At 47.7% G+C, this 144,179-nt stretch overlaps 1 protein-coding gene across 1 annotated transcript; it reads right to left on the minus strand.

The window, feature by feature from the left end:
* Positions 1-37,595: 37,595 nt before the first annotated feature.
* On the minus strand, positions 37,596-101,840 carry TMEM238 (transmembrane protein 238). The gene is made up of 2 exons (XM_086930414.1): positions 101,248-101,840; positions 37,596-39,034 (listed from the first exon to the last, which is right to left on the minus strand). The coding sequence occupies exon 1, from the start codon at positions 101,710-101,712 to the stop codon at positions 101,257-101,259; it is 456 nt and encodes a 151-aa protein (XP_086786540.1). The 5' UTR covers positions 101,713-101,840; the 3' UTR covers positions 37,596-39,034; positions 101,248-101,256.
* Between the last annotated feature and the right edge of the window lie 42,339 nt (positions 101,841-144,179).

A 144,179-nucleotide genomic window follows, 5' to 3' on the forward strand; every position in this document is an offset into this window, starting at 1 on the left:
GATGATTCAAAAGTGCAATAGTATGTAGCTTACAGTCTTCCTTTGTCTTAGATGGCACCAATTTAAGATGGCACTTAATTTCATTAAGTTTTTGGTATCACATACCAATGACACATTGGCCATTACCCCAGTTCGCTTTACATTGATAATCTATACTACTATTATAAAGAGAGAACTTGCACCTTTTGGCAAGGTAAACTCGGGAACCACAGCGCCAATCTACACACCCGATACATCTATGAAAATGTCAGGGTGTGTAGATGGACATAGGCTATATAAATTTTAAAAAAAAGTAAATTAAAAAAAATTAAGTTTGTAAACAAAGTAGTCCCCTGAAAGTAGCGCCGGCCGGGACCTAGCGCTGGCCGCAACGTGAGGTGCGTGATGACGACGAAGGAGGAGGGCGGTGCAGTGACGAGCGGCTGTGCAGTGAGGAGCGGCGGCACAGGTAAGGAAAGGGAAAGTGAGACTGTAATGCAGGGGGAGGAAAGAAGGAGGCAGCAGTAAATGAAAATGTCTGGGCGGGAGGGGGGCACGAATGAGTCGGGCGGGAGGGGGGCGCGAGTGAGTCGGATCGGGAGGGAGTCGGTGCGGGAGGGGGTCGGGCGGGAGCGGGTGTACTGCCCCTAAGCATGGGCGAATTTTGCGAATTTGGGATCCGCGAATTTGCGGATTTGCAAATTCGCGATCCGCAAAATTCGCGAATGTGCGGATTTTTGTTTTTTGCGTGTTCGCGGGGTTTTTTGCGTGTTCGCGGGGTTTTTTGGGTGTTCGCGGGGCTTTTTGCGTCTTCGCGAGCCGCTTGCATAGCGAAGTGACCCATGCAGTTGTTTATGGGAGAGGGATGGAGAGAGACATAGATAGATAGCTAGATAGATAGATAGATAGATAGATAGATAGATAGATAGATAGATAGATTGATAGATAGAGAGAGAAAGAGAGGGAAAGAGAGAGGGAGAGAGAGAACGAGAGAAAGAAAGAGAGGCCGGATCTCTGAAGGGCCAGATTCCTGAGTTGCCCCTACAGAACATACAGCTTTTTATTTTTAGCAAAATGTATATGAAAATTGTGCTGTAAAGGTCTCTTTTAGTTTAACCCCTCCTGATAACTCAAAATGGGTGTATTTGCCATCCTCTCCTTTCTTCCTGTTTTTTTATATCTGTAAGTGCTTCCTGCTGAGGCTTAATTCCTTGGACAGGTGCCTCGTTGCCTACTTGTAACTATTCTCTGACCCTGCTTCAAGGGTCAGAGCAGGGTCAGAGAATAGTTGCAAGTAGGCAACGAGGCGCCAGGAAGCAATTAGCAGCAGGTGTCCAAGTTGAAGTTAATTTGTTTGTAACCCTTTTGTAAAAGGTTACAAAGAAATTAGGTTCAACTTTTGCACCTGCTGCTGTAACCCTTGCTTGGCTGAAAATTCGTCCCCGCTGATTCGCGGGTTTTACCGCGATTTCGCGAGATTCGCGGATCACGATATCGCGGAAAATCCACAAATTCGCCCGCGAAACGGATTTTACGCCCTCCCTTAACTGCCTCCAGCCCCTTTTCCTCCCCAGGTAACGCTGGGGCGGGCTGCTAGTACATGTATATAAGGACCCTGTCTTGTTTTACATCAAAATCACATTATGATATCTATGTGTCTAAGTAGGGACTGGGGGAAGGGAGTAGGCGTTTCTAAATTCGTTCTGATTCTGAGAGTCCAGGCGAAGGGTGGGTGGTACATGCCAGGACCTTGCACTTCTCCCCATAATAAAGTATTCATACAGTTGTTCGTGTTCCCTCGGAGACTTTCTAGCGAGCCATCAGCCCAGTGTTTTCCTGAGACTAACTCGCTCCCCTGTAGGCATGTTGTCTCGAACGGGCTAGTTTGCATTGTAAAAACACAGTATCTCTATGATCAAGCCCCTTTGCAGATGTTGGTGGCGCCTTCACCTTTCACCCTTCCTCGCTTTTAACTCTTTGACTCCCCCATCGGCGTTTCGGATTGCCCTCTGTTGTGTCCTCAACAGTGCCAGTAAGTCTCCATGTGCTCTTGCAACATCTGGGGGATTTTTACCCACTTTGGCTTCAATGTGCATTAAGGGCCCCTCAGCTGTTGCCCTTTTTGTCAACTTTTGAACTAACGTTAGTGTACTAGGCTAGCATCACCTTCCCAGTTATGGGTAATCTGCTTTTTTGCTAACACTAGTGGTAAGTCAATAAAGCCTAAGGTGACTTATTTTGCTTGCAGTCGAGCAAACAGCCCCAGTGCTTACTCTGCTGATGAGCATGGGATGGCCCTTTCCGTCACAAAGTGTATTTATTGTGTCTGCCAGTTTCACCCAATACTCCTGCAAGCCAGTGCAATCCCATGTCATGTGATAGAATGCTGCATCTGGATGTAAACACAGAAGCCAAGTGGCTTGTGCCTCCAAGTACATTTTGTTATGTTGTTTCTCTTGGTTTTAGGTAAGCCCTGTGTATATAATACAGCTGAATCATGAGAAACATTGTGTTTCTAGAGATACTGGGGGCTTTCTATAGTATTCTCCATATTCCTCCTTTGTCATTTGCTCACTCTGTTCTCAGGTCATCCAGCCTACACTGTTCCTGAGAAAGCCGCCCCCTGATCATAACTGTAACAGGTTTGGTTATTCAGCTGGTGGTGCATATTAGTCGAAGCCCCTTACGCTCCATTTGTTCCTCCCACTGGGTATGCACGACTCTTGGTAGTGCTCCATAGAGAAGAAAGCGCCCCCCCTGGTATGTCATACTCTCCTTTGAGTTTATCAAATCACTTCAGGATACTCCCTGATACACGTCACTTATGACCTCCACCACCAAGTCAATGCAGTGCTCCAGCTCTTTCTGCTGATCGCAGCATGTGAGTAGGAATCCGCCCGCCTATGGTTCTTGGTGCTTGGCCTAATAAGTGCTCTATGCCGCCTGTAGTGGAGCACTCATACATGCATTATCTCAGTTCAGGACTTACTGCGAGGTTTCTTCAAAATTGTCAAAATGTCGTTGAGAGGAGGTAAGTCCAGTCAAGCTTGCCTCACATAAGAGGGAAACATTGCCCGTCTGGTAACCCATTGAAGCTGTGCAGACAAATATAACAGTTGAAAGCTGGAAGTTGTACCACCATGCCCGAAATGTGCAGCCACAATTTTGCCAGCGCAAACTGGTGGCGACTGGTACCCTAAATAATATCTATTAGAATAGTGTAATGGTGTCCATCTCCAAAGTCAGGCCACGTCTCGCAGGTGGGATATCCACTGAAGATCCCCATATGTGTACCAGGAAGACCTTTGCTTTACTCCAATTCACCTTCGGGCCTGATACTCCCCCGACATCCTGCAGCAGGTCAATCACTCCCTCCATCTGTCCTTCTTGTACATAAAGCAAAATATAGTTGGCGTAGAGGAAAATATTGTTTGTTTCCCTTTTGCATCTATTCCCTGATATTTTTTGCTGCTCCTACACGTCTCAGCCAGCATCTCCACTGCTATAGAAAACAGAAGGAGGGCAGAAATCATCCCTGCTAATTGGCATTGCCACTGTGTATTCCTTGGAGTAAGTCTGGCTTATGGGCACTCTAGCTGTTGGGTTGGTGTAGAGTAGCTTAGTTCATTGCAGTAAACCATCCCCCAGCAACATCTTGTCCATTGTGGCATGTAGAAAATACCAATGCAAGGAGTCAAAAGCTTTTATTATGTCAATAGAAAGCACTGCTGCTACTCCTTCCTGATGCACTCTACTACCTGTATCGACCTACAAATATTCAACGATGTCCTCCTTCCCGGGTTGTACCCGTTCTGATCCTCATTTATAATATGTGTTGTGTGCGATAGAAGTCTAGTTGCTAGAAGTTTGCAGAGTACTTTATAATCGGCATTGACAGTGGCCTGTAGGCCAAGGGGCGTGTTGTGTCTTGCCCTTGTTTAGGGAGGGCCGCCATCAATGCGTTGACATTGAGGGTGGCAGAGGGATTTGTTCTTGCAGCATTATACAGAGTGGTTAGGATTGGAGCTAGGAGGTCCCGGTAGGAGGTGTAAAACTCGATTGGCAGGCATCTGATCCTGCCACTTTCACTCTCGCCCTGCTTTAATTGCGGCCCATACCCCTTCAACCATCACTTCCCCTCCCATAATCTCTGTGTCAGCAGGACCTGTTGCAGTCAAACCCACTTACACTAAATATTGCTGTCTGCCCATTCCTTACCATTGGTTTGTTGCATTGCCACTCTCATTTGCTTGCTTCCTATTTGTTAGTTTGTTTGGTCTTTACTTTCTCTTCTTGAGTTTTTCCCTCCCTTGGAGCATGTACTCATTACTTGTGCATTTCAACTGCTCTCTTTTTTTAGGCGCTACTTTTTATTACTTTTATTGAAGCACTCCATGAAGTTGCTCCTGGTTTCTTGCCGTTTGCCTCATCTACATTCCTCTTATGAGCTTGTGTTGCTCATTCTCTGCCCTTAGGCTTCTCCTCGTCGTCCTCCATGATGTGTACACCCCCATGTTATTCTCTCATTTCGTTCTCGCCCTCTGCTCGCCCCCCAAGCCCAGTTGTGCTCTCTTGTCCATATGTTTTCTCTTACTCAACATTCTTCTCTCTCCTCTTGTTTCCCTCCCCGCTCACTCTGTTTTGCTTGTCCCTTCCTGCGCCCTCCTGTTGCTCCTGCCCACCCCATGCTGCTTACTCAGGGCTTTTTGTTGCTTCCCACCTCAGCTCTCTGTGGTTTCAAATCCCCCATAATGCTTCCCCCAACCGTGTTGCTTCACCCTCTGCCCCTCCTCCGAATCGTGCCACTTTTTTTTCTTTTTAATTAATGATCCAACTTGGATTGGTAAACAAATAGTAAAAAAACGCGTCTTTTTGTAGGTGGGAGCGTGCTTGAAGCGCGCACTTAAAATGACTCTTCTACATTTTTTTCTCTCTTTATAGCCATTTTGTAGAGAATCAGGCATGATGTACAGCATGGCTAAAACCATTGGTACGGAGAACAGTGGTCCCTATTCAGGGGGAATACAGTGTGATAGATAACCATACACTAGAATTGAATGTATGTCTTTTGTCCAGCCGGACAAGAATTTATTTTCATAGTATTTTCAAAAGTAGTATCAAATAAAACATTCAAATGACAAGTGGGCACAGCCGTGACCCACAGAACACAAGACAGAACAATGAACACAGAATTGGCCAAAAGGCAAGCCAAAATGGGTCTGTACACTTGTACTTAGTATAGACAGACAAAAATTAATCATTTAACACCGTTGCACAATGTGTTATAGCTTGAGTCTGGTGCATAGGGTGTTTGGGTGTCGACGACGTTTCGATGCCAACATTAAATTTAGGGCATCATCTTCAGGACAAACAAATAATGCATTGCTGTCTTGATAATAATGTATCACACCTTTTTAACAATTCTAAGGTGGCAGAGAATCAACAGTTCACTATAGGCGCAAGGGCGCTCAGCATCTGGACTTTGGGGGTTGGTGGCACCAGCGGGATCAATTCTGTTTGCTGAATGGCAGAAAGTCCTGTTGGGTGCTGTGTGCCAGCTGTTGGAGAATGCACGATCGCATTACTTCAGTGAGTGTGGGCAGTATCGCCGCATCTGCTTCGGAGTTTCAATGGAGACTCCATTGAAACTCCGAAGCAGATGCGGCGATAAAGTCCAGATGCTGAGCGCCCTTGCGCCTATAGTGAACTGTTGATTCTCTGCCACCTTAGAATTGTAAAAAAGGTGTGATACATTATTATCAAGACAGCAATGCATTATTTGTTTGTCCTGAAGATGATGCCCTAAATTTAATGTTGGCATCGAAACGTCGTCGACACCCAAACACCCTATGCACCAGACTCAAGCTATAACACATTGTGCAACGGTCTTAAATGATTAATTTTTGTCTGTCTATACTAAGTACAAGTGTACAGACCCATTTTGGCTTGCCTTTTGGCCAATTCTGTGTTCATTGTTCTGTCTTGTGTTCTGTGGGTCACGGCTGTGCCCACTTGTCATTTGAATGTTTTATTTGATACTACTTTTGGAAAATACTATGAAAATAAATTCTTGTCCGGATGGACAAAAGACATACATTCAATTCTAGTGTATGGTTATCTATCACACTATATTCCCCCTGATTAGGGACCACTGTTCTCTATAACATGAAATTGCCCAAGGTCCCTGTCTAAAATTCCTTTGGGTTCCCTTGTTCTGTATAATAAAACCATTGGTACAGCCAATCAGTTCCAAAGGTAAGACCTATTGGCTTTGTCAGTACTTGTTTAATGGCATGCAATCCTTTCCGCATATTTCAGGAAGAGCTAGAAGGCAAAGATAACAACGGGGGGCAGAGTCAGCACAAGCTGAGGAACCTCGGCCATGCGGCTTTGCGCTTAATGAAGCATTAGCCCCGAGGAAGAAGCATACTCACCTTTTACAGATTGAGAAGAGTTACAAAAGAGTACCATAAAGTACGTACTCGAGTACCACTACACAAATTGTGTGCGTATCTTTTCAATGTGTGTTAGTCCTGACGAAAGCGCTACAGACCCCGCAGGGCCATAGGGAGCTGAAACATGTCGACAAGTCTACGTTATAATTACTATTAGATCCAGTAACACGATCTGTTTGTAGTATCAACCTATTTTTAACAAAGTAGAAATTCACCTCACATTAAAGCACTAAGGTGACTTTCCCTTTTTTTAATTCACTTCAAGTTCAATTCACTATATTTTCCTTTTCTTTGGGGGAAACCTCTTAATCTCTGGACACTGCATTCCTTAACCAGAGGTGCCTCTGGATGAGGCAGGCAAAAAGCACGTTGTTGGAGCATCCTATGATAACTGTGGGGCGGATGAAACACATATACGCTTAATACGAACAACAGCGTTTTTTGAGGATGTTCCATCTATCTTACCAATGGTTATGATTTGTTACAAGTGTCCTTTTCTTTCTTTGATCAACTTCATACTCACCCGGGGAAATAGAAACGGACACGATAATTTCCTCTTCCCTCCTAATTGATAAAGAAAAGATAACAACCCCTCAAATGTGTTCATGCATGTGGGTCAGAGTGTATATGAGGGAGTGCGTGCAGGTAGGAAAGTCAGAGTTTGTGTGCATGTGTGTTTGCATGAATGAGCAAATATGGTGGCTGGCTCCTGATCTTAGCAAATTGGAAGTACGCATTTTAAGCCATCCTTTGGAGCAAATTCCTGGCTTTTTGGGACAATCCTTGGTAGGATAGTGCCCTCCTGGAAAAACTCCTGGCCCTGAGATAGTTGTGGTAATTCTTAGTATTGTGGACCCACTAATGGCATAATGAGGGTAGGTCATGCCGTTTTGGGCTCATCCGTGGCTTATTGAAGGTAATTGCTGGCATTTTGTGTCCAGCCATGGGGTGGTGCCCTCCCAGGACAAATATTGTCCTTGGCATAATGGTTGTAATTATTAGTATTTTGGTTCTACATATATCATACTGGTGGTAATCTTTGTAATTTTGGTTTACATGGTGGCCTTGGCATTTTCATTCTTTTTGGCATATTGTGGCCTACTATTTCCATCCCATTGTATTCTGCTAATAGTGGTAATACTTGGTTTAAATGACAGCAGCAATTATATGAGATGGTGCAACATGAGCACGTAATGCAGAGTGCATTCATGTGTGTGTAAATATTAAATGTGAGTACTTGATTAAAATGGAAAAACTGATGTTTGGACACTGATCGTGTATTTACCAGGGATATTTTCAGTTACAACATATGATGGGGTTATCTAACCGGAAGGGACATGCTAGAGATTTGAAAAGAAAAAAAATGTAAAATTGTGGATTGACGCTATGGTAAATAATAGGCCCCATAAAATATAAAATTGTGGATTGACGCTATGGTAAATAATAGGCCCCATAAAATGGATTTTCTTAAGTTCCCTTTTCACTTATGCTATGCTGAAGTTGAGCTGAAAATGCAATCATTTACCACCATTTTAAACTGCAGCACTTCTGAGGAAGGTCAGGCATAGTAGGCGCAACCTGAGAGTATGATAATATTTAGAGTGCCCTTTTAAGGTTTTTCCCTTTTCAGGAAATTTATGTGAAAAATGTGTTGCAAAATATACTTTTTTTACCCTATTTTTTGACAATGTTCTCACAGTGAAGAACTTCCACGAAGCACACCTGAGAGGTGAGCTTGCAAGCTTCACACACTCACTTCTTGAAATTAAAGGCAGTTGTTACGTCTCACCACTTTCAAGCATCACCACCCACCAATGCCTAACTGTTTTACAGGTTTAACTTGGAAAAAACAAGCAATTAAATGATTGATCCTTCATTCCATGCTATTTTTAGTTCTTGTATACCAGACAGTGCAAGACATATTATGAACTTACAGTGGGCTTTCAGCCCGTCCATTGTTTACCATTAGTTGAATGTTTTGTCCTCCATTTACATGCTTTGTATTCGATTGCTTGCCTTTCTCTCTTTGTGGTTGTTTCTACCCTGGAGTAGAGCCTACTTACGATCTTTCTGATTGGCTGACTTGTGTCCTTCTACTTTTTACATTTAGTGGTCTTTTTTTTTATTTTTCATTCAGCCTTACATGAGAGTGTATGCGTTTTCAACTCTCTCCCTTGTGTGCTGCCTTCCCCTCAAATGCCTGCCCCAGTGTTGTGTTGCTACTCACCGCTCCAACTTTGCCTGTAAAAGCACAGCAAAATGAATACTGTTGCTCGGGTATAGCTGAAGAACATACTTTATGGGTTGTTTGTGTTTTATCTCCTACACTCCACATATTGCAGTAAGGCACACACTTTACTAGACAAAGGCTTTTACGCCTGCTCAGCTATCATCTGAGGCAGAAGATGTTCTTAGTAAGACACTTCCACTGGAGTCCTATAAGTCTGCTCTTGGGCTACTGCAGAGGACCAAATGGCTGAATACTGTGGAATGTAAATTAGGCCTTCGCATGCATTTCCCTTTACATTCTGGCACTTTCTTGTTCTTTAAAAATTCTGCTCAGACTTTCCGGAGTAAAAAGTTTTTGAAAAATAAACCATGCCATTTATAAAGATTAGAAATGCTGAATTACAAGTAACCCTTTGTGAAACCATCAGATATGTTTTTGCTTTTCCTCCAGCATTTTGAAATGTTTATTTTTGACTTAAATAAAAAAAAAATGTGCAGAGTGGCAAAACCAACAGCTTAGCATTCCCATTATAAAGATTAATCTGATTGGCTGTGCCAGTGGTTTTTCAAATGGACATCCTACAACAGACTTTTCTGTCAAATGTACGTTTAGCTTTAGTAAAAGACTCACAGCTAGATTCATCAAGCCGAAATCGGCTCGCAAAGGGCCAGATTCTGAGAATCTGGCCCTTTGCGAGCGCTATTTTTGCATTTGGGATTCATCATCCCAAATGCAAAAAATCGCAAATCTAGAAATACCTAAATTGCGATTAATTGCATTTAAGGAATCTCAATTTGAGATTCCTTAATTGCAATTCATGAACCATTTAAAAATTGCAAATTCGCAATCTGGGGCCGCTATTTACCGCGAAGTCTAACTACGTGGTAAATAGCAAAAACGTAGAAAAATGCACTTTAGTGCATTTTTCTAAGTTGTATGTTACACACCACATGTCCTTTGGACATGTGTGTGCGCAACACCAGTGTACATTACCATTTCAGGGGTGCTACAGGGTGTCCTTTGGACACCCTGGCACCCTTGAAATTGCTTCCTTATTTGCGATTCGCTAATTGCTAATCGCAAATAAGGAATTACTCCCCATTCACTCCTATGGGCCTTTAGGCCCATAGGAATGAATGGGAAAGCCATTCCTTATTTGCGATTAGCAATTAGCGAATCGCAAATAAGGAAGCAGTAGAAATTGCATAAAATATTGCGATTTCTACATGCATCCTGTTTTGCGAGTTTTTAATAGCTAATCCTTCAAATTCGCTATTAAAGACTCGCAAATCATGACCAGGATGAATCTGGGGGTTAGTTGTATAGATTATTCGGTTATTAACATTGTAGCTTTATCACTAAAGTATGTCAGGAAAATGAATTTACATGAAAATGTGATCATGACCCCATAGTAGGTTTGTGAACTTGAGTTTGAATGTTGGCACCAAATGACATGCTTCTTAGAAAAGATCACTTGTATGACAGCACCTTTCTTAAAATGAGGAGAAAGAGATCACAGAGTAGTAGAATGAAAAAACTGGTTGCAGAGATGGTGCCCAGCCTAGAAATGTAATTACATTTTTTAATCTGTCACCTGGCAGTAAACCTGTTTGATATTATAGTCAATGCAACTTATTGGGTAGCATATTTTTCACACCTCTGCATGTGAAGTACACTGGATTCTCCTACGGAGTCGAGCTAAGGGAGCTGTGGATTACTAGTGCTGAAGTGGTAAGAACTATTACTGACTAGAAAGCAAATAAGGTACCTGGGCCGATCAGTGCCTCGTAGAACCTTATCATTCAGAACCAATGATGTGTGTACTTGTAATATCAAAACTAACATGGATTGCTATAATCAGTCGCAATATCTGTGTGATGGAGGACGGAAGCATCCTACTGTTGCCTAAAACCTGTGGTAAAACAAATCCAGAGGACTATAGGACAGTCTTGCTGGTAAGATTTACAATGGGAGGGTGCTTAACTGCATCCAGGAGTGGATTGACTCTTGTGGTATACTTACAGAGGTCCTGGAGGAGGTCGGTCTTTTTTTTAGTCAATTCACAAAGCAACAGAATGATATTTTACCAGAGTCCACTGCTTTGTTCTTGAACATGTCCCCACTTCCCCAGTGAATCTCCTTAAAGTCCGCTTTTGACTCTTAACACTACAATTTGGGGGTACTAAAACAAGAAGATCTCGAGGAACCCGTGATAAAAGTTTGATCTCCCCACATATACATTAGCCACGGGCCTACATGGGCAGGAGTTGGACTACGGTGCATGTTTGTGCTATTATTACTCAGTCTGTTTCTCAATGCCAATAGTTCTCTACATAGCTAAGATCAGTCTATCCTAAAGTTTACTGGCAAAACAAATGCAGAAAAAGCAGCCCTGATATTGACGGTTTTCAGTATTAGTGCTTACCAAAGCAGCTAACAACCCATGAAAGCACAACTAAATAGATCGTACTTAGGTCCTAGGTTCTGATCATCAATAGCAGCAAACTCGAGTTTCACCTATTTGGATTGCCTGGGAGTCTGCTTTTATAGGGGGCTCACCTTGGCTGACCATTGGGAGAAAGCGGTTGATATGTTGGAGCAGACTTAAGGAATAGTCTCGAGGTTTAAAGAGAAAGAAGACGGTCAGTCATTTATGCTACTCTGCAGGTACATAACATAAAAGATGTAACTGCAACAGTTTATAGAGCAGCATTGCAGTGATGTACAAGTGTTTCTAATGTCTTTCTATAGCTGGATCAATGACCTGAAATGCCACACAGTACCACTACCGCTGGAACTAGGAATAAGTAGCCTTGCTAGCTTTCATCCCTGCAAACTGAGGTGCTCATTTAAAAGCTCTGTGCGTCGCCATAACGTCACTATTTGTGCCGTGCCAGTGGCACACAGAGATTAGCCATATCAACAAGGCCAAGTAAAGCCACCCTGCGCGGCTTTTTCGTGGCCTTGAAGATTTGGAGTGAGACAAAGGAGCGCAAGTCTCTGCATTGCCTCACACTAAGATGGGGAGGATTGCAATGCGCGTTACTATGGGTGTTCCCACTTAACACCCATGGCATTTGACACATTCCAAGATTTACAATGTTCTGTACAGCTGGGAATGCGTCAAAAGCCTATGCCTTCCCAGGGAAGGCATAGGAGAGGTGAAACGAAAAGAAATAACATTATTTTTTCAAAATTTTCCCTCTAGGTGTGCTGCATTCAGCAGCACGCATAGAAAGAGGAAATCGCATTCACTTATTGTTTTTGTGCAGAAAGGTTCCCCTTCCTGAACAAAAACAACCATCCCTACAACGCAGACACCCGTGTACCATGGTGCAAGGGTGCCTGCGTTGGTGCAATGCAGCCCTTTGAGCGCCAGTACAGGGAGAAAGGACAGGAATGTGCCGTATCTTGTAGATCACAGCTTTCCAAACTTTTCCTTTTGGTGACACACCTTTTTGTCAAAAAAAATACGGGGACACGGTAACGAGAGGAAGCGCAGCGAGCGAGCCAGAACCACCTATGGTGGGTTCAGGCCCCACACACACCCACCCCACCCCACACACAACCCCACACACCCACACACACCACCCCACAGACACACCACCCCACAGACACACCAACCCCAAACACACAACCCCCCACACACCCCACACACCACCTCACAGACATTAAAAAAGCCTTCTGTAACCTTGGTAACCTTTGTTTATGTCATGTTCCTCGTGCTGCCTTCATGACAGGTTAGACCAGGGGTACCAAGGGCATGCCAGACTACCCTTGATGGACATCCATGATTCCCACCCTCTTGGGCCCTCATGGAGGAATGAGGATGAGGTCAAATGCTTTTTTCTGGGGGGGGGGGGGGGAGTGGTAGGGGGGGGGGCAATGAAATCAGTGTCGGGCCGGGAATGAGGTAAACATGCTTCCACTGGTTAACAGTTTCATGCAGAATTATCCGATAGGCACCGGGCATGTTTCGTGGTACCTAATAGACTACTGCGCTGCCAGCCTGCTGACATATTCGGCCCATCACAGGCTCTCGGATATTGGTGTCGAACTTCAGTAGGTGAACACTCTTCCGTTGCATAACAAACTGCAACAGTGTGGAACAACCACCCTATCCACGAAATGAAAATCACTGTTATTTGGGGAGGGGGGTTGGGAATGCAGCATAACACTCTGCTCCCATAGCAGCGTCTTTTTCGGCTTGACGAGGCCTTCCAACAACTTAGATGAAATGTTGGCACATCAGTGACAAATAACAGAACAAGTGAAAAGTGAGGAAAGACCGGCGATGTCATTGAAGTCTAGGAGAGGCATCTGGCTTGCTTTAAGGGTGAAATCACACCACAAGAGTGATCTGAGAGCGCTGAAGGTTCTGGTATGTTATACCGTATTCATATATCGCACGTACACCAAAAAGGCTTCTTGGCACTTGCGCAGGTTTCTGGACTTTGCAGTAGAATGAGAGACAATCTCCAAATGAGGAGGCTACTAAGACTGCAGAATGACCAGAGAAACTAAACATTTTTATATAGTGTGCTGTTTAGGGATGAACGAGTTGTGAAAAGCCAATCAGACCGAGATTAGGCCTCACATTCACATTCAGAGGCACACATAATTCATCAGAATGAGGTAATTTCAATGACTTATGGGAAGTAATGCATAGGCGTTTTAAATCTGCTACTTTACGTCCTGCATGATTGGAAAATCTGGAAACATAATTTACATGCAATGTGTAAATCAATGTGCATGTTAATAGGGCTTTGTTGTTGTTTCACCCCCTTCTAGAGCCCCTGCAGCCAGGCTCTGCCGATGGCCGGCAGACGTCAGATCATCACAACGCACGACACACCAACATATATCTATACAGTAATGTGTCGCGCCACACAGTTTGGAAAGCTGTGTTGTAGATACAGCGCATTCCTGTTCTTTTAATATTTTTAAGGTACAGCAGCGCAACAAGAATGCTTGCAGCACTGCCCAATGCAAACAAGCACTGGCGTTGCCAATAGGTTTCGCATTTGGAAAGTTGGAGCTATTGGTTTTGTAAATGACATTTTATATTTATATATCGTTATTGGCATTGTCAATAACAATATATAAATATAAAATGTAATTTACAAAACCAATAGCTCCAACTTTCCAAATGCGAAACCTATTGGCAACGCCAGTGCTTGTTTTATTTGTTGCTATTGAACGTTTTTTTCAAAATAGAATAAACCCCGGTGTTCAAATTTCAGTCTGATTTTTAGCACATAGTGTTAGTTAAAAAAAAGAAATGCACGTTTAAGTCGCATGACTTAAGTATATTGTTTCTTTCTGTGTGCAAGAAAGGACTCGCTGACAACGTAGACGCTGACAATAGGCAGCAGAATGCGGGAAGTCAACCCGCAGTGGCTGAACATTAATCATTCAAAAATAACATCGAAATTGCAGCTGCAAAGTAACATTACTGCTGGTGCCCGTTTTCATGAGTCGTCAATGCAGGGGAACTGCAGCTGGTATAATTTATGATATCAATCAAAGGCATTGGTTTTATTGACAAAGCAGGCGGGAACCTGATAAAAAAAAGTACAGACAGCAGAACCGTGATTCTCTAGAGTCGCATACACGCTGTGCATGCTTGAGGGTTGTGGATGAGAGATGGCGGCTGCTCCCCAGCTTGGAAAGGACTCACTGACAACGTAGACGCTGACGATAGGCAGCAGAATGCGGGAAGTCAACCCGCAGTGGCTGAACATTAATCATTCAAAAATAACATCAAAATTGCAGCTGCAAAGTAACATTACTGCTGGTGCCCGTTTTCATGAGTCGTCAATACAGGGGAACTGCAGCTGCTATAATTTATGATATCAATCAAAGGCATTGGTTTTATTGACAAAGCAGGCGGGAACCTGATAAAAAAAAAGTACAGACAGCAGAACCGTGATTCTCTCGAGTCGCATACACGCTGTGCATGCTTGAGGGTTGTGGATGAGAGATGGCGGCTGCTTCCCAGCTTGTCCTTTTGGCACCCCTGGCGCGGTCTTTGTTACTGCTGGTCTCATTGGTCATAGCAGTAACGAGGACCAGAGAGGTAAAGGGTTTATGGTGCCGTATGCTTACAGCACACGCTGTTACTACACAACGTGCTGTGCACTGTCCTCCCATCAAGTGTTATTTTTAAAATATTGCAAGTTGTTTGCGTGAAAAGTTGTAAGTTTGGGTTTTGGGAATGATTTATTATTCCGTATTTGAAACTAGGTGTATGTATCAGCATGCAGACTCCACCCTGGATTATGTTTTTCCACCACCGGGTTCGGAGATAAAATTCACGGATGTGTCTTTGAAACTGTGATTCCAAGAGCAAGGCGTCCCCGGGGAGGGCGGCGGAAGGAGGCTGGCGGGGGGGAGGGGGCGAGAGGCAAGAAGGATGGATGAAAGAAGGGAGTGGTTAAGGGAGAGTGATTAGAGAACAAAGAGAGAGAAGGCAAGGGGGAGGGGGAGCGGTGACAGAGGCCAGTCGGGTAATGGAATTAGAGGAGGGTGAGGTGGTTTGAAGGGGTGGGATGGGGGGAGGGGGGCGGGTGGAGAGAGGAGGAGAGAAAGGAGTCGGTGAAAGAGGTGCATTTGGAGACAGAGGGGATGGTACGAAGCAGGGGAGTAACCGAAGCCCCTTCAAGTAAGGCTGTGTTCCGGGAGAGAGAGGGGAGGTGCTGGAGCTGGGGAATAGATGGCCGTGCGCGAAGCGCTTGGAGAGTGTATGCTGGCAAATGGCCGGAGGGAAGCCGGATGGGGGTGGGAGAGCCTGGTGGGGGGGCGGGAATGCGAGCGAGGGGAGGAGAAGTGTGGCAGGCGGATTAGGGAGATGCGCGTGCTTGTGTGGTCACGTGACCCACTTTTGTGGTCACGTGACTCACATGCACTGTGGAAAAACCGCAGTGTTTTGACCAGTCGATCGAGCACTTGAATTTTCGCCTATTACATTCGCAAGCGAATGATAATAGGCGAAACCTAAAAATTGTGAAAGCGGCCCCGAGAGACTGGCCTAATAGGCATAAAGAATGCAAAACTTTGCCAGACTAAACTTGTTGGCCCCGAGAGACTGTTTCATTGATCTACGAGTTGGGATTGGGTGAATAATAGTGATCTGTGCCTAACCTACGCCATACCTGTATCTTTGCCTATTTTACCCTAGACAGAGAGGAACAGCACACAGAGAGAACAGAGGGGAAGTGAGCACCTGGGAAAGTAATAGCATTTCACTAAGCCTCATAGGGAAATTACGACCCTGTAACTGGTCATCTTTGAGGTGTACATGATTTTATTTTGCTATACATCATTAAAGTACTTTTTGTAAATAATAGATAAGTCCTGGGAGGACAATATTTTATTGTGCGTTGTTTGTGGAGTTCTGAGTTCTTGCCCTCCTCTATAGTACCTCCCTCAGAATCCTATTACTACTCGCTCTTGCTACCCTGAGAATCAAGTGTGGAACCAGGAAGGTAATTTAGTTATTAATGAATTTGGGGAGAATCTGGAGATGGTGCTAAAAACTACATGGGCAAGTAATCGAATTTGTAATCTCTGTGGAAGGCTTGAGTAATTTACATAATCGAGGACTGAATTGTTATTGCCCGTATTAGTTACTCTGAAATGTAATGCAAAAAACATTTCAGGATCATTTTTAATTAGGACTCCCAGTTCTCCATTTTAACTGATTTTTACAGTTAAATACAGACAGAAAACTATTTATTTTTCTGACTGTGTTTATTTTTAAATACAGAAAATAGGCCTTCTGTGGATGATTTTTCCTACTGTCAGTCATGAGTGCCAGGACAGTAAGTGTACAAATTGAGAGGTAGGAGAGGGGAAAAAAAAGACAATCCATATCTTAATGAAGTGTAGACCTACAGTTATTTATGATATTCTACAGTGCAAGTGTTTTCAGATAACGGTATTGGAATGTATATTCCTGAAATCTTTTGGACATACAAATGCGAGTAAACATTTTTCAGTTAAATAAATGTGGAAAAATAGCCATTGCAGCTTCAATTATATAAAAACGCAAAACAAAAATGGATAAATACAGAAACAGTGAGCAAAAAATAAATATGGATAAATACAGATGGAAATGTCGCAAAAATAAATACCATAAAACCGAAAGCCCTATTTTTAATATAAAGGAAAGAAAGGAATAGTCCAGGAAAAAGAAGGGTGAAACAAGAAAGCAGATAAATCAATCAGGGAGTTTTAAGCATGCTACTCCCCTGTGAGGGTCTCAAGGCGCTGGTGTTGTGGGATGTCAATGACCAGTCTGGCTGCAGTGTTCTGTAATGTCTGCAGTTTGTGGAGCAAACACTTGTTGATTCCGGCGTAGAGGGCGTTTCCGTAGTCCAGTCTGCTGGTTATGAGTGCTTGGGTGACGGTCTTCCTTAATTCGGGGGTGGGGATCCATTTGAAGGTCTTTCGGAGGATGCAGAGGTTGTTGAAGCAGGTGGAGGCGACGGCGTTGACCTGTCGGGTCATGGGGAGGGAGGAGTCGAGTACGATGCTGAGATTTTGGGCGTGGTCTGTGGGGTTGCGGGGGCTTCAGAGAGCGGTGGGCCACCAAGTGTTGTCCCATGCATGCAGAGGGGGAGGTTTTGAGGACGAGGATGCAACGTCCTTCATTCCTTTCTGGAAGTTGAGTCTGGTGGTGATGGGGTCCTTGGTGAGGGAGACGATGAGCTGGGTGTCGTCGGCGTAGGATACTATGCTGAGTCCGTGCTGTCTGACGATGGCGGCGAGGGGGGCCATGCAGATCTTGAAGAGCGTGGGCTGAGCAAAGATTCTTGGGGTACTCTGTAGTTGATTTCCGTAGGATTGGAGAGGAAGGGTGGAAGTCTGGCTCTTTGGGTTCTGCCGGTGAGGAAGAAGTGGAGCCATTCGAGGGCGGTTCCCTGTATGCCGGCGTTGTGGAGTCTGGCAAGGAGTGTGTGGTGGGAGACTGTGTTGAAGGCTGCAGAGAGGTCAAGGAGAATCAGGGCTGCGGTGTGTCCTTGGTCAAGGAAGGTGCGAATTTGTCTGTGGGGGTCAGTAGAACGGTCTCAGTGCTGTGGTTACTGCAGAATCCGGATTGGGAGGGGTCGAGGATGGAGTTTTCTTCGATTAATTTTGATAGTTGGGCGTTGACTGTCTTTTCGGTGACTTTGGCAGAGAAGGGGAGGAGGGAGTTCTTGAGGATGGTAGTGTTGGACAGGCCACATGAAGGGCCACTCTCCCCCGGCCCGACCAGGCCCGAGCCCGGTCACGCAGGTACCACACACCACCATTACACGTCCTCCGTCCCCTCCGGGACCCCTACCCTCGAACATGTCGGCCTCGTGGGCCTGATTCACTGCCGGCCTGCGCGCCCATCCTGGGCGCCATCTTGGACACTCCACCACGAGGCCGCCTGGCCCCAGATCGACCTCAACCCTGGGCCTGGCCAGGTCTCAGACATCCCGGCACCACCATCCACCCAGGAGGTGAGCGGGCTACTTGGCAAGTCACTGGGGGAAAGAGGTGTCGATGGCTCTCCCCCGCCAGGTGCCGCTCGCCCATCGCCTCCCCGGGCGCTGGCTCCACCCCCCTGCTGGGTGTCTGAACTCCCTCATCCCGGACCTCCCGACCTCCAAGTGCGAGGGTCCGGACATCAAAGAACACCAGCCCTATAACTGGGGCAGCTCCAGAGCAGGAAGGCAGTTGTATCTTGGAGTCGAGAGACGCAGAGAAGAACTCATCCTTGACGGACTACTGGCGCTGCCATAGCTCTGTCTCGTGCACCATCGTCTTGCCTGCTGGCGCTGCCGCAACCTTCGTAACCTTCATATCCTTCATCGTCGTCGGGACCTGCTGGCGTGGCCGCGGACCGTTTGCATTCACCATCTTCATCGGGACCTGCTGGCTCCGCCGCGACCCGTCGTTTCCTTCGTCCATCTCGGGACCTGCTGGCTCCGCCGCGGCCCGGTCATCTAGAACGCCGAGCTCGAGGATTGAGAGCTAGTTTCATCTTTTGGTAACAAGACTGTCCCGCTACCCTTTTCCCAAGCCAGAGACCAGAACCGAGGGGACCCCTGAGTCCAGACCTCCTTGTACCATTCCATCGTAACCTTAAAGAATTGCCTATAAAGTCTCGTTGAACTTTACCCTTGTGTGGTGTTCGTCTGTGGGGGGGAAGTTACTTGTCTGTACGATCGCTGGAGACGGCTCTCCCCGGAGACCTCTCCCCTTATCCTCGGCCGACCCTCCCGGTCCGTCTAACATTGGTGGCCAGCGGCGCGATCCGAATCACCGCATAACCGTACAGAGAGTAGCTCACCCCACGGCGAATCACGATGTCAACTAAAGAAAGCGGATCAACGGAGAAATTCCAGATGGAGAAATTGAACGAGTACAGCCATCGTGAACTAAAGCAGTTCTGCATCGAACTAGGTATCGCTACCACCGGACTAAGTACCAAAGACGATTTTAAGCAGGCCCTAGAATCTTGGGCAGAAACCGGGGCTGCCGGAACCTCGGATCAAAGCATCGCAGCAAAAACCACCACGGCCCCTGAGGAGCGAAGAACGGGTCTCTCGCAAGACGAGATCCAGGAACGAGAGAAAACCCGACTACACGAGCTGGAAATGGCCCGGCTCAAAATGGACATTGAACTTAAATTGGCCGAAAAAAAAATCAACTTAGAGCACCTGCGTCTCCGAGAAGAAAGAGAGGAGAAACAGAGACAAAGGGAGCTCGAGGAAAAGAAACTGGCATATGAGCATGAGCGGAAACTAGCTGAGATCGACCTACGCAAGCAGAATAAAGAAGTAGGGGTGTCCGAGCAACCCCACACCCCAGGGGCAACAGAGAAAAAGGTACACATCCCCAAGGATGTCGTTCGAGAGTACTTCCGAGAGGACGACATCCAGCAATGGTTTAAGGCCTATGAAATCGCTATGACTGCACACCGGATCGATAGAAGCGATTGGGGAGCCGGTCTATGGGGGAGATTCCTCAATGAGGGCCGCGACGCCCTGCTGCAACTCCCGGACCACCAGATGACCTCCTATGACCATATGAAAGCTGCCCTCCTCACCCGCTATGGCCTCACACCCGAGATGTACCGTCAGAGGTTCCGAGACTGCACCCGCATCCCGGGTACAACTTGGGTGGACTATGTAAACTACTTTAGCCGAGCCTTCGAAGGCTGGATCAAAGGAAGCAAGGTCACAACCTACGAACAACTGTTCAATCTTATGGTCTGGGAGCATCTGTCGAACAATTGCTTCATTGAACTCCGCCAGGACCTCCTCGACAGCAAGTTAACGGATCCCCGGCAGCTCGCAGCCGAAGCTGACCGGTGGGAAATCACCAGAGTGGGCCGAAATGGGTCCTACGAACAAAACCGGAACAACAGTGGTCAACACCGTCCCCGAGGAGGAGGAGGAGGCCAAGGACGCGGAAGAGACAACGTTCCGGTCGCCCCCGCTACCAGCACCACCCCCCCGGCCAACCGGGGCAGCACCCCGGCGCGACCGGGATATCGAGCCAATGTTACGTGCCATCGATGCCAACGAGTCGGACACTATGCAAACGACCCAAACTGCCCCCAGTACCAGAGCCCAAGACCCCGCCAAGTAGCCGCTGCTGCTCTGGGGGAGGAACAGATCTCAGAGGAACAGGAGGAATATGAACAGGAACATCAAGAATGGGAGCCAGCCGCCATGGCTCTAGCCTGCTTAGGGGGGAGAGACATGGTTCCGCGGGTCCCCCTACCCGCTAACACCCAGAAATACAGCCAATGGGTGAGCATCAATGGACGCCGGGCCGAAGCCCTTCGTGACACTGGGGCCAGTGTAACAGCCGTCCGCTGTCACCTGGTGACCCCAGAACAATATCTACCGAACATTCTCTGCCCTGTACGTTCAGCCGATAACTCGGAAAGTCTGTGTCGGATGGCCTGCGTCCCCTTCGAATGGGGAGGGGTCTCCGGCATGTTAAAGGTAACGGTCCGAGACGATGCCCCCGTAGACTGCCTCCTGGGGAATGACCTTGAAAGCTCTCCGTGGGCAGCCGTAGAACGAAGAGAACACCTGGGGATGTTAGGCATCCCGGACTGGGCGTGCGTCACCACCCGGTCCATGGCCGCCCGTGCCAACCCCCGCCCAGAGGAACCCGAATGGCCGGCGCCACCGCCTCCGGTCGCCCCAGCCGAAACCACCGACCGTGACGTCCCCCCAGAACCAGCTCAACCTCCAGACCTCGCTAACATCGACCAGTGGCCTCAAGAGGGGGTCCCACGCAAGAACAATTTCGCCAAGAACAGAAGACCTGCCCCTCCCTCGAGGGACTCCGCCAACAAGCGCTCGCCCAAAGTGCAGGGGATACCTCCGGAACGCACTGGGTCTACTGGGACAATGAACTGCTGTACAGTGAGCAAAGAATCGCGGAGCTGGGGGCTAGCCGAGTACTGGTGGTGCCCCTCCGTTTTAGAGACTTTCTGCTAAACCTGGCCCACGATGTCCCCCTGGCGGGACACCTGGGTCAAGATAAAACCTATAGTCGTCTGGTGACCCACTTCTTCTGGCCCAAAATGAGGAACGATGTACACCAGCATTGCCGATCTTGCCCCACGTGCCAAGCCAGTGGAAAGAGCGGCCGCAAACTAAAAGCCCCCCTGCAACCTTTTCCCGTGGTCACCACCCCGTTCGAGAGGGTCGGGATAGACATCGTGGGACCCCTGGACCCGCGCACCAAACAAGGCCATCGATTCATCCTGGTGCTAGTGGACCACGCCACCCGCTACCCCGAGGCTGTTCCCCTGCGAACCGTGACAGCCCCGGTAGTCGGCCGGGCTCTGTTGGGGATCTTCTCCCGTGTGGGCTTCCCCCGAGAAGTCGTCAGCGACAGAGGCACGAACTTTATTTCTAAATATATGAAGTCCCTCTGGCAACAGTGCGGGGTTACCTACCGATTCACGACCCCCTATCACCCTCAAGGAAACGGACTCGTTGAGCGGTTCAACCGCACACTCAAAGGGATGATCGGGGGGTTGGAAGAGCCCCTCCGTCGCCAGTGGGACGTGCTGCTGCCGTGCCTCCTCTTCGCCTATCGAGAGGTTCCCCAGAAGTCCCTGGGCTTCAGCCCGTTTGAACTACTATATGGACACCCAGTGCGGGGGCCGCTCAGCCTAGTCAAGGAAGGCTGGGAGATGCCCCCTCTAAAGAACCCACCAGATGTTTTCCGATACCTCCTAACCCTCCGCAACCAGACCCGGCGGTTCAGAGAGCTGGCAAAAGCCAACCTAGAGGCCAGTCAAGAGGACATGAAAAAGTGGTATGACCGGAATGCCTCCTCCATCGAATTTGAACCTGGGCAACAGGTATGGGTGATGTCCCCCACCGAACCCTGCGCCCTGCAAGACAAGTGGACAGGGCCCTTCAAAGTAGTCGAGCGCAAGGGTCCTGCCACCTATCTCATCGACATGGAATCTCCCCGGAACCCCCTCCGGGTCCTCCACGCTAACAGACTGAAACCCCACTTTGTGCGTTCAGAACTCAGCCTCCTGATGGCCACAGACAATGGGGCTGAAGAGGACTCCGAGCCCCTCCCTGACCTCCTACGGACTCAGGAGAAAGACGGCTCCGTGGATGGGGTCCGACTCTCGGAGGCCCTCACCCGAGAGCAACACCAGGAGTGTCGAGTCCTCCTGTCACAGTTCGCCAGCCTGTTCTCCCTCGCCCCAGGTGTCACTTCCTGGTGTGTGCACGATGTGGACACAGGGGACAGCCCCCCTATCCGCCACCGGGCCTACCGCGTGCCAGATCGGGTACGGGCCTGCATCCAGGAAGAGGTAGCAAGAATGCTCACGCTCGGGGTCATCGAGCCCTCAGATAGCCCCTGGGCCAGTCCTGTAGTACTGGTCCCCAAAGCAGCCGCCCCTGGCACCACGCCGGAACTCCGGTTCTGCGTCGACTACCGGGGCTTAAATGCGGTCACCAGAACAGACGCACATCCCATCCCCCGGGCAGATGAACTAATCGACCGCATGGGAGCTGCCCGCTACCTCAGTATTTTCGACCTGACGGCGGGCTACTGGCAAATCGGCCTCACACCCCGGGCCCAAGAACGTTCCGCCTTTTCCACCCCCGATGGCCATTACCATTTCAAGGTCATGCCCTTTGGCATGAAGAATGCCCCAGCAACCTTTCAGCGGCTCGTCAATCAAGTCCTGGCGGGGCTCGAAGGGTTCAGCGCCGCCTACCTAGATGACATTGCTGTATACAGCCACCATTGGACCGAGCACCTCCACCACCTCCGAGCCGTGCTACAAGCCCTTCAGCGAGCTGGCCTCACGATCAAGGCCAGCAAATGTCAAATTGGTCAAGGGTCTGTAACCTACCTCGGACACCAGGTGGGAAGCGGCCTGGTGGCCCCTCTGCAGCTCAAGATTGCCGCCATCCAGTCCTGGCAGCCCCCCATCACCCAGACCGAGGTACGAGCCTTCCTGGGCCTCACGGGCTACTACCGAAGGTTCGTGAAAGACTATGGTACTATAGTGGGTCCCCTCACGGAACTCACGTCAAAAAATCAACCCAAGGAAGTCAACTGGACCCCAGAGTGTCAAACAGCATTCGAACAATTGAAAGCCGCCATGTGTTCCGCCCCTGTGCTCCAGGCCCCCGACTACAGCCGGGAGTTCGTCGTCCAGACGGATGCCTCCGACCATGGCATCGGGGCAGTCCTGTCTCAAGTGAACACCGAAGGCCTTGATCAGCCAGTGGCCTTCATCAGCAGGCGACTCCTACCACGAGAACAACGCTGGAGCACCATTGAGAGGGAGGCCTTCGCCGTGGTATGGGCCCTCAAGAAACTCCGGCCCTACCTCTTTGGCACCCACTTCCGGGTGCAGACCGACCACCGACCCCTGCAGTGGCTGATGCAGATGCGGGGAGAAAACCCGAAGTTACTACGTTGGTCCATCTCCCTCCAAGGGATGGACTTCACAGTTGAACATCGGCCTGGGCCAGATCACGCCAACGCGGATGGCCTGTCCCGGTTCTTCCGCCTCGACGAGGAGAGTCCCCAAGAGGATGGGTGACTCTCCCCGCCTTCAGCTGGGGGGGACGCATGTTGGACAGGCCACATGAAGGGCCACTCTCCCCCGGCCCGACCAGGCCCGAGCCCGGTCACGCAGGTACCACACACCACCATTACACGTCCTCCGTCCCCTCCGGGACCCCTACCCTCGAACATGTCGGCCTCGTGGGCCTGATTCACTGCCGGCCTGCGCGCCCATCCTGGGCGCCATCTTGGACACTCCACCACGAGGCCGCCTGGCCCCAGATCGACCTCAACCCTGGGCCTGGCCAGGTCTCAGACATCCCGGCACCACCATCCACCCAGGAGGTGAGCGGGCTACTTGGCAAGTCACTGGGGGAAAGAGGTGTCGATGGCTCTCCCCCGCCAGGTGCCGCTCGCCCATCGCCTCCCCGGGCGCTGGCTCCACCCCCCTGCTGGGTGTCTGAACTCCCTCATCCCGGACCTCCCGACCTCCAAGTGCGAGGGTCCGGACATCAAAGAACACCAGCCCTATAACTGGGGCAGCTCCAGAGCAGGAAGGCAGTTGTATCTTGGAGTCGAGAGACGCAGAGAAGAACTCATCCTTGACGGACTACTGGCGCTGCCATAGCTCTGTCTCGTGCACCATCGTCTTGCCTGCTGGCGCTGCCGCAACCTTCGTAACCTTCATATCCTTCATCGTCGTCGGGACCTGCTGGCGTGGCCGCGGACCGTTTGCATTCACCATCTTCATCGGGACCTGCTGGCTCCGCCGCGACCCGTCGTTTCCTTCGTCCATCTCGGGACCTGCTGGCTCCGCCGCGGCCCGGTCATCTAGAACGCCGAGCTCGAGGATTGAGAGCTAGTTTCATCTTTTGGTAACAAGACTGTCCCGCTACCCTTTTCCCAAGCCAGAGACCAGAACCGAGGGGACCCCTGAGTCCAGACCTCCTTGTACCATTCCATCGTAACCTTAAAGAATTGCCTATAAAGTCTCGTTGAACTTTACCCTTGTGTGGTGTTCGTCTGTGGGGGGGAAGTTACTTGTCTGTACGATCGCTGGAGACGGCTCTCCCCGGAGACCTCTCCCCTTATCCTCGGCCGACCCTCCCGGTCCGTCTAACAGGTAGGATCTACTGAGGGTTTCTTAAGTAGGGGTCTGTCTTATGGGCATTTCCGGTCATCGGGAAAGATGCCAGTTTCGAAGTTGGCGTTGATGGTGCATCGTAGTACTGGTGCAATGGCGTGGTGGCTCTGTAGTAGATGTGCAGGGGGAAGACGTCAATGGGGGCTCCTGAGTTGATGCCTTTCATGGTTGCTACGGTGTCTTCGGTAGTGACTGGGTCCAGGAGGTAATGGTAGTCTGATTGGCGTTGCTGGAGGAGGCAGTGGTTTTGGAGTCATGTGTCTGGTTGTTGAAGTTGTTGTAGAGGCCCTTGATTTTCAGATGGAAGTAGGTGCCTAGCTTGTTTCAGAGGTCCGTGGCTTTGCTGGGGGAGGTTTGGTGAATTCCTGGATGATGCTGAAGAGTTCCTTAGAGTTGCTGGAGTTGGCGAGGATCTTGTTCTGGATGAAGGACCTTTTGATGGCTTTGAGGCGTTGGTGGTATTTTGTCATGGCGTCCTTATAGGTGGTGCTGTCTTCTGAGGATTTGCTGTTTCTCCAGTTCTTCTCGAGATGTCTGCAGATGCATCTGGATTCTTGGAGGTCGGCGGTGAACAAGGTGGCCTTTCTGGGGCATTGTCTGTTGGGGTTACGTAGGGGTGTGAGCTCGTCTGTGCAATTGGTGATCCATCTGTGGAGTTCTCTGGCTGCGAGGTTGGCATTGGTCGGGGTGGAGGGGGCATCGCGGTTGAGGGTGGAGTTGAGCTGCTCCTTGGTGACCTTGCTCCAGTTCCTTCGTGGAGGGCGGAGTGTAAGTTTGGGGGTGGTGGGATTGTCGACGTGAAAGTGAATGCAGTGGTGGTCCATCCAGGGGGGTTGCATGGTGTGGCTGAAGTGGATGGAGTCAAGGGTGTGTCCTGACTTGTGGATGGAGGTGGTGAAGAGATGTTTCAGTCCGAGGTTGGCAAGGTTGTTCAGGAGGGCGGCGGAGATGGGATCGCTGAGGTTACCGAGTTGGAAGTGGAGGTCACCAATGAGCATGTAGGTCATGGAGGTGATGGTGTGGGGCGCGATGAGGTCAGCGATGGTGGTGCTGAATGCGGTTTGAGGTCCAAGGTCCGGGAGGTCTGTAGGCGAGGGTGCCTCATAGGGTCGTTCTGGATCTGGAAGCGGAGGTGTTTGGTGGTGGGCGGACTGTCGCTCGAGCTGGAGGTGGTGAGTCAGAGGGGTCTAGTGTGCGATGGCAAGTTCTCCTGGGCAGTTGGGGCGGTCCTTCCTCTGGATATTGTATCAGGCAGTGATGGCGGTGGCAATGTTGGGGGCAGAAGAGGAGTTGGTCCAAGTTTCTGTGAAGAATTCAACATCTGGAGAGAAGGTATGGAGGAGGTCCCAGATCTCTACAGCCTGTCAGTGCAGGGAGGGCACTTTGAGGAGGATGCACCTCAAGGCTTCGGTGGTGTTGGCATACGGTGTATGGGCAGCAGCTGTGGGGTGTGTAGGGCGGAATACTGGCCATGGATGTTGTTTGGTGTGGGCAGCTGACAGTTGTTGTTCCTTCCGGGGTTAAATGTGAGGAGGGCAGCTGAGTCATAGCGGTAGGTGGTCAGAGATCAGCATCCCTGGCGCTGGTCGGGTCGGAGGCACGCCAGCAGCGCAGACGCGTAGTGGGAGCCATTAAATAAAAAAGAGGGAAAGAAAGCGCAGCTGGGAGGCGGGAACTGGCAGGGGGGAGGGGCTGTCGGAGCCGCAGCGGTAGGAAAGGTTAGGGAGAGCACAACAAATGTGCAAGTACAAAGAAAAACAGTACAAGCTGGCAATAATACAATGGAATAAGAAAATAAAAACAGGCAATAACGCAGAATAAGAAAATAATACAACACATTAAGAAAAGACAATTTACAGGCACAAAATTTAAAGGGACAAAAACAAAAAAGACAGACAACATACAGAAAAACGGGCACAGACACAGGACAGACAGCAGCAGTAGAGCAAGGCTCTCCCTCTGGATCACAAGGGATGAGGCGCAGGCAGGAGCCAGCGGATGAAGGTGGGCCTCGAACACCTACCAGCTAAGGTGAACTGGGTTCAACGGCACAACAGTGGAGATGCTGGGGGAGAGAGCTGGTCACTGATCAGGAGGTCAGAGGTCTTGCTCGCACACCCTCACAGTGGCCGCCAATAAATAGGGAAGGGGGAGAGAAGCGCAGCTGGGAGGCGGGTACCAGCAGGGGGGGCCGCAGGGGTCGCAGCGGCAGGAAAGGGCATGAAGGGAACAAGTACGAAGCAAAACAGTACAAACAGGCAATAATACAACAGAATAAGAAAAGAAAAACAGGCAATAATAGAACAGAATAAGAAAATAATATAACAGAATAAGAAAAGACAATTTAGAGGCATAAAAACAAAAGACAGAGAACAAACAGAAAAACGAGCACAGACACATGACAGGCAACAGCCGACCAGTAGAAGAGCAAGGCTCTCCCACGAAACCACCAGGGAAGAGGCACAGGCAGGAGCCTGCATGTGGAGCAGGGCCTTGAACACCTACCAGCTAAGGTGAGCTGAGTTCAGCGGCAAAACAGCAGAGCTGCTGGGGGAAAGAGCAGGTCTCTGACCAGGAGGTCAGAGGTCTTGCTCTGATGTAGAAGCTATTAGAAGAAAGGACAAGAAAAAGAAAATTAAGAAAACGTAGACAAAAATCAGCCAAAGATGAAAAGCAGGAATATCATTACGGAAACCTGCGAGGATAAAAATTAGGATATTTAATATAAGGATCGAAGAGTAAACACGAAGATATTCCATATTAATATGGAGAGAGTGCAATAAAAAAGAGGACTAAAAGGACAGAAGTGGCTTGGGAACAAAATGCACCCAATGGAAAAATCTTCACTACTCGTGTGCTGCCCCAACGCGCACAGTGAACAAGTATGCCTGGCCATCTGTGTGGTAGCTAGAAGGGACACTGCTCGCAGTCTCCTGTGATACAATCAGGGGTTGAGAGCTTCAGGTATAATGAAAACAGGTCCTATATGTAATAAAACCTCTGGGTGGACTAGGGTTGGATTAGATGGGGATGTATAACGGTCACTCCTCAAATGACCTACAAATCGGAATTCATAAAAGCGTGGAGGCTGCTCAGACTAAACACCATAGCAGCCCTCCCCATCCCACTTTACTCACCCTGTTTCCATGTACGGGTCACTGTTCTCTGTGTTTTTAGGTTTCGCCTGCACAGCACTAGAGCTGTGCTTGTGAAATCTATTGTTTTTAATATAAATCTTAAAAGGGGCTTTCAACCCGCCCCCTCACATTCCTGACTTTGTATTGGTTCCTGTGCTTGGTACTTTATTTTACTCCATTTCTATTGGCTGTAGCATATTTTCCTGCATTTACCAATGTTTGTTCATCATCTGCTTCTCATAACAAAAATACTGTTAACGTCCACCTTGTTGGAACAATATTTCCATAGAGTTTTGGCTCCTTCTGATTTTTCAGCTTGCGTGATACTGTAAATTCAATTAGCAGATTTATATAGCACAATTTATCACCGGGAGAGATAAAGTAATTTTGCCAGACTCTAAATGTTGTGCTGTTGAGACTCGAACCGAAATCCCCAGCACCCGCGGCGGCAGCAGCTCTGGCCACTACTCCACTTCCTCCCATCTCCCGTGATACTTGTTTTATTTGCCATCTAGCACTCCATACAAGTGCATTTGCTATTGGAGGGTTTTCCAATGCTTGTCATTTTCTTGTTTCAATGTGCGTTTACTGCAGGTGTTGCGCCATACACGACAACACAATATCGACAACTCACTGCCTCCTGTTTGTCTCAAGTGGTACCTAGGATTGCATCTAACCTTCCGAGGTAGCAAGGAAGAGAATGTTGTGTAATGGTTAAAACGGCGACTCAGAAGCTGGAGAACCGAGTTCGAGTCTCGGAGAGAGACTCAACATCATGTGACACTGGGCAAATCACTTTATCTCCCCGTGCCTAAAAATAAATGTGTCCAGCTGTGATGCAATTGGTGCTCATGTTCAGCACTCCAATACAGTCGCTTCAAGTTTGCGCTATAGAAAGTACTTAGTAACGGGGTGCTTCGGAGGTTGTCCCGTAGCCGGGCACGTCCTGTCAGGCTCCAGGGGGTTTATAATCATCGATCATTTTTTAAACTTCGGCAAGAGGAATGTGCCACATTCCACTGGTAAGCTCAGCATCAAATACAGTTTCCCTAATCCCTCCCCACAATGCTTTCAGGGACAGCCTGGCACCGTTTACTTTGGCAGAGGCATAGCGCTATCTCTAGGTTTCGAAACCCATAATATTTTCTCAAGCTAGTGATTTATTGATCACATGCAGAGATGCACTATAGAGCATTTACAGTACTATTTGTATTTGAGACCGAGATCCTTCTCCAGCGGGCACTGCAAGCTGATGCTTGCTCCATACATTACAAGTCCCAGTGACATCAGACTGCTTCAGGTCACTGGGTGGTCTTCCCACGTGCATCTTATTTTCTTCTATTTTTGATTGTGTTGAGGACAGTTGTTGACGTTTAAGGACACGAAACATGCAGGTAGCACCGCACAGATTGCAGTATAACTGCACGTTTAGAACACAACGTTCTTATCTCTTTTTCCCTCTCCAGCCACATTTCTTTTCTTCCCCATCTAACCCTCCACCATCCTTGCTTAGTCTTTCTCCCACATCTCTCCATTCCCTCCCCCGGCTGCTTTCTTGCTTATCTCCTGTCTCTTCCTACCCAGCACAACAAGCATTGGCAAAGCCAACAGGTTTCACCTATGCGAAATCTACTTGCTTCGTCAACGTTTTTTTTACATGGTGCAACATGGCTTAAAGGGGAAAAAATGCAATGTGACGCAGCCAGCATTGACCCAATCATAGCACGTATTTCTTTTTTGTTTAAGCCGTGTTGCACAGCAGCTCAACTGTGCGACATGTAAAAAAAAAATTAAGAGATGGATATCGCGTAGGTGAAGCCTTTTAGTTTTGCCAATGCTTGTTTGCTTGCCTGCCTATTGAGAGACAAACTCTTTACACGATTTTGTGGCGGGTAGAGGGCGGTGTCGTAAGAGGGGGCCTGTGTAAACTGTCAGGAAGCGCGCAAGTAACATACTGTGCTGCTGGTGGAAAACAGAAGCTAAGTTTCTAAACTTACAAAGCTAATAGAGTGCACCGAGCACATGTTTAGTGGAACGCAACAGCCTTGACACTGTGGGGTCAATGGCAGTGCTTAATGTGTAAAAACATATATATATACCTACATACACATATGTGCCTGGTCCAAAGTTTTGGTCAGAAGCCCGCAGCAGTCCCTACAAATGTCAGGGGTACTGATCCAATAGTCTTGATCCGATCTCATACCTCTTTCATCCATTGCCAGACACTCCCTGTCCTTTTATCTCCCTCTTGCAGGCTGTTCTTCATCCCATTAACACAGTTTTTTCTTTTTGTTGTCCTCTTTCTCGTCCCTTGTATGCGTTTTTTAGGTCTCGCGACCTATCAATGCGCGCAAGCGCATTGAGCGGAGCGAGAATTCAAGTCCTCAAAATGCTCGTCAAACCAAGGGTTTCATTCGTGCGGTTTTCTTTAAGTTCACGTGAATCACGTGACCAAACAAGCACACGCATCAGCCTCCCTCCCTCCCTCCTAATTGCATTTTTTCACTGCCGCACAGCACATCAAAGGGCTTCTCCCAATTTTTTGTATAGTCACAGAACTTGATCTTATGTCTAGTGCCAGGTTTTCGGTTTATCCTTGTGGTGTTTGCTCTCAGGTTAGAGCAAAATAAGGAGGATTGAATTAACATATTTGCTTTTTGTTCTGCATTTCTGGACAACCTGAAATAGGGGATGCTATGCCAATGTGGCCACACTCAAGCATATTAAATACATGGTGCCCGATGGATCACCTCTGCCACCTGTCTTTGGGGCATCTGTCCGACAATTGCTCATTATGCATTGGAAGAGCACCATTGCTGTAAATGCCGCCTGTCACAGTTTCCTTGCTCCCAGAGCTGCTCCGACACAGGTTAGGTCTCACCTACTGCGAGAAGTATTGTTTACAATAAAAGGCCCATCCATTGCTTACCAATCGTTGGCTTGGTCAGTCGTATTTGCAGCTTCCTAATCAACCAAAACTTACTGTTCTTTCGTTTGGAGCACGGGCCAAGTACTAGATGATTTAGTTTGATTAGTGTCTGTCCTTCCGCTGCAAGTGATGGGAATCGGGTACTATTTCCTTTTTTGTGTGGCTTTATCCCTCTCCCAACTCCCGTTGTTTGTGTTGCTCTATCCCCCCTCCACCTCCCCTGTTGTTCATTTTGATTTATCCCCACCCACACTTGCTGGTTGTTTGTGTTGCTTTATCTCCTCCCAGTCCTCTTTGTCCACAATGCTTTGTCTTCTCCAGCCCCTTGTTGTCTGTGTCGCTTTATCACCACAGCCCAATGTTCATGATGCTTTATCCCCCACCACGAGAACAACAACAACAAAAAAAGTGCAGATGCACTCGGTAAAAATTTACATGGTAAATACCCTCCGTGCTGCCTCCCACCCGTGAAAAAACATAAGTGGTCTGGCAAGCATTATGAAAATAAGAAGGTGCAAATACAGTTTTAGACCTTTTTTAAACGTTACATTGGTGTTAATTTGTGCAGGGTTCTCGTTCACTAACACTTCTGCCCATGTTTCTTTTGCTTGCTTGTATATACACTTTTAACGTGCATTTTTCTTCCTCTTTTTCAGCTATACTTTATTTTTATGGCTATTTTAAGTCGTTAAGCAAAGAAAACAAGCACTGGCTTTGCCAATAGGTTTCGCATTTGGAAAGTTGGAGCTATTGGTTTTGTAAATGACATTTTATATTTATATATTGTTATTGACAATGCCAATAACGATATATAAATATAAAATGTCATTTACAAAACCAATAGCTCCAACTTTCCTACTGCGAGACCTATTGGCAACGCCAGTGCTTGTTCTGTCCTGCTCTGAATGAAAGTCTGATGAGGAAAAATAAGTGCCAGTCCCCACAAATTATTGCCGGTCTTCCCAACCCAAATTAATCACTTGGTGGATGGAGGGTACATGCAGGCTATAAGACAAGTGAGGGGCTAGGGGAATTACTTTCATGAAACACATCTCGCGACCACTGCCCTCCCTTCAGCGCACTGCCCTGACTCACTGACCTGCTTCATTGCTGCCTGGGTGACTTGTTGCCGTACCAGGGATTTGCTGAAATCTCAAATGGGTGTCAGCAACCCATCCGCCCCAACCAGCGTCAGGAGCCCTGGTCCTCCAACCCACCAGCGCTAAAGCTCCTCGGACCTCTATGCTCTCAACATCGGCAAGAACAACAACTGCAGGCTCTCTTCACCTCTCGACACCCACAGACCCTTTACCTGCTGACACTGCCACCACTCCTTCACCGAGACCCAGGACCCACCTCCACCGTCCAGCAACAACTCCACTACACCCCAAACCCTGCAATGCATCCTCCTCAATGTCTGCTCCCTCCACAGACATGCCATGGAAACCTGGGACCTCCTCGACAGCACCACCCCTGCTGTCTCCTTCCCGAAACCTGGATGAACTCCGCCTCAGGACCTGACATCGCAATCGCCATCCCGAAGGCGGCAAGATCAACTGAAGGACCGTCCCAATAACCCGGGGGAGGCATTGCCATTGTTCATAGGCCAACCTTCAGCTGAGCACCTACACAGATGGGCCCACAGACCTGATAGAACACCTCCACTTCAAGATACAGACCAACCCTTCCACCACCCTCTGAGGCACCTTCATCTACAGACCCCCAGGACCCCACGCACCAATCTCCGACTCCATAACAGACATCTCCCACAAGCCATCACCTCGACCGACTGCACCTTGCTGGGAGCCCTCAACTTCCACCTCTACAGCCGCCAAGACTCCAACTCCACCTTCCTCCTAGACAACCTCCAAAACATTGGACTGAAACGGATCATACCGGAACCAACACACTCAGCAGGACGCACCCTTAAACTCACATTCACAGCAGGAAACTCCATCACCTTCAGCCACACCTCCGAACTCCTATGGACAGACCACTGCTGTGTCCACTCGACCTTCAAAACAAATATCTCCTGGAGACGCACACACCACATCCAGCGCAGGAATTGGAACAAGATCTGACGACCAGCTCACTGCCTCCCTCAGTAGCTCTGCTCCAACCAGCACAGACCATGACCCAATCACCGCCGCCAGTACCCTACACAACTGGATCACCAGCTGTGCCAACACCATTGCCTCCTCAAGAAAACATCCAACCCACACACCAAGAAAGCCAGCTGGTTCTCCACTGTAATCCGAGAATCCAGATGGACCTGCATATGCCTCGAAAAGCTATGGAGGAACTCAAAAACCCCAGCCGACCTCAAGAACTTCAGAGCAGCCACCACCGCCCACCACAAACTCAGACACTGGAGGAAGAAAGCTCCTGAGGACAGAATCTCGACCCGCGCACACAACAAGGAACTCTTCGGCATCATCAAAGAGTTCGCTCAACAGTGAGACTACTGACATCCCACCCTCCCAGGACCTTTGCGACTGACTCGGTGCCTTCTTCCATCACAAAATTAAGACCATTTACGACAACTTTGACGACAACAACCCTCATGAGGAACCCACACTCACAGCTCCACACACAAAGCAGTCGACACTGGACAGCTGCCCCCCTCAGCATTGAAGACACCCTAAAGAATATGAAGACAACCCTCTCTGGGCCCCCCACGGACCCCAAACCACCCCCACATCTGCCACAGACATCATCATCCCGAGCTTCAACGAGTCATCAACCGCTCCTTCGAGACCGCCTCCTTCATAGAGGAAAACAACATCCTCGACCCCTCCGATCAGGCTTCAGGAAGAATCACAGCAGTGAGACCGCCCTTCTCGCTGCAACAGACGACATCCGCTCCCTCCTTGACAGAGGAGAGATTGTGGCCCTCAGTCTCCTGGACCTGTCTGCCACCTTCGACACAGTCTCACACCACACCCTAGCCAGCAGGCTCCACGATGCAGGAATCCGGAAAAAGGCCCTTGATTGGATCCCCTCATTCCTCTCTGGCAGAACACAGAGGGTCAGACTCCCTCCTTTCCTCTCGGAACCCACAACAACCACCAGCGGAGGTCCCCAAGGATCCTCCATCAGCCGCACCCTGTTCAACATCTACTTGGCCCCACTAACATCCATCGTCAGATCACACTGACTCAACATAGTATCATACGCAGATGATACCCAACTCATCCTCTCCCTATCCAAAAACCAACATCTCCAAACACAACTTCAAGAAGGAATGGAAGCAGATGCCAGGTGGATGACGAACAGCTACCTACAACTCAACACAGACAAAAAGAAGTGCTCATCATGGGCCCACACCCAGATGCCTGGAATGACACCTGGTATCCCCCACCCTCGGAACTCTCCGTCCCCCACAGACCACGCACGCAACCTCAGAATCATCTTGAACTCCGAACTCAAAATGGACCACCAGATCAACGAGTCACCTCCCCCTGCTACCACACCCTCCGCCTACTCTGGAAGACCTTCAACTGGATTCCCTTCGAACACAGAAAAACCGTTGCCCTCACCCTCATCAGCAGCAGACTAGACTACGGCAACACACTCTACGCTGGTATCAACAAGAACCGCACCTGGAAACTCCAGTACGTCTAGAATGCTGCCGCCAGACTAGTCCTCAACCGCATCAGCCAACACCTACAGTCACTACACTGGCTCCCTGTCGAGAAGAGAATCCCCTTCAAGCTTCTCGCCCATGCCCACAAGGCCCTCTGGAAGATGGGACCCACATACATGAACCACCGCCTCACGTTCCACATACCCCAAAGATCACTCCGCTCAGCCCAGCTCTCTCTTGCGACGTTATCACGCATCAAGAAGTTCAGAATAGGAGGAAGCTCCTTCTGCCTCCTCGTGGCCACGGCATGGAATACCCTCCCTCTCCACCTCCGACAGACACCTACACTCTCCAAGTTCTTGAAGGACCTAAAGACCTGGCTCTTCGGAGAATAACCTTGATCACTCAGGAGCTGCGTGCCCATCCCCTCTTCCCCCCCCCCTCCCTCCCCCTTAGCGCCTTGAGACCCTTTCAGGTGAGTAGCTGCGCTTCCCAAACCCATGATTGGGTGACATTAAGACGTCCTCTCCCCTCTGTGTAGGCCTGGGGTATCAGATGCTACTCACGGTTTGCTAGATTACCATTGGTACGGCCCATGTGTCGCCTAGTCTCTGGAAGTTTACCTGCGATGGTTTCCACCCTTGGAGCTTCTCCAAACCCCTCAGCAGCAAAGAGGAGGCTGCTGAGAAGAGGCTCAGAGTGGCAGCACTACGAGGTCATTCAGGGTCAAAAGGTATATCATGTTACTTTCATCCAGTGGCTAGGGAACCCCCGCTTAAGTGGGGGTAGACAATGCACCCCATGGCCTTCTAATTTGCGTCCCACATAAATATTGATTGTTTTTATAGCTGGCCTCTTATGCCTGCAAAGACTCATAAAACGATCTATGGGAAGGGCAGGGCTGAGTTGCAGGTCAAGAACTGCTAGGGGTGGCAAGTTCTGGAAAGGAGAGGGAACAAGAAATTATGAAAACATAATCCTAAAAACAAAATTACCAGAAAGCAGAGTGAGTGGGGGCACGTGAGGAAAGGGGTTGAAATAAGATTTTTTGAAAGTTTGAAAAAAAAGAAATATTTTGGTAGCTAAGAAATAGAAAGGAGGAAGGCGTGAAGGTTGAAAAGAAAAGTAAAGAGAAGGAAACAAGGAATTAAATATAAAAGTAAGGAGGGAAAAGTGAAAGGAGAAGTGAAAGAAAGAAAGGGTGCACGGATGAACGGTGGAAGGGTGAAAGCTTGAATTAAGGGGTGAAATTATCAATTAACAAAAGGTTGGAAGGAAGGGTAGAAGTTAAACAGATGAGTCGATGGATGCAAAGTTGAACAATCGGCTGATAGCTTAAATGAATGGAAGAGTGAACTGGTCCGACTGGGAGCAGGTGGCACAGCGAACTCTTGAAGTGGGCAGCGGGAGAAAGCACGCGGAGATACCAACTAGCTGGGAGACAGCATAACGAGAAGGCACAGGAGGCAGCGCTAGAATGGGAGACATTAGTGCAGGCCCTCAGGGACTATTGCGCCCCCAGCGACACTGACAGTGAGGGAGCAGCGCGCCCCGAGTCCCGATAGGCGATTGCAATTCATGTTCTGATACTCTCCTCATGGGTCCTCTCATGAATCCTACTGCGGCTGCTACCATACACTGATGGCGGGGTTGGGTTGGGTAGGGATTATTTGGGTTATAGTGTTTTATGGGAGGGGTTTTCTTTGGGGTTTTATAGGCTTGTTTAGAAAAGCAGATGACGGACAGTGGATTATCCGGACCAGCTTTGCTTTCCTGCTGAGCCCCCATTGGATTTTGCCGCCCGACCTTTGGGTTGTGGGCTGAATGGCTGTATACGAGTACATGCTGCTGGGGGATGGTGGGATGCAGTTCATTGATTTTATTGGATTTATACTGCTGGTCGTATATGTAACAATTTGCTAATTCCTGCAATAAAAATATATTTTAAAAAAAAAAATGAATGGAAGAGTGAAAGGATGGATAATGGATATGTGCTGGGAATGATCATTGAATGGATGGAATGGTGAAAAGAATGATGGATAGATGAGTGAAAGGAGGGATGAGCGAAATAATGGATGAATACATGAATGGATTGATGGGTGGAAGAAATGTCGATAAATTAAAGGATGGGGCAAAGGATCCAGGAGTAGATGGATAGAAGGGTGGGAGGATAAATGGATTGATTGTAGGATGTAGAGGTAAAGAGATCTAATATGAGAACTGTTCGGCTCACCGTTTCTCTCATTTGATGTCTTTAGAGGTTTGAATAAAATTGGGGGGTATTTTCGGTTTCTAGCTACTCCCCTGCTTTCATCCTTCAAATAGGAAGTATTGGGGGGGGGGAGAGGTGGATCAAGGGATTGTCAATCCTGTGTTGTCGTTCAGGGTGAAAGCGTGCAGATGTCACTTGTGTTGCCCCTGGCAATTTGTTGCATCTACATCCATGCCTCAAACCCGCTCCCGCCCTCCGTTGCCTAACCAGGTGTTAGTAATGGTTTCACTTAGGGACAATATGAAGGAAGCACATTTCAAATGCATGTGCAGTCGCTTATTTTAAATGAGGCGGCACCACCTGCAGGCGTAAGACCAGAACTACATTTATACAAGGAAATCGAAGCGGTCCGCTGTTAGCTTAAAAGCAGTCTGTCCAAATATCATTCATGTCACACTCAAAGCTGGAGGGCTGCTGCCTGCATATGGGTTGGTAAATGGGTATCAAGGCCGAGCTTGTGCTTTGTAAGGAGTATGCTTAGAGCCTTTGATAAGGTTTTTTTCTCGCCTTGGTGATGGTTTCCTGTTCAATATCTAAAACAATCTGTACATCTTGGTGTAATTACATAACGTAGTAACATATTTGCATAGATTGAATTTTCTGTTTCTGGCCCTCTGAGCACACAAGACACCATCCTGTTATACCGCTACACTTCGATTACTACACCCCGCTCAGAGGGGTGATGTCTACTCCGTGCGTTGTGTTTCCCCACTCACAAAACTCGTTGTATTAACGTCTCAATTAAATGGTTTTAGATTTGCCCTTTTGCTCTGACAACGTTTTTTTTTAAAAAATACACTCAATTCGATGACTCGTAAAGCATGTCATTAAATTTATTTGTTTAAAAAAAAAGAAGTGAGAAAACGTTGGCAGTAAGAAAGCACACGGACATGAAATGCGCGGGTTCCTGCTGCCCCGTACGAGAAGGGTGTCTGTCCTGTATCCCAGCATGTTCTGCCAGTCGCATTAAGCAGCTGCCTGGGACATGCACTCACCTTCACCTCCAAAAAGTGCTCTGTAAATGCTGGCGGCTGAAAATCTCCCTCGTTTGCTGGGCCAGTTTACAGTTCTGAAGATGGAAAGGACGGAGGTGGAAGAGATGAAACCTTTCAAAAGTATCTCTGTAAACATACGAGGTGAGCACTAAACATGGGAGGCCTACCAGATTGCCTAGTATCTTCCTGGATCTAATCCCAAAAAGAAACGTGACTACCTACTCCACGCCTGCCTACCTAACCCACAATGGTCACAAATGCCACATCAACTCAGGAAACGCACACAATTGTTCTAGATAGAGAAAAATATATATGCTTTTTTGATTCGGCATTGGGACAGATGAGATTATGGATGAATATAGGATGCAAATTACATCGTGCCCATCTCTGCCACAAAGACACTCAATCACTTGCTCAAACGTTCAGACCTGAAAGGAAATGACCTTGCTTGTGCTAGCGAAAAATGCAGCCTCCACCGATTAATGGGCAGTGTCCGAGCACAGAAATGAAATGGAGAAAAATAGGAAAGCAAAACAAATAAAAATACAGTCTCCTAAAAAAAAGCAACATTGAATCCACCTATTTAAAAGTCTGCTGCCTCCATCTCATGTTTCTACAGTAACAAACACAAGGAGAGAAAGTATCCCAGAGTGCAGAGATTGAGGAATGGTGTCTGCGGTGCAAGGCAACCTTTGCTGCAGAGGTCCATGGAGTTAAAGGTTTGCGGAAGGTCCTGATGTAAGTGGTTGGCCTTGCCAATGTGGGGCTCTACAGGGAGTTTGCGGCAGCGTCTCAGTTGATGCGTGGCAGGGCTTCCAGTGTCCACGGTCCGCAAGATGGGCAGTGTGACTTTCACCATGAACCTCCAGCACTGATGAAGCGTCCCAACAAATGCTCTCCAGGGATCAAGTTAAGGATACATTGTTGAAGTTGGCGCCATCCATAGAGGAAGCATATCATGGTGCAAATATGGGCAACTTAATCCGGGGGGTGGTGGGGGGTTACTACCATACACTCTGCCTCATTACATCTCATTCTACCAGGACAGCTTGTGGTCTGCAGAACAGTGAACTAACCGAACCATCTGAAGTCTTAGTAGCCAAGAAGGTCCAATGTTTTCCATCTCAAGGAAGTTGGCAAAAGCAGTCAGTTCTGAATAGAAGAAACGCTCGGAGCAGAGGCAGTGTGGGTTTGGGGATCGAGCCATCAGCACCCGCCGTCACTCTATTCTTCGCCGTGTGAAAAATGTAAAAGTCCTGAAATGACAACAAGGGGAAGAAAAAGAAAACTGAAGTTAGCAAACTGTTTACCACTCAACTACAACTGCCACTCTCTGTGAACAGTTTACATTTTACCAGCAAAGTTCTGCAAAGTCTTTCGTTTCACAACTTTGTGAAGTCTGCAGGAGTTGTGCACATCTGCCAGCATGTCAAATAGCCAACAAAACCAATTTTTGAAAGAGAATTCTCCCACAAAAGTAGATTTTGTGGGGGGGAGTTTTCTGCCACAAAAGCAGCATTTTGTCAGAGTTTACACTACTTTTTTACTCAAAATGAGGTTTTGTATAGATCACAAAAGTACCATAAGTTTTATATAAGTTCCTGAAGTGGGTTGCAGCAAAACCACGCAACTATACACACACAGATTTCTGAAAATGCATATATTTTTGTAAAACATCACCCATAGATGAATTCCAGTCAAAATTTCCAGACTAACACAACTTATCATGTTTCTTCTCGAATGCAAGTATTTCATTAGGGTTCCGAGAACTTACAGTAAAATAATGCGGAACTGCGGCCAGAACTTACAGATCGCATCCCTAGAGCTCTGAAATGTTGGCATGAAAATCTGTATTTTCCAAACAAAAGTGCATTTCCAAGTCAATCCTTCCGAGGAGCAGAAACTGCTTTCTGGCACCACTACCATATCAATGGAGGGCCCAAAACTCCTCTTCGGGTCCTGCAGAAGACACCGAAAAAACATCAGTTTCGGCTTTTTCTGAAATAAGACTGTTCTCCTTGATTTTGGCGTACACTCAAAAGAGCTCATTTCTGGTTTGATGGCCTGAGCATGAACTTTCGTACTTCAGAAGACTAGGTGTATATTACTCATTCAGCAATAGTCGTTCCGTAAAAACTGATAAGTAAACATATTCAAACTGGGTTTGAGAAATGACGATAGATGTGGGGTTAATAAATATACTGTGTGTACCTTCCGACATTTTAATATACTGAACTGCATGGTGTTATGTTACAGATTCTGCACATTTGTTTGGTTAGGTAGGAGTTCAAACAAACTTCTAAAATAATATTTTTGTTGTTTCGATGAACAAATGGTTTTGTCAAAAATCCTCACACATTTTTGGGAAGGCACTGAAGACTGCCATGAGCATTATTTAGAGGGTCTGGGCCTTATGAAGAGTTGGTCAGTAAAGTGGGCCTGGTATTATCACTACCTGATGTTATGACGAACTCATTTAGTACCCATTCCAAGTACGAGTGCAAAACGGGGTGTAACATCTTGCCTGGTATTACCAAGTCCTTTACACTATATATTATATATATCCCAAATGTCCTGGCCTTTTTCCTGTTACACACTTTACCTGATGTCAACAGGTAAGATTTGTGGCTGGTAAAGCAGTTGGTAATACAGAGTATGGTATTACCAGTAGTACCACCCAATACTTCCACACTTGGTAACATTTGTAATGGTGCCAAAAGGTATCATGACTGAAAGTAATACCTCTAAGCACTGCTTGTAATGAGGGCCCTGGTAACACATGCAGTCATGAAGACTCTTATCACTGAAAAGTATGTGAAAATACTACTCTGCACTATTGGTAATGATGGACTTGGCAGGATGATATAGAATTCACAACATCGCTCATTGTATTTTAGAGTTGTTCTCAGGTGGCCTTAGAAAACAATCACACACTGAAAGGAGTTTCTAACACGTAGTTCATGGTAACTGGAATAATTTTTATTTATTTATTTGTGTGATTTGCAGAGCGCCCGAATCACCCCCATCTGGGTATCTCCGCGCTGTGACTGCTCATGGACAGACCAAGGGAGAAATTCAGAACAGTGAAGTTTTCAGAAGTTTTCGAAAGGCCAGGAAGTTAGTACATAGGCGCAACTGGATGAGGAGTTGGTTCCAGTAGCGCGGGCCAGATGGGAGAAGGCTTTGCCGCCCATGCGGGCTAATTTGAAGCGCGGGATGTGGAGGAGCGCTAGGTACTCAACCGCAGGGGCCTGGACAGTGTGTATCTGACCAGCTTTTCTGTCAGACAGCTTGGGCCCATGCTGTTTAGGGATTTGTACACCATACAACGAACTTTAAACATAATTCTTTTTTTTACTGGAATCCAGTGAAGTTTTCAGAGTAGCTGGATAGATACGGTTCTAGGGGTGGCATTGCTCACCAAACGTGCTGCAATGTTTAGGACTATTTGTAGTTTTTTAAGGGACGTTTCTTTTGCAGAAATCAGCAGGGCATTGCAATAATCCAGGCGGCTGATGATCAAAGCCCTGCATTAGGGTTTTACGAGTGGCTAGTAGCAGGAGAGGGAAAACCCTTTGGAGGAGGCCGAGTGTGTGAAAGCATGTTTCGGCTGTAATGTTCACATGCTCTTCTAATCGCACTCCTAGATTTTTCACCACCTGCTTAGGGAAAGGGGCTAATCCTAATTCCCCAGGCCACCAGCTGGGGGACCATCTCACTGTTGCTTCTCCGAACAACATATTTTCAGATGTTTCATTATTCAGTGGAAGGAAGTTCTCGCTCATCCAATGCGCAATGCCTTTTATCCCTTCTGAGAAGGTGGATTGAATGTTAGGGTCTGTTTTATCAAAGGAGAGGAGAAGTCGTGTGTCATCGGCGTAAGAGATGGGAATGAAGCCCAATTTCCTCAGTAGCCCACCCAAGGGGGGTAAATATAGATGTTAAATAATGTAGGGCTCAAACAAGAGCCCTGCAGGACCCCTTTGGTCACTATGGTGGTCTGTGAGCGAAAAGAACCGATGGATGGTTTGAGTTCTATCGGTTAGGAAGTTGGTCAACCATTTCAAGGCTTTACCCTGGATGCCTATGTCCTCAAGACATTTGAGCAGGATCTGGTGGGAGATGGTATCGAAAGCGGCAGACAAGTCAAGCAGCACCAAAAGTACTGCCTGACCATTGTCCACTAGCATTCGGATGTTATCAGTGACTTCCACCAGCTCCGACTCAGTGCTGTACCTAGGTCGAAATCCGGATTGTGAGTGGTCAAGATGATAAGAGGATTGACAAACTCGGATAAGTCTTTGTTTATGTGCTTTTCTAAGAGTTTGCTGTGTAATGGGAGCAGAGAGATGGGACGATAATTCGCAACATCTTCCGGAGCGGCTTTAGGGGCTTTCCTAATGGGGATGATCTGAACAGCTTTCCACTCAAGGGGGAGGCAGCCTTCCTCCATGGAACTATTAAGGAGTGAGCAGATGGGAGCAGGAAGTGTTTTAGATAGCATGGCAGTGGTCTTAGCAGGTATAGGGTCAAGTGGAAACCCTGATTTGATTGTTCTTAAGAGAACATCTACTTCAATCGTCGTAAGAGTTGGAAAGATTTCTAGAGTTAAGGAGTCAGGTGTGATTAAGGGAGGATCGATGCTAGAACCTGACTGGGGATAGGTGACTGAGGTAATCTTTTGGTATGTTTTCTATTTTCTGAGAGAGAGGCTTTGCACTATTGCCGCAGAGAGTTTGATAAGGGGCGTCTTCAGTGTTACATACCCTTGGATTGGTAAATGATTTTAATACCTGGAACAATGTGCGCAGGGAATTTTTTGCTTTTTCGATTTGGAGTGCAATGTGTCATTTCCGTGCAAATTCAAAGTTTTTGTGGTATGTTGCTAGTCGGTTGTAGTTTCAGTGGGGTAGGCGGTCAATATTGGATAGCATACTAGTAGTTAAGGAAGATAGACGTTCCTCTGTGCTGTCGAATTCAGAGTTCTGGGTGGTGTGAAAGCTTGATGGAAGTTTGTGGGTGTAATTTTATACCATTGTCTGTTTCCTAGCGGGATTTGTTTTAGAGGCTGTGTTTCCTTTTTGGCCTCTGATTAGAAAGTCGATCAAAGAGTGATCTGACCAGGTCAGGGGACAAGTAGCTCCATAAGTTATGTTGGGGGAGTTAGTTAGAATTAGGTCCAACGTGTGTCCAGCCAGGTGGGTGGGATCATTGTTTATTTTAGTTAGTTCAAGCGTGGCTAGGTCTGTCAATAATGTTGAAGCTTCTTTGTTTGCAGTATTTTCACTGTGCACATTGAAATCTCCCAATAATAGGAAATTCTTAGTAGAGATCACATGGGGTGAGATAAGCTCCATTAGTTGAGAGGAAAAATTGGAAAGAGGTTCTGGAGGTCGGTATATAAGAGCTCCTTTCCAGCTGAGTTGAGGGTGCAGGTCAACTCTAAAAATTAGTATCTCCATGGTGTTGTTGCATTGCTGGTCAATAATGGAGATTTTAATAGGGTCTTTGTATATGATAGTTAATCCTCCTCCTACTTTGTGGGGTATATCCAGTCTTTGAATGTGGTAGCCCTCAGGAAGCACAACAGCCATTTCGGGATTGGAGTGAGGCTACGTCCAGGTTTCAGTCAGAAACCTGATATGAAGGAGAGTGGAGGATAACAGATCCCAGATGTTTGGTTAGGGATCGGACGTTAGCCAGAAAGCAATTCCAGCCTCTGTTATTTTGATGGGTGTGTTGCAGGGGATCTTTCTGTTCGCTGGTAACCTGGAATGGCCTGATATCTCAGTCGGACGAGGTTGCAATGATTACATTGGTTTGGGGCTCTGCAGGCACTGCGCTTTGAAATCTGTAGGTCCTACAAGAGAAAGGCCCTTCTGAAATTATTGAAGGGGTGCAGGCTCTGCTGGCTGGTATATGAGAGAGATACCTATCTCTAATTCGTACTAACTCTTGGCTTGAGTATTTCTGAGGAATGGTTGTCTCATTAGCCCGATCTAAAGTAAAACCGGCAGGGGTTCTGGCTCCTGGCGACGTCCAGGCACAGATGGGCTTGCCTTAGGCGCACCAGCAGCGCGCCTACTGCGTGTCGTGCCCTGCATCCGTTTTTATGGAGGCAGCTGAACTGCTATGTTATATGTTATATATGATTTGTAGCGCGCACAATTACTCAGGAGTATCCTGGCGCGGACAGACTGAGACCAAGAGAGCAAGTTAATTAGATGGGTGGGTTAAAAAGATGAGTTTTAAGTATTTTCTTGAAGATGTGGAAATCCTGAGTATGTCGCAGTACGTCGGGAAGGCTGTTCCATAAAGTGGCCTCCTTTACCGACCACGACTGGCTGCCCATCCGAGAGCAACGGAACCGGGGAGTAAACAGCAGTCGAAGAGAGGCAGAGCGTAGCGAGCGGCCAGGATTGTAAAAGTCCACGCGCTTCTTAATATAGGATGGTCCCAAATCATGCAGGGCACTATGGGCCATGGTCAGGGCCTTCAACTGGACCCGCTGAGCCACAGGAAGCCAGTGTAGGTCACGTTGAAGTAGCCTCACACTGGATCGCTTAGAGATGTTAAATAGAAGTCTGGCCACCGCATTTTGAATCAATTGAAGTTTATTCGTCAGGTAGCCAGGGATGCCAATGAATAAAGCATTAGCATAAATCGAGCCTAGAAAGGATAAGTGCCCGGGCCACCATTTCCTTTGCTGGTTGCGGTAGCATAGGAAAAAACTTTCTCAAAGTCTTAAGTATGCCAAGACAGGCACCAGTAAGTTTTTTGATATGTTCAGAGAACCGGAGATCTTCACTGAACCATACCCCTAAGTTCTTTGCCGGGCTGCCCTCCGACCGTGGGCAACCGTCCCCAATCTAGTGTTCACCGCAACTATACTCTAGGTAACTTACGGTAGGTGTCCACTCCCTCCACACAATCTGAACAATCCATGGTGGACCAGGGTGGCACCCAACAGAGAGCAAAGGAGCAGCGTGTGCAGGTGGAATGTGAAGTGCTCTACCATGTGAATGAATTAAAAAAGATAAAAGGCGCTTTAACTTCTAGCGTTACATACAATTCAATTACAAATTCAATATCAATAAGGGAGCCCTTTACCAGGCGCTCCTTGTGCTACAAAATCAGGTTTACAGATGAGAATTCAATCTCCTGGGTGGACTCAAGCGCGTCCGCTGTGCGTCGTGCCCTGCATCCGTTTTTATGGACTGTTCCCATGAGGCACAGGGTAAGACTGATTTGCATATGGCCATGTCTGAACTGGGGTGGTGGAGTGAGCTAAAGAATGGTGATGGATTAAACCCAGATCAGTTGACTGGGGGTGAGTGTTTGATTTGCTCAAGCGCTCCGTCCATCATTCCCTTTGGTATCGCTCAGTTTTTATGGAGGCAGCTGAACTGCTAACCTCCCCAATCTGGTGTCCGACAGAAGAATACTCTAGGTAACTTCCGGTAGGTGTCCGCTCCCTCACACAATGGAGGGAGCGGAGTTGGTGAAACACAGATGGCCAATGCTATTACTCATTTTTGAGAGACTATCTTGGAATGCACCTCTATTACTGAACCGCTGCGGTATTGGTGTTTTCAAGAGAGTGAAAATGATGCTAAAGGCCCGGCTCTTGTCATTAGTTTTCCTTAGTCTGGCCAAACTAAGGAAAACTAATGACAAGAGCCGGGCCTTTAGCATCATTTTCACTCTCTTGAAAACACCAATACCGCAGCGGTTCAGTAATAGAGGTGCATTCCAAGATAGTCTCTCAGAAATGAGTAATAGCGGGGGCGTGGCTTGGACGCCGTGCAAGATGGCGTGCTAGTTGCGGAGCTCCGCCGCATCAAAGACTTTCTGAACAGTTTTCCGGATGTGAAGGGACCTGTTTTCGCAGCAGCCTACAGCATCTGGCACTGGAACCGGCGGTGAGCACCTACGTCTCTTTTACGACCCCTTATAAGCCGTTTTTCCAGTGTAATTCGTGACGCCCCTGTCGCGTACTGGAAAACGCGCGCTTTGGGATGCCGCCATTTTGCACTACCGCAGCACCAACGGACTTCTCCGTTTATCTATCCTCTTCAGCGTTGGCTCTCCGCTCTCTTCCTCAATCACTTCACGGACATTGCGGTAAGCGCCGAAGAGATTCCTGCTGCCTGTAAGATGTCCTAATGTCCACTTTTTACTCAAAATGCGCTTGTCCCCGGTCAGGAAGCCTCCATTTTGAGCGCGTCTTGTTCGCGCTGCACCTTCCTTCAACAACGACTTTTCTTCCTGGTCTATGAAATGTCTGTTGCATACTGTAGTGTACAACATTTGGTTCTCTGTTTAATATATGAACATTCCTTATGATGAACTCTCTTTTAGATATATAGCAGTAGCTCTACTTTTGCACCTCTACGCTTCCTACAGTGTGCCTATCTATTAGAAGCCTCCCATCATTTGTATTGTGTTGGACCACTGTGCGTTCCATGTTGTTTTCTGCGACACCTTCTCAACTGCGTTCCAGCCTTTTTACACCTTCTACCACTTTCCATGTCATGGATGGTACTTCTATGCTCGGAGCTCTACAATGTTCCACAAGGCAGTTGTGTCTCTCAGTGATTTTTCGTAAGTCCATGAGCGCAGCTTAATTTCTTTGTGGAGGTCTCTGTTCAGTTCCTATTCCTGCCTCTGGTAACGGTACTTGACTAATTTTCAATAGATGGAGTGTTCTCTACACACCTTCTTTATCATTAATACTGGACTTTCTCGTATGGTCAAGTTACGCAAGCCTAAATTAATTTTTCCTTCCTCTGTGAAGACTCCTCTGGGTTCTTCCACTGATTTGCTCGCTCCCTCACAGACTCTCAAGATGGCGACCTCTACTTCTCTGTGAGCTTCACAATTGCAGACCTCTTCAAATAAATCCTCACCCCCAGCGTCTTCTTCCAAACGACTAAAACAAGATCCTCCTTCGCCGGATAAATCTTCCTCCTCATCCTCCATAGATTTGATTTTAGAAGAAATCCGGGCGTTACGACCACTTGTGGAGGACACCAGTAAAGACATGCACCTTTTAAAAGATAAGTGGGAGACCATGGATGCTCGTATTTCCTCACTTGAACAACAACTCCCTGAGGTCCAATCTAATACACAACGCATCACTTCCTTGGAAAAAACTGTACTTTCACTTCAAGATCATATAGAGGATTTGGAAAATCGAAATAGAAGGAATAACCGTCGTATTTATGGTCTGCCAGAATCTCTTGAAGGGGATGACCCAGTCACTTTTTTCACCTCTTTCCTTCCAAAACTTTTGGACATGCCATCCTCTACGTCCATCAGCATCCAAAGAGCTCACAGACTTGGACCGCGTACAACTACATCTACAAAACCTCGAGGTGTCATCATCCTTTTTTGGAAATTTACGGTTCTATCCATTCTTTCTGCAGCTAGAGCCAAACGACAAGTATCCTGGCAAGGTCAACGTGTATTCTAACCCAAGACGTATCTAATGCAACTACCTCTAGACGTAAGGAATTTCTTTCCCTTCGCCCCTCTTTGCGCTCCATGGTAGCACGATATGGTTTATTTCATCCCTGCACCTTCAGAGTGACTCATCAAAATAAGACTTGGACCTTTCAAGAACCTGGTGAACTTCAAAACTTCCTCCTCCTGCAGAGTGGTGAAGGAATGGAGTTCTCCCCTTCGAATAGTGGCTAACCAGTTTACTATTCTCCTGCCTCTACCTTCTAGTTGATCTGCTCTTTCGTGTGCTTATGTACTTCATGTATGTTATGCTTCTTGTTCTTTCTCCCTTTATTTATTTCCTCTAGTATGCTGCAGTGTTTATTTCTGCTTTATAATCCGCTTCCTTGTATTTTATGCTCTTTTACATTATTTGTATCTTATCTTATATTCATTTTTGTTCAATCTGACCTTCTTATTAATTGTTTTTTGTTTCCTTCCATTGCAGAATTGTACCTTACCGACTATCCCCTTCATCCTAGGTCATCCCTACCTAGTTTTGTGAGGTCTCTGTGTGGTCTTGTTTCTGCTTCTGGTCTGCTTCGTCTTGTTACGCGTCACCACTTCCCCATATCCCTCTTTGTATTCATCTCCAGGTATGTTTTTTGCAGTCATCTTTATGGATTTGTACTGTCTTCTCTGTTTTCTCTCTCCCTTTTCTCGCTCTAGTTTTTCTTCCTTTCCTTTCTCCCCTCTTTTCCCCCTCTCCCGTATTCTTTTCTCATACTTTCTTACTTCCGGCCTTTCTATACTTGGTTTCTTCACTATTACTGTATATTTGCACTTTTTAAATTTGAATGGTTTACCTTGTTTCAATATTTAAAGTGGTTTTATGGAATGTGAAAGGTTTTAATAATCCTATTAAGCGGCAGAAAGTACTATCTCACCTCTCCTCTTATAATCCTGACATTGCTCTTATCCAAGAGACCCACCTCTCTGATGTTGAATCTTTAAAGTTGAAAAGACAATGGGTTGGTACTGTGTTATTTTCTCCGGCCCCACATAAAAAGAATGGAGTTGCCATTTTGATCCACAAACGACTCAAATGCAAGATTGTACTAGAAGAAAAAGACGATGAAGGCCGTTGGGTATTAGCTAAATTACTTATCAATGCAATTCCTATTACCCTGTTTAATGTTTATGGCCCCACGCACTTCGATTCTTCCTTTTGGCCCACAATCACTTCCAAATGCATCCAATATAAAGACAATTGCTTCCTTCTAGGTGGCGATTGTAATCAAGTAGTTGATCCCTTCTTGGATCATAAGTCCTCTGTACGCTTCACCCCACATAAGCCCCATAAACAGTTATTGGATACTATTGCACAGTCCCACCTTGTTGACTCTTGGAGACTCACTCACCCAGACACTTTAGATTTTTCTTTCTTCTCTCCCCCACATGCCTCCTTCTCTCGTCTCGACTATATTTTTCTCTCCTCTTCTCCATCCCAAAATCTTTTATCTTCCTCTATCGAACCGATTGTCATCTCTGACCATTCTCCTATTGTTACAGACTTTGACCTCCTTCCCCCTCTTCCTAAATCATCTCCTTGGCGTTTTAATTCTTCCTTACTAACTGACCCTAATTTCTCCACATCCTTCCGCTCTTTTACTTCTGAATTCTTTCAACTCAACTCTGACCCTCACCTCTCTCCACATATTTTATGGGATTCTTTCAAAGCAACAGCCCGGGGACTCATTATTGACTTTGTTTCTAAGAAAAAAAAGAAATTTCTCCATAAACGTACTGTTGCTTTAGCACACATTAAATCCTTGGAACATCAGTTTTATACTTCCTCCCCCAAACATATGCCTTCTGAACTCCTTCAAGCTAAAATTGCCTTCAACAAACTCACCACTGATTCGGCTTCTTCCTTTCTTCTCCGTAGCAGCGCTCGCTACTATGGGGGTCGTAACAAATCAGGTAAATTACTTGCTAATTACCTCAAGTCGCGGAAAGAACGTACTTTCATAGACTCCATCTATTCCCCGTCTAATGTTCTCCTGCACACCGATAAGGACATTTTGAACCAATTTCAATCTTTTTATGAATCCTTGTATACTCCCGAAAATCTCCCTTCACCTACTCTTCTTCAATCCTACTTCGATAATTTGCCTAAACCGGATACATCCCAACTTCACTTCTCAGACATCGAAACAGATTTTACTCTACATGAACTTTCCACTGCATTGTCTTCCCTTACCAAAGGGAAAACTCCAGGTCCCGATGATTTTCTGGTTGAATTTTATTTACACTTCTCTGATCTTCTTTTGCCCAAACTTCTCTCTCTCTTTCAGTCTTTTTGCTCTACTGGTCTTGCCCAAGGTTCCTTTCAAGATGCCACTATCTGTCTTATCCCTAAGGAAGGTCGCGATCCGAAATTCTGTAAAAATTACCGCCCTATCTCTTTGGTTAATGTTGACTATAAACTGTATGCTAAGCTGTTAGCCCTACGTCTTGATCCCTTCATGTTATCCCTCATTGGGAAAGAACAATGCGGATTTGTTAAAGGTCGTCTCACATCGGATAATTCCAGATTGTTCCTCAATGTTTTAAATAAAGCTTCTTCTCTTTCTATCCCCCTGGCAGCCATCTCTGTAGATGCTGAAAAATCCTTCGACAGAGTTGATTGGTCTTTCCTTCTTGCTTCCCTAAAATGGCATGGTTTTGGTCCCAAATTTATCTCATTTATTTCTTTAATTTACTCTACTCCCAAAGCTTCAGTTCTGGTAAATGATCAGTTCACTTCATCTTTCACACTACAACGTGGAGTTCGTCAAGGATGCCCTCTTTCCCCACTTCTTTTTATTTTAGCTCGAGCCCTTTCTGTCCTCTATTCGTAACAATTCTTTGATTTCTGGTTTTCCATATGGAGATCATCAACTCAAGTTGTCTGCTTATGCTGATGATATTCTTTTATTTATTTCTGATCCAGTCTCTTCTGTTCCATCTTTGTTAGCGGAGTTTGAGAAGTTTTCTCTTGTTTCAGGATATAAAATCAATTCCGACAAGACCAAAATTCTTCCCTTGACTAAATATTGTCTCCCACACTTCTTTACCTCCACAGGCTTCGCTTGGAATAGTCATAAGATAAAGTATCTTGGAGTTCTTTTCACTAATTCTATCTCCTCCTCTATCAAACTTAATATGAAAGCAGTCATTTCTAGAATTGAGCGTTTACTATCCTCTTGGAATCCTCTCTTTCTTTCCTGGTGGGGTCGTCTTGACTCTGTCAAGATGATGATTGCACCTATTCTGATTTACTTACTCTCTATGCTTCCTGTCCACATCCCAGCCACTTACTTTCATCGCATTGATTCTATTATATCCAAATTTCTGTGGAAACAGAAAAAACCTCGTATATCTTTAGCGACTCTTCGCAAGCCCAAATCAAATGGAGGAATTAATTTTCCAAACTTTCAACTATCATAAATCCTGCTCTCTTCGTCAAGCTTCCCGATGGCTATCATCAGAGTTATCCCCTTTTTCTCCTCTTTGGCTTCATGTTGAACGTTCTTTATTATTACCCTTTTCATTTTAAAGATGTTCTTCGCTTTACTTCTAAGTCTCCTTATACTATCTCCTTATACTATCCCTCCTCTGTTCAAATATACTTCTTCTCTTTTGAAGCCTTTACTTTCCCCACTGATCATCTCTCGTGAGTCTTTTCTACTTTTACCTATTTGGTACAACTCACTTATCCTTTTGCATAATAGACCCATTTCCTGGTCCTCTTGGAGATCGAAAGGTAATATTTGGGTTCATCATCTCTTTGATGGCTCTTCACCTTGCTCCTTTCCTCAATTTCAGTTGCAGTTTTACTGCCCTCGTTCATTTGCACAGAAATATTATATCCTTATGGAAATTGTCCTTGATCGCTATTATTCTCTCCCTTCTTCAGAAATAACTCCCCCCCCCCTTCCCCTCTTCTTTCCATACTCTCCACTGTTCCTAAAGCCTCTCTTATCTATCGTTTCTTCACTGCTCCCAATCCTGACCGCTCCAAATCTAAGATGGAATTATCCTGGGAGAAGGAGTTGGCTTGTTCCTGGTCTATCTCTCTCTGGGATAAATTATGGACCAAAACTTTGAAGACCTCTCGCTCTGCATCCCTTACTCAGTCCATCTTTTTCTTCTATCATAAACTCTATCTTTCTCCGCTTTCCCTGTCTCGTTTCCTTTCTTCTTCCTCCTCTAACTGTTGGACATGCAATACCCCTGAAGCTGATCTCTTTCATCTTTTCTTCCTTTGTCCCTCTGTTCAAGTTTTCTGGAAACAAGTTTGGTCTCGCATTTCACACATCTTTACACTCTCTGTTCCCTATTCCAATTCCCTTATCTTTCTAGGAAGTCTTTCAGACTCTTTGGATCTTTCTCCACACTCATTGGGTCTCCTTGATCTCATGCTAGCCCACGCTTTTCAACACATTGCCTCCAACTGGAAGTCCCTTACAAATCTCTCCATTCGTGGTTGGTGGAATCTCTTCTGTAACTCCCACAGACTTGATGTTGCCTTTGCCTCCTCTTGTAAACTTCCTCGCAATGTTGAGCTTTATTGGTTACTCCTTACTTTGTATTTAGATCAGTCTGTCAACAAACGTTATACTCCACTTTCCTCTGACAATTTTAAGCCCCCTTGAACATATGTACTTCTGCCTGCAGTTTCATTCCTTAAATTTCACAGTTTAGGTTTTTCACGTACGCTATAATTATACTTCTGCTTTTAATTATTGTGCACTTATTTTTGCTTTTCTATGCCGATAATTGTGTTATTCCTATACTTACATATATATATATATGATTGCTGTTTAACATGGTTTTTATTCCCTCTCTTCCCTTCCCTTCTTCCCTTCCACCCCCTTAAAATTAGAAAATGCTTGGATTTTCTTTGTGTCACCAGTAGTTTAATATTCATTTTCATTACCTATTTTTTCCTACTCATTTTGTTCCTACTGATGTCACCTTGTTGTTTTTTATATTTTGTTGATTCAATAAAGCTTTCAAACTTAAAAAAAGAAATGAGTAATAGCATTGGCCATCTGTGTTTCACACATCATGCCAGCACGATATTCCTAATTTTCCGGACATTTTTCACCTACAACGTTTGCATGCTTTTAGCCAGTTTAATGTCTAGGGAAAAAAATAAAGCAAACACTCCAATATTGCATCCTAGCTTTTTTTTATTATTAGTCAGCCGGCATGCACAGTGGATGTGGTTTAAATGACTAACTCTCCCCGATTGGATGTGAGTAAGATGCCAGCAGGCTAGGTTGCTCCTTTGTGCAGCTTGGCTGCCTCCCATAGTTGTGCGAGTGTGGCGGGAGTCGACATTTTCATTTACACCAATAGCACATACTCTCCCAAATGCAAGACTGATTGCATTCACCATTGGGTTAATACACAGTTCATGCATTTCTCATTGATACACTGTTGCAAGCAGTGATGCTCGTGGTTCACCAGCTCTGATATTACTTTGCCCGATAACTTCATTCACACCTATACATTTGGCATGCACATTATAAGTGGTTGTGGTTTCTCTACACATGGTTCCTGCCATTTGAGGGCCTGGCTGGATAGATTGGAGGAAGAGGTTTTGATACTTGGCCTCTGGGAAGCCAGATCATGGCTCCACTAAAGATGAAGATCTGCATTCCATGGCTGCATGGCACTCAGGACTGAAATTTAAGAGAGACATATATAGTTCAAGGGGAAACCCTCTGAACCACCCACAACTTCAAAGGCGCCCTGCAGAATAACTACTAGTCCCATAAGTCAGCAGGGCGGAGATACACTAGTGGGGACATGGGACCGGAGATACTGGAACTGCATGGTGCACACTGCCAGAGGAATGTGCGCAAGGAGGATTGCGGTCATTGGAAGGTACCGTGCATCCCTCCTGTATAGTGGCTGGCCTGGGTGGACTACCTGCTGCTGTGTGGCACCCTGGCGTGTGCGCTCCTAGGGCTTCTTGGCTTGCCCCCAGTTTTCTCTCAGGGACATCAAAAACTTTTCCAGAGGGACCCACACCATCTACCTGTGACACTTGGAGAGCGGTGCCCTCGTAAGTGCCCGCATCGTCTGCTAGATTCCCACTGGTAGCATGGTGTGAGTGTGGAACTATTGTACCTAGACACCGGATTGCCTGGTGCAGAGCCACAAAAACCCTGGCCGCACCTCAAGAGTGTGACCCCTGCATTGTAGGGCCTCGATACGCATAATCGTCTTGTTGGTGGTGAGCAGATTCAATTGTTGCAAGACCCCATGTGGGGGCTGATTCACAGGCTGAAACTCTCAGAGGTCGGGTTGTACCCGTAGCAGTGGCTCATTCTACCTCCTGTGGCTCAGCTGAACTTGCTCTGCGTGTTTGACCGGAATTGTTTGGTGTGACTCACCTCGACATGCACAAGACGTTGTGCCTCATTTCCAGGGAGGTACTGAGTCTGCGACTCTGCACTGTGTGTGACTAGAACTGTCTGATTGGACTCGTACCAATGTGCACCAGATGTTGTGCTTCATTTGCAGGGTGGTTTGGAGGATCAGGTTCATGTTCCAGAGTGCGCGGATTCCCTGGGCACTACTTTGGTTAGTGTGTGTCCTAAGGGAGGCCTCCTTCTGAGGGTCTCCACTGCTTCATCTCCTATTCATCAATTGGCATATCAACTGCCCTTTCCTCACCTGGCCCAAAGACTTCATGTTGCCAGGTAGTATTGCCCAGATCTGGCCTGGGTGGTGCGAGTAATTGACTGGGCTAAAGAAAGATTCTGAGAGCAATCGGAAGTGGGTCAAGAAACTTCTTGACCCCTCCTCCACCCTGTGATTCGCAGAACTGAGCTGGTGCCTGAAAGCAGAGTGTGGAATCCTTTGATTGAACGACTACTGCCCTCAGCCTGCTTCTGCTCCGCATACCATGGGTGAACTTCTCAAGAAGTGGCCAATCCTCCATTTGTCGACTGCCACCTAATTAGCCCTGTTACCTACCCCCACCTTCTTCCCCCGGACTCTGACTAAGTGCGACTCCGGCCACGATAGACCTAGTATCAGGGGAAGGTTTTCTTTATCTCCAGCCCGTGGTTGTAGGGTAATCCGGGTTAGGTGAAGGAGGGTTGGTCCAAGGGGTCTGTATCTGCATTATAAACTGGAATTAAAAGTTAACAAAGTCCCAAGTCGTTGGACAGAAGGGATTGTGTCCTATTTTAGTGTTGGTGATATGGGTGCAATATTATAACAAGCATTTACAATGCAATGGTTTTGCCTTTGTTAAAGTTAGAGCTATTGGCATTGCTCTTGACACTCTGAAGCTCCACTCTGCATTCTGAAGCTCCACTCTGCACTCTGAAGCTCCACTCTGCACTCTGAAGCTCCACTCTGCACTCTGAAGCTCCACTCTGAAGCTCCACTCTGAAGCTCCACTCTGAAGCTCCACTCTGAAGCTCCACTCTGAAGCTCCACTCTGAAGCTCCACTCTGAAGCTCCACTCTGAAGCTCCACTCTGAAGCTCCACTCTGCACTCTGAAGCTCCGCTCTGAAGCTCCACTCTGCACTCTGAAGCTCCGCTCTGAAGCTCCACTCTGAAGCTCCACTCTGCAGCTCCACTCTGCAGCTCCACTCTGAAGCTCCACTCTGAAGCTCCACTCTGAAGCTCCACTCTGAAGCTCCACTCTGAAGCTCCACTCTGAAGCTCCACTCTGAAGCTCCACTCTGAAGCTCCACTCTGAAGCTCCACTCTGAAGCTCCACTCTGAAGCTCCACTCTGAAGCTCCACTCTGAAGCTCCACTCTGAAGCTCCACTCTGAAGCTCCACTCTGAAGCTCCACTCTCCACCCTGAAGCTCCACTCTGCACTCTGAAGCTCCACTCTGCACTCTGAAGCTCCACTCTGAAGCTCCATTCTGAAGCTCCACTCTGAAGCTCCACTCTGAAGCTCCACTCTGAAGCTCCACTCTGAAGCTCCACTCTGAAGCTCCACTCTGAAGCTCCACTCTGAAGCTCCACTCTGAAGCTCCACTCTGAAGCTCCACTCTGAAGCTCCACTCTGAAGCTCCACTCTGAAGCTGCACTCTGAAGCTGCACTCTGAAGCTGCACTCTGAAGCTCCACTCTGAAGCTCCACTCTGAAGCTCCACTCTGAAGCTGCACTCTGAAGCTCCACTCTGAAGCTCCACTCTGCACTCTGAAGCTCCACTCTGAAGCTCCACTCTGCACTCTGAAGCTCCACTCTGAAGCTCCACTCTGCACTCTGAAGCTCCACTCTGAAGCTCCACTCTGCACTCTGAAGCTCCACTCTGAAGCTCCACTCTGCACTCTGAAGCTCCACTCTGAAGCTCCACTCTGAAGCTCCACTCTGAAGCTCCACTCTGAAGCTCCACTCTGAAGCTCCACTCTGAAGCTCCACTCTGCACTCTGAAGCTCCACTCTGCACTCTGAAGCTCCACTCTGAAGCTCCACTCTGCACTCTGAAGCTCCACTCTGAAGCTCCACTCTGCACTCTGAAGCTCCACTCTGAATCTGCACTCTGAAGCTCCACTCTGAAGCTCCACTCTGAAGCTCCACTCTGCACTCTGAAGCTCCACTCTGAATCTGCACTCTGAAGCTCCACTCTGAAGCTCCACTCTGAAGCTCCACTCTGAAGCTCCACTCTGAAGCTCCACTCTGAAGCTCCACTCTGAAGCTCCACTCTGAAGCTCCACTCTGAAGCTCCACTCTGAAGCTCCACTCTGAAGCTCCACTCTGAAGCTCCACTCTGAAGCTCCACTCTGAAGCTCCACTCTGAAGCTCCACTCTGAAGCTCCACTCTGAAGCTCCACTCTGCACTCTGAAGCTCCACTCTGCACTCTGAAGCTCCACTCTGAAGCTCCACTCTGCACTCTGAAGCTCCACTCTGCACTCTGAAGCTCCACTCTGCACTCTGAATCTGCACTCTGAATCTGCACTCTGAAGCTCCACTCTGAAGCTCCACTCTGAAGCTCCACTCTGAAGCTCCACTCTGAAGCTCCACTCTGAAGCTCCACTCTGAAGCTCCACTCTGAAGCTCCACTCTGAAGCTCCACTCTGAAGCTCCACTCTGAAGCTCCACTCTGAAGCTCCACTCTGAAGCTCCACTCTGAAGCTCCACTCTGAAGCTCCACTCTGAAGCTCCACTCTGAAGCTCCACTCTGAAGCTCCACTCTGAAGCTCCACTCTGAAGCTCCACTCTGAAGCTCCACTCTGAAGCTCCACTCTGAAGCTCCACTCTGAAGCTCCACTCTGAAGCTCCACTCTGCACTCTGAAGCTCCACTCTGAAGCTCCACTCTGCACTCTGAAGCTCCACTCTGAAGCTCCACTCTGCACTCTGAAGCTCCACTCTGAAGCTCCACTCTGAAGCTCCACTCTGAAGCTCCACTCTGAAGCTCCACTCTGAAGCTCCACTCTGAAGCTCCACTCTGCACTCTGAAGCTCCACTCTGCACTCTGAAGCTCCACTCTGAAGCTCCACTCTGCACTCTGAAGCTCCACTCTGAAGCTCCACTCTGCACTCTGAAGCTCACTCTGAAGCTCCACTCTGCACTCTGAAGCTCCACTCTGAAGCTCCACTCTGCACTCTGAAGCTCCACTCTGCACTCTGAATCTGCACTCTGAATCTGCACTCTGAAGCTCCACTCTGAAGCTCCACTATGCACTCTGAAGCTCCACTCTGAAGCTTCACTCTGAAGCTCCACTCTGCACTCTGAAGCTCCACTCTGAAGCTCCACTCTGCACTCTGAAGCTCCACTCTGAAGCTTCACTCTGAAGCTCCACTCTGCACTCTGAAGCTCCACTCTGAAGCTCCACTCTGCACTCTGAAGCTCCACTCTGAAGCTCCACTCTGCACTCTGAAGCTCCACTCTGAAGCTCCACTCTGCACTCTGAAGCTCCACTCTGAAGCTCCACTCTGAAGCTCCACTCTGAAGCTCCACTCTGAAGCTCCACTCTGAAGCTCCACTCTGAAGCTCCACTCTGAAGCTCCACTCTGAAGCTCCACTCTGAAGCTCCACTCTGAAGCTCAACTCTGAAGCTCCACTCTGAAGCTCCACTCTGAAGCTCCACTCTGCACTCTGAAGCTCCACTCTGAAGCTCCACTCTGCACTCTGAAGCTCCACTCTGAAGCTCCACTCTGCACTCTGAAGCTCCACTCTGAAGCTCCACTCTGCACTCTGAAGCTCCACTCTGCACTCTGAAGCTCCACTCTGAATCTGCACTCTGAAGCTCCACTCTGACTCTGCACTCTGAAGCTCCACTCTGCAGCTCCACTCTGCACTCTGAAGCTCCACTGTGACTCTGCACTCTGAAGCTCCACTCTGCACTCTGAAGCTCCACTCTGCACTCTGAAGCTCCACTCTGCACTCTGAAGCTCCACCCTGCACTCTGAAGCTCCACTCTGAAGCTCCACTCTGCACTCTGAAGCTCCACTCTGAAGCTCCACTCTGCACTCTGAAGCTCCACTCTGAATCTGCACTCTGAAGCTCCACTCTGACTCTGCACTCTGAAGCTCCACTCTGACTCTGCACTCTGAAGCTCCACTCTGCACTCTGAAGCTCCACTCTGAAGCTTCACTCTGCACTCTGAAGCTTCACTCTGCACTCTGAAGCTTCACTCTGCACTCTGAAGCTTCACTCTGCACTCTGAAGCTTCACTCTGCACTCTGAAGCTCCACTCTGAAGCTGCACTCTGAAGCTCCACTCTGAAGCTCCACTCTGCACTCTGAAGCTCCACTCTGAAGCTCCACTCTGCACTCTGAAGCTCCACCCTGAAGCTCCACTCTGCACTCTGAAGCTCCACTCTGAATCTGCACTCTGAAGCTCCACTCTGACTCTGCACTCTGAAGCTCCACTCTGACTCTGCACTCTGAAGCTCCACTCTGCACTCTGAAGCTCCACTCTGCACTCTGAAGCTCCACTCTGAAGCTCCACTCTGAAGCTCCACTCTGAAGCTCCACTCTGAAGCTCCACTCTGAAGCTCCACTCTGAAGCTCCACTCTGAAGCTCCACTCTGAAGCTTCACTCTGAAGCTTCACTCTGCACTCTGAAGCTTCACTCTGCACTCTGAAGCTTCACTCTGCACTCTGAAGCTTCACTCTGCACTCTGAAGCTCCACTCTGAAGCTCCACTCTGAAGCTCCACTCTGAAGCTCCACTCTGAAGCTCCACTCTGAAGCTCCACTCTGAAGCTCCACTCTGAAGCTCCACTCTGAAGCTCCACTCTGAAGCTCCACTCTGAAGCTCCACTCTGAAGCTGCACTCTGAAGCTGCACTCTGAAGCTGCACTCTGAAGCTGCACTCTGAAGCTCCACTCTGAAGCTCCACTCTGAAGCTCCACTCTGAAGCTCCACTCTGAAGCTCCACTCTGAAGCTCCACTCTGAAGCTCCACTCTGAAGCTCCACTCTGAAGCTCCACTCTGAAGCTCCACTCTGAAGCTCCACTCTGAAGCTCCACTCTGAAGCTGCACTCTGAAGCTGCACTCTGAAGCTGCACTCTGCACTCTGGAATCTGAATCTCCACTCTGCACTCTGCACACGCAATTTTGGGTGGGCGACAGGTAAAACAAAGGCATTTTGGCTTAACAAATGAGTCTCCCACCCAAATCGGGTATGGTGGTATGTATGCTATTACCAAGGCTGTCTAACCTTGATTCCACCTCATATCTCTTTCATGAACCACCATACATGTCCTGCCCATTTATTTCACTCATGCATGGGTTTTTTTAATCCCTGCTTTCTCCCTTTGTCAGCGTTTTACCGTCATTTTCTTTATCAGTCTTCACCCCGTTTCTCTCTCTTATTTTGGATGGAGGCTGGTGTTAAAACAATAATAAGTGCGGGTTTTCAAATACGAGCGCTGGTGGACCCCTGCAACCAGCTCAGCTGCTCAAAGTAAGCACGGTATAATCTTCATGCCTCCTACTTTCCCTGCAGCCAACCATCTCCTCGGATGACGGGCTGCCGGCGATACCTCCCTGCAGCTTGGTTTGACCTTCATGCCCTTTCCCGGCGGGTGCCCTCAATCCTGGACCAGATTCTGGGGCGTTCCCGAGAAGAGGCTTTCGGCTGACGTAGCCAAAAGCCAAAGATTCTCGGGAACGCCCCCGTGTCTGGTCCGGCATTGACGGACAGGCCCCTCATCCAATGGCTAGGCTCCATTTATGGAGCCAGCCAATGAATGACGAGGGCCGACCCAAACCCACACACAGTACTCATTAGGTTTTTGCCTGCGCAAAAAAGATGCGCAGAGCGCATCTTTTTGGCGAGGCAAAACCTAAAAAAGGTATATTTAAAAAAAAAATTTGGTCAAATGGGCATGCCCATTTGACCAAATTTTTTTTTATATATACCTTTTTTATAATATTGCACCCATATCACCAACACTAAAATAGGACACAATCCCTTCTGTCCAACGACTTGGGACTTTGTTAACTTTTAATTCTGGTTTTCCCCACGGTCCTGTATAACTCTGTGTGGGGTCCTCCTTATTTTTCCAAACTGCATTATAAACTGACCTGCAGATTGTCAGTTGCACCGCAATAGGGTGCTGTGTGCAAGTGCGCTCCATATGGACCTGCCTGATATCCGTCGCACCGCGTATAGGTGGTGAGTGTGTGAGAGTGACTGCCTTTGATGAATTACACCACACAGCTGTGTTGCCTAACACATTGAGTCCTTGCCAAAAGAAGATTACCTTTGACATTGGTTTGACATTGATGCTTAGGAGTAAAGTAGGATCTTTCCAAAGTGTGCATATTACTGATGTCATTTTAACCCGGTGGACCTAGTACTGCTAGTGAGATTTCTGAATGTGATTTATGCCCAGAAATACACGATGTTCATGTTGTGTTAGTTAATATGTGTGTTGAATACAACCTTTATTTACATACACCACGTGTGAAGTCTCTTTTTTGACGTTCTGTGTATTTATTGTGTGAGAGTGCTGTGCCATTGCTTTACACATTGCCTATAATAAGCCTGTCTGCTCAGTGCCAAGCTACCAAAGAGTAAGTGCAGGTTATACAGCGAGTGTAATCACCCACCCATGATGGGAGTGGTTGGTTCTGCCTGGCTAGGGCCTTGCCTCAGCCAAACAGAATGTGCCAGTTCCATTTGTTGGCCAAAAGTGTGGAAAGGACTTGCAGAGCATCACACAGTAGCTAATTGCGCGTCATGACTTCACGTAGACAAAGTGTTCCTTTGTTTCCTAATAGGGACAGAGATCGCTGGGGAGTGGTGATTTATTTTGTGTTCTTCATAGATCTCCATTTCTACTTCCACTACTTCGCTAACATTTCTAAAGGTAGTTAAAGTTGGAGCTTGCCAGGACTGCCATGGAGCAGGCCCTAGCCCTTGTTAAATTAGAAAATGAGCAAGTCCTGGCAAAACTGGACAAAGAGCAAACTCTGGATGAAAAAAGACTAGCCATGGAAGAGAAAAATATGGCCCATGAGGTTAACCTCAGAGAGTTGGACAATAGAGCCCTACAAATAGGGTCCAACAACAGAAATGGTGGCAGTGCCCCTGCACTGTCTAACAGCAAGAGTAGAGGTTGAATCTCAAAGAATATAGAACAGGAGTACCAGGTGAAGAATGACATCAACACATTAATGGCAGCCTATGAGGTAGCTATAAGGGTACACAGCGCCCCGAAGAGGGCTGTGGGAGGTAGTTTATGGCAGTAGATGTCCCCTGTGGGGAGGGACACCCTCCTTACACTGGATGAGGAGGACCAAAACGACTAATACCATCAGCCTGCTTTAGCTACACATACCCTGGGTGAACTTCCAGATTAGTGTCCAAACCTCAATTTGTCTGCCACTTAATTAGCCCTATTACTTACCCACAACTTCTTGCCCGGGACCCTAAGTGGGCTCCTGCACTTCGTTATTGTTAAGCCCCCGGGTGGGCCAGGTCCCGGGGGCAATTCCAAATTATATAGCAGGGGCCCCCAGCAGCCCCGGGGACCGCCACCTCCCTGGGGCTTTCATTAAAAAAAAAAAAAAAAGAAATATGTTGGGGGGGGGGGGGGGGCGAGCCCCCCAACACACCCCAGGGACCACACCCTCCCCGGGGCTTTGTCAATTAAACGTTCAGTTCCTTAGCGCACGTCAAATAAAATTCATACAGTAAATCACAGTAATAGCAATAGTGTGTAAGCACAAATGTATGCACATAGTAGTATCTTCATTCTTTATTCTTGTATTGTAGACTCTTCTTTTGCAGTTTAGTAAGCCAGATCAACAGCCAACACGTGTTTCGTCACCTCTGTTTATATGTACATGCGACTTTTTCAAGGCTTCACTGTCTTCAATAGAGCTTATTGTCGTATGGTGATAATTCCATTCCACACGATTCACAGGCATGGGGAAAATATATAAATAGGTAGATCCAATAGGACGACGCTTCCTCTTCTGTGTATGCGTCAATTCACGTAGCGATCTCCTGTGCTGTGTATGAAACCCCAATGCTGTCTCCTTGCAGGAGCGGGCCGACCAGAACAAAAGAGATGTGCCAGCTCCCGCGGCAGCACACGAGGGTGCTGGTCATTAGGGAAGCCTGGGGTGGGCTCTCTGAGTGACTTTTCAACGTGTCTGGCAGGAGGTGTGCCTGGGTTGGACCTGGCCCCCAGAGAAGCGGCTGCACATAACTCCCCTGAAGATAAGGGGTCTGAGTGTGACTGGGCCCCCAACGAGGGGCTAATGTGGTGCAGGGCCGCCATCACGGGCAGTGCAGCTCTCCCCGGAGCAGCGGTAGAGCCACTCATCTAAAATGCACAAGATGGGGGAAGAGCGCCCCATAATGCATTGCAGAGCCTGAACAGGCCTGCAGGAAAACATGCCCGTTTTTCACATGTGGTGGCCCCAGGAGGACGGGGTCACACTGCCAGGTGTGTACAAAGGTGTATATTCTTATGCAGACGACACGCAGATTGTGTTTTCCCTCTCTAGCAGCAGGGTTCAGGAAGTCTCTGCCCTTAAAGTTGGCCTATCTCGCGTTGCAGCTTGGATGCAAGACCATCTGCTGAAGCTCAACGGAGATAAGACCGAGGTTATCACACTAGGCAAGCATAAAGATCTGTGGGGCTCTAGACACTGGCCCTGTGATATGGGTCCTCTGCCTACCCCTGTGCCTGTTGCTCGTAACATCGGTTTCCTGATTGACGATAAACTTTCGATGAGGCAGCAGGTAACCAAGGTCGCTGCAGTCTGTTTTAACACCTTACGCTGGCTGCAGAAGATCTTATGGATGCTGCCTGAGTCCACTCGAAGAACTGTCGTCCAGGCCCTTGTGATGTCTCGCATTGACTATGGCAATATGCTTCATCTTGGAGCGGATAAAGCAACAATTAATAAACTCCAAGTGGTACAGAACTCAGCTGCTCGCCTCTTGCGCAATGTTCCACGGAGAACGTCCGCAATGCAAGCTTTGCGTGACCTGCACTGGCTGAGAATTTCAGATCGTGGGACCTTTAAAACTCTGTGTTTTTTGTTTAAGATCTGTCAGGGTTCTGCCCCTACCTACCTTCATAACCTTGCCCAGCCTTATCTACCTGGCCGTTCCTTAAGGTCATCTAATAATGGCAATCTTTTGATTCCAAGAATCCGACTGGCAAAAATGGGAGGTCGCTCATTCGCATATCTCGGACCAAAGATGTGGAATGCTCTCCCGCTGGCGTTAAACACAGAAACTAATCTTCTGGCTTTTCGTAAAAAGTTGAAGACTTTTCTGTTCTGATTTCCCCTGTTCGTGATCTCTTCTTTTGCACTTGCTTGTTTTCTTTCTTCAGTCTGTCCCTGGCGCCGGGTTATATACAGTTATACACACCTTACTTATTCAAACATATACTAACACATATTTACTCTCTTATACAATCCCTGATACAAGTTCACAATGATCCATACAGCCACTCACACATTCACTGGCTCTTATGCACAGTTATTTATATATGTCAACTCTCAAATGTACTGTGTTTTACATATGTACTTACTTTGACATGTAGCACTGAGATATCCATTCACTCACCAATACACTCATGCACACAGTCAACCACCCATACAGCTGTTTCCACATGCACTTTAGAACCCATACATCTAGTGAATCAACTGCACACATCTATGCACAGAGTCATACACCTCCCAGCCACCCACACACACACTCAGTCTCCCATACAAATACTTGGGCACCCAATCAATAACCCATATAGTTACTCATATAGCTACTGATCAACACATGCAGCAGTTTACAGAACAACAGACATAATGATGCACAAATTAAGACAGTTTAGTCACTAACCCATGCACTCAGTGAGACACATTTAATCACTCACTCATACAGTCAGTCATGCACCTACTAAATCCTTCATCCAGACACTTATACATCCACTCATTCTTCAATATGTAAGACATATTTTAACTTTACAGAAACATACAGTCACTGGATGTTGTCATCAGTGATGTCATTTGAGATGTCATCAGTGATGTCATCAGTGATGTCACTGACCAGGTCATGAATGATGTAATATGCGACATGATCAGCAGTGGATTGCGGGTGGGCGATATATAGTTAGTGCAACTAACTATATATGCGAATTTCAATGGTTTTGTGTGAGTAAAATAAGGTTTTGTAAATGCAAATTCCTAACTATATATGGTCTATAACCTATGTTTTTTTCAGTGAATTTTCAAGGTTTTGTAAATGCTAATTCCTAACTATATATGGTCTATAACCTATGGTTTTTTCAGTGAATTTAAATGGTTTTTTAATAGCAAATATCAAAAGCTGTAAAATGTATTCTTCTTTTAAAGGAAAAATATATTTTATATGTATTTAATATAATTTTTTTATGTATATAAATTTGAGGGAACTAATTTATCAACTATCATGCTGAAGAAGAGTGTGGGGGAAAAAAAACAAAGAGGAGGACTAAGAGGAAAGAACAATCAGTTCAAAAATACAATTGCTTTAAAGCATGAAGTGCTTTTCCACACATTTACATTTAAATAACCCATATTAGAACATACAAAATATCTACAGAGGAGACGGTGTACATTGAATTTTAGACCCTTCATTGGTACCTACATGTTGGTACTTACATCACCCACACAACACAACAGCTCTATTCAGAGCTACCCTACCTCAAAGCACTCTAAAATATTATTTTACTATTTCCCTTGGTTTTCCCCTTGTTACGCTTTCCGGAACGCAACCCGGTGCGCGGACTGGGCGCTAACCATTTTTTTTTACATATATGGGCCTCCTCAGCCACCCTCAGAAAACCTAGGGGGTCAGGATATGTCTCCCGTGCCCCCTTATACCCTTTCCCAACATTGTTTATCCTCCATCTTGTGACTAAATTCGTCCGAAACACAAGATGGCGGACTCCCGTTACGCTACCGGTGAGCTACCCGGTTCGCGTACCGGGTAGCGCTTCCACCGCAAAAAATAAAAAAAAAATGTATTTTATTTTTTTGCCCTGCGGGCCCTTTAATAGCCCCCATATCAATCCTAAGGGGTCAGGAGGGGTCTACCTCGCCCCTTTCATTCATTTCCCCCTTCGTTTATTTCCACCTCTTGTCTCTCGATCCTACCGAGAGACAAGATGGCGGCCGCTCCGGACTGTTTAGAATGTTGAGTCACCGGAGAGCCAATCCGCTTCTCCTCGCGAAGTTCCGTTACGCGTCTGGTACGCGAACCGGGGCGCTAACCGGGACGCTGTCACAGATATATTTTTTTGAAAGTTAATTTCTCAAAATCCACTGGAGCACATATCTTGAGACCTAGCAAATGGCACATCGGGCAAACAGTCTCTACAATTTTGCCAAGTTTCATAGAAATCCATTCAGCCGTTCGAGCTAAAAGGGAGTCCAACCGCCCTATGGAAAACTCAATGTTAAAAACACGTTTTGGGACCCCCTTTTTTCTCTGCCCCGCTTGACGAAACCCCCCCCCCCCCCCAAACTTTCAGGGGACGCTCAGAAACAAAATGTGCCTTTTTCCTGAAAATTTCAGCCAATTCCGTCCATCAACGCCAAAGTTATTCAACATAGAATTTTCAGAAAACCCTATTCAAAAAAATCCTAACTATATATACCTACTGGCGACTGCCAGTAGGAGATATATATATATATATATATATATATATATATATCCTCCAAAAGAAAAGAGACATGACCCAGAAGGGAGAGACACAGGAGCACTTTAATGCACAAAAGTCTCGGGCGAATGCATTTCAGCAATTTCTGCCTTCCTCAGCGCCCCTCTCCAGCTGCTCCTTGTGCTGAGAATGGTCAGCCTGTCACGCTGTTGTTAACGGTTGCCATGCTCCGCCCCCAAGATGTGATACGGTCATCCTGTGTAGTCCCATGTGGTGGAACTACACTTCCCACAAAGCCTCAGTGTTGTGCCTCATGGGAATTGGAAAGTACTGTGGGGTGGTGAAGTTGGAGTTGGATTCCGTAACAGGCGCAGCCATTGAAGTCCATTAGGAGGTGAGGCAAATGAACAGTTTGGTGCCCCCTAGAGTCCCCCTTACTTGGCCGCCGCAACCTCTCTGCTTGGTATCCTTCGCGGGGGTTGGCGCAGGAATCCTGGTCACCCAAAAAGAGGATATGAATATCCACTTGCCGAGTCTGTCAGCCATTCTGGCCTATGGAGAACAGGTAGCCTTGCAATAGTGAAAAACGAAAATGGCTGTAATTGACTATTAAGACATGCCACAGACATCAGGGCTTGTCCTACTTTATACTTACAATGCACCCTGCCATAGGGGTGACTAATATGAAGAAAAGGGAAGGTTTAGGGACTGGCAAGTGGGTGTACTCGCCTAGTCAGCATGACAGTACCAGACTGCACGCGGGCTCTGCAATGGCAGACCTTACATTTTACAAGGCCGCTTCTGTGGGTGGCACAACCTGTGCTGCAAGCCCACTAGCAGCATTTGGATTTACACTCCCTGGGCACACTCAGTGACCTGTACTAGGGTCTGACAAGTAAACCAAACCTCCAATCGTGGAATCACTAATCAATACATCAATTTACAGTAGAGAGCACTCACACTGTGGCACTCAATAGCAGTGACACAGTGCCCAAAGCATCTAACACCAGCAAAAACACGAGGCAACAGCAAAAATGGAAGGGAGACCGACGCCAATGGTGCCAGGTCTAACACTGATCCTCCTCGCTGACCACCAATGTTAGAAATTGGAATCTCTAGTTGGCCACGACTGGTGCCGAGGTCCAAATAGGGAACCTTCTTCCTAAGTAAGGGGACTAAACCCTTTGATAACCCCTGCTCAACCCTGTGGTAACGTAGCACGAGCAGACAGGCCTATCTCAGAGGCAGTGTGTGAAGCATTTATGACCATACACAATAACTCAGGAAGGCAAATACAAACGGACAACACAAGTAGTTTTAGAAAAATAGTTATCTTTATATAGACTGAACACGAGGCTTAAAAGCGCTCAAGGAGCCACAATGCACGTAATTACAGATTCACTTCAAAGCAATAAAGGCACTCAAAAAGCTTGTGGAATGAACTTAGTTCGCGGCCGGGGTCCTTGCTGATGCATAATGTACATGAGATTTAAAGGGGCACGGCACACAGCTTCACAAGGAAGCTGTGCTGATGACAGTCAGACTCGCATCGGCCACAGTTCCCGGCTGTCTCGGTCCGCGGTATGTAATCACGATAATCCTCGGATGGGGCTTAAAGGCGGGCACCCAGCAGTACATGCACATGAGAACAAGAGCCTCGAAGTGGTGACTAGTGTGGGCCCTCAGCAACACAGCTTCTCGGCTGCAGCAGCCCACAATAGCGATTGCAATGATTCTCGTCGGACGGCAAATGCGGGCACTCAGCGGCACAGCTCCTCGGCTGCAGCGGCCCACAATAGCGATAGCGATGATTTTCGTAGTACGGCAATTGGGGCTCTAAGCGGCAACAGCTCCTCGGCTGCGGCGGCTCACGATAGCGATGACTTTAAGCACACAGGCAAATGCGGGCTCTCAGCGGTGACAGCTCCTCAGGTGCGGTGGCCCACAATAGCGATAGCAATGGCTTTGGTAACACAGGCAAATGCGGGCTCTCAGCGGCAACAGCTCCTTAGCTGCGGTGGCCCACAATAGCGATAACAATGACTTTCAGCCCGCGTTCCCCACAGTAGAACCAGAGGCTCTGGAATAGAGGCCTCACCTGCGAGTAGAATCCCCTTCAAATAGGAATCCAGGCGGCTGATGGGTGAAGTCTGATTTCCCTGAGACTTCAGCAGGAGGCAAGCTAAAATCAGGCCCTTGGGTAGTTGTTTCAGCAAGATGGATGAAAGTTTCACAGTCCTTTCCCTCTAGTTACACGGACAGAGGTTCGTCTTTACATCCAGTAGTAACAGTGGAGTGGTGTGGCTCACTGGTTAGAGGCGGCAGACCCGGAAGCAGAGGTCGGCCCGGGACCAGGGTTCGATTCCCGACGCGGCGGGGTCTTGGGCCATGGTCAGCGGACTCGATAATTCTCGCCTCGGTGCCTACTCCAACCATTGGTCCCACTCAGCAACTCTGGGCAATAGCTTGCTTAATCTCTACTAACGGCCCCATCAGCGCCGAGGATGCTTGTCTTCACCTTGGAGATGCCCAGCAGGGACCATCTCACAGGGAAAGCCAGGATGGGTTCCCCAGCGGTATACAGCGCCGGGACGCCCCTTTGCTGGGGCAGCTGTGCGCTTTACAAGTATACGACATTTAACATTTAACACACCATGTAGGGGGTTTTAGCACAGATCTTTATACCCCAAAGGTCTTTGTTCTCAAAAAGTCACAAATCACTGAACCCAGCCAGAACCAGTTTGGTGTCGTCCTGGAGCACTTTGTTTACAAGGCTGCATCCTGCCTTTCAGGAAGAGGGGGTCTGCCATCAGAAGCACAGTGGGAGGTGGAGCCATCATTCACCTTGCCAGGCACAGCCCTGCTCAGATCAAAGGGTCACCCCTTCCCATACTCCAACTGCAGATCTCTCTATCCAATCCAGGTCAGGCTCAGCCTGCCGTGTCCCTCCAAAATCAGACAGCCAATACACATAACAAAAGAGCACACTGGAAGGCTTTAGGCCAAAAATACCCACTTTCTAAAAGTGGTACTTTCAACCACAGAATATAGAAACAATCTTCACTACCAGATGAACTTTAATTTTCTGAGCTCATGCATACTAAATTCAGCTTTCCTATCAGGTTCCTTGGGTCAATTGGGATTATAGAATATAATACAGTCGATTTACAAGAGGGAGCATTCACGCATTGGCACTGAATGACAGTAGCACAGCGCCCAGAGCATCTAACACCAGCAAACACAGAGGAGACAAAAGCGAAATATGGAAGGGAGACCCACGCCAATGGTGCCAGGTCTAATATATATATATATATATATATATATATATTAGACCTGTGTGTATATATATATATATATATATATATATATATATATATACACACACACATATACACACACACACATATACACACACACACACGCACACACACACACAAATATATATATATTATTTTCACTGAAGAAACCTAAAAGTAAAGTGATGTTCTAGTTAGGTGAATAGGTTAGTGACAACATTAACGTTTCGAACAAAGAAAACAAACAAAAAAATACACCAAAATTCACCACTTCTAGTTAGCAGAGCTAACCAAATGTGTGTCCCCACAGTGTACTGTTTACAACCTCACATATTACATCACTCATGACATGGTTTATAATATTACTAATGACATCTCAAATTACATCATTCATTACACCATCATAGCTTCTTTTGTACACTTTGCTCTATGCACGAGTATGGCGGGAGAGCTATGAAAAGGAAGTGCATAATATCTCAGAATCATGTGAAGCATTATTACTGCTAACATACATACAATCCCTATAGGTGAAGCAAGCTTGTGTTATGTGCAACATTGACCCTATACCATACACTTCATGGGTAGCCGGGTTCATGCTGACAATCAACAACAGAAAAAAGGGTAGTCTGTACTGCACACAACGTTCAATCTGTATATAAATATTCATGGAAAACCTAGTTCCTCCAGATACTTAAGCCCCTGTTACATAACTAATGCCCACTAAGGATAGTCTTGGCCTGTATCAATCCCCTCAAAGTCACTGAACCTACATTGAGAAATGCAGTGAACATGAGTAGAAACAAGGGTACTGTAAGCAGTGTTTAATCTATGGAGATAGTTTACTCTGTACCACACTGTTTGTAGACAGTGAAACTATCAAGAGAAATACAGCACAGAGTATTAAAAAGAACCTACTTTGAACAGTGCACGCTCTATGCAAAATTTGTCCAAAGAGAGTCTATTCACTTAAAATGACCAAGGTCCAAAAGTGCTATAAAGATCATACTACCTGCAGCCTTCAAACTGTGGTGAAAACTTTACGGAATAAAATTATCTAGCAAAACAAGTTCTTTTACAGAGGTTTAGTACTTGGTGCACATTGTCTTCCATGTTATATAGAAAATGTCATGCTGAGACATTTCTGACCAATAAATTAAGGCTGCTTACAATACTTAGTATGGAGTACATAGAATCTTTGCCATGTTGGAAACTTTTTCTGCAGAGCCAAATAACTTGTGTGGGACATGCTGAACACAAGTAGTCAACTGTCACGTGCACACAGAGTTACTCTTCAAAACAAAGATTTATAACCTGCTCAATACCTCTACACACCTATGATGCATTAGGAGCACACTTACACCCATTAGCTGGACTCGGGTGTACAAAATTAGGTAGAAAAGTCATAAATGATGTCACAGAACATGTCTTGAATTATGTAATATGGGAGGTCATAAGGAGTGCATGGGGGGAGCTTAAGTTATAGTTAGCTTTGCTTAGTAGGCTATGAACCCTATGCCTCGTACAGCTTTCGACATGTGCAGCGGGCAGTTTGCCACAAGGCTTGGCCTGCCACCTGGCCCTGTGGCCAGTTCCTCAGAAGGCTGCCAACCACGTGCCGCGCACAGCCAGTGGCGCCCCCCCTCACCCCCACTGGGGTGTGGAGGCGTCGCCCCACTGCTTTCTCGCAGGGCGAGAAGGTAGAAACATAAATGGTAATAACTACCATTTTATGTTTCTGCTTCTCGCACTGCAAGAAAGCAGAAGTACCTGTTTAGGGGTGGGCGGTCCTGCTCGAGGGCAGGAAGGAGAGGGGGTAGTGGCTTGCCCACTGTTGTGGGTACTGACTGTTTGGTCGGCCCTGGGGCCAACCAGTCAGTCAGCACCCACAACAGTGGGCAAGCCACTCTCCCCTGCCCTCGAGCAGGACCGCCCACTCTCCTTTTTTAGCTCTTGGCCTAGCAAACACTGCGCAGCAGTGTCGCACAGCCGAGATTTAATGTTTTCCTAGAGTGGGGCTTGAACACGCCACTCTTCTCCATTGGCTGGCTTCCTAAACGGAGGCCAGCCATTGGAGGAGAGGACGTCACTCCGTTCAAGCCCAGTCTTTTTGGGATAGAGGGGTGTGTTTTTTGTGTTCTTTCTCTCCGTGACATCATAGGTCCAAAACACGCCCCCCATCACGCTGCCTGCACGCACAAGTCGGCTCTCTGATTGGTTGACAACTACCAAAAGACGCTACCATTGGTGTTCGTGATTAACCAATCAGAGGGCCGACTGGCGCGTGCAGGTAGCGTGAGCAGCTCTCCTGTCTTGTTTCTGTTAAGACTTTCTATTCACAAGAACTATATGACACAAGTCTAGCAACCTTTTAATGCGTCAGGTCACAACGCAGTGATGGTAATGGGCGCGCGCGCCCTAATGGAGCCGTGAAAAACTTTCATTTTCAATGATTTCATCTGTTCGGAAATGCTGAAAAATCAATATCGAGGAACGCGCTGGAACCCGATGTCTTGCAAGTTTGCAGCTTACAATACGTATTGTTTTCTTTCGTTGGCTCTGCGTGCAGTAGAGGTGGGGCGTCGTTTGCATCAGTAATGTAATCCATTAGAAACCGAACAGTGAGCAGAAACGGGCAGCGCACATGAATTAGCACAGCTAAATTCATGAGCTACAAGCAGGCGGCGTTCATGCGTCACAGTGATTGTGCATACGCCCTTTAAAATTAAGCTTGTGTCCAGTTAAGCGCTAGGAAGTTATGTACATTTTCACTTGGAAAAAAAAAAATCATTTGTGCTTGTGAATGTAAAATGGACATAGACGGCGGTTAATGGGTATCCTGAAAACGATGGCAGGGAAGTTGTCCACTCCCACTGTACTGTGAATACCCCTGGTGCTAAGCTGCAGAGGTTTTAGATTGATATGTGTGACATTTTCATAGAGTAAGTGTAACTATGAGTGACATTTCAACGGCTTAGTGACACTTTCAGCACCGTCTATCCTTCATCTGGTGCGTGAGAGGGTGTGCACAGGGTGCCCTATGGTGAGTTTTTGAGGCTTTGCCCCTCGTCTGGTGTGTGTGTGTGCGCAGGTCACTAGATGGTGTGAGTAGACCAATGAAAGGGTTCTGAGGGTTGTACCCCAGGTCTGGTGTGCGCGCAAAGTGCACTAGATATTGTGAACTGGGCGCTCACTGGGTTCTGAAGGCTGTATCCCTTGTTGCGTATGTAAGAGGGTGTGCACAGGGCACTGGAAGGAGGTGTGAGGGGCTGTGCACAAGCTTCTGGGGGGCTGTACTCCTCTGGTGATGGGGAGGGTATGCACATGGCTTTAGATGGTGTGAGGAGGCTTTGCAGAAAGTTCTGGATGGCGTGTTGCTCACCTGTTGATTTGTGTGTTAAGGTGGTACTGGGTGGTGTTATGTTATGTTATGTTAATTTCTTTCTTCTATAGCGCTCGGCTACTCCAAGGAGCATCCCGGCGCTTTGGCGAAGAATATCAGCAGGAGAACAACAACATAACAGCTAAAAACACAGAAAAAGGAAGAAGAAAACTATTTAATAAAAAGCCACGTTTTTTAGGCCTACATTGTGAAGGCATACATTGCAGACACATCTGGAGGATGTACGTAGAGCGTATCCATTGTGTAGGCTGCGAGAGTAAGCTATTGGCATTGAAAATTACAATGCAATTTATTTATCGGTTTTCAAAACCAACACAAATAAAGATGTTGTCATTAAAAACGCCAATAGCTCTAAGTTTTGCAAAGGCGAGACCGTTGCATTGCAAATACTTGTTCTCTATGTAGGCTGCTGCATGCAAATGGCCCGGCTGGGGCGCTCTCCGCTGTGCCTCACTAATCACAACGCTGCCATTGCAGCGTTATGATTGGCGGAGGGGAGGGAGGCTGCCTTTCCTGATGACTATCATCGAACTGCAGGAATTGGAAAACGCAGGACGGCAGGAAGCTGAGGTGGTGCGGGACGGTAAGTTTTATTTTATACATATTTTTAATTATACCCCTCCAGCCTCTCCCCACCATCTCCCCCTCGGTGATCCTACCCGCCAGTCATACCGGCTGTGACTGGTTCACATGCTTTATAAATGCAGCTATTTGCTTGCATGCTTCAGCTACTCAAATTGTATATATTCCCGTTTGTTCTTGAACTGCTGCTGTGTTTTGCCATTCTAGAGTTCAGGCATTAATATTGCTGAAATGTTCGCGTTCTTCCATGCAGGCATCTGTTCAGCTTTGCTTTTAGCCTGTGCGGTCATTTTCCTCTGTCGCATCGTAGAACTGACATGGGCAAAAAAACTGAATGGCCGCCCTTTAATAATCCTCCTTTTAAATGTCTATTTTAATTGCAAAGATATAGCAAGACACTCCGAGATGAGAATCCTGGTAGACACACTTGAAGATTTGCTAAAAAATCATTCAAATAGTGGGATCATATTGGCCGGGGACTTTAACACCCAGAATCTGGGGACAGCAAATGATGCCCTACTGCACAAGGATCGGGCTGGGCTCTTATTAAATACATTTTTAAACACGTACAGCTTGAGGCAATACAAGATCCACTACTCACAAACTATGTCACGAAAAATGCTCCAAACGGGAAAACCAAATCTCCAATTGATTAAATCTTCATGTGCAATCGATTGTATGATCACGAAGCTGCACTACGAAATCCAGTGCTGCAGACTAGTGACCATCTCCCATTAGCCACAGCTATTTCGCTGCAAACTGCAAGTCTCACTTACATTCCCCTCGTAGGTCACTCCAATAGGAAGGAAATTCACGTACTTCTGAGAAGGCTAAAATGGAACAAAATAGACACACCTAGCCTGTTAAACTGGAAAAGTAATTGGTCCGTGTTTGCGAAAGATTTCGTAACTGGCAATGTAGCCGAGAACTGGACTAACTTGGCACCAGAGCTGTATCGCCTCTTGTCAGGCAAAAGCCATACCATCAGCAAGACTGTGAAGAAAGAGAGTTCTGCCAATTTCAACCAAGATGTGGAAAAATCGCACAAAGTAAGCTGGCCTTGAGACAAGCCAACCGTGAACATAAGAATGAGGGTAATGACAAAACACTTCAAAATCGGTTGCTAGCAAGAAAAGCTCACAGGAAAAACCTATGGGACCACAAAAGGCAACTGCAGGACTTGCAATGGTTGCATATCTTTATCCTGCAGGCGTCCAGTAGACAGGCTGGATTTTGGTCATACATCAACAGGCTGACAGGTCATGGGCATGACCGGCGCAATGGGGTTGCCTGCCACACATGGATCTCCCATGTGACTACATTGTACTGCAGTGCTCCAGATCACAGACCAGCACATCATCAAAGAGTTCCTAGTAACACCAGTTCGATCAACTCTCGCATAAGGATCACAGAAGAACCATTCGAAACTTTTGAAGTAGGGAATCGGCTATCTCCAATACTAAAAAACATTAGAAAGGACAGTTTTGCCTGTATAACTCAATGATGCCAGAAGCTTGGAAAGGCTCTTGCTTCAACCGATTCGTAAAAAGGGCGACACAGGAGACCCAACCATAGCCCTTTTGGATATTGAGGTAAAAGGATATGCAAGCCTCGTTCTGCAAGACCTGCAAAACTGGGCTAAACTTCAGCATACCAGTCCGGCTTTAGGCCAGGAGTTTCGACATTAGACAACATCCTAGCCCTTGTCTACCTGGTAGAACAGTCTACTAAGGAAAAACAGCCCCCTCTCTTCGCATGCTTTGTGGATTATTATGCAGCATTCGATGGCGTCAACAGGAATTTGCTGTGGAGGAAATGACAAGATTGGGGGATTCCAATTACCCTGTTGAAAGCAATCACTGCTCTCTACACCGGAACTTGGGTACGAGTGAAAGTAACTAGGAACTAGGTGACCAAAAAAATCTACACAGACCGTGGTCTAAAACAAGGGTGCGCACTGGCACCCTTGCTTTTTAACCTCTTATACTGCAGACCTCGGGAAAAACAATTTCCAAAGCCAATTTGTTATCTCCGAAAATTGGGTCTACCAGACTGTTTTTACTGCAGTATGCAGACGACATGGTGCTTATGGACCATACCAAAACAGGTATGCAACGAATACTGGATGCATTAAACATCTATAACAATGAAAAATACCTAAGAGCAAATGTAGGAAATACAAAAGGTTGTACTCTTTGGGAAGTATACAAATAAACTAAAAAAAAACTGTGGAGAATGGGTAACCTGAAAAGAGAAACAACAACTAAATACAATTGCTTAGGGGTTTGGATCATGAGCCGTGGGAAGTCTGCAGCACACACTGCATCCATTGAAGCAAAAGCCAAAGCAGTGACATATGCCCCCTGCAAACTGAATTCCAAACTAAGCAGTTCGAGAACGGGACCCATTAGAAAAGTTATAAGAGCCAAGTTACTCCCGTCGATTACATACGGCCAACTAGCATTCTCCGTGGCATCAATCAACATCATGAAACACGCCAATTGCCGGGCATTTAAACAGATCTTCCATATACCTGCCCATGCCCGGAACACCTTGGTTCGCCTTGAATTTGGGCTAAACAAACAGCGCTATGAACATTGGGCATCGTTTGTTCGGTACTACAGAGGGGTTTGTGATGCCCCCCCCAAACACAATGAAGGCAATCTTGAAGGAAATCTTTGTGAAAAGTAACAACTTGTGGGCCAACGGCCTTATAACTGCTTGCACTGAATTGCACCTAGACTTGTCCAACTGGCAAGATTTTATTTATCAACCTGGAACCTTAAAAAATATTCTAAAGAAACAAGTTAGATTGTTATCCAAGGAAGGAAGAGGACCTGAAGGAACTGGAGTCTTCCAGCAGCAACATCAGGCTATTAGCCAGTTCCTTCCACGATAAACTGAGCCAGCCATACCTTGACTCTGCCCTGAAACAGTCCATTTTAAAGCAAATTCTGTCAGTGAGATTGATGGCACTACCAATGAAAGACATAAACAACCGTTGGAAAACATTAGAGGTTGTTACTACTTGCAGATTGTGTCACCAGTATGAGGAATCCATGACCCACATGGTCTGTATATGTCACCGTTTGAATTATGCACTTCGCACTTTACTGAAACCCTTGTTTTTAAAATATGGGATAAGCATCTGTTTAGATGCCATGAAACTTCTCTTTAAGCTGGAGATCCCAATGGAACTAGCAAGATTAGCGAAATTTGCCCACAAGGTGAAATAACTATTACATAATGACTCAGTCAAAGACTAGAGACAAACTGTAGTTTTAAACTTGCAGTTCCATTTTTTTTTTCTTAAATTAGTAACTACCAGAATATTTTAAAGACATGATTATGTCTTATATATTACTAACGATTCCGTGAAATGAAATGATCATGTTTTATTTATGCTCAAAAAGTGTCTGGATGGAGTGTTCTCCAACCAGCCTTTTTAGGTTTTGCCTCGCCAAAGATGCGCTCTGCGCATCTTTTCGGCGCAGGCGAAAACCTGATGAGAACTGTAGTGTGGCTTGGTTCGGCCCTCGTCATTGATTGGCTGGCTCCGTAAACGGAGCCTTGCCATTGGACGAGGGGCCTGTCCGTCAATGCCGGACCAGACACGGGGGCGTTCCCGACATTCTTTGGCTTTTGCCGACGTCACGGGACGCCGGGAACGCCCCCGTGTCTGGTCCGGCATTGCCGGCACTACTGCGTCTCTTCTCCCCCGTTTCCCGCCCCGTGACTGGCCGGCCGGCCAATCCTAGCGCGGCCGGCCGGAAGTGCCCGCCCCCCGCAGCCCGGGGGAAGAAGTTGGCGTCTAGGTTTGTTTTGCCCATTCCGCGGCCGACCGCCGCCGGAGGAAGTCCAGGTGAGTGGCTTTCTTGCCGTTCCCTCCCCCCTCCCACTGTCCGTGTGCCCGCCCGCCTCCCTCCCGCTGTCCGTGAGCCTGCCCGCCCCCTCCCGCTGTCCGTGAGCCCGCCCCCCTCCCGCTGTGCGTGAGCCCGCCCGCCCCCCTCCCGCTGTGCGTGAGCCCGCCCGCCCCCCTCCCGCTGTGTGTGAGCCCGTTACCCCGCCCCCCCTCCCGCTGTCCTCCATCTATTGAATATCTGGCTCTTTAAGCCACTCGACTTCCCGAGTATGCTACGGGACATATTACCTTGCCCATCGGATACCCCCACAGCCTCCCTGGCCGCTGCACTCTGTGAAAAACCCTCCTTTCCCGTGGCGTGTTCTGTGCGGCTGTCCTGGGCACTGAAGACTGCTTTATAGCGCCTCCCTGTGAACCGGAACTCCTCAAGGCGCTGCCCGCGTGACTTGGCATAGTGCTCCGCTCACTGTGTGGATGGGGCCCGTTGTGTCTGTGTTTTAGGAAGTCAGCGCTGTAATTGGGGAAGCGCCCCTGGCATGCGTGTGACCCCCTGAGCTTGTGACTAGTCGCCATGGTTGGCTCAGAAGGAAAGGCCTCGCCTGTGTAGTGTACATACTTGTCAAACTCCAAGCAGAGGTGGTCCGTTGTCCTGCTGCCAAGCAGTCCGTCTGGAGGATAAGTTGCCCTTGGAGCCGTGAGATCGATAATGTAGAACCTTTTTGTGTTTCTTTAAGTATGTTTAACGAAAAGGTTTTTTCTAGGTACAATGACGTCACACGTTTGTCCCTGTGGACTGGTCAGCCAGATTTCAGCCGCTCTTGAAGCTTTTGTTGGGGGAGGGGAAGAGGTGGGCACTGTTTGAAGATTTAGGGTGGAGTCATTGGTGGCATTAGAAGGGGGTGGGGCCTTATCCCCTCGTGCACATGTCCTTGTGGGTGGCTTAAAAGCATGGGGGGGAAGCGAGGCTTGGGCCACCCAGAACTGGCAAGACAGACCCAGCAGAAGTCAAAGGGGTTTTCGGCGGGACGGGTAAAGTGAGCTGCAAGTCTGAAACTGCATCTTTCGTTTCCATAATCAGTAAACTAAACAGAGACATGGAGATAATCCATATTACATTTCCTGAGTTATTTAAAAAAAAAAAAAAGAATTAGAAAAGATTCAAAGGTGGCCACACCTGCCCCCCTCCACCAAAACACCCCCAGCTGCTCCCTCCTGAACCCCCACCCGTGGTCAGCATCCAGCGCAGGTGTGAACCGGGGTCACGCAGGCCCGGCTGCTGCCAGTACCTTTCACAGCGCTCTATTTTTAAGCCCTGCGCCAGGCACTCTGCTACCGCTCCCATCAGATGAAATTCATTGTGCGGCGCTGACCTCCCGCCGCAGGGTTTTTACTTAGGCCAGCCTGTCCTTCAGTTTGTAAATGGAGTGTGCGCGAGCTTTCTGTTCCAGGGGAAATGCATATTTGTTTCTTCTCCACACAAGCCTTATCAGCAGATGAATGCTGTGTGCAGGCCCTCCTCCGCCGAGGATTTATCAGGCGACGCCGGGCTTGGGTCAACAGCGCTCGCTCGTCTTTGAGAACCCGCGGTGAAGTGTCGTCTTCAGAGGACGGGGGGCTGGGGGAGTCGGGCACATGTCGGGTTTTATTGTAGTCAACATTGCCAGCTTTTAGTATGTTTTAAGAGCTAACAGTTTTGTAAATAGAAATAAGTGAGGCACACGCACTGTACGCATTGTCATTTGCCTAAGATCACACCATTCATTAATTCATATGGGGGTAGCTAAGGTTAGAATTCTAGTTTTCAAACTACGTTGCGAGACATCACAGTGGGTTAACCACCTGCTGCTGAGATCTGTATGTGACTTCGAATGGAAGAGATGCGGTTTAATGCTTAAGTTGCTGAAACCACTAAATTGGGTTTTAATTATGGCTTTGCTCAGGACAACATTTTGTATTTTTTCGCACATCATCCTGTCTTTCACTATAATCGGTATCATGTTTGGCAAAACTGAGAAAGCAAGCCAACAGGCTGGATTAAACACCGAGGAAAAAACAGGGCCTCACTGTTGAGTCAGAAAGCGCCTATGCTTGGGACCCTGTTTTCGTGCCTCTGTTGCCTGCTTGTGACCCTGTGTTCGTGCCTCTGTTGCCTGCTTATGCCTCTGTTGCCTGCTTGTGCCTCTGTTGCCTGCTTGTGAGGCACACGCACTGTACGCATTGTCATTTGCCTAAGATCACACCGTTCATTAATTAATATGGGGGTAGCTAAGGTTAGAATTCTAGTTTTCAAACTACGTTGCGAGACATCACAGTGGGTTAACCACCTGCTGCTGAGATCTGTATGTGACTTCGAATGGAAGAGATGCGGTTTAATGCTTAAGTTGCTGAAACCACTAAATTGGGTTTTAATTATGGCTTTGCTCAGGACAACATTTTGTATTTTTTCGCACATCATCCTGTCTTTCACTATAATCGGTATCATGTTTGGCAAAACTGAGAAAGCAAGCCAACAGGCTGGATTAAACACCGAGGAAAAAACAGGGCCTCACTGTTGAGTCAGAAAGCGCCTATGCTTGGGACCCTGTTTTCGTGCCTCTGTTGCCTGCTTGTGACCCTGTGTTCGTGCCTCTGTTGCCTGCTTGTGCCTCTGTTGCCTGCTTGTGCCTCTGTTGCCTGCTTGGGACCCTGTTTTCGTGCCACTGTTGCCTGCTTGGGACCCTGTTTTCGTGCCTTTGTTGCCTGCTTGTGGCCCTCTTTACGTACCTCTGTTGCCTGCTTGTGACCCTGTTGCTTGCTTGTGACCCTGTTGCTTGCTTGTGACCCTGTTGCTTGCTTGTGACCCTGTTTTCGTGCCTCTGTTGCCTGCTTGTGACCCTGTTTTCGTGCCTCTGTTGCCTGCTTGTGACCCTGTTTTTGTGCCTCTGTTGCCTGCTTGTGACCCTGTTTTCGTGCCTCTGTTGCCTGCTTGTGACCCTGTTTACGTGCCTCTGTTGCCTGCTTGTGGCCCTGTTTACGTGCCTCTGTTGCCTGCTTGTGGCCCTCTTTACGTGCCTCTGTTGCCTGCTTGGGACCCTGTTTTCGTGCCTCTGTTGCCTGCTTGGGACCCTGTTTTTGTGCCGCTGTTGCCTGCTTGGGACCCTGTTTTCGTGCCGCTGTTGCCTGCTTGGGACCCTGTTTTCGTGCCTCTGTTGCCTGCTTGTGGCCCTCTTTACGTGCCCCTGTTGCTTGCTTGGGACCCTGTTGCTTGCTTGTGACCCTGTTGCTTGCTTGTGACCCTGTTTTCGTGCCTCTGTTGCCTGCTTGGGACCCTCTTTTCGTGCCACTGTTGCCTGCTTGGGACCCTGTTTTCGTGCCTCTGTTGCCTGCTTGGGACCCTGTTTTCGTGCCTCTGTTGCCTGCTTGTGACCCTGTTGCTTGCTTGGGACCCTGTTGCTTGCTTGTGACCCTGTTGCTTGCTTGTGACCCTGTTTTCCTGCCTCTGTTGCCTGCGGGGGGGCTCGCAGCGAGCCCACAGTGTGTGGGGTGGGGCTCGCAGTGTGTGGGGGGCTCTGTGTGGGTTTGTGTGTGGGGGGGCTCTGTGTGGGTGTGTGTGGGGGGCTTTGTGTGGCTGTGTGTGGGGGGGCTCTGTGTGGGTGTGTGTGTGGGGGGGGGTTTGTGTGTGTTGGGGGGGCTCTCTGTGGGTGTTGGTGTGTGTCATTTGCAAGAGATAAAGCTAGTGGCATTGTAAATGACAATGCCATTTATTTATGTTAAAAAAAAACATAAATAAAAATAATGTCAAGAGCAATGCCAATCGCTCTAACTTTAACAAAGGCAAAACCATTGCATTGTAAATGCTTGTTTCTTTTGTTAACAATTTTAATTAATTGAAACAATAAACAAAAATACAAGACAAGGGCAAAAGGGTTGTGCAACAAGAATCATGGGTGCAATGTGTTTGTTACCGGACATCACACACAGCACAGACTTCACACGGCCCAGCTTAGGTGAGGTGCAGGCCTTACTGCAGCTTCTTTGCATGATGATACCTGCAGCCCAGGATCAGACAGTGAGTTCCATCTGTTTGCAGCTGTTTATCAGTGGAAGCCCCGTAAGGCACCCCTATTTAACAGCAAACATGCAAGTGAGTAGGAGGACTGCTGTAGAGGACCGGGCTTAGATGCATTATCTGTGCACGGTCAATGTGTGCACTTTTAAGAGTGAGGGCTTGCGTTTGTATGTTTTAATGCTTTAAAATGTTACACTTGATTTGCCTTGATTGATCACGAGAATCAAGCCTATAGCAGCCATCTGGTGTAAAGATAGTATTGAGGCCATTAAATGTTTATGGGCTGGCATGTGAGTGTGTATGTTATGGGGCACAAGTTGGACAACAGGAAGTGTCGGATTTATTTATTTTAAAGGTTTTATATAGCGCTGGCTAGACCCAGAGGTATCAGAGCGCTTTACATGAACTGAACATGCAATAAACACTTGCTGGTGTATGACTTTAAAAGGATCCAAAAATCCAAGCAATCTAGTTTGGTGACTGATGTTACCATAGGTACTAAATTTTGGCAAAAAAACTATATATTTGAAAAAAAACACACTGTCAAAGTTTCTAAATGATATTTGAGGTTGTGCAGTAGTTTGTTAATCCTTTCCATATTTAGTGTCACCTTACTGCATCCTGATCTTTGGTTGATTTGGCATGGCAGGCACCTCTCTAGTGTACAAGGTGCATAGCATTCACCATCCCATTTCTAACAAGTAGATGACTGACTAGTGACCTTGAACTCCCTTGAAGGTTAGTAGGGCTGGGTGGTCTCATATGTTTAGAGCGCTTATGCGAGGCCTTGGAGGCTCATGTACAAGGTACATATAAAGGGCAAGTAGGTTTGGGTACATGATGAGTTGCATCAGTTTCAGCTCTGAAAAGACTGCAATAGCTAGCCCAGAGAGCACATATGTTTGTTGTTACCCAAGTCAAAAATACTTATTTTATCAACCTTGACTGGTGTGGCTGGAATTTGAACCTGTGACCCCAAAAAGGCAGTGGGAAGCATTTCATATGTTGAGAGGTTGGAAATGATTCCAGCATAGCTAATGCAAAAGAGATTATGGTCAGAGGTTTACTGAATGTCCAATGTCTCTGAATAGTCCGTTGAACCTTTCCCGAGCCTGCCCATATCCCAGCAGCTCCTCTGAAGGACTGGCAGACTGAGGCAAGACTTTATCACATGTGGCCCACTGCCTCATATCTCTGGAGGTCCATCCTCCAGGAGTGCAACCTTCCAATGTAGAGGAGGGAAAGTAGGACTGTAAGGGAGTCAGTAAAATAGTAGATCAGCCATTAGCGCTGCTGCAGGGCAATGAATCCGAATGGATGAGGGGGGGGGTCTTTATTGTTTAGCACAACTTGAAGAAGTGTTGGTAGATTTCATTTGTTTCTTTTCCAAATGGCCAGGAGCACCTCTAAAACTTTGAAACCTAAACCTGAAAATGTACTAGTTGGTTCTGTATCTTCTTGGGAGAAAGTCCTAAAACTCCCGAGTGGGACCTAGAGGTTGCTCACTTTGCATGCTCACTTGGTGAAGTAAGGTGCAGCTATTGTGCCTCACCACCTTCAAACGTCACCAGCCGCGACTGCGCACAGCCTTTGGCGTGTGCGGCGTATGGTGGGTCTTCGGGCCCCGGTGACCCCACCCCCCAAAGCCAAACATATATATTAATGGGTGGGGCGTGGAGCTCCCCTCCCCAAGCCTTAACCGATTCACCATGGCGGACATTCCGCTGCGGAAAGAAATGACGCGTGCGCAGTTCGGATGGCCCCCGGCCGTCGGACGCACACCGCGATGTCAGATGGAGGGGGGCCGTCTGACGGATCAAAAAGGTTAATTGGCCAGGGAGCCTGGAGGGAGCAGCTGCTTTTTTGCATGGTCCCCCAGGGTGGGAAAAATATGTGTTCTGTTCATGCGAACAGGTAAACAGAACACAAGTCTTCTCCCAGCCAGCTGGAGCATGTTTAAATCTCCCGCCGGCTGGGAGCAAACTTAGTGTTTGCTCACATTTAGGGGGAGATTTAAAAATGTTCCTGCCAGAGGGGAGGAAGCACATGTTTTTTTGACTGGGGTAGTGCGGGCAGGGAAACTACTGTATCCTGGGGGTGGGCTTTGTGGGACACAGCAGGTGAGCCAGCCCTGGGGGATGGTGTCCCCTGGGCCATTAAAGGCAGGGAGGGGGCAGTTTTGCGCAAACTCGGCCTGGGTGCAGAGATGACAAAGCAGGTGGTCGAGGGTTGCCAAACCACTTTGTTTTTAAGGTAGCATCCAAACATCCGATTTGAGTCTGGGTTACTAATCCACCTGCACTGGCCATATCATTAATGACTTAAGAGATTTAAAGAAGGACTTCAAAAGGAGGTGTGTATGTATTGTACATTTTCTGCAATAAAAGTACCTATACAATCAGCAAGAGACAGCGCACGAGGGAGAGGGGGAGTTTTATGGGGGGTTTATTTTGCCGAGCAAGTACTTAGAGTTCCTATGAAGCAGAATAGACGTGAACACCTGAGAAACTCAAAGAGGGTGAAGAGCAGGGGCGTAGCTAGAGCTTGTGGCGCCCGGGGCTATCCTTCAGATTGGTGCCCCCCTGGGGTGGGTGCTGGGGAAAAGGGACGGCGAGCACCTGAAAGAGGTCCGAGAGACACGTAGTATCGCCGTTAATAGTTACCTCGATCATGCAAGTTACATGCACATATAGGACACGGCCCAGGTCCCCAAAACAGTGCCGCCTTGGACGGACCTCCCCCACCTAGCTGCGCCGATGAAGGAAAAGCAGAAGGAAACCCAAAACTTATATCAGTTCTACCTACCCTGTATGTGACATCTCACTCATAACATCACAGCTTGTGCAGGACCCCTGTCCCCCATCTGCCCCGTCCATGACCTCAGCAATGTCTGCAGACCGGTCCACCACACTGGGTTTGACCACAATTCTCTTTGCAGCACCTTCAGGATACTACAGGTGAGTCCTGCAGATGGGGCAGAACCAGGCCGGATGAGGGGGGAGAGTACTTAGTTTCTAAAATGCCGGAGTGCTTTACGAAAACAGAGAGAACCACATGCTGGGGGTGCGGGTATGTGCAATGTAATGCAGCTTTTCAAGCGATATGGCTAAAAATGGCATCGCTGCCAAGGTTTCAGATTACTATGTGTGACATTTTCATAATGTTAGAATAATTACGAGTGACATTTCAACGAATATGAGTGACATGTTCTCGCAAGCAAAATCAAGCAATGAAGACGAGGGAAACATATATCAGAAATTACACCCATTTGAGCAACAAAAAACTCTAAGAACAATGTAAAACTGCAACAAAGCACCAGAAAGGAAGGACACTAACCTAATATCCTTGTCACCTGATTATAGTGTTAAACAAATGTGTAACCATGATATTAAACAAGTCATTCAGTGGCAGTACTTTATTAATGTTCTGTGCACACATCCAAGCATCACACGTGCAAAAATAATACTTACTGGATGCAACATATTGTCATTTGCATTACAAAATAAATACTATACTTTTAAAGTCCTATGTTTGGGGGGTAGTATCGGGGACTGATGGGAGCCACACATGCCTAAAATCTCCCCAGAAGCCTAAAATCTCCCTAGATGCTTCTCGGTGATCATGAGAAATTATTAAACAGCTTGCTGGCTGGCCTTAGTTTCCCATAAGTGGCTCGAAATCACACTTTCTTCCCTGATCTTAGTGAGAAACTGATAAGTAAAGCAGAAAATTGTAAAATATATTATTTCAATTTCATTCTGCTGCATCCAGAGGAATCATCTTGGTCTCCTACAATGGACAGCTTGGGTATTTGCATCAAGAAAGCTCACAGGGTTGAGCACTTGCTGGAGTGATATGTGTATTCCATGACCTGGCCTTTTGGGCCACTTCCCACTGTCTGGCCAATGTAGACAGGTGTTGGTGGCTGCACTTCCATGATGTGGCTTCAGATGCAGAGTTATACTCGGGGGTACGTAGCTCGTGAATCACCAGACACACAACAGTACATTCAAAGGAAATGTATGCATTAAAAATTCAAACTTAGTTAAAACACAAAAAAGCACTAGTTTTTCATTCTTCCAGAGCATCTTACTGATCTGCAGTTTATCAAGCAACGTGGTAAAAGGTAGCGGACTAAACCAAAAATACATAATTACTGCAAACACGGTCACATGCTGGGAGACTGTTCTATAGCTACGAGTGTGGTGCAGGTTACATTTTCTGAGATTATAAATACACCTTTGGGGGTATCGGCGGAGGAGGCATGTCTCTTTTTCTGAGCCTTTTACTGCACAAGTGGGCAACCTGGTGGAATAGGTTCAGTAAGTACTCTGTATCTATAATTGTACACTGGTCACCCACAGAAGGGGCAGGGGTCTTGTCTGGTTTCTGACCTTGTTATCACACATGTGGGTTAGAGTCGGTAAGTGCCGTGTGTGGTGCACGTTATACAACTTCGGAATAGTATACAAAATAATTCAATTTACTTTATCACATAATTTAATCGCCTCTACCACATAATATGAGCCTCCGTTACCTTAGGGCCCCTGACTCTAGATGCAGCACGTGCATGGTGACCTTGCACTTCTGTTTGTATTAAGCGGCTCAGAGAGGCTTGTTGAGGCTGAAAGATCTCACACTGCTTGCAATATTAATACATAGAACAAAACATCTATGCTGTACATTTCACCTTTAAACCTGCGAAAGCCTGCACTTGGTTGTCGTGATAGGGTGTGGGCGGTCGTGCTAGCTTCCCTCTCACAGGAAGACCGATAGAGGAGCCCAACAGTGGATGCCTGGAGCCTCGGGAGGAACAAAATTTCGTAACAAAATCTCATTAGTGCTCCTCGTTGTGCCGCCTGTTTTTAAACGTGCCGGGCGCTTCACAATAAGTGTGTACAGCCGCGTAGCTAGGGGGGGCGGGGGGGGCGGTCCGCCCCAGGCCGCAGCATTTTGAAGGCGTTGGCCGCGCGGCACTGTCCCGTTGCGGCGGCCTTTATAATTTATTTGGGGACATCGACTTCTGTCAGTCAGTGTCCTCAAATAAATTATAAAGGCCGCCGCAACGGACCAGTGCAGCGCGGCCACCGTTTTGGAAGCGTTTCTCCAGCATGGTTCCTCTGCGCAGGCGCAGCAGCACCGCACCGCACTTAAGAGCTGCAGGAGCCCTCGAGCGCCTCTCCTGACCCCAACTTGACTTGGGCCAGAGACAGAGTTCCAACGCGCGGGCGTTGGTTAACTACGGAAGCTGAGCTCCCGAGTACATCAGCTCTGCCTCCAGTCCCCAGTGCTGCAACGCGCTCGAGCCTGCCAGGTGAGGGCTTCCTTTTGGCGGCAAAGGCTCTGCAGGTTAATTTAAAAAAAATACTTTTAAGTGATGTTATCGTACTGACTATGCACAACCAGATTTGCATTGCTCGACAAACATGGTTTTGATCATTGTAAAATGGCAGTTCGCATTTTTGCTTCCCGTGGCCCCATTTATGTGTGGGTCTCTGAATCATGCCTCCGGCGGTGACGGTGTTTGCAGCGGGAGTCGTTGGGGCCCAGTATTAAGTGAATCAGGTGTGCCAGGAGTGAGGGATCTCACTCTATTTCAATGTGTTTTAAAATTATAAACGCTTTGTGGCTTAGCACGCTCTGCGGTTATCTATCTGCAGCGGTTTGCCCTGTTAAAGCTGAAGATCTGCAGCCACATGTATTCAGTGTACATGAATCCCATCTCCGTCCTCACGTTTTTTGTTCCCATTATCCGCATGTATTTACAAATCCACCTCATACACACTTATTGTGAAGCGCCCGGCACGTTTAAAAACAGGCGGCACACTGAGGAGCACTAATGAGATTTTGTTACGAAATTTTGTTCCTCCCGAGGCTCCAGGCATCCACTGTTGGGCTCCTCTATCGGTCTTCCAGTGAGAGGGAAGCTAGCACGACCGCCCACACCCTATCACGACAACCAAGTGCAGGCTTTCGCAGGTTTAAAGGTGAAATGTACAGCATAGATGTTTTGTTCTATGTATTAATATTGCAAGCAGTGTGAGATCTTTCAGCCTCAACAAGCCTATCTGAGCCGCTTAATACAAACAGAAGTGCAAGGTCACCATGCACGTGCTGCATCTAGAGTCAGGGGCCCTAAGGTAACGGAGGCTCATATTATGTGGAAGAGGCGATTAAATTATGTGATAAAGTAAATTGAATTATTTTGTATACTATTCCGAAGTTGTATAACGTGCACCACACACGGCACTTACCGACTCTAACCCACATGTGTGATAACAAGGTCAGAAACCAGACAAGACCCCTGCCCCTTCTGTGGGTGACCAGTGTACAATTATAGACACAGAGTACTTACTGAACCTATTCCACCAGGTTGCCCACTTGTGCAGTAAAAGGCTCAGAAAAAGAGACATGCCTCCTCCGCCGATACCCCCAAAGGTGTATTTATAATCTCAGAAAATGTAACCTACACCACACTCGTAGCTATAGAACAGTCTCCCAGCATGTGACCGTGTTTGCAGTAATTATGTATTTTTGGTTTAGTCCGCTACCTTTTACCACGTTGCTTGATAAACTGCAGATCAGTAAGATGCTCTGGAAGAATGAAAAACTAGTGCTTTTTTGTGTTTTAACTAAGTTTGAATTTTTAATGCATACATTTCCTTTGAATGTACTGTTGTGTGTCTGGTGATTCACGAGCTACGTACCCCCGAGTATAACTCTGCATCTGAAGCCACATCATGGAAGTGCAGCCACCAACACCTGTCTACATTGGCCAGACAGTGGGAAGTGGCCCAAAAGGCCAGGTCATGGAATACACATATCACTCCAGCAAGTGCTCAACCCTGTGAGCTTTCTTGATGCAAATACCCAAGCTGTCCATTGTAGGAGACCAAGATGATTCCTCTGGATGCAGCAGAATGAAATTGAAATAATATATTTTACAATTTTCTGCTTTACTTATCAGTTTCTCACTAAGATCAGGGAAGAAAGTGTGATTTCGAGCCACTTATGGGAAACTAAGGCCAGCCAGCAAGCTGTTTAATAATTTCTCATGATCACCGAGAAGCATCTAGGGAGATTTTAGGCATGTGTGGCTCCCATCAGTCCCCGATACTACCCCCCAAACATAGGACTTTAAAAGTATAGTATTTATTTTGTAATGCAAATGACAATATGTTGCATCCAGTAAGTATTATTTTTGCACGTGTGATGCTTGGATGTGGGCACAGAACATTAATAAAGTACTGCCACTGAATGACTTGTTTAATATCATGGTTACACATTTGTTTAACACTATAATCAGGTGACAAGGATATTAGGTTAGTGCCCTTCCTTTCTGGTCCTTTGTTGCAGTTTTACATTGTTCTTAGAGTTTTTTGTTGCTCAAATGGGTGTAATTTCTGATATATGTTTCCCTCGTCTTCATTGCTTGATTTTGCTTGCGAGAACATGTCACTCATAGTCGTTGAAATGTCACTCGTAATTATTCTAACATTATGAAAATGTCACACATAGTAATCTGAAGCCTTGGCAGCGATGCCATTTTTAGCCATATCGCTTGAAAAGCTGCATTACATTGCACATACCCGCACCCCCAGCATGTGATTCTCTCTGTTTTCGTAAAGCACTCCGGCATTTTAGAAACTAAGTACTCTCCCCCCTCATCCGGCCTGGTTCTGCCCCATCTGCAGGACTCACCTGTAGTATCCTGAAGGTGCTGCAAAGAGAATTGTGGTCAAACCCAGTGTGGTGGACCGGTCTGCAGACATTGCTGAGGTCATGGACGGGGCAGATGGGGGACAGGGGTCCTGCACAAGCTGTGATGTTATGAGTGAGATGTCACATACAGGGTAAGTAGAACTGATATAAGTTTTGGGTTTCCTTCTGCTTTTCCTTCATCGGCGCAGCTAGGTGGGGGAGGTCCGTCCAAGGCGGCACTGTTTTGGGGACCTGGGCCGTGTCATATATGTGCATGTAACTTGCATGATCTAGGTAACTATTAGCGGCGATACTACGTGTCTCTCGGACCTCTTTCAGGTGCTCGCCGTCCTTTTTCCCCAGCACCCCCCCAGGGGGGGCGGCAATCTGAAGGATAGCCCCGGGCGCCACAAGCTCTAGCTACGCCCCTGAGTGTGTATGAGGTGGATTTGTAAATACATGCGGATAATGGGAACAAAAAACGTTAGGACGGAGATGGGATTCATGTACACTGAATACGTGTGACTGCAGATCTTCAGCTTTAACAGGGCAAACAGCTGCAGATAGATAACCGCAGAGCGTGCTAAGCGTTTATAATTTTAAAACACATTGAAATAGAGTGAGATCCCTCACTCCTGGCACACCTGATTCACTTAATACTGGGCCCCAACGACTCCCGCTGCAAACACCGTCACCGCCGGAGGCATGATTCAGAGACCCACACATAAATGGGGCCACGGGAAGCGAAAATGCGAACGGCCATTTTACAATGATCAAAACCATGTTTGTCGAGCAATGCAAATCTGGTTGTGCATAGTCAGTACGATAACATCACTTAAAAGTATTTTTTTTAAATTAACCTGCAGAGCCTTTGCCGCCAAAAGGAAGCCCTCACCTGGCAGGCTCGAGCGCGTTGCAGCACTGGGGACTGGAGGCAGAGCTGATGTACTCGGGAGCTCAGCTTCCGTAGTTAACCAACGCCCGCGCGTTGGAACTCTGTCTCTGGCCCAAGTCAAGTTGGGGTCAGGAGAGGCGCTCGAGGGCTCCTGCAGCTCTAAAGTGCGGTGCGGTGCTGCTGCGCCTGCGCAGAGGAACCATGCTGGAGAAACGCTTCCAAAACGGCGGCCGCGCTGCACTGGTCCGTTGCGGCGGCCTTTATAATTTATTTGAGGACACTGACTGACAGAAGTCAATGTCCCCAAATAAATTATAAAGGCCGCCGCAACGGGCCAGTGCCGCGCGGCTGCCGCCTTCAAAATGCTGCCGCCTGGGGCGGACCGCCCCCCCTAGCTACGCGGCTGGTGAAGGGGGCAGCATCTTTTCGGAATCCTCATGTGAAGGGACTCTTTCGCTGTGATCCTTTCCTCTCCATAATGAGAGTTAATCGCCTGCCAGCAGCTCTCCGCCCGGGGAGGTTCGGGGTAGCAGGGAAACTAACCAAACACACTTGAACCAGAACAAATAGATCTTGCAAATTTAATGACAGGAAACAGGAGCTCGTATGAGTTGTGAATGCTTGTAGGGGAGTAAAATCCTACCTGGCAACACTTGGGGGCTGGGAGGAAGCCCTGTTCAAATGTCAGTTTGAAAGCAAAAGCCTTCAAACAGGCAGGAGGATCTCTCTAAGGCTGATAGGGCGGGTCAGCATCGCTCAGATGCACTTGTAAGGCTGTAGATAAGCAGTTGTTTTGTCAGCCCAATCTCTGGGAAAAGCTACTCTTTCTGAAGTCAGAACACGTGAAAGGCTGGCAGAAGCTGGGGTCTCTGAAAGGCTGGGCTGCCAATCAAAAGTCAGGTTGGTAAATCTATGAAGTGTCAAATGGGACCTCCGGAAGACAGGGAAGGATGCGCTCTGTCAGGCACAGGGCGGGCTGGAGTCGAGGCTGAAAGATTAGATAACTCGGAGCAGGTCGCCTGTCAAGATTTGCCCCTCTGGAAGCCTACCAACATCACAGATACCTGGCCTAGCTCCTGTTTGGTTTTATGTAAGGCTGTGGACATAACCCATGCCTCCAAAATCGCAGCACCGGAGCAGTGAGAAACACGTCTCTAAAGGGTTGGCAATATTTACTCAGAGGACCGGTTCGTACGTCGCACGACCTACTATTGTACAGATTCGAGCTCAGCTTTACAGGACTCTGAAGGCCACTTCGCTGCAGGGACATTGTGTTTTTTTCTCTGTGTGCAGGTGCAGCTTTTTATGGAAAAGAAACGTGGTAGGTTTAAACTACAGAATTGTCGCATTTTACTAGTTAAAAGGAAATCATGGGGCACTCTGATCTGCCATGTGGCTGTTCTGATGCCTGTTCTTTCAAAGGGCCCATTTCTTGTGTCATTGACATGGGTCAGTGGCTATGGAGACTGGGAGCTCTGCACACGGCAGGTGTGTGCTGCCAGGTGTGACGGGAACCTGCAGGCTTTCCCACAGCAGGTAAACCGAGCCCTCTCTAAAGGTGGGGGCCGGATACTGGTGTGGGCAGGGGAGTCGGATTTAAGCTCTTCTAACAACTATGAATGGGGAATGGGGGCGCTTCAGACCCTGTCCCTGCCAGGTGGGGGCAGCCCAGGTAGTGCCGACACTGCATTCTGGTGCGTGCTGGTCTGCGTTTATGACAGAACAAATAAAAGTAGCAGAATACAGAGAAAAAATACGAACTAAGCTTCCCACGCCTGGCATGGGGTGACTGGGGTGTGTATCCGACCTCTGAGCTGCTCGGGCCGACCTTTGATTCACCCCTGTTTACTTGTTATATTTTAATGAAGGGTTGGTTTTCTTTGTATACGTTTTTTTGGCACACAACCTTACATGTCTTTATTTTCACGACTCTAATTCATTTTAGGTCTGGTTACAGACCTTTTCAGGTGTTGTCAGAGGGAGTCATCAAAACCAAACTTTGGGAAAGACAGATTCAACTACTGTCTTGTTTGGATCAGCCATTGCTTGTTTAAAGTTGTGTTTTCATTTTAAAAGTTTACCTGTTGAATCCATGCCGCCAACAACACAGTACTGAAGCGTGGAATGGGCCATATGCTTAGGGAAACAAACTGCAATGGCCGTGTCTCGCATTTCTCCTCCCCCCATCCCCACAGCAATGCCAATAGCTTGTTAGTTGAAGTCATTTACTTTGTCCATTCCCTTATAAACCGGCTTTAATAATGTTACGGCTATTGAGGGGCTAAATAACATGCAGAAAAACTGCAGCCTTTCATGGGGAGGGAGAGGATCCTTTTCAGCCCAAGCTCACTACATATCTGCGAGGCATGCTTTACTCAAGAGCCTCGGGCCTCTTCACATTCTGCAGGGGGGAGGGGGTGGGGGGGGAGGCATCATTTTGCGCTCCGCCACTGCATGCTGCATCTGTGCTCGTTCTGCATTGGCGAAAGCTTGTACCCCAACTCTCACGCAATTCATGGGTGCTCGGACAACGGCTTTTTAACTAATTTAAATGATAAGGTTTGCGGCTATCACTTTACAACATTACGGTTGTGTACCCTATTACACTAACCACTTCTGCTCTGCCACACACCTCTTATAATAATTCAGATATTATTATTAGTATTATTACGAACTCTTACTTTGCCGATGCCTCATGATTCGGTCCTCAACTCATTGCCTGTTCACACTCTTGTTATAATCCTACAACGTATTTGCAGTTGATCTAGCGCTAGCCTCACAGACATGCAAATAGGCCGTGTGCCCCCCAAACGTCTTTTCTGCCTCTTTTACCTCCCCATCCGCCCCTACAGTCCCGTGCCCTCTTCACCCACCCCCTCCCTCCCTCCCAAATCACCGCAACACCTCAGCTGTCTCCTCCCCTCCGTCTCTCCTGCCCTCCTTTCCCTCGCTCACACCCCTGCCCCCCCACCCCCATCCGACTTGTTTTATTATTTACAAAGTGAAAGCTTGTTCTTTTTGTGACTTGCGATACAGTTTTGTTTGCCTTTGTAATAAAATCTCTGTTAGCTCTCAAGTGCTTGGCAATACTCCCCCCCCCTCCAAAATTCGTCATCGCTCCCGGCCCGCGGCCAATGCTTGTTTTTCCTCGCTCTTGCCCAAATCACTCGCATGAACTCGAAAAGACAGTGTCAGGCACAAGACAAGGATGCAGCCGGCTCGAGCTGGGCCAGCACCGAGGACTGGCTAATTTTATTACTTTCACGGAAACTTCAAAAGGCTTCGGGGCTTTAATGGCAGCCGGGAACAACCCCAGAAGTCTGCTAAAATGCTGCATAAACAGAGGATTAGGGCCAAGCGGGGGCCAAAGGCTGCTTGCAGTTCGTGTTTACATTGTCATCTGACCGCGCGGGGGAGGGATGCGGCTGAACCCATGCTTTAAAGCCCCGTGGTGTACAGTGGCGCTTCAGTTCACTCAACTACATTTCCATCATATTTATTTTTAATTTACAAGCCGATTCGCGGTGCTAAACTCACCCAAGGCCCCAAAAACAGAAAGGCGAGTCACCTTTCAATCCGGCCTACAGTCATTCTGACAGCCTCTCGGGTGTAACAAAGGTTATTCACGGGGCAGACGCTGTTTGTTATAAATTGTACGACACATGAAAAGTGATTTGAAGGAATACATGCAGGATACATTTCCTGCAACTGTATGCATTTTTTTCTCTTTGTTTTATGCAGCACATGATCTGCTGAATGCACAAATAAACCAGTTTGCTCATCCTCCTTTATGCAAACCGCAACATCACAGCAAAATAGTTTTGCCCTTTTTTTGCACTAGTATAACTTTTATATAACGTGGTTTCAGCTGCCAAGAAAACAAAATCTCTGTTAGCTCTCAGGTGCTTGGCAATACTACCTCCCCCCCCATCCAAAATTCGTCATCGCTCCCGGAGCGCAGACAATGCTTGTTCTTTTTGTGACTTTGTTCCCTCTCCTCACTCTCCCCACTTGCCTCTCTCCCCTCTTCTCCTCTCTCCTCCTCTCTCCCCTCTTCTCAATCTTCCCACTCTCCCCTCTCTCACCACTCTCCCCTCCCTCTCTCGCCTCCCTCTCATCTCAATCTCCCCTCTCCTCAGTATCCTCACTCTCCCCACTCTCTCCTCTCACACCACTCTCTCCTCTCTCACCTCCCTCTCTCACCTCCCTCTCTCACCTCACTCTCTCACTCCACTCTCACCTCCCTCCACTCTCACCTCCCTCCACTCTCACCTCCCTCTCTCCCCTCGCCTCACTCAGCTCTCCTCACTCTCCTCCCCTCACTCTCCTCTCTCCTCCCTTTCTCCTCTTCTCTACCTCTCCCCTCACCATCCTCACTCCCCCACTCTCTCCCCTCTCAACACTCTATACTCTCTCATCACTCTCCCCCCCACCACTCTCCCCTTTCACCACTCTCCTCTCTCTCTCCTCACTTTTCTCCTCTCTACCTCCCCCCTCTCTCCTCACTCTCCCCTCTCACCTCTCTCTCCTCTACCATCCCTCTCTACCCTGCCCTCTCTCCCCGTCATGCTCTCCCCTCCCCTCTTTCCTTACTCTCCCCTCTCTCTCCTCACTCCCCCTCTCCCCACCCTCTCCCTACTCTCTCTCCACTCCCTCTATCCTCACTCTGCCCTCTCCTCACTCTTCCCTCTCCCCTCTTTTCCCTCTCCCCTCACTCTCCAAACCCTCTCTCCCCTCCCTCTCTTTCCCCTCTCTCCTCTCTCTCCCCTCCATCTCCCCTCTCCCCACTATATCTATCTATCATCCTCACTATCGCCCTCACTCTATCTACCTATCGCCCTCACTCTATCTATCGCCCTCACTCTATCTATCGCCCTCACTCTATCTATTGCATCACCACAGCATCACTCAGGGGCACCACAACATCACTATGCGCCACCACAGCATCACTGAACGCCACAGCATCACTCGTCGCCACCACAACATCACTCAGCGCCACCACAACATCAATCTGTGCAACCATTCAACAACAACTGGTTCAAATATGTTCTCTCAATGTTTCAAGCTTTATTACAAATGTCACAAAAAAATGTTAATATTTCACTTCTGTTCTTGGATTTTCGTCACAGTAAAATACACTGAACATAATCTTCATAAGGTATTTACAAAAGTTTAAGCTATTGCCATTATAAATTACGATAACTTTTATTTAAGTATCAATTAATAAAAAAATTAAAAGCCATTGTTATTTGTAATATCAATACATGTAAGTCACGTAAATACAACTCATATTGCATTACAAATGCTGTAGGTGTCACATTTGCAAAAATTATAACTATTGGCATTGTAAATGACAAAGCTATTCATTTCGCTACTTTTAAAACCAACACATGAATAAAAAAATTGTCATTTTCAATACCAATAGCTCAAACTTTCCTAATGCGAGACCGATTGCATTGCAAATGCTTGTTAATTTTTATTCAGACATGAGCTCGGTGCTGAATCGGAGGACCGCAGAACTTCTCAATGTCCTCAGGTGGAGACTCCAAGAAACCCACTAGCACAGAAGCAGAATCTCCCAGACCTGGGCACAGCGTGCTAGGGGCTCCTCCCCACAGCCCCCCTTCCCCCCCCCCCCCAAATAGTGCTAGCTGCACCATTTAGGCCTTTTTACAGATGCGCGGCTAGAAGTGCCAGCTGCACCATTTAGGCAACTTTATCCGTGGGGACAGTTCTGATTGAGTTAGGACTCCCGCTGCATTGGCAGCAACATTGACACTATGGATTCAGGGCCAGTTGGTCAGTGAGACTACGAGGTTTGTAGGGCACCAGGCCCTTGTACGTATATGTGGTACTAAGAATTGTTTTTCATGGAATATGAGATCCGCACACTGTTCTGAATACCTCTAGAGGTGGTCTCAAGATGACGAAGTTGTTGTGCATATTTAGATTTTGCTAGTCAGATTTTGCTCCACCCTAACGTTAGTGATTCTCAGGAGCTTAGGGTCCAATAGTACTCTGTTGAGATCATGCGCGTACAATGCGGTTGGTGCCGAATGTTGTACTGTTAACAGGCTGGTGTTAAGTACAGTATTCACCAATGGTCACTGGGTGTTCGTTTATATTCTGTTCTACTGCAACTATATTTGCTTTGTGAAGGTTCTGAAAGTGGTCCAGTTGGTCTTATCATATGTAAATTATTCCCTTGTAAATATTATCTAGTGCCAGGTGGCATCATGTATTCCTAGATGAAGGGCCCAACAAATACCCACCTCACTTCCCGGACGGCACATTAGTTCTGATATCTTCACCCAGCGTCTGGAATATGTGCCCCCTCTTTGCCCTTTTACTTCTCCTCACCACCGCTCTCCTAGTGGCACCCTTCTCATATCCCCCCTACCCTCCTCCGCCTCACTTTCCCAACATGACCACCACTCGAGTCAAGGCTGGAAGTAATTGCTACAAAATCAATTATCCGCCCAACCAAACGAAAGCTGCAATAAAACGTTTGAAGCACAACACTATTGAACGTTTCCCGGATTCCCTATTTGTTGATCAATTTTACAATGGTTGCTTTGGGAGGCTCAAAACAACTTAATTTTCTTCACTCACGACACCCCCTCTTGGTCCACCAGCTTATACAATTCCCTTAACATCACTTCCTCCTCCTCTATCCCTCATGGGAAACAACTAAAAATGTCCCCCTCTGCGTGTTTCAAGGGCCACCTCACTATCTCACTCTATAACAACGGTACTGTCATGGTCCAAGGCAAAGACACCGGTCTCTCGCTCTTTGACCATCTCTTACCCTCCCTACTCCCCTCCTTTGTGACCAGGTTTCCCCCTGACTCTCCTTCTAGCTCCACACATTACTCCCTCTCTCCTCCCCTGACCCCCCTACACTCCAATTGGCTACACTCTCAAGAAGCACAGGTCGGCCCTCTTCCCTCCCCCTCCCCCTCCCCCTCCCCTATGACCTCCTCTCCTATTCCTCCACCCTCAGAATATGCCCCTCCACGCATCACTTCAGCCTTACCTCCAGCTAATACGCTCCTCGTCCATTCTGCACCATCCCGCTACTCCAATCTCTTCTCCTCCCCCATTTTCCTTCCTGTCACTCCCCTTTTTAGTCCACCTCTCCTCCAACCTTCTCCCCCAGTTAACTTTCCATAGGCTCCCCTTATTCCTCCCTCCCCCCTCTTTTCTAACCCCTCCTCCCCTCGTTATTTACCCCGATTTTTCCACAAACCCACTGCATCTCTCTCCTCCATCCCACTCCTCCAGCAATGCTGTATCACTCCCTTTCCCCCCTTGGTAACCCTTTCCATTTCCTTCCCTAGGGCCCAGCAGAACCAATTCCTTTCCTCAACTTCCCTTTCTCTCAACCCCCCTCACTCTACCAGATGCCCGTTCCCTCACAGCCACTTCTCCTAGCTGTCAGGACCTCTACAACCACCTCGCCTCTTTTCCTCCCAAAACTCCCACATTCCCATGACTCCACACAGTCCTCCTCTCTCCTTCCACCTTACCGCCTTGTTCCGCACCCTTCCCCCCTAAATATGTCCTGAATTCCTCTCCCTATTGCAACGCCAACAAAGACAACTCTCCCTTCACTTCCGATTCACCAACTCCCGCTCTCAACCTCCACCTCTCCCCACTCTTGAACCCCATAACCCAACCCACCTCCTGTCCCCCCACCTCTACCTGCTTTTCACCACCAATTCCACCCCCTCCTGTTTCCATCGAGCCACCCAACCTTCTGTGTTCTGCCTTACTCTCTCTGGAAAATAAGCTAGGCTCTCTCATCTCCTCCATCTCCCAGGTTGTAGCTGCCATTTCACTTTTAAGCTCCAAGATTTCCATCTCTCCATGCACCTCTACCCCTTCCCAACTTCCAACGAGATGCACCCCGCTCACTCACCCCAATACAGCCAAGCTCAACCTGTCGTCCGCAAACTTTGTTAGTTCACACAAGCCCTTGAACGCCACCCTTCTTCAACCTGCATCCCCTAGTAACCCTACTATCTACACTATTCTGACAATCTCCTCTGTCAGAACCAGGCATCCACCTAAACCCGCCCGAGCACCCCCGCATGAGTACAATATCCCGATCACCCTTCAGAGCCCAAGTGCCCCCGTCACCAAAACAGTCTTGACAGAGTTGCGCTGTCTGCTCCACAACTCCAGATCTGCAGTAAAACACAAACTTGAAAACTCCGATATCATCACCTTTCACAATATTGACATGCTCTTCCTCACAGAGACCGGGTTCAAAGATACCTCTCTCTTCTTTTACACCGAAGTCTACCTAATTAGGCATAGGTGTTACACATTTTTATTAGGGTTCAAGCACTCAAGAATAAAAACTTGCAGTGAGTAGTGTTGGCCCTTTTTAAATTCATTTATTTGATCGCCTTGAACACATAAAAGAAAACAACCCGCTCCACTGTAATCAGGTGTCGCAGCACACCCTATAGGCACTCGGCCTATGGGGTGGGACCCCGATGATGAAGCATGTCACCAACTAGGTTGGTGAGTGAGGGGTCTTCTACAAGGATATGCATTATCCACTGACAGGTTGGGACATACTGTGCTGAATTGAGCACTTTAACCCACTGTGAGAGAATCTCTTTTCTCCATTTTTTGAGGGGTAACTCCTCCATTGTTTTTGTAATCCACCTAAACCCGCCCGAGCACCCCCGCATGAGTACAATATCCCGATCACCCTTCAGAGCCCAAGTGCCCCCGTCACCAAAACAGTCTTGACAGAGTTGCGCTGTCTGCTCCACAACTCCAGATCTGCAGTAAAACACAAACTTGAAAACTCCGATATCATCACCTTTCACAATATTGACATGCTCTTCCTCACAGAGACCGGGTTCAAAGATACCTCTCACTCTATATTTGATCTCCTATCACCCACAGGCTATTCTATATTTAGGAAGGACAGAACTGACAACATTGGGGGAGGTGTTGCAGTCATCTTTAGAAACTCCCTTCAACTGAAGGCTTCTCCTATTAGCTTCTTCCACACCTTTGAATGCATTTCTCTTGAACTTCAATTACACCACCGCTCACCCTTCAGATTCCATGTCATTTATCGCCCGCCTGGTAGTGGCCCTTCATTTTTGGAGGAACTCACTGACTTCATCAGTGACCAATATTCGCGAAAAGACAATCAGACCTTCGCGGGTGACTTCAAACTCCACTGGGGCGTACCGCATGACTCTTTGGCGAACTCGCTGGCCACCTTCCTCTCCGCAAACGATCTTATCCAACATTGCACAGAATCAACATACTCTAAGGGCTCAATCCTAGACCTTGTTATTTCTAAAGCAGGCATGCTCTCTATCACTACCCCCATTCAAGTAGACTGGTCCGACCACCTCCTCATCCCAGTCTCTCTTCACCTATCACACTCTATAACCCTTGGTCAACCTAAGAGGGCTACCTCCTGGTACTGGGATGCGAAGAATATTGATGTCGGACCCCTCTGTGAATCAGCTTTGTTATCACTTCCAAGGCTAGACCCGAACCTAGATGTTGACAACCTCACCTACCAATGCCTCACAGTCCTTGCAGCCGAAATCAATAACGCCGCTCCACTCAAAAGCAAAAAGATTAGGCCCACTCCCTCAGCTCCTTGGTTCAACAAATCCCTCCATGAAGAAAGGAAGCAGCTAAGACTCTTGGAGAAACAATGGAGGCAAGTGCCCTCAACAGATAATTTGGCCACGCTTCGCTCAGCAAGATCCAAGTACCACAAGCACATCTTCCTTGGGAAAGCATCGCACTTCAAAACCCTTCTTGACTCAGCCAAAAATAGACCCAAAAAACTATTCGATCTCATCAAGATTCCTAACTGCTCCCCCCCAACCTCCAAGTTGGAGGATTCTACAAAGCAAGCAGTGGATTTCGCTATATTCTTCGATGAAAAAGTGAAATCACTTGTGGATCAGGTCGCTCACCCTACCCCTCCAGAGGATCGCAAATCCTCAGCCATTTGGCAGAACTTCGACCCCATCCCTGAAGATGACCTCCTCAAGTGCATCCGCGAAACAAAGCCATCCAACCATTCTCTGGACCCCATCCCCAGTGCCATTGCCATTGACTTCTACACCCATTACCTTTCCTATTGGACCACTCTGGTCAACCTCTCCCTTTGTCAAGGCTCCCTTCCTGTCTCCTTCAAAACTGGGCAGGTCACCCCTCTGCTTAAAAAACCCACTGCTGATGCGAAAGACCTCAACAACTTCCGCCCCATCACTAATCTACCCTTTCTTGCGAAGATCACAGAAAGATGTGTAGCGAAACAACTCTCGTCATATCAAGGACAATGATCTTCTTGACAATTGTCAGTCCGGCTTCATCCAAAACTGCAGCACTGAAACAGCCCTACTGCAAGTGGTTGATGACGGCTGAGGATACTCGATTCGGGGGGGTCCTGTCTTCTAATTCTCCTTGACCTTTCTGCAGCCTTTGACACTGTCAATCACAACACCCTCCTCAACACTCTTCAACAGAAAATGGGCTTGGAGGGCACTGTGCTTAGATGGTTTGCCTCCTTCCTCTCACATAGATCCCAAATGATCAAAATAGAGAACAGTGTTTCATCTTCTGTGGTGGTAGGTCAAGGTGTTACGCAAGGCTCTATACTTGCACCCACTTTGTTCGATCTCTATTTAGAACCACTGGGAAATCTCCTAAGTAAATCCAGGATCCACTATCATCTCTAAGCAGACGACACGCAAATCTACCTCAAGGTTGTCTCCACTCACGATCTCTCCATCCTAAGCTCCACTCTCGACTCCATTCAAAACTGGATGTCAACTCATCAACTGATTCTGAATCCCGCCAAAACTGAATTCCTCCTCCTCTCCTCCTCACTTTCTCCTCCCCCGGTTCAATCATGGATGGATCAGATGAATCTACTTAACAATAAACCCATCATTGTCGGCAGCGCAAAATCTCTTGGTGTCATACTCGACAAAAAACTCAATCTAATCTCCCACATTAATTCAATTGCAAAGTCTGCGATACCAATTGTGCCTTCTTTGGGGAATTTGTCGCTTTTTCCTGGAGCAGGACCTTATATATATATATATATATATATATATATATATATATAAACGCATAAAACAATAAAAATCAAAACTCCACACCCCCAGGGCCACGCGCGCCAGATATGGACACTCCTGGTGATGCTTCACTCATAATTGTAGCATAGTTTCACAGCAACCTTTCTTTGTATTCATTTTTGGAAAAATACAACGTTGTTTTATTTATAGTATTTATAGTACCCTTTGAATGAGGAGTGGGCGCAGACAGCTCTCGTTTGCCTACATTATTTTTTAGTTGAAAATGCCTTAGAACTTTCTCTTTGCTGCGTCTATTTAAAATAGAAAATTCGACATTTTACTGAATATTAAACAGAAGATCCTAACAGAGCAAAAATAATCCCCACAAAGCCAACAATAAAGTCCAATAGATAAAGGGACTGACAGCGTCGGTTATGTCAGACTTGCAGTTTAAGGATATTTTTTTAGAAACTTTGTCGGGGTGTGTTAGGATTCCATATTGTTCCCATTCCTTCCTATCTCATCCTCCCCTCCCCTCTCCCCCCTTGCACGCATGCAGTGTGTATCGGGTGAGTGAGTACACACCCACGACTTTCGACTCCAACTCCACAGGAGGTGGGGCGCACCTCAGTCTCGTGAGTGGTTAGCCAGGACTCCAGGTCACAGGAAGCACCAGCTTTACCACCCATTCATTTATTTACAACAAAATGCATTCTGGGAGTTCTAGTCTAGATTATTTCGACTTGAAACAGTCGGACTACATAATTGGGTGTGGAAGGGTACATAAAGTCTGACGCCACACAGGACTTGTATGTGCATTAAGATAGCCAAGTGTGGGCCCAAACTCCCTACTTTTAACATTATCTCCCTACCGGGCCGGAATTACTGCACAGGGTAATAGTCTGTCCTTAAGCCACCTACTATCGATCGGACTGACTTTACCCAATCACAACTAACTCTGTTGTCGCCGGCTGTAGACCGAAGCCATGAACGCCGGGGCGAAGCCTTCGACTTACCCCAAAAGGTCAGGCCGGGAACCCCCTCGGGGACGCCTCTTCTTCTGAGGGCGGCTCTTTGATGCGGGGCAGCTGCAGGCTGTCCTCCCCCGCCGCGGCCGCGCCTCCGATACCCCTGCGAGGCCCTCCCTTCTTCCTCCCACCGCCCCCTGGCTTGCCACTGCGGCGAGAGAGGCGGCGGGAGATCTTGCGGGCCAGGTGGGCGAGCGTGCCCCCTTTGACGACATAGTCTCGCTCCAGCTCCTCCAGGGAAATCTCGATATTGCCCGTGTACCAGAAGATCCAGCCAATGAGGCTCATGAACACCAGAATGGCGCCGGTGTAGATCAGCAAGTCACCAAAGTCCCTCCCGTTGATCTGCAGCTGGGCGAAGATGCCCACCAGGAGTGAGGCCACCCCCACCACGTCCATCAGAACCGCGAAGAGGAGAGCCATCCGGCAGCGTCCGAGAGCGGCCGGAGCCATGTCTGCGCATCCCCAGGTGTGCGAGCGAGGGCGAGGCGCTGCAAAGGTGTGCTGTGTGCTCAGCAGACTCGGAAACCGAACAAACCTGTTGTGGGAGGCAGGGATCACGTTACATACTGCCAGAGGGGGCGAGCAGGCTTAACTGTTTCGCCTCATCTCACCCCACACCAACAGGAGCTGCAATGACAGAAAATATAAGGAAGTAGCGAGAGCCATGGGCTGGGCTGCGCCTACCCACCATGGGCCCCACCCACCCAGCGTCCGGGAACAGCATCAATTATGGACGGAAGCCGGAGGTTCTTTTGTCACTGTCATGGTTCGCTGACAACTTACCTGCAGACGTCTTGAAACATTAGAAAACACACACACGCACTCCCTCACTCTCGCCCTCTCTCTCTCGGTTAATTCACAGTCGCCCTTACAAAAACTCCATTCAGTTTGTATTCACAGACTCTCTGCAGACCTCTTGCTAATTCAGATCCCTGCATGCTTACAGTCTTACTGCACATTCCCGTAGACTTCCCACTGCAAGCTGGAGGTTGCGGAGTTCCGCGTGACCCAAAAACTCCTCCGCGCTACACAGAGGTAGGTGGTCTGGATTAAAATGTACCTTCCTCGCCAATTTAATGCTGGCAAGCGAGGACAAAAAACTCCTCTCAGCGGAGTTGAGTTTTTCGGAATTCCGCTCACTGCGCGGAGTGGGTAAAACTGCAAACTCCGCCAGTGGAAGGGAATTTCACACCGAGGCCTACTTCCCACTCATCCACAGACACACTCGATTTCCAGTTCATTTGCACCACATGGAATGAAAGTTCTCTGCGTGGCTGTTAGAAGCTGTGCCACCTTGCTCTTGCAAGCTTTTGTGTTTTTCTGTCCTAGGGATCTTGAATGGCATGGAAGTCAATTGGTGCGCCATATGTTTAAGGTTTTTGTCAGCATTTGTGCTGGACATTGATGTTAAGGGTACTCTTTCTGAATGATAATGGCTACTACAGCTGAACCCAGACTGACGGGGATGGCATCAAGATTCGAGTCGTTTTTACTGTTGTGCGCCTTTTGGGAGACTGCCTGCGAACTCACACCTGGTAAAAGTTATTTTCAATCTCCATAAATGAGGCTATTTGTCACCCTAATGTCTGAGGCATAATTAAGGATGCCTGTTGTATGTTTTGGAATCTGCAGCCCATGTCTTGTGTCCCAAATGTAGGTTGCGCCTGCCTGTTGAATCTCAGCTTCCCCCTTTTTAGGTCTCACCTAGCGTAATGCGTAAGCAATCGCTAGGCGAGAGATATAGAGTTGCTCCATGAAAGCTTACCAAGGGACTTTTCAATGCGGATTATGGACGGAGCATGTGTTTCGTGCGCGCGCTTGCCATTTGCTCCCCCGCCCCCCCCCATCAGACTTGAAAGGAAGCCACTCGCACACCACCATTCCACCATTTGTCTGAGCTTCGGCATCAGAATTCAAAGGAATGTCTCCCGCTCCCGCCCCTTGACTCACCAGATGCTTCCGAGGGCCCTCTCAATCCCTGGCCTCTCTTCCTGTTAGCTCTCTCATCAGTGTATTCCTCCTCCCTCCCTCTCTGTGCCCCTCACACCTCAAGCCGCGTTCTCTCCGCGCTTACTGAAATGTGTCCGCCCCCATAGCGCTGTTTTTGACGCTTCCGACTTCAAAGGATAACGCCCCCCTCACCCGCCACAGCAATGCAGAGAGCTTGTTTTTTCTGCTTCCGTCAATTTGTCTGTTCTCCTTTTAACTCTCTTCTTCCTCTTGATGTGCTTTCGCAGGGTCCTTGTCTCTTTTCCTCCTCTGTAAGAGCTCTCAAACTTTCTCTCATGTCTATATTCCTGGTTCCTCGCCTCTGTCTCTCCCCTTAGGTTTCTCCATCTGTATACTCCTGACTCTTTATTGTTGCTCCCTTTGCATCCGTCCCTTTGCATCCGTCCCTTTCACCCCCAGTCTGTTGCTCTTCCTCCCCACCAGGCCCTCTCAATCCCTGTCCTCTCTCCCTGTCGCTCACTCATCAGTGTATTCCTCCTTCCTCCCTCTCTGTGCCCCTCACACCTCCAGCCACGTTCTCTCCATCTCTATATTTTTTAAGTGAACTAGTAAAGCGCTTACTTCAATGTGTCCCCCCCTATAGCACAGATTTGACGCTTCCACGAGTCATTGTTTTTGGTTGTGTTCGAACCTGTACGGTAAAAGGGGGCATCATATTGGGCTGAGACCCTAAGGTTAGAACCATCTACACCCCACCAATTATTTAAATGAGAGAATATCTCCCACCCCGCTAGGTATACTTTCCAACTCGACGTGATACCACCACAAAATTGGGTAACGTAACTAAGGCTTTCTTCTGAGGACACACTAAAATCACTATCCAAAAAATACTAACCTTGGTTTCCTGCAGCGTGCTACTCTCCTTTAAGTGCTTCTACGCCCCCTCAGGACAGTAGGCACTATATAAATGCAATTACACAACAATAGCCAAGTCTTTTGTTTCATGATGGGAGTCAGCTTCAGAGTTCCCGACAAACATGCTGCCATATAATGTTAACATATATAATGCGACCTGCAGGGCACAAAGAGAGGCTTAAGGGAGAGCGGAAAGGGAAGGAATGCGGATTGGCAGGAGTGCTGGGCGAGAGAAACACAAGATTTTGAAAATAAACAACTTTTTTGGGGACTTTCAAAACAGAGATGCATGTGTGTTTTTGTAGCTGTGCGCATGCACAAATCCCAGGTGAAATCCGACAGGCATCTCACCATAATCGACTGAAAGACCCCTTCCGAAGCTTCGCCCTTGGTGATGGATTATACTGGGACACGGGTCGATTAGATTGTGCTATGAATGACATCCCTCTCTCTGTCCATTTTCTTACCTCCCTGTCCCTCTCAGCCTCCCTACCTTAGCGCCATATTTAATCTATGCCTCTCGCTTCCTCCCTCACCCACTCACCCTCACACACACCCTCACCCTCACTCACCCCCACCCTCTCACCCACCCACCCACCCACCCTCACCCACCCTAACCCTCTCACCCACACACACGCTCTCACCCTCACCCACACACACCCTCTCACCCACCCACCCTCACCCACTCACACCCACCCTCACACCCCCTCACCCCCCCCACCCTCACACCCCCTCACACTCACACACACCCTCACCCTCGCTCACCCTCTAACCCACCCTCTCACCCTCACACACCCTCACACCCCTCACCCTCACCCCCCTCACCCTCACCCCCACACACCCTCACACCTCACACACCCTCACACCCTCACCCTAACAACCCCACACCCTCACCATCACAACCCCGCACCCTCCCCCTCACATCCCCTGAACCTCACACCCCCTCACCCTCACACACCCTCTCACCCTCACACACCCTCTCACCCTCACACACCCTCTCACCCTCACACACCCTCTCACCCTCACACCCCCTCACCCACCCCTTCACACACCCTCTCACACTCACAATCCCTCACCCTCACCCTCACACCCCATCACACTCACACCCTCACCCTCCCTCCCCCTCACAACCCCACACCCTCCCCCTCACAACCCCACACCCTCCCCCTCCACACCCCCTCACCCTCGCACCCCTCGCACCCCTCACCCTCCACCTCACCCTCACACACCCTCACTCACCTTCACCCACCATCTCACCCTCACCCACCCTCTCACCCTTTCACCCTCACACACCCCCTCACCCTCACAAACCCCCACACCCCCTCATACCCCTACAACCCTCACCCTCTCTCTTACCCTCTCACCCTCACACACCCTCTCACCCTCACATATCCTTTCACCCTCACACACCCTCTCACCCACCCTCACAGCCTCATCCTTGCACACCCCTTCACCCCCACACCCCCTCACCCTCACACACCCTCATCCCCACACCCTCACACTCCCTCACGCACCCTCACACCCCCTCCCCCTCACTCCCCCTCACCCCCCTCACCCTCACACCCCCTCACACTCATACACACCCTCACCCTCGCTCACTCTCTCACCCACCCTCTCACCCTCACCCACCCTCACACCCCCTCACCCTCACAACCCACACCCTCACACCCTCACACACCCTCACACCCTCACCCTAACAACCCCACACCCTCATCATCACAACCCGCACCCTCCCCCTCACACCCCTGAACCTCACACCCCCTCACCCTCACTCACCCACTCACCCTCACTCACCCCCTCACCCACCCCTTCACACACCCTCTCACACTCACAATCCCTCACCCTCACCCTCACACCCCATCACACTCACACCCTCACCCTCCCTCCCCCTCACAACCCCACACCCTCCCCCTCACAACCCCACACCCTCCCCCTCCACACCCCCTCACCCTCGCACCCCTCGCACCCCTCACCCTCCACCTCACCCTCACACACCCTCACTCACCTTCACCCACCATCTCACCCTCACCCACCCTCTCACCCTTTCACCCTCACACACCCCCTCACCCTCACAAACCCCCACACCCCCTCATACCCCTACAACCCTCACCCTCTCTCTTACCCTCTCACCCTCACACACCCTCTCACCCTCACATATCCTTTCACCCTCACACACCCTCTCACCCACCCTCACAGCCTCATCCTTGCACACCCCTTCACCCCCACACCCCCTCACCCTCACACACCCTCATCCCCACACCCTCACACTCCCTCACGCACCCTCACACCCCCTCCCCCTCACTCCCCCTCACCCCCCTCACCCTCACACCCCCTCACACTCATACACACCCTCACCCTCGCTCACTCTCTCACCCACCCTCTCACCCTCACCCACCCTCACACCCCCTCACCCTCACAACCCACACCCTCACACCCTCACACACCCTCACCCTAACAACCCCACACCCTCATCATCACAACCCGCACCCTCCCCCTCACACCCCTGAACCTCACACCCCCTCACCCTCACTCACCCACTCACCCTCACTCACCCCCTCACCCTCATACCCCCTCTCACCCTCACACCCCCTCACCCTCACACACCCCTTCACACACCCTCTCACACTCACAATCCCTCACCCTCACACCCGTCACACGCACACCCTCACCCTCACACCCCCTCCCCCTCACAACCCCACACCCTCCCCCTCACAACCCCACACCCTCCCCCTCATACCCCCTCACCCTCGCACCCCTCACCCTCACACCCCTCACCCTCCACCTCACGCTCACACACTCACTCACCCTCACCCACCCTCTCACCCTCACCCACCCTCTCACCCTTTCACCCTCACACACCCTCTCACCCACCCTCACACCCCCTCACCCTCACAAACCCCCTCATACCCCCACACCCCTCACCCTTCCTCTTACCCTCTCACCCTCACACACCCTCTCACCCTCACACATCCATTCACCCTCACACACCCTCCCACCCACCCACCCACCCTCACAGCCTCATCCTTGCACACCCCTTCACCCCACACCCCCTCAACCTCTCACACTCACTCACCCTCACACCCCCCCACCCTCACCCACCCTCTCACCCACCCTCACCCACCCTCTCACCCACCCTCACCCACCCTCTCACCCGCACACCCCTCTCACCCACCCCCACACCCCCTCACCCTCACACGCCCACACCCCCCTCACCCCCTCACCTCACAACCTCACACCCTCACCCTCACAACCCCACCCCCTCCCCCTCACACACCCTCACACCCCCACACCCTCGCACCCCTCACCCTCACACACCCCCTCACCCTCACACCCCCTCACCCTCACACACCCTCACCCTCACACACCCTCACTCACCCACCCTCACTCACCCACTCACCCTCACTCACCCACTCACCCTCACCCACCCACTCACCCTCACACACCCTCTCACCCTCACACACCCTCTCACCCTCACACACCCTCTCACCCTCACACCCCCTGACCCTCACACCCCCTCACCCTCACACCCCGTCACCCTCACACCCCGTCACCCTCACACCCCGTCACCCTCACACCCCGTCACCCTCACACCCCGTCACCCTCACACCCCGTCACCCTCACACCCGTCACCCTCACACCCAGTTACCCTCACCCTCACACCTCCTCACTCTCACACCCTCACCCTCACAACCCCTCACCCTCACAACCCCACACCCTCACCCTCACAAGCCTACACCCTCCCCCTCACACACCCTTACACCCCCTCACACCATTCACCCTCACACAACACCTCACCCTAAACACATCCTCTCACCCTCACCCTCACACCCCCTCACCCTCACACCCCCTCACCCTCACACACCCTCACCCCCGTCACCCTCACCCCGTCACCCTCACCCTCCAGCATGCTCAAACCCTCACCCTCACACCCTCACCCTCACAGCCCCACACCCTCACCCTCACCACCCACACCCTCTCCCTCACACCCCCTCACCCTTGCACCCCCAACCCCCTCACACCCCCTCACCCTCACACCCCCTCACACCCTCACACCCCCTCACACCCTCACCCCTCCTCACCCCCCCTCACGCCCTCACCCCCCCTCATACCCTCACACCCTCTCATACCCTCACACCCTCACACCCCCTCACCCTCACACCCCCTCAAACTCACACACCCTCACCCTCACACACCCTCACACACACTCACACACACTCACACACACTCACCAGCATAGCATAACAAAACATAGCATAGCATAACAAAACACAGCATAGCATAGCATAACAAAAAAAGCATAGGATAGCATAGCATAACAAAACAAAGCATAGGATAGCAAAACAAAACTTAGCATAACAAAACAAAACATAGCATAGCAAAACACAACAAAGCCTAGCATAGCATAGCATAACAAAACACAAAAAAGTAGCATAGCATAACAAAACATAGCATAACAAAGCAAAGCGTAGCATAACATGAAGTATAGCAAAACAAAACATAGCATAGTTTAACAAAACATAGCATAGCATAACAAAACACAACAAAACATAGCATAACAAATCATAGCATAGCATAACAAAACAAAGCATAGGATAGCAAAACTAAACGTAGCATAGCATAACAAAGAATAGGATAGCAAAACACAACAACACATAGCATAACAAAACATAGCATTGCAAAGCAGAGCAAAACATAGCATAGCATAACAAAACACAACATAGCTTAGCATAGCATAACAAAACACAACATAGCATAACAAAACAAAGCTTATCATAGCATAACAAAACATAGCATAACAAAGCATAGCATAACAAAACATAGCAGAGCAATACAAAGCGTAGCATAATAAAACACAACAAAACCTATCATAGCATAATAAACAACGCATAGCATAACAAATTATAGCATAGCAAAACACACCACAACAAAACATAACATAAATAACAAAACACAACAAAACATAGCATAGCATACCAAAATAAAGCATATGATAGCAAAACACAACAACACATAGCATAACAAAACATAGCAAAACATAGCATAGCTTAACAAAACACAACAAAACAGCATAGCAAAACAAAACATATAATAGCATAGCATAACATAGCATACCAAACACAACAAAGCAGAGCATAGCATAGCATAACAAAACATAGCAAAGTAAAACAAAGCATAGCATAATAAAACGCAACAAAACATAGCATAGCATAACAAAACATATCATAGCATAACCAAGCATAGCATAGCAAAACATAGCATAGCATAACAAAACACAGCATAGCATAGCATAACAAATCCAAGCATAGGATAGCAAAACATAGCATAACAAAACAAAACATAGGATAGCAAAACAAAACTTGGCATAGCATACAGCATCACTCCGCACCACCACGGCATCACACAGGGGCACCACAACATCACTGAATGCAACAGCATCACTCGTTCGCCATCACAACATCACTCAGCGCCACCACAGCATCAATCTGTGCAACCGTTCAACAACACTGGGTTCAAATATGTTCTCTCAATGTTTCAAGCTTTATTACAAATGGAACAAAAGATGTTATTATTTCACTTCTGTTCTTGGATTTTCGTCAAAAAATACACTGAACATAATCTTCACAAAAGTTATTTAAAAAACTTTAAGCTATTGCCATTATAAATTATAATACCTTTTATTTAAGTATTAATTATTGAAAAAATAAATAAAAGCCATTGTTATTTGTAATATCAATACATGTACGTCATGTAAATACAACACATATTGCATTAAAAATGCTATAGGTGTCACATTTGCAAAAGTTATAACTATTGGCATTGTAAATGACAAAGCTATTAATTTCGCTATTTTCAAAAATAAAACATAAATAAAAAATTTGTAATTTACAATACCAATAGCTCAAACTTTCCTAATGCGAGACCTACTGCATTGCAAATGCTTGTTGGGTGTTGTGGCTAGCTCCCTTGGCAAGCGAAACAGAGCATCTTTCCCGATGGGGGTAAATGACAATATTTTGAGCCATTCAGAAGTGGTCTCGTGGTAGACACTGGACAGGAAGTCCACAAAGTCTGGTCAGCTGCCACCCCAGAATGCTCTGCTTGGATTGGTAGAACTCATACTTTTCAATGTGGCAGACCCTTTGTAGACCTGTCTATATGATGCACCACTGTGTGCCTCCGGATACAAGTTTTCTTAAGTTTAGGTTTATGTCGACTTGTACGATTAAAATCATACGAAACATTCACAATAAAAAAGAGCACCCGGAATTAAGAAAAAGGACAGTATCAAGCAGATTACAAAAGATAGCATTGACAAGTAAAAAGTGTACACAATTGCATAATTAATAATACATACAAAAGTAGCCGCAAAAGCCCCATTCATAATAGCAGCAGCGGGAGATCATGTATCATTCAGTTAATAGATACAAATAACAGGATAAAATGCACACTGACACATGATTAACAATATAGCAGCAAAAGCCCAATACATATCAACAGTCGAAGGAGATACTGGAAAACTTAGGCAAATGCTCAGTAAAAGTTCAAGTGCTAAACGGAACCTACAGAAGCAAGAGGATCTTCAAGTGCATTCCCACTTAGTCCAAAAAGACGGTCACCCACGCACTCATCATCAGCAGAATCAACGACAGCAAAGCGTTCTATGCCGGCATCACCCAGAAACTCCCCAAGAACCTGCATAACATTCCAAACGCCTCCGCCAGACTATCCTCAACATCTCCCACCGCAGCCACATGACCGGCCACCTGAGAGATCTCCACTGGCTCCCAATCAACAAAAGGATTACCTTCAAGCTCCTCAAACACGCCTACAAAGCCCTACATGACGCTGGACCTGCGTACCTTAACCACTGTCTCGCAGTCCATGCACCGACGAGAGACATCCGCTCACTCCAATTGGCCCTAGCTACTGACCCACATATCCGCAAGACCACGGCAGTAGGAAGATCTTTCTTCTACCCTGCAGCAAAGACCTGTAACACCCAGCCTCTCCACTTCAGGCAATCACAGTCACTGCCTCAATTCAGAAAGAACCTCAAGACTTGGCTCTTAGACTGAACCACATCGTGTTCGGCAGACAAGCAGCTCTCCCCTCCCCGCCTCCAGCACCTTGAGACCCTTATGGGTGAGCAGTCATGATTTATAAGCCACCTGTTATAAGCTGTTGGTCCTGCTAGACCTATCGGCTACTTTCGATACGGTCTCGCACCAGATTCTCCTTACCCAGCTCCACTCGATTGGCATTTGGGATTGGACCTGGAAATGACTGGCATCTTTTCTCGACGGGAGGAGTCAAGAGGTCTGGTGCCATCCTTACTCGGCCATGTCATGCATGCTGAAGGTTGGTGCCCTGCAGGGTTCGGTCCTGAGTCCGACCTTGTTTAATATCTACCTTTCACCTTTGGCCTCAATGGTAGAATCTTTAGGGGCTAAAATGGTGTCTTACGCAGATGACACGCAGCTGCTGTTTACGTGAAAGAACGAGCCCTGCCCTGGCAAGTTAATCAGTACCTGCCTTTTATTTGGGTGGCTGGCTGCAAATTACTTGAAATGTAATGCAGGAAAGACAGAGGTACTTTTTTTTGGCACAGATGCAGAAACACTGCTGCAGTTCGTTTGGCTAGCGGACGCTCCAACCACCCGTTAAAACAATCTGGTAGTGAAAAACCTGGGGTTTAAATTAGATAAGCAGCTGCTATTCCCCACCCAAGTAAATTCAGTAATAAGCACTCTCTTTGCCTTTCTGCACTTTCTTCGGATTTTTTTTTCTTTCTGTCCGTGACTGCCAGACATCAGGTGATATAAGCCCTGATTATATATCGTCTTAATTATGGGAATGGCCTCAGGGGCGTAACACAGGCCCACGCATCCCCCGCAGTGCGGGGGCGCCCTCAAGCTCAAGGGGGCCCCCTCAGCACTGCACTTCGGCCTGAGTGCTCCTAATAGCGTCCGGAGGGGGCCCCTCCACGTACCTGGCAGGGGGCCCCCCTCAATTATCGTTACGCCACTGAATGGCCTCTATCTGGGTATGCTCCGTTATTTGCTGGACAGGCTTCAGCTTGTCCGGAATGCAGAAGCGTGTACCATCTTTGAGCAACCCAGAATGTGCATGGTTCTCACCTCCTGAGGAGTCTTCCTTGGCTTCCAGTAAGAAAAAGTCATTTTTAAGACTGCTTGTGACCCAGAGGGCCCTATATGGGATGGGGCCAGGCTATCTTAAACGTAGGATCTCATTCTATGGCCCACTGAGAAATCTTCGCTCCTCGACTCTTCTGCTAGCCAGTACCCATGTATTAAGAAGGCCAGGACGGGGGGTAAGGCTCTCTCCTGCCTTGGTTCGTCCCTCTGCAACAAACTGCCCCTGCCCCTTAGAAACATTGAGTTAAGTCCCTGTACAGGAAAAAACTGAAAACTTGGCTCTGTTCATGTTCTTAATTACCCCCCCCCCCACAACCCCCTCTGCTACCCTTGTGCATCTAGCGCTAGGACACTCCTTGAAGTAACAGTGTGCTTTATAAATACCCCCACATAGACCTGATTGATTGTCTATATACACTAAAATTAAAGTGCAAGACATGAAAGTTCCAGCTGACAATAAGGTCACCTGGTCCACCAGGAAGGTGTCAATGCCCAGCAGAGTGGAATAGGCTTTGCTCTCAAGTTGTAACATTTTTGAGCATTGACGAGGCAATTGTCATAAACATAATAAATCTTGCCGTCAGTTGACAGGAGTCATCTTTAAGGCATTTAATTACTGCTGTTTTGAAGACCCTTACACTCAACTGCCTGAAAACTGGAAGAAATTAATATCGTCTAGGTGAACATAAAAAAAGGCACAAGCATAAAATGTGTAAAAGTGTCTCCTACATATAACCACAGGCTCTACAAGTAACGTTCGAGGTGCCAGTCAAGCGGAAAGTACTTGTTTTCTTTGAGTGGAAGTCAGCCTAACCTCAAGTGCATTAGTTATGAATTTACTGCAAAGTTTATAGGAAGTGACAGGCACCCCCCACCAGATAGTGGTTGATATAGAGGAATTTTCAGGTCAGCATATTTCTTGATGTTAATAGAGGGTAAGTCCTCATGAGCTGACAAGAGCCTTGCTTGCTTCATCAGTACTTTTGCCATACCTTTAGAAGGCAAAGGGGGTCCTCAAAAGGTCTAAGGCAAACAGATGGTCAGTGGCTACCTGGATAAAGTTGTAGGTGTCAGATTGAGGATCCTGAGTAATTGTAATTGCATATATATAGCGCTTATTGCCCCTGACGAGGCATCCATTTGCTTTTCAGCGAGCAGCACGCTACTCCGGAACCCATAAAAGATTAGTGGAGAATAAATTATGAAAGTAATTTGAGCGGTGGACATGTTAGTCAGTTATTTGGATTGAGAAGGATAGTGGAGGGATAGAAGAGGGAAAAAGGTTTGCATTTATATAGTGCTTGCTACCCTTGATGGGGTGTTGAAGCGCTTTTTCAGGAAGTAGCAAGCTACTTTGGAACCCATAAAGGATTAGTGGTAAATTAGTATAGTGAAAGAATGAAAGTAATTTGAGTGGTGTATATGTTAATCGGTTATTTTGATTGCGAAGGATAGTGGAGGGATAGAGAAGATAGAAAGGTTTGCATTTATATAGTGCTTGCTACCCCTGATTGAGTGTTGAAGTGCTTTTTTTGGTGAGTAGCACACTACTCTGGAACCAATGCAATGTTAGTGGTGAATTAGAATAGGGAAATATGAAAGCAATTTGAGTGGTGGATATGTTAGTCAGTTATTTTGATTGAGAGGCATAGCGAAGTGGTAGACCTGGTAAAAATGTTTAAATTTTTGTAGCTCTTGCTACCCCTGATGGGGTGTTGAAGTTCTTTTTTGGCAAGTAGTAGGCTTCTCCGGAACCCATAAAGGATTATTGGTTAATTAGTATAGTGAAATAGTATTGTGAAATATGAAATTAATTTGAGTGGTGGACATGTTAGTCTGTTATTTGGATTGAAAAGGATAGTGGAGGGATAGAAGGGAAAGATTTAGATTTTTTTGTGTGTGTTTATATTTGAGCTCATAGCAGTAGGAGTAGGCTAGGGATGAGTAAAAGGGAGGTGGAGGGGGATGAGTAAAAGGGAGGTGGAGTGTAAGAGTCAGAGAAAGGCTTGTTTTGGGTGATAGGAATAGTAAAAAGAGGTATGAGATGATGGAAGGAGGGGTGGAGTATGGAACAGTCTCTAAAGGGTTATTTTATGGATCATAGTAGTGGAATTTTGTTTGGGATAAGTGAGAGGATGGAGGTAATGGATATATTGATAGTGGTATAGGGTGAGAAATAGGGTAGTGCATTGGAAAGAGTAGTAGAAAGAGGTTTGAGATGAGTCAGAGTTGAGCCAGAGGACATATTGAGAGCAGTATAGGGTGAAAAATAGGGCTGTGCATTGGATATGCTGGATTAGAAGAAAAGTAATAAATATATAGATCTAAAAGTAATTAAGATATAGATCTAAAAGTATTAAAGATATAGATCCATAAGTACATGGAAGGTATATAGATGCATAAAGGAAGATATTATACATAGATTAAATATGCATTAACTAAACTCTGGCTTTCAAGTGTTGCACTTTAAATTAGTTTTATATATATATTTATATATATAATGTGACCAAGATCACAGACGCGGTCGAAACCAATCTTTCACTGGATTTTGAATAAGCATGCTTGTAAATCGATCAGTGGGCTTATGGAGACTGGATTTTTTGTGGATTCTCCTCGCTATGCGATCAATAGTGAAGCAAGTGAAGATAGTTATGATAAAAAGATTTACTTATTTATGCAGTCACTTATATACATGTTAAAAACATAGAATAATGTAACTATCAGTAATAAGTACATTTGTCAAGCAGAACTAACGAATATCTATATATAATAAAAACGTGTAAACATAAGTATTCTACATGTTTATACAAAACAATACATATATAGAGGTCCATATCTATAGTACAAATAAATGCTTATATATAGAGAGATATGCTGTATATTTTTATCTGTTTTTGTATGGTGGTTGTGTGCGGTAGAGCCAATTCTTAAGTAGTTTTAATGTCCCACAGGAGTTTTTTAACAAACCCTGTGCAGCTAATGCAAGTTTGTAGTAAATAGATAAAAAGCTGGGAACAAGGCATAGTTTTGTTGAACCAGGAAAAACTTCATACGGACCTGAGCTTGTGCAAAGCATGCCGGTAGCTTGAATAAGCACCCAAAACATTGGGATTGAGCCTGGTCTAGTCAGCTTGTAAGATGATTTAGATGAACAAACACTCCATAAGCCAATTTGGCCATTCATTTGCTTTCAATGACTTTGCAGATAGTTGTCAATTTCGGGCCAGGGAGGTTTCAAAGTAGTCGCTGTAAAAAAACAGAAATTCATGGCCTTGGCTGATGTTGCTAGAGCCTCATGTGTGGGGTAGAAAGGTTGCGTTCATTCAGTCAGACCCCTATGTACTTGATGCTAGGTGCTCTTTTAATGTTCTGGGCATTTATAAACCAAGACCTTTTTTGTTTTTCTTATTCCAGAAGCATACAATCTTAGTTTTTGGTGTGTTGATGCTGAATTTATTTATCTTACAATACTCGGCCAGAGATGATAATACCCTATGAGGACCAATTGCAGTTTGATCCATAAGTATTGTGTCATCAGAATATTGTAACATCTGCACCTTTTTCCCTTGGAGTTTTGGTGGGAAGCAGTTAGCTCTACTGAGTTGGTCATTCAAATCTACGAGGTACAGATTAAAAACTAAAGCCGCCAGAACGCAGCCTTGCTTAAGGCTTGATTGGTGAAATCTTGGCTGAGTAGGCCCATTTGCTTGTCATTTGCACTTTGACCCAAGTATTGGTGTGGAGGCTCCTAATTGCATCAAGTAGACTTGGTTAGATGCCCCATGCATCCAAGTTAGCCCACAACCGGAGTCTGTCTACTTTGTCGAAGGCTGTTGATAAATCAATAAATACGCTACAAAGCTAACGCACCCCATTTTTAGTCGCATTCGTGATTAGGATCAACATGCATAGAAGCTTGATCTCTGTACCCTGCCCCTTTTGAAATTCGGTCTGTGTGGCAGGGCTCAGGTTTGTTAAAAGCCTCCCAGGGAGGAGCCGATATCACACAAAGTACACAAGTTGAACTGGAAATTCCTGCAGAAAGTAGGTTTACAGCTTGTGTATAGAGCTCTCTGACCAACTGATGTCCAAAAAAGAGGAAGCAGGAGTGAAGAGGTGCAATAAGTCGTGGACTCGGCCTCCTCTACAAGTTATGAAAAAACAAAGAAAGTCCACTCTAATTAGAAAACAATACTATCCTTACAAAAGTGATTGAACCAAAAAGAACTGTTGGGTTTCCTGAAGAGGAAAAACAATATGTGTACTAAAATAACCCTCCCCACCAAAAGGTCCCTTGGTGGCATGCTTCATCATCGGTTTCTTCCCGCCCCACTGCGGGACGGGGTGTGCTATGACCGACAGAGATGTGGCAGCACTTACTAGTGAAGTGATACTATGTGTTTGATGTGAAAGTGGGAGGGTCAGGAAATTAGTGAGTTAAAAAATACCTGGCTGTGTGGAAAACTAAACTTTAATACTCCCTAAAGCTGGTATTAATGAAAGGTGGGTAAATGGAGGAAAGGATGATGTAATGGGCAGTTTCATCTCAGGTCTACATGTTTCGAAGCCTACCTACCTACTTAAGCTTCTCTTCAGGACAAAGGGTGTTAAACCCATGTACCACTATAACTATATACCTTTAGCCTGGGGTGTCGGTGGCTAATATACATTAGGTCACCATGCATTCATCAAATACCTGCTGGTATTTTCCGTTAAAAAAACGATTTGGAACGATAGAGTAAGAATTTAGTTATTATTCGTAGTATACACTCTGATATATTAAAACCACTTCACCATACTTGTGAAAGGTCAAGTGATTATATAGTTTTCACTTAGTGCACAACTGTTAATTGTATTTTCACATGCGTGTCGTGCTGCCCTTTTGTAGTTTTTTAAGACCTACAAGACATTACAAAACATATCACGAAAAACACACACTCTAAGTGAGTAGTCATCTGACAGAGATCGGTGCTGTTTTTGATGCATAAGTGCGGTGTACCAAAAGTTATCTAAGTGGGAGAGAAAACACAATGTGGCAAATTCACAACATCCTAGAAAGTCATAGTAATAGGTAACATACACTTAGGGTGCTTAATTCAGGCCCCATGAGCTTCAACACGGGAGGGGAGGAGCACTTGTAGTCAAACACTGTGGGTAAAGGAAGGAATAAATCAAGGAATGATAAAACCGGTATGAGTATGAGTTTGCTGCCTGGGGTGCAGTACTCACTTCGTCAGAGCTGCTCTCTCACCCATGCACTCCCTGCCCGTGGCTCCGATGAATAAGGAGTGTCTGGCGAATGCCGATATAAGTATCCGATGAGTTCTGCAATGAGTGTGCGTGTGGGTCTACAAGCTAGAATGCTAAACTCCCAAGATGGTCGCCTGTCTTGAGTATGACTAACTTCTGAGAAGGGCTTATGCTATCAAACTAGAACGTTGATATCACAAAATGGCTGCCCAGATGTGGCACTGCTTCCTGGTTGGTAGTTGTTTGCCAATAGGAGTGCGTGTATGCACTCAGATTAGTCTGTCATGCCCAAAAATGGGTAAGGGATGAAGAATAAAAGTCTAAAAGTATAAGGCTTATCTTAATACTGTCATAGGTATGACTAACTTCTTGTTCTGAGAGGAGACATGTGCTATACAACTAGAACTCTGATATCATAAAATGGGTTTTGTTAGTCAAAAAGGAGTTCGCGGATGCACTTAGATAAGCCTGTGAAGCCCAAAAGGGTGGAAAATAAAAATTAAAGCGTGAGTCGTATCGTAAGACTATCAGGACAGTACAGAAAGCGGTTACTGATAGAAATAACATGTAGTCATTATTAGACTTAAAAACGAGTGCAATCAGGATCCATTTGATGTTTATAGAAAAGCAAGGAAGGGGTACATTTAAAGAGTGTTCTGAATAATGATTGCTTACAGAAGGAAAATGTAAGAAATCTACTTAATTTGTCCCTAAGGAATGTCATCATTCAGGCCCCTAGTGTGTGTACCCAGGCGGAAAACCCAACGCTGTTCCTTTTCGAACAAAGTGGCTTCTGTGTCCATTTGTTCAAAGACTGTCCTTTGTAGGTCAAGTATGGTGTGGTTGGTTTCTAAGTTCATGTGTTGTCATTTTAGTTGTTGTTCTCTTGCATTTCACATTGCTCCTATGTTCACCAATGCGTACTTTCACAGGGCGTGTGGTCATCCCCTCTCTCCCAAAGTGCCACATGTCTTACTGAACATTATAATAACTCTATCCTTGAAGTCCTTTACCAAATTGCACCTGCCAAGTTAAAACTCCCAAAAACTATTTTGTCTAAGACCTGGTTCAGTTCTGACCTAAACAAAGAGAGACGAGCTCTCAGGCAGACTGGACGCATTTGGAGAAATCAACCTTCCATCTCTATTCTTGTCCTCCTCAGAGCTGCTAATGTCAACTACCAAAAAACACATCTTTAACGAAAAAGCATCCTTCCTCCGCTCCCAACTTGATCAGGCTAAAAACCGTCCTAGAGAACTTTTTAACATTGTCAAAAACCAAACTATCTCAGCCCCCCCAAAGTTACTAGCTTCTGTTGAGAGATGTGAAGAAATTTCTAGCTTCTTCTCTGATAAAGTCACTAAGATTGATCAATCCTTCGCCCCAACTCCCCCACCTTTTAACCAACCCCCCTCAGTAACATTCCCTTTGTGCCTCCCTCCACTTCCCTCAGCCCCCAGGATCCCCCTCAACCCACCGTCCCTACCACCCACCACGACTTTTACCCTACTGACCCGAGCTAAAAAACAATGCATCTTGGAGTGATTTTTATTTTTATTTTTATTTTTAAAAAATGTTAAAACCTTTATTGTATCAAAGCACACAGCTATTCAGCCTAACATCCCGGAGGCAAGGCAGCATGGTATCAGGAGAAGTAAAGTGCAAAACGAATCACATCAGGACATTGCAGGTTGTTTTTTATTTTATATAATAACAAGAACCAAGAAAGAAGCGCCAAAGGGCGCATGAGAAAGGCAATGGAGAAAAAGGAAATGCGTGTGAGTCAGTTGGAGGCATCTGAGGTCAGGTAAGAATCTAGAAAAGAACGGAAAGTAGGATGTAGAGAGGGGGGGGGGAAGGAAAACAGGAGAATTACAGTAAGTGTAAAGTAGCTGGTGTCATCGGTTACGGTGACAGGGATTCCTCGCGAGGAATAGGCTCTGGTGGTAGGCACAGGTCACCCCTGTAAGCATTCCACGCCCCCCACACCTTGTTCCATGTCTGAGGCCTCCCCCTGGCAGCGTACACCGTCTTCTCTCGTAGCATACACCAGTCCATATTGGCCTTCCATTGCACCACCAGGGGGGCCGTGCTAGAACCCCATTTCTGCGCTATATCTCGCTTAGCAATCATGTTGCCCAGGGTAGCCCAACGAGTCTGCGCCGTGTTATAGTCATTCAGCTCCCAAATGTTGAGGAGGCACCTCCGCGCCTCTGCTACCAACCCAACTCCAGTCACTTCCCTCATTACTCGGTGTACTCTCTCCCAGTAGGGGGCAATGACAGGGCACTCCCACAAGATATGGATGAAGGTAGCAAGGGCTCCACAGCCATGACGACAAAAGCCATCAGGTGAGAAGACCATGTGCACAAGCTGGGGGCCGGTAATATACACCCGGTGGAGGATCTTGAACTGCACTAGTCGCAGACGCGAGGAAATGGCGACCTCCTTAGGGGAAGACACAGCACTCTGCCAGTCCTCGTCGTCCAGTTCCAGGCCGTCGGCTACCCACTGTTCTCGCAGGCGCTGGAGGAGGTCAACTCTAACATTGATCAGCTTCTTGTAGGACAAAGAGATGGCGCTATCAGGCATATGGCCGTCCAGAATCCTATCCTCCAAGGGGGAGCTTTCAGGGATTTCGCCCTCCTCAGGTCGAGCAGCATTGAGCGCGTGCTTCAGTTGGGCGTAGCGGAAAAACTCCGATTCACCCAAGTGGTATTCAGCCTGTAGTTGGGGAAAAGTCTTAACCTCTCCTTTAGCTACCATGTCTTCCACCCTTGAGATACCTATAAGGTCCCACTTATCAAAGCCCTTGGTGTGCCATAGCTTGCCTAGGATATCGGAGTCATACAGAGGGGTGAATCTCGTCAGTCTGCCCTGCCAGCCCTGTATCTTGGTAATCGTCCGCCACGTGTGGACCGCTCCTTGGTCGGGCCCGTAAGACGCCGGTCAAAGGACCTGGAGTACAGGGCGCGGTAGTAGTTACCTCCATGCAAAAGCCACCTGTCCATAGCGTAACCCGGACTGTCCGCGGGGCCATAAATTCCATGGTTGATGGCAGTAAGTTGAGAAGACCAGTAGTACCGCCGCACGTCTGGTAGAGCGATGCCCCCGTCATACCACGGCAATGTAAGCTTCTGGATGGCGACGCGAGGCCGACCCTCCCAGAGCAGGGCACGCTGCAGGCTCTCAACCTCTCTAAAATAGCGAGCCGGAACAAGGTCCTGGGTATTTTGCAAGGCATACAGAAACCTGGGCAGGGACATCATTTTGAACAATGCCGCCCGGCCCAGGAGAGAAAGCGGAAGCTCGCGCCAACTATCAACATCCCTCCGCAGTCGTTGAAGAGGAGGGAGTAGGTTGTGGTCATACCGCGCTTTAGGACTACCCGATATGTAGATTCCCAGGTATTTAAAACCTTGCCCGGCCAGCTGTATATTGCAGCCCCTAGGGAGGCGCGGCGTGTCTCCTTTGAGAATGTAAAGGGAGGACTTGGCCCAGTTGATGATCAGGCCCGAGTAGCACCCAAACAGCCGGAGTACGTCGCATACCACAATAAGCGACTTACAGGGAGAGGTAAGATAAAGCAGGATGTCGTCCGCATATAGGGAGACCCTGTCCTCAAAACCCGGGGCCCAGGTGATTCCATGCAGGTCAGGGTGCGAGCGTAACATGGCCGCAAGCGGTTCCAGGGCCAGCGCAAACAGGAGTGGTGACAGGGGGCAGCCCTGTCTAGTACCACGATGAAGCGCAAAGGAGGCCGACATGCGACCGTTAACTGTGACAGCAGCCAGCGGGCACGCATAAAGAAGCTGCACCCAGCCCAGGTAGCCCGGTCCAAACCCAAGCTTTGCTAACACCGCCCAAAGGTAGCTCCACTCCAGGGAGTCAAAGGCCATCGTGGCATCAAGGGAAGCAAGTACCGCCGGTTCCTCCAGGGCGTGAGCTCTGGCCATGACACCATGCAGCCGTCGCAAGTTAAGGGCAGTGTTGCGGTGGGGAATAAAACCTGATTGGTCCGGGTGTACCAGGTCGCTGATGACTCCAACCAACCGATTTGCAAGCAGTTTAGCCAGGATCTTGGGTTCCGCGTTGAGGAGAGAGATAGGACGGTAGGATCTACAAACGTCCCTCGGCTTGCCTTCCTTGTGAATGACCACTATGGTGGCCAGTCGTTGATCCAAAGGGAGGACACCCTCTTCCCGAGCCCGCAGGAACATAGCTCTCAGATGAGGAGAGACCACGTCCGGCCTAATCTTATACAACTCGGCCGGTATGCCATTGGGGCCGGTAGCTTTACCCGACCGCAGGGCGCGGATCGCCAAGGCAATCTCGTCCGCGGTAATATCTCGGTCCATATCAGCACGTTCCTCGTCCGAAAGACAGGGGAGGTCAATCGTCGAGAGAAACTCGGCGGAATCAGCCTCGGAGCGGTCTGAACCAGAGGTATAGACACCTCGGAAGTAGTCCGCAAAAGACTCGGCAATAGCACTCGGGTCCGTGACCGCCACTCCGTCCTCACCCAGAATCTCCGGAACCACCCTGCTGGCCATCTCGCGCCTGTCCAACCAGGCCAACAACTTACCGGCCTTATCCCCAACGTCATAAATGCGGCCCTGCTGTTCCTTGGCCAAAACTAGGGCGGCATTCGTAGCAAGATCGTGGTACTCCGACTGTTTCAGGGAGAGGTCGTGTAGAAGAGTAGGGTCTGGCTCAGGCCCCAAACGGGACTCGAGATCCAGGACTTCTTCCTCAATATGCACAAGGTCGGCATCACGAGCTCGCTTAGCCTCCGCGATGAGAGCTAGGGCCTCACCCCGCAACACAGTCTTGAATGCCTCCCACAGGGTGACCGCCGAGCCAACCGAGCCAATATTTTCGGAGAAATACAAGTCGATGGCCTTGGCTAGGAGTGCGCGCGTCTTGTGGTTGCGGAAATACCAAGGATTCACCGCCACCGGACGGCTGGACAGGACGATACCAAAGTCGAACGAGACCCACAGCGGAGAGTGATCAGAAACGCCTGGCGCCAGAAAACGGGCCTCAGACACGGCAGGCGAGTGCGCCGCCAGGGTAAGGACATAATCTATACGGGACAGACTCCGAAAAATGGCGGAGCGCGGGATGCAGCAGTCGCCAGCTATCCACCAAACCCATGGAGTCGAGAAAGGCCGGCAGCCACATCTGGGAACTCCGGAGGTCCCTCGGCGGTTGGCGATCAAGGGTGCCAGAGCAGACTGAGTTGAGATCACCCCCCAGGATCAGTAAGCCCGGCGGCAGGGACAAGATGGCGCCACCAAGGTCTTGAAAGGTGCTGGATTGGAGGCCCGGGGGAACATAAACCGAAAGCAGCGCTAAGGAACGCCCCTCCCACCTTCCCGCCACAGCGGCGTAGCGTCCCCTATCATCAAGCACAGTGACGTCTATTTCAAGGGGAAGGGACGCACGCACAAGGATGCCCGCCCCCCGGGAACCCGAGGAGAACCCAGAATGGGCAACCATTTTGTAGCCTTTACGGTTTAGGGCCTTGCAGGAGTTTCCCACCAAATGCGTCTCTTGCAGAAGCACAACATCGGGCATATGTCTCTTTATTAATTGGATTACCACCCCTCTCTTAACTCGGTCACCCAACCCATTAACATTCCAGCTAAGCACTTTCAAATTCCTACCCCCCATCGTCCAACAACCCGCCCCATCCGACCCCAACCAACTCAATCCTCAAGTAAACAATAAAAAGCACAATCCATTGCCTCAAGAAAGAAAAAGAGAAAGAACAAACTAACAAATAAACTTGCATAGTTGCACCCCCCACCCTGCACCCCTGCATATGACTGAAAAGCCCCCCCAACCAGCAGTGTGCCTGTCGCCCCATAACTACTCTACAAGAAGAGACCCAGAGGAGTAAGGAATCTCCGCGAACACCCCCCGCCACCCTCCATGTACAGACAGGAAAGTCAACAGGGTAAAATAGGACAAAATCCGATAGTCATATGAGGCAGAAATAACAAACGATGAATCACCCAATATAGAGCCAAATCTCATAGGTCCGGGCCACCAGCAGCACCACCTTCATGTTCATCCTGAGTGTCTCGGCGCGGCGATAAAGTGTCCAGCCAGTCACTTACATTTTCAGCAAAGTCAAAAAAGAGGGCATGGCCCTCATGTTCGATCCAGAGCTTGGCAGGGAACATCATGGAATATTTGAACCCCAAGTCCCGTAGTCGTCGCTTCACCCCGGCGTAGCTCTGGCGCTGTCGCTGTACCGTCCTGGTAAAGTCCGGATAGAAATGGACGTCGGCGTTCTGGAATTTAAGCGGTCCATGTCGTCTGGAAGCCTGCAGGACCGCGTCTCTGTCTCGGAAATTGAGCAGCCGGGCCACGATGGGTCTAGGCGCCACGCCCGACTTCGGCGGGCCGCCCGGCACTCGGTGAGCTCGCTCCACCGAGAAAAAGTTGCTAAGACCAGGCGGTGCCAGATGGGTCTTGATCAGGTCTTCTACGAGGGGATCCGTCGCCGCCTCTTCTGAACCCTCCGGTACCCCGACAATGCGGACGTTCTGCCGCCTGGCACGGCTCTCAAAGTCCTCCAGCCGCCTTGAGAATCGTTCCGCGGTCCTCTGCAGGTTCCGGACCTCTGTCTGTAGGTCCGAGACGTCGGCCGTCAGGCTGGATGTCTTAATGTCCAGGTTCTTGACTCGATCGTTAGTTTTACCCAAATCGGCTCTAATGAGAGTCAGGTCGACGGCCATAGTGTCCACTTTATGTGTAAGGACTTCATGCTGTTGCTGCATGTCCGCCCGGAAACTAGTGATGGCCCCCATGATGTCGCTCAAGGTAGGCTCCGAGCCGTCCAGCGAGCCCGAGGGCGGGAGGTTCTTGGCAGAGGGTCCGGTAACAGGTGGCGTCTTTGGCTGGGTATAGCGCTCAATCCTGTTCTGCTGCTGCTGTGTTTTGCCGCGGACGCCTTTGCCCGATGTCTTGTCGGGGTCCCCTCTGTCCGCCATGTTAGGTCCGATGGGGACAAAGGGCTGTGCCAGGCAAGCCCGAGCCCAGTGAGCCGGAGATCTTGTCCGGGCCGGACAGTAGGAGGCCGTCTACGGAACGCACTGTGAGAAACAACACCCCACCGGTGAAGACGACAGGCAGGCACTCCGCAGGTCGACGTAGCTCAGCGTAGGGAACACCGATTCGCGATCTGAAAACGGTTCTCGCCTCAGTGGACCATCAGCAACAAAAAACCACCCTCGTGGATCAGGATTTCAGGCAGGATAATTGTGGAGGATCGGAAGGTCCGCGGAGCTCCGAGCTTGCGCGGCCATCTTGGTTGCCCGCGAAGCTCCTCCCCCCCCTTGGAGTGATTTTTGTCCAATATCTGAAAATGATGTTCTCAACATCATCACCAAGCTTAAACCATCCTTGCATACCAGAGATCCTCTTCCTGCACATTTGGTACAAACACCTAAACACATCATTGCCCCATTATGGACCAATATTATCAACTCTTCCTTTACCACTGGTATTGTTCCAGCTTCCCTCCAACAAGGCCAAATTACTCGCATCATCAAAAATACAACGGTAGATCCCAACGACTTAAACAATCTGCGCCCTATCTCCAACCTTCCCTTACTATCTAAAGCCCTCGAAAAATGCGTCCTGAAACAGTTGGACAAACACATCGACACATTCAACCTCTTAGACGTTTTCCAATCTGGTATTAGAGGGGTATGCAGCACGGAAACAGCTATGCTCAACATTATTGATGACTTACATCGATCCCTGGACAAAGGCGAATCCTCCCTCCTCATTCTTCTTGACCTCTCTGCTGCCTTTGATACTGTTAACAATGTCGTCTTACTCAACATTCTCAAAGAACGTTTCAGCTTTGACAGTAATGTTCTCAAGTGATTTGTCTTCTATCTCCAAAATAGAACCCAACAAATTAAAGTCAGTGTCTGCCTTTCCAAACCTCAACCTGTCTCCTTGGGCGTTCCAAAGGGCTCTATCCTTTCTCCAACTCTTTTCATCCTCTTCATGGAACCCCTCACCCTTATTCTTAAAGAAGCAAAAATAAGTTATCACCTCTACGCCGATGACACCCAACTATACTACAAAATCAAATCCCACAATGCCATCTTACATCCTAATGATGCCTTGACCAAGATTCAATTATGGTTCCATCAAAACCACCTCAAATTAAAACCCAAAAAAACAGAAATCATCCTATTCTCCCCCAAGAACAATTCACTCCCTGTTCAACACTGGATCACGGACATTAAAGCTTTAAACTGCTCTCTCACAATCTCCAACTCGGTCAAATCGCTCGGCATTAGCGTTGATCAGAACCTTATTCTGACTCCCCATATAAAAAACTCAGCAAAAGGTGCTCTCTTCACACTGCATCACCTTAAATAATAAAACCGTTCATCTCAGCTGAGGACTTCAAATCAGTTGTACAATCACTGGTCCTATCTCGAATAGACTATGGCAATGGCCCTATCAAATCCGTTCTCAACCTTGCTGCTAGACTCATCTCTGACCGTAAGCGATATGATCACATCTCCCCTGTTCTCAAAAACCTCAAATGGGTTCCAATCGAAGGCAGATCCACCTACAAGATAGCCTGCATCACTCACAAAGCCCTTCAGCAAAATACCCCTTTTTACCTATCAAATAAACTCCAAAACGCTGGGTGTGCTAGAACTTTGAGGAGCACTAACGCCCTTGTTCTAATCCCGCCTCAGCTAAAAAAGAAAGCAACTCAAACTCGCTCATTCTCAGGTAACGCCCCATCCATCTGGAATACCCTTCCCAAAGACCTACGCTGTAACCCTTCTTACCCTTGCTTAAAAAAAAACCTCAAGCTGCTCCTTCTCAACAAATACTGGGGTCCTTAATTATACTTACTGTCTCTGGCCTTGAATTCCCACGCTATTCATTACTTTTTAAGGCTCCCCCATTACTTATTACTCACCTCATCCCTCCCTTCCACAACTTTATACCTTTATCTCTCGCCCTTCTCCAACTATTGACCTATTATACAATTCTTCTCTGTCCTCCTGATCTAATATCCTCTATTTGCTACTTGATTTTGAACTTCCCATCTGTAAATCACTCTCAGTGTTCAACTGCCTAACCTTATTTTAGCATCTATACTTAGTTTGAACTGTCTTTTGTTTAACCTACCCTGTAAAGCGCTCCTATACTCTTGGGTCCAGCCAGTGCTATATAAAACCTTTTTAAATAAAAATAAATAAAAATCCCGATTTAATGTAGATTACACAGGCAGGTGATCATATAGATCACGCTCTTACTGTTACATGTAGTGAACCTATGTTGTTCGCACTGCATGTCATTGTTGAAGGTAATGTTTTTACTAATTCTGGTTAGATGGCATACACTTCAATGCCCACATGGGTGATGTCCTTCTAGTGGCAGAAGGAGAGTGTTTGATACTACATTTTCTGTTAATCTCCAAGGTCTTGAATGCACAACTAAATTGCGCAAACCTTCCCCCTTCTGTGTTAATACAAAGGCTTGGGAAAGTTAAGGTGTCCGCAGTTGAGTGTGCACCAGCGCTTGTTCATTATTTTGGTTACTTGTTTGGAACATGTGTTAAATGTTGCAATACAGATTTGTCTGTCATCTTTGAATTTTTGCTCTGTAGGTTCCAATAGAGCGTCCCTGTTGTTGTTCCGAGCGCGTATGAAGGCATTTTCTACCACTTTGGTCGGGTAGTTTCTTTTCACCAATTTTTTTCGCAGACCTTCTGCTTGGGCTTTGAAATCCTTGACATCTGTGCATTTTCTCCTCATGCGTAAAAACTGACCATAAGGGAGATTGTCCTGCAAATGTTGGGGGTGGAAGCTGTCATATAGAAGGAGGCAGTTTTTTGCTGTTGCTTTGAAATGTGTTGCAGTTATCAAGCCGCCATCTTTTGGCAAAATTTTGAGGTCCAGAAATACTAGTTCCTTCTTGGAGATGGTATTAGTGAATTTAAGGAACTGGTTCTGATGATTAAATCAAGTCATGAATCTGTTGGCCGTTTCTTCGTCGCCAATCCAGATGACGATAACATCATCTATGTAGCCCTTCCATACCCTGATATGTTGTTGAAAAGGATTATGAGGGTTAAGAATTTTATGTGACTCCAAGTGATGGACATATAGACCGGTTATACTAGGGGCGAATGTACTGCCCATGCTGGTTGTGTGGTTATTTAGCTAGAGTGTGTTTTTATATTTAAAGAAGTTTTCGATAAGAGCCATTTTACAACAATCCATTACTATGTTATGGGGGGTCTGGTACTCCCAACCAATCTCAAAGAGTACATATTCTAGATGCCCAAAGTCTCATCATGAAGCAGGCTAGTGTAAAGGCTTTCAAAATCCAAGCCCATAAGAAATTCCCTTGTTGGGTCAAAACTCATGTCATGTAAGAGCCTCAGGACATCCTTAGTGTCCTTGAGACAGGTATCTGTTTTTTGTACAAGAGGGCGCAAGAACGCATCAGCAAATTTAGACAAAGGTTCTAAAATGGACCCAATGCCTGATACAATGGGTCATCCTGGAGGTTGGATGTTGGGTATTGTGTAGAAATAGGGAATAGTTGGTGAGTTGGTCATGATAAATTCCCCTTCCTTAGTTGACACCCAGTCATGCTGGCGATCTGGATCCGGATTGACTTTGTCGGATCCTCTATCAGGATCTCGTAATTCCCTCAGACCTGTGTTATCATCTCCTTTGGTTTGTGGTTCCTTGTCGCTGAAGTAGGTTCTGAGTTTCAGCTTCTGAATGAACTCATTGATCTCTTTGAGAAGTTTGAACTTATCTAGTCTTTACATGGGTATGAAACCCAATCCTTTCTCCAGGATTTCCTTCTGTGCTTGAGTTAGGTCTTGGTCAATGAGATTCACCACTAAGTGGTCTTTCTGCTGGTTCCTGGTTGATTGCTCAGGGCACCGGTCATGGTCCTGGTCGATACCCCAGATGTTTTCTCTTCTGTGGCCCAGTGGACTTGGCTCCTCTTCCAATTCCGTCCTCTCTTGGGGCCACAGCGTAGGATGGTCAACTCTGTTGAACGCTGTTGAGAAGTCAATGAGAGCTGCATAAACCAGGGAGCCTCAAGTGTTCAGATATTTTTCTGTAATGAGTTTGAGAGCTGCTATATTATCCAGTGTGCTGTGATTTTTTCTAAAGCCAGATTGCTCTACTAAGATGATCACTGTCTCTGCCACCCAGGAGCTGAGGTGTTCTGAAATGCTAATGGCAAAAATATTGCCCACAGCACCTAATAGGGCAATTTATGATAGTTGTTTGGCAAATTACGTCCTCCCCTTTTTAAATAACAGAACTATAACCCTCCCAGACAAAGAGGGGGGATGTGGCATAGAGGTGCAGTATTAACAAGCATTTGCAATGCAATAGGTCTTGCATTTACTCCAGTTTAAGCTATTGGCATTGTAAAAGACAATGCGTATTAGTTTTGTTTTTTAAAACATAAATTAAAGAGATTGTCATTTACAATGCCAATAGCTTAAACTCGTATAAATGCGAGACCTATTGCATTGCAAATGCTTTTTCTGTATAGTCATTGTCCTCTCAAATTTAGGGGCTTAGTTACAAAAGCATTTTGGAGTACATAAGAAATAAATTGGGGTATTCTGAAGTATTGTTATGCAAGCAGTACAGCTAGAAAGCACTGCAGTTTGCCTGCTAGACTGGGACGTTTCAGGCGGAATTTATAAAGCCATTCAAGAGCACCTAAAAGAGTACTCCAGTTGTAATACATTCTGTTGTTATACATGCTTCTCTAACAGAGCCAGGGATTGTATTACTCAGACGTAACTGCACACAAACATTATACATCAAAACCAAAACCAATTACTCCATTAGCATGGGCAACAAACTATGAAACAAAGGACTGTATGAGAAGGGAGTGAGTGTGTAATGTTACAGAGTTATGTGTTGTTCTCCGTAACTTTCCTCCTTCTAATGTGCCATACTGCACATTTGGAGTGGCATTAAAGGAGATAATAAACAGACAATAAACTTCTGTTATGATATAATGTATATTGAGAACCTTCGGTCCTGACATGACAGCACTTACACTGCGCTTGTGTTAGACAAGGCTGCTGTAAGTATGCCAGTGCCGTTCCTAATGAAGAGATATGTACCGAAGTTGCTGGACTGAATGCAACAGCATGGTTTTTGTGCGTGCTGCCTGGCTATCCAGTACTTTATATCTCAACCAGCACTGACTTTTAAGTGAGGATTGGTTTCGTCAGGCTGCAGGCCCTTCAGCCAATAGGTTAGGTGTTGTCTCTGCAGGGAGGCCTCTAAAAATGTCTGTACCAGTTGTAGTCAGCAGCGAGGGGTGAGAGTGCATATGCTTTCTTAGTAAACCTGAGTAACTCACACATTAATGATGGAAGCAGTGACTTAATAGTTCTGACTGCGGGTCTAGCACACATCAGCGGAAGGCCTGCCAGCCATAACTGTTTGCACAATACTGCAGAATTCCTTGAAGAGCCAGTAAAGCATTGCAAAGGGTTTGTTTTATTGCTGGAAAGACACTTTGTGATAAGTGTCCCAAATTGATGGACTGGCTCTGTCCCAAATTTCGAACCACTTAGAAAATAGTTCCCGAAAAATATTGCTTTAAATGGCAAGGAGTAAACATCCTAAAGTACTTCTGATCTAGAGTTCCAGTGGGAAAATAAGCCAAGAAATATTTCGAAAACGAAACGCAGCCCGCATGAGGTATTAGCTTTAGTCAACAAGCGCGCTCGTAAAAGCTCATTAGAAACAAAAAACAAGCCCAGCAGTGGTGCTTGCGCGAGCAGTCTGATGTTTTTGGAAGCACATACTTACGCTAGTGGCTCGCACCTGCTCGCTCCTGCAAGGTGGTTGCCACCACAAGCACGAGCATGTGCTTCCAAAAACAGCAGAGCGACGGCTAAAGGTCTCCTGAGCAGCGCATATGCGTTTCGTAGGCGAGACCTAAAAAACGGATATTCGAACTGCGTTGGGGACTATCACACGTATGTTTTCCATTGATCCTATGAAATACTCGATCTGCTCCGTCTCTGGGTTCAAACTCGAATGGAGATATTCCACACGAGAATATTCCCCATCATTAGCCATACATAACTTAGTAATATAGCTGCTCAATTGCTCTTCCCTGATAGGAGTGGGACAAGACTTCTCTCTTCACCCATAGCATTCTGCGATGATCTCCCAGAGTTTTCTCATATGCTTACATGAGGCTGCCTTACTAAGCTTGATATATTTACGATCACATTCATGTTTTTTCAGACTCCGCTTTAATTGTTTTCCTCTCTTTATGCAAGTAAATCATTGACCTATTTCAGTCGAGAAGGAAATAAATTAATCCCTTCGCTGCTTCTGTCGGCCAACTGCCGTCACGAGCACTACCTCGGTAGTGTTGCTCACTAGTGGTGTTACAAAACCTGAGGGGGCCCCCCTGCAAAGCACATAGAGCGGGCCCCCGCCCTCCCCAAGGCGGCACGGCCCACCATCTACCACTTTGCCCTACTACCCAGAAATCTAGCATATTTTGATTTGAAACCTCCAACATTTAAATTAAATGCCTCTATATTGTCTTTCTCTAAGTTCTAATGAGAAAGTGGGAAACACTCTTAACATACAAGATATACCATTTGTAACAATACGTTCAAAAGAAGATTATTTTACTGAGGCAGCAATCAGAACAATGTCAAGGAGTGATCCTATTGTCTCAGGAACTGCCTATGGCTGAAGAACAAAGAACAACTATGAAGGGTCTGAAATAAAATTGACATTAATGGACATTACCTTGAAACTTTGAAAGACCAACCCAAACCTGCAATTCCATAAAAACTCGGCTGACCATATACCTGGGAAGTACACAAGCTATAACTCAGTATCCTGCGAAAGTCAAGAGAAATAGACTGGTGAATTATCTGCATGCCACACACTAGCGACTGTCAAGGGTTGTGCATGATAATATTGTGAACTGAGGAAGCAATTTCAACCATAATGTCTTATTAGTAAGCACTGCAAAACAGGCAGGCAAGCAAGGTTGAGGAAGAAAACTGCTTGGATGCTTCAGAACATTGATGCTGATGTTTGTCTGTTTTATTTTATCATTTCTGTAGTGTAAACAAGTGCAAGCCATACCATAAATAACAGTTCATGTAGAATAAAAACAAACCATATCAGCAAGTACCAAATGACAATCTATACAAACTGTAGATGGTAAAGCAAAAGAAAAAGCGCAAAAACTTTCAAAGTGCAAAATAAAGCAATCACCTGTCCAGCAATATACAAAAATCAAGCATGTTGTGTAAAACAATCCAACTTTCTTTTTGCATCAAGGTGAAAATACTGTCAAAGTGCATGGTAAAAACAGGTCCAGCAGCTTCCCTAACAAGGACTGGCCTGAACCACCAGGCTGGGCCTCACTTCATAACAAACAGAGGCTTCAGACCTCAGTGTATCAACACTGGCGGTATTTACAATTTACTAAGAGTATAGACACGCCTGCTAAATTACAGATTCACCATTGCTTCCAAATGGCTCTATCATCACGTGTGACACCGCCAGCAAGGCCTGGATTTTAAGCCAACAGCGCCTTGCATTCTGGGAGTTGTGCTGTGACCATCTAAGTAAGGGGTTAAACATGCAAAGTGTTGTTGGATAAAAGCTATGAATGGACACAACATGGTGCCAATCCCACTTGGCAGCTATGTTTTATACAAGCACAAGGAAATGTTTAATTTCCTCAACACAAGCTGTAGAAGTCTGGCGTCAAATAGCAAACACGTTGTGCGGAGAACCCAGAAACGTGCTGTGCCCCGTGTATGAACCTCAGGTGTCATATTCTAAGATACCCAGTGGTAAAAGCCCACAGTTGTCTCTAATGCATGTTAGTGCCGGGCAGTGGTCGAAGTGGGGGAAAAAAGTAGGGAAACTGTGGGAGGAGAATCAGAGGGCAGGAATAACCAATGGTTTGGGTCAGTGGGCGGAGTGAGAGGTATGGCAGAGAGAGCAAAATATCCCAATTTTTAGTATTCGTTTCCCATTTCACTAACCGGTTACAGCTTATTACATTATTTAATTTAACCAATAGATACACATGTTTATTTAAGGTTAAATATGTGTTATTGACATTAAAATACATTCACAAAGTGGGATACGTTTCCAATCACAGAATGTGCCAAACATCCTTAAAAGTAGAATCACAAGCCATTTGTCTGCCAGTCATGGAGTTTCTGTCATCAACACTTCTCCTCCCTTTTTCCACAAGAGCAGTTCAAAAATGAATGGCAAAATATCCTAGTTTGCAAATGTTTTCCACATAACTATGGCTTTGCTATATTTGCCACATAATACATCATCTGCTGCATAATCTGACGATTTTACCTGATACATTGTTTATAGCTCAAACACATCAAAAGTTACTACAAAATTTGACTTGTGCTGCTGTGAAGTGGAGGGCCCTTTGCAAAGGTTGACTGGTCACCTTTCTTATTGCTGCAGTTGTATGTTTAACAAGTATTAATAAGGAAAAATCTTTGCAGAGACTGTTAGCATGTGTAAACATTTCAAAATAATAACGTATCAGAAAATTTACAGCACCACTAATACCGGTGTAGGGTGTCAGAGCACTTTACATCACACATATTACACAGAGACAATCATTCATATGTGTGTAAATCATTGTGTAGGAAATGTTACATAAGACAAGGGACTACAAGGTGTAGGAGTCACATGACAACCATACTAGTAGTCAGCATAGTTTAATCGTGATTTGTCTGCAGAGACACAAACTCAGAATTAAAAACATAATACCATGGTTGGGGGGTCTCTTTAATAATCAGAATTTGATTTCTACCCAAATGAACCCTTTTTTGCAACAGTAGGATAATCGAAGACTGGGGAAAAAACATAACACTCTAATTTATACCTTGGAGTTTGCATGCTGCTCATACATGACAGTTAGTAGCTCACTGTTCTATGTTAGTATTATAACTTATTAACTGCAAGTAACAATAGGGTCTCTCTGACAAAAGCAGTAACCCACTGACCTATTCACATTATGTGCACTTTGTGATCTGCCTGGCACATGTTCTTAGCACCATGCACATTACACCTTCACCATTCCTTTTCATGAGTCAAACCTTCCACTAAACAAAACACCATCTTTCTCTACTAAGAACATTAATCACTGGAGTTATCAATACATTTTTCTTGTTGCCCAGAAATGTTGGAGGGCCAGGAAGGAGGCAGCAAGTGCTTTTAAAACCATATTATACTTGCAAACCCAATTAAACAGAATAAATGCGGCCAACCAAAGGCTCAGCACCTCAGTTCCTTAAGTAAACCAATTTGTAAAATGTCTGTGCAAACACATTCGGAGTATGCCACACTTTTACTCCACTGGAAGCCAGATAAATATATTGAAAGAAAAAGGACGGTGCATCAGGATGAAGTCAAAGGATTCCGTATATATTCCAACATAGATTCTTTATTTAGTTTCAATTAAAAACATGAACAACAGCCAACGCGTTTCGTTCCAGATGGAACTTCGTCAGGGCAATTGTGTCTTTAAATCAGTCCAACAATCAAATAGTTCCACGTTTGGAAAATATTCTGTAAATGCGCAGGTGAACTGAAAACAAGGATAATCAGCGCCTTCGTAATCCCAGTTTTCCAGATAGAAAGGTTTATCTGTACAGGACCCAAGGTGTCCTTTAAATAACTTTGACGCCTATAGTGTATATAATTAATATATATGAAAATGGAATCCAAGGGCCAAAATCACAGCCAATGTTCCTTATATTTTTCAAATTTGCGCGTTCTCCAAAGCGGTGCCTCATTCGGACTCCCAGCTAGGTAGACTAATTTAAAGACACATTTGCCCTGACGAAGTTCCGTCTGGAACGAAATGCGTTGGCTGATGTCCATGTTTGTAATTGAAACTGAATAAAGAATCTATATACTTACAAACATGACGCCCCCTCCTGAAGTTAACGCCCAGTGCGGTCGCACTGCCCTAGAGCCACCCTGCTCAAGGGTCCTGTGACCACAGTGACAGAGTCAGTGCCCCTCTATGGTGTGCTGCTTAATAGGCCTGTCCTCAAGACTGGAGGTGAACTTCATGAATAGTGGTGGACAGGCCTTCACGGTTAATCCACACTTACCACCGCTAGGGTCCACCTGCTGGTGCTAAGAAACCAGGGCTTTTAAGATCTTGTGGCACCTTCTAAGGTGAAGCACAAGAATGTGCTCCCTCAGGAGAGTGGTCTGGGAGCCTGAATATTAAGTTTGAACCTGGTTCAACAGTTCCACTTCAGCAGCTCTGGCCATAGCACCACATCCTCTGCCCCACTGAACACCATACTGCCCCACTTAGAGAAACTTGCACTGCACTGACCCACTATAAACACCTGTATGTGACTCAATTCTAATTACGCACTAGACAAGGGCAATGTGCAGCCTAATAAAATGTACAGCATCCTAGAAAAAGCAAACACTCATAGGGAATGCAAGATTAAGTAAAGCATGTGAAATGTAAGCAGGAACAACATGGTTACCTTTTTCCTTTTACACTCATTATTCTGAAATTAGTGAGTGCTTTTGCATGAAAAGGTAATGACATGACTACAGGGCCCGAAGGGACCCGTTTCAATGCCCATTGCTTATATCCTTTCAAAACATAGGCAGTATGGTTTAAAAAGACCACATTCGTAAACACATAGTCGCTGTACACATTTTGTTTTCCAGTTCACCCATCAAGCAGGTATTTCAGTACCTCCAGGCAAGGTGCACTTTCCCACACAGGGAAAACAATGTTGTTCAAAGAGAGAGGAGAAAACAAAAGTATCACTTCACTGGCAAACACTGTAAAGTGGCACTAATGTGTTTAGGTGTAAATAAATCAATCTGGCCCCCTTGCAACCACTCGGTCTTGCTTTAATTAGTTATATATTTTTCATATTTGGAATGTTTTATTTCTCTCCACCCTGAGGCTGCACTTGTGTCAGAAAAAGACAACGTTTCCAGAAAAAATGTTTTTCTTTTTTGGATCCATTTCACAGGGGAGCAAATAAACGAAAGGAGAAAAGAGAGGGTAATACCTGTTTCTTGAAGTCTCGGTTTTCACTGAGGAGCGAGACAGAAAGAGAGGGAAGACTCAGAGGCTTAGATGCCGTCACCGTGGCGTGCGCGCACAGTTTAATTTATGGGGACTTGGGGAGGCCGTGCGCGCATGAGCACCATTTTATTTGCGAAGAATGAAGAGACTTGCTTGCAGGTGCAGCTGTCTTCCTCCGCTGAGAGTGAGGGGCCCCCTGCACCGGGGGGCTGCGGGGGACTGTATTACGCCCGTGCTGTGCATGTCCGTTGGCTGACGCGGCCCTGCCCACTCCTTTAAACCGCCGCACCGTGGCGGAATCTGTGCCGCAGTTAAGCGGTTAAATTCTAATTAACCTCCAATCGGCCAATGCTGTGGTAGCACAGGATGTTGTTCTGATCACTGTGTTTAGTTTAGTGGTCCGGAATTGTTTCTTGTCCGGACCGTGTATTGGGAATTTTGGGGAGGGAGGAGGTCCTATATGTCTGCAGACCTTTAGAGCATTGTACACAGTCACAAATATAACAAGGCCCAATCATAGAGCCAATGTGGTATCCCGATGCATACACTCAGTAAATATAATGTAGTAACATGGAACGTTAGGGGATTGGGCTCCGTACAGAAGGGCCAGAGAATACATGCCCAGCTGATGCGACGGAAGGCGCAAATAGTATATTTGCAAGATTCTCACATGCTACAGCAATAGGCAATGAAACTACACAAGAAATGGAGAGGGCAGGTATTCACCACTAGCTATTTGGGTTATACCCGGGGGTTCACAATTTGGGTCAGACATGGGGTGCCCTTTACACCACTGGAACACCGAATTGACAAACAGGGGCGCTATATATTTGTACGTGGGTCACTGGATGGCCAAATGGTGGTGCTAGGTAGCACGTACGCGACAAACACTGATCAGGAACAATTCCTTACCACCTTGAACCTGGCACTGACTGGCTGGGAAATGCACCCGTGGATTATAGGTGGGGACTGCAACACGGTTATGGACGTATCCTTAGACAGGTCACATCCCCTTTAAATGGGGTGAGTGTCACTAAACAAGCAAGGGCGCTGTGTGGATGGGCGACCGGTTGGACCCTGTGTGATGTGTGGAGGATGCGACACCCAACACATAAGGAATACTCTTTTTACTCCCTGGTTCACATGCTACACACCAGAATAGGCAGGATCTTCTGCTCACATAGTATTGCGATGCAGGTCAAACACACTACTTACCTCGCCAAAAATGTTTCAGACCACAACCCGCTGGAGATGACGATTACATGGGACAGGGTGCCTACCCCGGCGCCCACCAGGAGATTATGTCCACAACTGCTAGAAGATACGGTGTTTTGTACTGCAATGACTGACACTATTATGCACTACTTTCTTGAAAACAGTAACAAAGCTTCTAATGGTTTGATTGAATGGGACGCCTTTAAGGCGGTAGTACGGGGGAGGGCCATAAGTACAACTGCGGGTGCTCGATAGGTGGTTAATAATTCCCTCATAGAAACAGTACGTAAAATGGACTGCCTAGAACAAGAGGCGGCGCGTGACAGGGAGAAACGGGAGCCGCTACAGGAACTCCGTATACAACATGCGGAATTGCTAGAGTCACTACGTAACATAGACTATCAGAGGTACACACAGAGAACCCACACTGAAGCGGACAAATCGGGGGCGCTGTTGGTTAAACTAATAAAGGATGACCCCCCCGGTCGTGGTGATTAGTACTGTCACTACTTTAGAGGGTGGTGAGGCGCACACACAACACAACATTAACACGGCTTTCTATAACTACTACGCCAAACTTTATGGCAGGCCCGCAGACCGTTTACACACACGGATAGATGATTTCCTGGATGAACTGACGTACCCATGACCGACTCCAGATGCACTCAAGGACCTTTCAGGCCCGATCAAGAAAGCTGAAATAAAAACATCAATCAAAGGGCTTCCCCGTAATAAAACCCCTGGCTTAGACGGACTACCTGCAGAATTTTATGACGTCTTTGGAGACTCACTCATTCCCCATTTGGAACTCTTGTATAAAACGGCATTAGAGAAGGGTATGTTACCACTTACAACGGCACAGGCACTGACGATCACACTACCAAAACCAGGTAGGGACCCCACTGACCTGGCAGGCTACCACCCATTATCGCTCCTGGCGACGGAATATAAAATCCTTAGTAAGGTACTGGAAAACAGGCTCCTACCACTCTTACACAAATTGATACATATGGACCAAACTGTTTTTTTGCCAGCCCGTAGCACATCTTTGAACATAAGGAGGCTACATTCACTACTGTCTGCCACCCCACCACATTTCCCTTCACGCTGGGTGTGTGTCACTGGACCTTCGTCAGGCATTTGGCACATGAGATTGGGACTATTTGTTTAAAACATTGAGCAAGTTCGGGCTGCTGGAGGACTATCTAAAGTGGCTCCGTCTGTTATCCAAGCCACAACGGCCCGGGTCCGAACTGGGAGCCAAATATCAATCAATCAATCAATCAATCAATCAGGGGATTTTTAGAGCGCGCTGCTTACCCGCTAGGGTCTCAAGGCGCTGGGGGGAGGGGCTGCAGCTAGTGGTCGAAGAGCCAGGTCTTAAGCAGTCTTCTGAAGGCTGGGAGGTCTGCGGTCTGTTGTAGGTGGAGGGGAGAGCTTTCCAGGTCTTGGCGGCGCGGTGGGAGAATGATCTGCCCCCGGAAGTGGTTCTGTGGATGCGTGGGACAGCGGCCAGGGACAGGTCGGTGGAGCTGAGTTTCCTGTTGGGTACGTAGAAGGAGAGTCTGTTGCTGAGGTAGGCTGGGCCGGTCATGTGGAGAGCTTTGTGTGCGTGGATCATGATTTTGAATGTGATTCTTTTGTCGTCGGGGAGCCAGTGCAGGTCTCTCAGGTGCGGGGTGATGTGGTCCCGGCGTGGGACATCTAGGATCAGGCGTGCAGAGGCGTTCTGGATTCTTTGGAATCTGTTGATGAGTTTGGACGGGGCTCTGGCGTAGAGGGCGTTATTGTAGTCGAGTCAGCTGCTTACAAGGGCGTGGGTGACGGTTTTCCGTGTGTCCGCCGGGTTCCATCTGTAGATCTTGCGGAGCATACGGAGGGTGTGGAAGCAAGAGGAGGAGACTGCCTTGACTTGGTTGGTCATGCTGAGCTTGGAATCGAGGATGACCCCTAGGTTGCGTGCGTGGTTGGTTGGTGCCGGGGGGGTTCCCAGTGATTCTGGCCACCAGGAGTCGTCCCACACTGAGGGGTTGGGCCTGAAGATGAGGATCTCTGTTTTGTCCGTGTTCAGTTTGAGCCGGCTTGCCTCCATCCAATCGGCGACGACTTTCATACTCTGGTGCAGGTTGGATTTGGCGGTGAGGGGGTCCTTGGTGAGTGAGAGAATCAGCTGGGTGTCATCGGCGTAGGAGATTATGTTGAGGTCGTGTAGTCTAGTGATGCGGGCGAGGGGTGCCATATAGACGTTGAATAGCGTCGGGCTGAGGGAGAATCCCTGCAGGACGCCGCAGATGGTTTTGGTGGTTCCGGATTGGAACGGGGGGAGGCGGACTCTCTGGGTTCTGTCGGTGAGGAAGGAGGAGGTCCAATCCAGGGCCTTGCCTCGGATCCCTGCCTCATGGAGGCGTGTGCGAAGTATGTGGTGGCAAACGGTGTCGAAGGCGGCAGAGAGGTCCAGGAGAATGAGGGCTGCTGTCTCGCCATTGTCGAGTAGTATTCTGATGTTGTCTGTGGCAGTGCTGTGGTTGCTGTGGAATCCTGACTGGGAGGGGTCCAGGATGCTGTTGTCTTCTAGGTAGCGGTGAGCTGGGTGTTGACGATCTTTTCGATGACTTTCGCTGAGAACGGAAGCAGGGAGATGGGCCGGAAGTTCTTGAGGTCGCTCGGTCCGCCTTGGGTTTCTTTAGTAGGGCGTTGATCTCGACGTGTTTCCAGCTCTCAGGGAGGTTGCGATTCCGAAGGAGAGGTTGATGATGTTGCGCAGGTGGGGAGCGATGAGGCTGTCGGCTTTGTTGGCGATGTGGTGCGGAAGGGGATCAGACGGGGAGCCTGAGTGGATGGTGTTCATGGTCTTGATTATGTCTTCGGTGCTTACGTTGGTCCAGGTGGTCAAAAGGTCGTGGTGGTTGGGGTTCGGAGTGTTCATCATGGCGGGGTCCGCAGGGTTCAGCCGGGGGATGAAGCTGTTGTGAATGTCGGTGATCTTGCGGTGGAAAAAGGCAGCGAGGGTGTCGCACAGGGCTTGTGACGGCGGGATGTCGTTGGTGCAGTCGCTCAGATTGGAGAGTTCTTTCACGATGTTGAAGAGCTCTTTGCTGCTGTAGGTGTTGTTGTCAAGGCGGTCTTTGAACAAGGCTCTTTTGGTGGTCCTGATGAGGTGGTGATGGTTTTGGATGGCATCTTTGTGGGCTGCGCGGTTTGCGGGCGTTCTATCGCTGAGCCAGATGTTTTCGAGTTTCCGGCAGGTGCGTTTGGAGGCCAGGAGGTCCGGGGTGAACCAGCTGGCTGTCTGGCTGGTGTCGCTGTCGGTGGGTTGTGTCACTGGTGCTACGGTGTTGGCGCAGTCTTCCATCCAGAGTCTAAGGGTGCGGACCCCCTCATCGGGGTCGGTGGGACTGGTCAGTGGATTGAGTGCGAGGTGTGTTTCTAGTAGTTCTTTGGTGACTTTGCCCCAGCGTTGGCGGGGGATCTGTAGGGTGTGGTGGTGGGTGATGTGTTTCTGGAAGGTGAAGTGGGCGCAGTGGTGGTCGGTCCAGGTGAGCTCGGAGGCGTGGCTGGAGGAGAAGATGGCATCGAGCGTGTGGCTGGCGATGTGGGTCGGGGTGGTGACGATCTGTTTCATTCCGAGGGTGGCGAGGTTGTCGATCAGGGTGGGTGAGTTGCTGTCATTGTTGTTTTCCAGGTGGTAGTTCAGGTCACCGAGCAGGATGTAGTTGGTGGAGGTCAGTGCGTGCGAGCTGATGAAGTCGGTGATGGAGTTGCAGAATTGGGTATGTGGGCCAGGTGGTCTGTAGACGAGGGTGCCTCTGATGGTGGTCTTGGGGTTCGTGTGAATCTTGAAGTACAGGTGTTCAGCGGTGGTGAGGGTGTCGTCAGTGTTCGTTGATACCTTGATGGTGTTCTTGTGGATGATGGTGATTCCTCCTCCGACTCCGTTGGTGCGATCTCTGCGGGAGATTTTGTATCCGGTGGGGATGGCCACTGCAATGTCTGGGGAGGAGGTTTTGTTCAGCCAGGTCTCGGTCAGGAAGGCGACGTCTGGTGATGTGGTGGTGAGTAGGTCCCAGAGCTCCACGGCGTGCTTGCGTGCGGAGTGGGTGTTGAGCAGGATGCATTGCAGTCGGTTGGGGTCCGTCATTGTGGGTGCATCGGTGTCGTTGGTGCAAGCGAAGTTGCAATTCCGGCAGGTGAAGGGGCCGTGGGTGCGCTTGGGGGTGGCCTTGTAGCAGTTGGTGGTTCGTCCGTGGTTGAGAGCGATGAGGGTGTGGGGTCGTAGTGGAGTCGTGCTTCGTCGATGGCGCGGGGGCCAGGGGTTCTGGTGCTGGGCAGACGGGCTTGCCTTAGGCGCGCCTCTGGTGCACCAGCGGCGCGCCCGCTGAGCGCGTCCGCTGGTCGGCTGCGCAGCGGCCACCATATGAGGAGGAGGTGGGGAGGGAGGGTCTGCCGGGAGGCAGGAAGAGGGCAGTGAATGGGCATGGGGGGGGGCAGGCCGCAGGGGAGGCAGCGGCGGGAAAAACAGCGGCAGAAGCAGGTAGAGCGAGGCCAGGGGAAGGCAAGCACGCTCAACGGCGAAAAACAGTAGGGCAGGGCAGAAGGGCAGGCACACGGGGTACAGAGGAGAAGGGGAGGGGGCACAGGCAGACAGGGTACAGAAGGCACTGGCGTTGGTGGCGCTGCAGCAGAGAGCGACCTACCAGAAGGTCAAGGGTCGCTCTCTCTACCGCGCCGCGGCCGCCATATGAGGGGGAGGTGGAGAGGGAGGGTCTGCTGGGAGGCGGGAGGTGGGAAGAGGGCAGCGAATGGGCATGGTGGGCGGGGCTGCAGGGGAGGCAGCAGCGGGAAAAACGGCGGCAGAAGCAGGTAGAGCGAGGCCAGGGGAAGGCAAGCACGCTCAACGGCAAAAAACAGTAGGGCAGGGCAGAAGGGAAGGCACACGGGGTACAGAGGAGAATGGGCGGGGGCACAGACAGACAGGGTACAGAAGGCAGGAGGGACCGGGCACATGCACTAAGGAGCAGAAGGCAGCGATGTCGGCGATAGGGGCACCAGGGGCAGGGAGGCAGCAGGAGCGAGGGGAGGTGGCAGAGGCCACAAGAGTGGCACTGGCGTTGGTGGCGCTGCAGCGGAAGGGAGAGCAAACTACCAGAAGGTCAAGGTTCGCTCAGATGTGCATCCAATTTTTCGTGGGACCAGGGAGGGGTGCCCATTATCGCCACTTTTATTTATATTGGCACTGGAGCCTCTGGCTATGAAACTGAGAGCAGAGGCACAGGAACTAGGTATCTCGATCGGAAACACCATACACCTTTTTTTTTGGATCAAATTTATTTTATTTTTCATGTGCATGAGGGTACAACATTACAGCATTCAAATGGGCCCAGCCCCAGTGCGTCTATCGCCCCAATGTCCGCGACAAGCATCAAGCAGCTGTTCTCTGGAGCAGAGTGCCATGAGTCCATGCAAGAGGGCGTAAGTCCTGCCCAGCAATCAACTATCTTTCAGAACCCCCGTACCCAACCTCCCAACTAAGCCCTCCCTAACCCCTACTACCTGTCCCCTGGAACTAACCCCTCCCTCCCTATCCCCCGTTCGGTGTGTTCTGCTGTGTAGGGGAGTGGCACACAAGTGGATCCTCATTAGACATTATGGGCCAGATGTAGGAGCCTTAATACCGGTCGGAAACGGCCGATTTCGGCCGTTTCCGACCGGTATTTTGCTTTTGAGATGTAGGGGGCATTTTATTTACAGAATCGGTATATTTACCGATTCGGTAAATATACAGAATCGGTAAAATACCGAATCGGTAAATTTACCGATTCTGTAAATCAAGATGTAGGTGGCACTGTAATCAGTGCCACAGGCCCTTACCGAATCGTTATTTACCATGGAATACTATTCCATGGTAAATAACGAATTCCAGTGTACATGCACATCTGTGCATGTACACCTGTGCCATGTGGCACACAAGCCAGAAACAGGGGTGCAACAGGGTGTCAAAGTGACACCCTGTCACCCTTGCTAAATCGGTAATTTGACAGATTCTGTAATTACAGAATCGGTATTTGCCATTGATTCCTATGGGCTTCAAAGCCCATAGGAATCAATGGCAAATACCGATTCTGTAATTACAGAATCGGTAATTACCGAATCTTACAGATTCGGTATTTTTACCGAATATTCTACCTACATAGCAAGTACCGAATAGTGAATACCGAATCTGTAAAATTCGGTGTTTACCATTCGGTAAATTGCTATTACCTACATCTAGGCCTATGTGACTTGTCTTCTGGAAGCTTACGGAATTTATCAGCTAATCTAAGGACTTTGAGATACTTTGGGCAGGTACGCTCTCGGAATTCGTATGATAGCATAGGGATTAAGGGTGCCCATGTTTCCCTAAAGGTGTCGGAGGTCTGTGTTAGGGACGCCTGTATCCGCTCCATTCCGAGTATATACCATAGTCTGTGGAGCCACCCTGTGTGTGTGGGTTTCCTCGTGGTGCCTCAGAGGGAAAGAATATGTTGCGCCGCCGCCCCTATTGCTAGTCCCATTTGGCGCCCCCGAGGAGACTTAAGTGGAAAAGTAAGTTTGTTGGGCAAACCCAGGATCGCGTATCCGGGGAAGCGGGGGATCTCCGTCTCGAAACAGTCATCTACATCCCGGAGGACCTCCTCCCAGTACTCCTGCACCATCGGGCATTCCCAGAGCAGGTGTAGCATGGTCCCTACGTGTCCGCAGCCCCTCCAGCACAGGGGGTCCCGGCGAGGATTGCTTTTGTGTAACCGCTCCGACGTTAAGTGCCAGTAGTACGCCACTTTAACCGCCGCTTCCCGGCTGGCTACATTACGAGCCGTGTGATGGGCCCGGTAGTAGATGTCCTGCCATTCCTTGTGGGAGAGCGCGCAACCCAACTCTCGCTCCCACCGATGTTGTCCCGCGGACTTGGCTGTTGGCGGGGGGGGGGGGGGGGGGGGGGTCAATAACTTATACAGTTCTGTAATCGCCCGTTTATCCGAAGATTTGGCGAGGAGCCATTTCTCGTATGGCTTAAGAGCGCAGCCTGCGTGTGGTATGACCTCCTTACTGGTAAGCCAGTGCCGCAGCTGGTAATACTGAAAATGTTGTGGTTTGTTGATGGAGTACCCATCTTGTATAGCCTTTGGTGCCATAAAGCCTTGCTGGTGACCAGCTGAGTTGCACTCGGTCTGTTTACATTGCGGGAAGGAGCCAGGGACCATTCCCGGTGGGAACGCCGGATTGTCAAATAGCGGCGTC

This window comes from Lissotriton vulgaris, chromosome 7 (genome assembly GCF_964263255.1).
Source record: "Lissotriton vulgaris chromosome 7, aLisVul1.2, whole genome shotgun sequence".
NCBI lineage: Eukaryota > Metazoa > Chordata > Amphibia > Caudata > Salamandridae > Lissotriton > Lissotriton vulgaris.

Excerpts from the sequence above, each read along its gene's own strand:
- TMEM238 (XM_086930414.1), bottom strand. The coding sequence starts at position 101,712 with ATGGCTCCGGCCGCTCTCGGACGCTGCCGGATGGCTCTCCTCTTCGCG.